The 141,237-nt window shown below is 32.5% G+C and overlaps 18 protein-coding genes, 3 non-coding genes and 1 pseudogene across 30 annotated transcripts in view; 12 read left to right on the top strand and 10 right to left on the bottom strand.

The window, feature by feature from the left end:
• Positions 1–7,042, top strand: part of LOC11431643 (homeobox-leucine zipper protein ANTHOCYANINLESS 2) — a 7,332-nt gene extending 290 nt beyond the window's left edge. Inside the window, exons 1-9 of the mRNA XM_003623778.4 lie at positions 1–7; positions 108–340; positions 434–551; positions 799–1,461; positions 2,030–2,131; positions 2,292–2,507; positions 4,262–4,436; positions 4,600–4,967; positions 6,041–7,042. The exon at positions 1–7 is cut by the window's left edge and continues 290 nt beyond it. Of these exons, the coding sequence (XP_003623826.1) occupies positions 1–7; positions 108–340; positions 434–551; positions 799–1,461; positions 2,030–2,131; positions 2,292–2,507; positions 4,262–4,436; positions 4,600–4,967; positions 6,041–6,412 (2,254 nt within the window). The 3' untranslated portion in view covers positions 6,413–7,042. The remainder of the gene's footprint in view (positions 8–107; positions 341–433; positions 552–798; positions 1,462–2,029; positions 2,132–2,291; positions 2,508–4,261; positions 4,437–4,599; positions 4,968–6,040) is intronic.
• Positions 7,043–13,205: 6,163 nt separating this feature from the next.
• Positions 13,206–14,743, top strand: LOC11432105 (phosphopantothenoylcysteine decarboxylase). Its single transcript, XM_003623777.4, has 3 exons — positions 13,206–13,287; positions 13,768–14,188; positions 14,474–14,743. The coding sequence occupies exons 2-3, from the start codon at positions 13,841–13,843 to the stop codon at positions 14,741–14,743; spliced, it is 618 nt and encodes a 205-aa protein (XP_003623825.4). The 5' UTR covers positions 13,206–13,287; positions 13,768–13,840.
• Positions 14,744–17,445: 2,702 nt separating this feature from the next.
• Positions 17,446–18,210, top strand: LOC11432104 (probable phosphopantothenoylcysteine decarboxylase). The gene is made up of 2 exons (XM_003623775.3): positions 17,446–17,791; positions 17,914–18,210. The coding sequence occupies exons 1-2, from the start codon at positions 17,453–17,455 to the stop codon at positions 18,208–18,210; spliced, it is 636 nt and encodes a 211-aa protein (XP_003623823.1). The 5' UTR covers positions 17,446–17,452.
• A 7,647-nt stretch (positions 18,211–25,857) lies between these two features.
• LOC11423486 (shaggy-related protein kinase theta) lies at positions 25,858–30,492 on the top strand. The gene is made up of 13 exons (XM_003623774.3): positions 25,858–26,250; positions 27,077–27,331; positions 27,712–27,804; positions 28,036–28,095; positions 28,221–28,493; positions 28,576–28,650; positions 28,757–28,813; positions 28,899–29,039; positions 29,241–29,291; positions 29,395–29,490; positions 29,583–29,666; positions 29,788–29,890; positions 29,970–30,492. The coding sequence occupies exons 1-13, from the start codon at positions 26,188–26,190 to the stop codon at positions 30,029–30,031; spliced, it is 1,413 nt and encodes a 470-aa protein (XP_003623822.1). The 5' UTR covers positions 25,858–26,187; the 3' UTR covers positions 30,032–30,492.
• A 224-nt stretch (positions 30,493–30,716) lies between these two features.
• On the bottom strand, positions 30,717–33,811 carry LOC11432598 (pentatricopeptide repeat-containing protein At2g03880, mitochondrial). Its single transcript, XM_003623773.4, has one exon. It carries the CDS (start codon positions 33,559–33,561, stop codon positions 31,135–31,137), a length of 2,427 nt encoding a protein of 808 aa, XP_003623821.2. The 5' UTR covers positions 33,562–33,811; the 3' UTR covers positions 30,717–31,134.
• Positions 33,812–36,341: 2,530 nt separating this feature from the next.
• Positions 36,342–40,279, top strand: LOC11423485 (E3 ubiquitin-protein ligase At1g63170). The gene is made up of 5 exons (XM_003623772.4): positions 36,342–36,985; positions 38,446–38,565; positions 38,659–38,791; positions 39,079–39,237; positions 39,609–40,279. The coding sequence occupies exons 1-5, from the start codon at positions 36,468–36,470 to the stop codon at positions 39,777–39,779; spliced, it is 1,101 nt and encodes a 366-aa protein (XP_003623820.1). The 5' UTR covers positions 36,342–36,467; the 3' UTR covers positions 39,780–40,279.
• Positions 40,280–40,762: 483 nt separating this feature from the next.
• LOC11432597 (BON1-associated protein 1) lies at positions 40,763–41,926 on the bottom strand. Its single transcript, XM_003623771.4, has one exon. The coding sequence runs from the start codon at positions 41,480–41,482 to the stop codon at positions 40,979–40,981; it is 504 nt and encodes a 167-aa protein (XP_003623819.1). The 5' UTR covers positions 41,483–41,926; the 3' UTR covers positions 40,763–40,978.
• Positions 41,927–43,680: 1,754 nt separating this feature from the next.
• On the bottom strand, positions 43,681–43,761 carry TRNAL-AAG (transfer RNA leucine (anticodon AAG)). The gene has a single exon. It is a non-coding gene; the product is annotated as a tRNA-Leu (tRNA).
• Positions 43,762–47,877: 4,116 nt separating this feature from the next.
• Positions 47,878–48,857, top strand: LOC11431916 (F-box/LRR-repeat protein At3g48880). Its single transcript, XM_003623768.1, has 2 exons — positions 47,878–48,221; positions 48,311–48,857. Exons 1-2 carry the CDS (start codon positions 47,878–47,880, stop codon positions 48,855–48,857), a joined length of 891 nt encoding a protein of 296 aa, XP_003623816.1.
• Positions 48,858–49,848: 991 nt separating this feature from the next.
• Positions 49,849–49,929, bottom strand: TRNAL-AAG (transfer RNA leucine (anticodon AAG)). The gene has a single exon. It is a non-coding gene; the product is annotated as a tRNA-Leu (tRNA).
• A 1,442-nt stretch (positions 49,930–51,371) lies between these two features.
• Positions 51,372–52,925, top strand: LOC11431915 (16 kDa phloem protein 2-like; annotated as a pseudogene).
• Positions 52,926–54,263: 1,338 nt separating this feature from the next.
• On the bottom strand, positions 54,264–54,344 carry TRNAL-AAG (transfer RNA leucine (anticodon AAG)). Its single transcript has one exon. It is a non-coding gene; the product is annotated as a tRNA-Leu (tRNA).
• Positions 54,345–56,707: 2,363 nt separating this feature from the next.
• Positions 56,708–60,286, top strand: LOC11428727 (ataxin-10). Its single transcript, XM_003623765.4, has 2 exons — positions 56,708–57,440; positions 59,024–60,286. Exons 1-2 carry the CDS (start codon positions 56,837–56,839, stop codon positions 59,893–59,895), a joined length of 1,476 nt encoding a protein of 491 aa, XP_003623813.1. The 5' UTR covers positions 56,708–56,836; the 3' UTR covers positions 59,896–60,286.
• Positions 60,287–63,580: 3,294 nt separating this feature from the next.
• On the bottom strand, positions 63,581–70,396 carry LOC11428726 (phospholipase D gamma 1). Its single transcript, XM_003623763.4, has 10 exons — positions 68,097–70,396; positions 67,490–67,606; positions 66,913–67,107; positions 66,191–66,436; positions 66,016–66,084; positions 65,759–65,906; positions 65,207–65,355; positions 64,718–64,897; positions 64,386–64,583; positions 63,581–64,203 (listed from the first exon to the last, which is right to left on the bottom strand). The coding sequence occupies exons 1-10, from the start codon at positions 69,843–69,845 to the stop codon at positions 63,910–63,912; spliced, it is 3,345 nt and encodes a 1,114-aa protein (XP_003623811.1). The 5' UTR covers positions 69,846–70,396; the 3' UTR covers positions 63,581–63,909.
• A 1,621-nt stretch (positions 70,397–72,017) lies between these two features.
• Positions 72,018–75,384, bottom strand: LOC11431641 (subtilisin-like protease SBT1.1). Of its 2 annotated transcripts, none has more exons than XM_024770518.2 (2): positions 75,240–75,384; positions 72,018–74,541 (listed from the first exon to the last, which is right to left on the bottom strand). In XM_024770518.2, the coding sequence occupies exon 2, from the start codon at positions 74,534–74,536 to the stop codon at positions 72,212–72,214; it is 2,325 nt and encodes a 774-aa protein (XP_024626286.1). In that variant the 5' UTR covers positions 74,537–74,541; positions 75,240–75,384; the 3' UTR covers positions 72,018–72,211. The 2 variants fall into 2 exon arrangements, with proteins under 2 accessions (XP_024626286.1, XP_003623810.2); XM_003623762.4 differs by lacking the exon at positions 75,240–75,384 and adding an exon at positions 75,081–75,221.
• A 2,051-nt stretch (positions 75,385–77,435) lies between these two features.
• Positions 77,436–81,460, bottom strand: LOC11432103 (subtilisin-like protease SBT4.14). Of its 2 annotated transcripts, none has more exons than XM_039827798.1 (11): positions 81,389–81,460; positions 81,007–81,098; positions 80,793–80,890; positions 80,574–80,717; positions 80,359–80,464; positions 79,656–80,169; positions 79,267–79,364; positions 78,973–79,194; positions 78,558–78,666; positions 78,267–78,480; positions 77,436–78,117 (listed from the first exon to the last, which is right to left on the bottom strand). In XM_039827798.1, exons 1-11 carry the CDS (start codon positions 81,443–81,445, stop codon positions 77,582–77,584), a joined length of 2,190 nt encoding a protein of 729 aa, XP_039683732.1. In that variant the 5' UTR covers positions 81,446–81,460; the 3' UTR covers positions 77,436–77,581. The 2 variants fall into 2 exon arrangements, with proteins under 2 accessions (XP_039683732.1, XP_024626287.1); XM_024770519.2 differs by lacking the exon at positions 81,389–81,460 and adding an exon at positions 81,225–81,371.
• Positions 81,461–83,894: 2,434 nt separating this feature from the next.
• LOC25498880 (CRS2-associated factor 1, mitochondrial) lies at positions 83,895–87,983 on the top strand. Its single transcript, XM_013593854.3, has 5 exons — positions 83,895–84,514; positions 85,427–85,554; positions 85,756–85,981; positions 86,058–86,185; positions 87,442–87,983. Exons 1-5 carry the CDS (start codon positions 83,962–83,964, stop codon positions 87,628–87,630), a joined length of 1,224 nt encoding a protein of 407 aa, XP_013449308.1. The 5' UTR covers positions 83,895–83,961; the 3' UTR covers positions 87,631–87,983.
• A 2,937-nt stretch (positions 87,984–90,920) lies between these two features.
• On the top strand, positions 90,921–92,109 carry LOC112416677 (protein MAIN-LIKE 1-like). Its single transcript, XM_024770993.1, has 2 exons — positions 90,921–91,410; positions 91,715–92,109. The coding sequence occupies exons 1-2, from the start codon at positions 90,921–90,923 to the stop codon at positions 92,107–92,109; spliced, it is 885 nt and encodes a 294-aa protein (XP_024626761.1).
• A 6,705-nt stretch (positions 92,110–98,814) lies between these two features.
• LOC11432102 (MADS-box protein SOC1) lies at positions 98,815–118,372 on the top strand. Of its 7 annotated transcripts, none has more exons than XM_024769868.2 (9): positions 98,815–98,918; positions 99,015–99,107; positions 99,502–99,697; positions 107,673–107,757; positions 116,695–116,756; positions 116,859–116,958; positions 117,049–117,090; positions 117,814–117,855; positions 117,974–118,372. In XM_024769868.2, the coding sequence occupies exons 3-9, from the start codon at positions 99,516–99,518 to the stop codon at positions 118,100–118,102; spliced, it is 642 nt and encodes a 213-aa protein (XP_024625636.1). In that variant the 5' UTR covers positions 98,815–98,918; positions 99,015–99,107; positions 99,502–99,515; the 3' UTR covers positions 118,103–118,372. The 7 variants fall into 7 exon arrangements, with proteins under 7 accessions (XP_024625636.1, XP_024625634.1, XP_003623808.2 ...); XM_024769866.2 differs by having other exon boundaries at positions 99,015–99,111; XM_003623760.4 differs by lacking the exon at positions 99,015–99,107 and having other exon boundaries at positions 98,835–98,918; positions 107,676–107,757.
• A 113-nt stretch (positions 118,373–118,485) lies between these two features.
• LOC11432101 (probable fructokinase-7) lies at positions 118,486–122,126 on the bottom strand. The gene is made up of 7 exons (XM_003623758.3): positions 122,045–122,126; positions 121,624–121,823; positions 120,801–121,019; positions 120,053–120,250; positions 119,543–119,683; positions 119,246–119,362; positions 118,486–118,733 (listed from the first exon to the last, which is right to left on the bottom strand). The coding sequence occupies exons 1-7, from the start codon at positions 122,124–122,126 to the stop codon at positions 118,605–118,607; spliced, it is 1,086 nt and encodes a 361-aa protein (XP_003623806.1). The 3' UTR covers positions 118,486–118,604.
• Positions 122,127–122,959: 833 nt separating this feature from the next.
• LOC11423484 (agamous-like MADS-box protein MADS3) lies at positions 122,960–129,678 on the bottom strand. Its single transcript, XM_003623757.4, has 8 exons — positions 129,453–129,678; positions 125,469–125,547; positions 125,123–125,184; positions 124,676–124,775; positions 124,497–124,538; positions 124,185–124,226; positions 123,914–124,065; positions 122,960–123,196 (listed from the first exon to the last, which is right to left on the bottom strand). Exons 1-8 carry the CDS (start codon positions 129,638–129,640, stop codon positions 123,109–123,111), a joined length of 753 nt encoding a protein of 250 aa, XP_003623805.2. The 5' UTR covers positions 129,641–129,678; the 3' UTR covers positions 122,960–123,108.
• A 10,504-nt stretch (positions 129,679–140,182) lies between these two features.
• LOC11432596 (polygalacturonate 4-alpha-galacturonosyltransferase) overlaps positions 140,183–141,237 on the top strand; it is a 5,249-nt gene continuing 4,194 nt past the window's right edge. The window contains exon 1 of one of the 2 annotated variants that reach the window (XM_039827607.1): positions 140,183–140,508. In XM_039827607.1, the coding sequence (XP_039683541.1) occupies positions 140,391–140,508 (118 nt within the window). In that variant the 5' untranslated portion in view covers positions 140,183–140,390. The remainder of the gene's footprint in view (positions 140,509–141,237) is intronic. The other variant, XM_003623756.4, reaches the window with a different exon arrangement.

The raw sequence follows: 141,237 nt of genomic DNA, 5'->3' as shown, positions 1-141,237 counted from the left end.
AGCACTTGTAAGAGATTATATATTTTCTTTTCATACTAATATGATTTTATATTTTTTACTTCAAACTATTTTTTATGTTCTTGTTTGGGAAATATTGAATATTACAGCAAACAAATTTAGAAGCACAAGGTGGTGATATGAAGAGATTAATGGCTGAGAATTTTCATCAAACAAATAATGGTTTGAGAAGGAATAGAGAAGAAGAAGAACATGAAAGCTGCAGATCTGGTAGTGATAACATGGATGGTATTTCTGGTGATGATTTTGATGCTGCCGACAATCCGCCAAGAAAAAAGCGTTATCACCGACATACTCCTCAACAAATTCAAGAACTTGAATCGTATGTATCATAATTTCCTTCATAAAAAAAATCATCTTTTTTATGAAGTTTATAAAAAATAATTGTTGGGTTTTTGTCTTTTATATTTTGTAGGATGTTTAAAGAGTGTCCTCATCCTGATGAAAAACAAAGACTTGAACTTAGCAAAAGGCTTTGTTTGGAAACAAGACAAGTCAAGTTTTGGTTCCAAAATAGAAGAACACAAATGAAGGTAACCAAAAAAACACTTTCCAAAAGTCTTTGTATTCACATGGAATAGTGTATCTTTTTCTTTTGGGGTTCATTATTTTGATATTGCTCCTAGAAAGAAAAAAAGTTGAAATAGCAACAAAAATTTAGAAACGAAAAATGGTAAATTAAACCCGTCTCTAATTTTATTTTTTCTGTCTCTAATTTCTGTCGTTATTTCAACTTTTTCTAATTTTGTCGCTAATTTTATTTTTTGTTGATTATATCAGACTCAATTGGAACGTCACGAGAATTCGCTACTTAGGCAAGCAAATGATAAACTAAGAGCTGAGAACATGTCAATAAGAGAAGCAATGAGGAATCCCATGTGTTCAAATTGTGGAGGACCAGCAATTATTAGTGAAATTTCACTTGAAGAACAACATCTAAGAATTGAGAATGCAAGACTAAAAGATGAATTAGACCGAGTTTGTACACTCGCCGGCAAGTTTTTAGGCCGTCCAATTACGTCGTTACCAAACTCGAGTTTAGAAATTGGTTTTGTTGGTTTGAACAATACTTTGCCTTCAACAATGCCTTTAGGTCAAGATTTTGGTATGGTGTCAATGTCACCACCTTCAATTACAAGAGGAACAAGTATGGTAACAAATACTAATAGTAATGGTTTTGATAGATCAATGGAGAGGTCTATGTTCCTTGAACTTGCTTTGGCTGCAATGGATGAGTTGGTGAAGATGGCACAAACAAATGAACCTCTTTGGATTAGAAGTGTTGAAAGTGGAAAAGAAATTTTTAATCATGAGGAATATACAAGGATTATTAGTACTCCTTGTATTGGTTTGAAACCAAATGGTTTTGTTTCTGAGGCTTCTAGAGAAAGTGGTGTTGTTATCATAAACAGCTTGGCTCTTGTTGAAACTTTAATGGATTCAGTAAGCCTTTTTCAACTACTTCATTCAATTTTCTCCAACTTCTCTTCTTAGCCTTTCAATTATTCTTGGCTTAGGATGATTTATTTATTTTTCATTTTACATGGATGAATATATTTAGTACTATAGTAGAATTTATTAAGAAAAAATTGAAGAAATGAAAATTATTATTAATACCGGTGACACTAATGACTACTCCTATTTTCCAACTTTGAGGTGAAGTTTGTCAGGCGTCAAGCAAACATGGCTGCTCATACGATTGCTAGGGCGGCATATTCTTAGCCTAGTCGCCATGTTTTTGAGATTTGTCCTCCTTATATTGAATTTTTTTAAATTGAACTATATCATGTAGGTTACATAATCAAGCTATTTTTTACTACTAGTTTACTACTATAGAATATTTTTGAAACTAGAAAGCAATTTTATTTGTTTGATGATAAAATTATTATAGACTAATTTTATATTTTGTCTTAATAAATTTATGTTGCATAAATAATTTTTTCAGTGGTGATTTATTTATATATATTAAATTGTTGTACTTGAAACTGATTTTGTTTCTGTTGTATAACAGAATCGATGGTCAGAGATGTTCCCTTGTGTGATTGCAAGAAGCTCCACAACTGAAGTGATATCTAGTGGAATAAATGGAACCAGAAATGGTGCTCTACAACTGGTATATAAATTATATAGTACATAAACATAAATTGTTACCTTCAATTAATACTATAATGATTTTTTATTTTGACAAAATTAATACTATAATGTTTAATTTTAGTCACCATTTATTTTCATCTCTTTTAAAAATACCTCTATATATATTTTTGTTTTAACAGATGCAAGCTGAACTTCAAGTGCTTTCTCCATTGGTTCCTGTTCGTGAGGTGAGTTTTCTAAGGTTTTGCAAGCAACATGCAGAAGGGGTATGGGCAGTGGTTGATGTGTCCATAGATACCATCAGAGAAACTTCAGCTGGTGCACCCACTTTTCTTACCTGTAGGAGGCTTCCTTCTGGTTGTGTGGTTCAAGATATGCCAAATGGTTACTCTAAGGTAAAAAAAAATATATATATATATATTTTTTAAAATATCTTCACATATATTTTACATGATGAGATGCAAATAGATACAAATTAAAACCAAAATAAGCAAGAGCACTTAGATGATTAGATGAGATAATACGGGTCTCCTTTAGTTTAGCTAGGGTTCTGGGTTCGAATTTAGTATTGAACTTGCATGCAGCATCGTTAAAGTAAAAAAGTTAAAAAGGGTTTACAATATGTCAAAAGTTGTATCCTGATTATTTTTGTAATCTATACGTAAAGGACACCTATAGTAAACCGTACTACTATCTCAACTGTGTGATATTTGAACAACCATTTCATACAACTTTTGGTGACAAATTCTTTTTTTTCTCTCTTTTCATTGGTTAAAAACAATGGAGAGAGAAAAAGGAAGAGAGAGAAAGTTGTAAAAAAGTTGTCACAAAGTGGTTGTACAAATATCATTTCACTTTTTTTTTTTCATCACATTTTTTTATTTATTTCAAGTTTGTGTACAAGTAATTGAAACATGGTAACTGAATTGAGCAATATTTTAAAGTTAGAGGAGAAAAACACAAAGCTAAGGAATCATGGAGCTTTTGCTTTCCCAAGCAACTTAGAAAGCTCATGGTTCAAAGTAATTTTCAGCTTGTTTAGTGAGTATTCACTGTAGAACCACTCTGTCAGTGATGGTTCCCATGTTAAATTTTGATCAAGTATATTATTATTTGAGTGATAAACACACATTAATGTAGTGAAATCTAGGTGAATCCATTAATTTATTCATGGAAGTCTCCATCACTTAAATTTTGGTAGCTGCATGAACACATTAATTACAAACCATTTTAAGTAATTAATTTGTTGTTTTTTTAACTTTACCACATTCTATAAAAAAATTCATATGATGTTTCTATTCCAATCTTTCATGCAGGTTGTTCCCTATAAGAATATTATTTTAATTCATGAAATTGTGTGTGACCTGGTTTTTGAACCCTATAAAAACATATAGGTCAGTTATATATTATATTCAATGTGGACCCTTTGAGTCAAGATAATAGACTGAATATTTTGTCCTTTTGCCACCACACTGCAAAAAATATAGCAAATCTCGATGAACCTAATTTTATATTGCACGTAGCTTCTCTAAAATCCCGGATGATGACTTTATATAGCAGTACCATTATTTTATGTATGTACTTGCTCGATCTCCATAAGATAGATACCTTGGTCTGTCGTTGAGTCAACTTGCCAGGCTTTCTCCAAGATTTTCTGTTCATACTTGTACATCATGGTCCATGAATCATGATCATAATCAATCAACAGCTTCATTCCTGTTCAACATGTGTGAATGATGACAGCTTAAATACATCGTGACAACGATAAAATTACCGCGAATAATCATGATTTTGCCAAGTTATATATATTGGAGCTTTAATAAAATGACAATGTTACCGTAATTTTGTCAAACACACTGTGATTTCAAACATATCTACTAATTTCATAAAAATTTAATAACTCAATTATTTAGTTCTCCTTTCTTATATAACGGACTTGGATCTTCTTAACGGTTGTAGAATCATTGATTTTGATTGTAAGATTCTTACATTTAGATCTAATAGCTAACTACTATGTTGTGTTGCAGATAAAAAAAATTATGTTTACAATAAACTTTTCAAAGTTGGAATTTCATGAATATGGTTGGAAAATGAGCATGGTAATGGTATAACTAGTAAAGTGGTTGATTTACATGAGCATATGATGCAGGTGACATGGGTGGAGCATGCAGAATATGAAGAAAGCCAAGTTCACCAGCTCTATAGACCCTTGCTAAGCTTAGGCATGGGTTTTGGCGCACAACGTTGGGTTGCAACCCTACAACGCCAATGCGAATGTCTAGCAATTTTAATGTCATCATCACTCCCCTCTAGAGAACACTCAGGTATATATCCATCCATCCACACTTATCGACTAGGATCCTCAACATACAACTGCATTATGATGTTGCAGTTGTATAGAGGATTCAAACACCATATATACACACGCATTTAAAAAATGCATTTGTCCACAATAACCCAAGTTGTTATGTTCCTATGAACATGTAGCAATAAGTGCGGGAGGAAGGCGTAGCATGCTAAAGCTAGCGCACCGAATGACAAACAATTTTTGTGCCGGAGTGTGTGCATCGACGGTGCACAAATGGAACAAATTGAATGCAGGGAACGTGGGCGAGGACGTTAGGGTAATGACAAGGAAAAGTGTGGATGATCCGGGTGAGCCACCAGGGATTGTGCTTAGTGCAGCAACCTCAGTTTGGCTACCCGCTTCACCACAAAAAGTATTTGATTTCCTCCGCAACGAGAAGCTTAGAAGTGAATGGGACATACTCTCCAACGGTGGTCCAATGCAAGAGATGGCTCACATTGCCAAAGGACATGACCATGGCAACTGTGTCTCCCTCCTACGAGCTAGTGTATGAATATCTCTTCCATCTTATTTGCCACTTTTTTTAATCATATTTCGAGTTTGAAATTAGATTTTTTTGTCTTTATTTTTCACATTAATACCATAATTATGTGTTTTAAAAAATGGTAGACATGATTAGAAGATTAAAAAAAAAAGACCAATTTTATTTAGAATTTAATTACCATATATTATTTAAAAAAATTGTATTAACAAGAAATATTTAGAGACAAAAAACTTAAAAGATGTATAAAATATAATTTCTATTCTATAAATTTTATGTAAATATTTTATATAACCATATTATTGCCGACACTACCATATAAAGTGAAATGAAATATGATTCAATTTGAAGTACTTATTTATGATCAAACTTTCACTTAAGCCATATTTGTTTTATTTTTCATTGCATTAAGGTTATTTGTATCCAAGTGATAGACATAAAATAGAAAGTTGAAATTTTGTACCAAAAAAAAGTTGAAATTTATAAGTTTTTTTTAGAGGTTGAAATTTAGAAATGAATGGTGTACATTTTACTATTATTGATTTGATTGTTGTATGACGATAACGTTTTCAAGAGAAGAAGAAACGTGAATCTTGTTTTGTCGTGTAGTCATTGGATGAAAAGGTGAAATTGAGAAGGACAGGGTTGAAAATATTTGGAAGCATCTATCAAGACAATTTGTAACAGAAATAGGGCAGCGTTTGTTTCAGCAAATTTTTCCAAAAAGTCAAAATCTGAAACTTTTGTCAACTTTCTATTTTTCTAACTTCTATGTTCTGACCTCATTCTTTTAAGCTAAATTTTGAAGTTTAGAAAAAGAAAACAAAAAAAGTGGTACCAAGGTTTGACTTATTGACTACCTCTCCAACCCTAAAACTTAACGAAAAAGACAACACATACTAGTAAAATATAAATATTAATTTCAAAAAACATTCTTATATCATGAAATTTTGTTGGATATTTATTTTATCATTCAATTAATTATTTCAAACTAAATTTAAATTTGAATTAATTTTAGTTACAAACCAACAAAACTCTTAAAACCAAATAATTTTTCGTTTTTTTTTCTCTTGTTGCAGGCTATTAATTCAAGTCAAAGTAGCATGTTGATTTTACAAGAAACAAGCACAGACGCATCGGGGTCGCTTGTTGTGTACGCTCCGGTGGATATTCCTGCAATGCATGTAGTAATGAACGGTGGCGATTCAGCTTATGTTGCGCTTCTTCCGTCGGGTTTTGCCGTGTTACCAGATGGACATAGCAATGGGAGCGGTAATCACGAAGACGCATCACAGCCGAGAGTGAGTGGATCACTTTTGACGGTAGCATTTCAGATACTTGTGAATAGCCTTCCGACGGCAAAGCTCACGGTGGAATCAGTTGAAACGGTTAACAATCTCATTTCATGTACTATTCAAAAGATAAAAGTAGCACTTCAATGTGAGAGTTAATGTCACATGACACATCAACTCTCATGTGACTCTGCTTTGAGTTGTTCGTATTTTGTAACTTTTTTATATGATATGTCGCAACTCAAATATCTTCAATCACCTGATCGTGATTGTTAGATCAAGATCAGACAACCACCTTTATCACGACTGCAAGAAAATGTTGATTGTAGGGAATTTAATTTCGTAGTTATGAGGTGAAATTTAGTTTGTGAAATCTATTTCAAATTGTTATATATCTTACTTAAGTTTCACCTCAATAACTATAAGAGTGATGAGTAGTGTTATTACTGATATTTTATTTAGTATAATATTTAATTTGAGAGATTATAAGTGGCGTGTGGGAAGGACTCGAGGGGTGTGGAGTCAAGAACGAACCACGCGTTAAAAAACTCCTTGAATGGTGGTGAGTATCCAAGACTTGGTTGGGTTCGGATCTTTAACACAAAGGAAAGGGTGGTGGTTCGGGTATTGACTCGGGTTGACCCATTATACTAGCAGAAAACAGGCAAGAACAAAGTTTTTTGAAGGAATGCAAGAACAAATTTGTTTCTCTAGTTTGTATTACTAGTTTGTATGAATTGAATCTAGTTTGTTGAATGTGATGAGACTGTGAATTTATTTTGTTTGTCATTGGTTGATTGTTTTTACATTTCTTATTTCTAGTTTAAATGTTATTCTTAAATTACTTCCCCCTTTTGCTCTACAACAACTTTTCTATTTATCTCTCAATTGTCAATTTAATTTTTAAGTGATATTAATTATATTTTTCAAGTGTATGAGAGGGGAGAACCCACCTTATGTGCCCTGCAAGTTCCCCAACGGAGATTCAATATTAAACGACGGTAGAAACTTCGTACCGATATGATGCTAACAAAAAAAATTGTCTTTAAAGGAATATAATAGTCTTCGAATAGTGATAGATTGGTTGTAGATAATCTTGAAAAATCTAATGAAAATTTGAATGATGACAATTCCATCAATGACAATGATATTATTCTTGATGCGTCAAATATTGATGTAGGTATCAATGACCACTTCATCCATCCTTTAGATATGTATGATCCTAAAAATTGAGGTAATCTTGATGTTAAAACCAAAGACATTTTAATTGAAAAATGTCATGTTAGGGAATTGAATATCACATTTTTTAAAGACAAACTTTCTAAGCATTTTTCATATTCTTATTTTTTATCCATAAAGAGTATTTTAGCAAATGATAGAGTGAATGATGGAAAGCTTTAATTAAGTGAGTAACTAACGCGAGAATAGTGTGAACATATCACTAATATTGAAAAACTACTTGAGATTGATAATGTCACAGTAAATGTAGAAAGATTTAACCATTTTATGTATTGAGAAAGATATCATAGAATATATTGATATAGACACAATTATTAACGATTTTAGTCGTAGAATTGTTATGTATGAGCATCTCAATTGCATGAATTTCATATGCAATTGAAAACATGGGTAATTTAATTTATTTTTGTGTGTCGATCCGGATGAAATGCTGAATTACTGGTTATAAGAACGTACTGTATATTTTGAATAGTTTCAAGTTTGGAAGATTATAAAATTATTTTCTAAACTGGGAAAGTGACCAATGCTTCAATAAGCAGATGTCCTACTCTTATCTTATATGACAATTACACTTCATATTCAAAACAGCTTCTTGCGAAGTATCATTAGTGTAGCCCTTCCATTCACTACCACTTTTTACTCCTATATATGTGTGTATTTTGGGTACTTTTTTTTGTTAAGAAATGAGGCCATTGATTGGTCCTTGGACCTTCTTAAAGATAATAATCTAGTATATAAAGATGATGAAATAATTCAAGAGCCGCAATATGGATCAAATCCATTCATGAATCAAAATATCCAAGAGAAAAAAGTATTAATTGTACAGATATATGTAAATATCCTAAAAGAAATGGTAAAATTTGGATTCAATGTGAATAGTAGAGAAAAAAAGTTGAACCCCCAAACGAGTGAGTAGCCAGCCAAATTTGCATTTTTGTTTTTCATTTATTGAAAGTGAAGGACCCACTTTTGAATTTACAACACAAAGTATCAAATCAGCCATTGAGTATCCACATCAAAATGTTGGACTTATGTATCTTTTTTAGAGTTTAATTGTCATACACATAAAAAAAAAAATTAAAAAAAGTTACGTTGTCCACTACAATCAACCGTGTGTGAGATTTGAACAGTATTTGTAATAAAAGAAAGGTTTATAATGATATGAAGTTATGATCGATTGATATTTTAAAAAGTGTTGCAAAATACTTAGTCAAAATAGAAAAGCTTTGAGTTCTTTATTCTATGTTATTTGGAGTTATGTATGTATATTTGTGATGATATTTCTTTATGATTTATTATAATGAGATGAGATAATTTCATGTCTGATTTTTTCAAAATAGTTAATTCCATAAATAATTGAGCCTCTCTCCTTTCCCTATCTATCTAATTACTTGTGACTCATGAATGCATGCATGTACATACACACAAAGATACACATGAGGATCACAAGAATTAATCTCTCAAATCCTAAAACTTGAGTTGTTGATGAAGGTAATAAAGTCAAGAAAATGAATGGTTATCCATATTATGGGCCTATTTCTTCCTTTATATTTTGTGTTGTGGTGTCTTCACTACTACCTTGCTTCCTACACATGATAGTGGGATCCGTTCCCCACATTCTTCTTGAAGCATTGATTAAGAGTTAAGACAATGATGGCCAAATTTGGAGGTATTATTAGATGGGATTAGATAACTACATCTAAGAAATTATTACAAACCACTCTAATATGTATTCCAATTTCAAACCCATTTCTTTCGAGAAAAAGATGTATAAATGTGACCTTCATGGATTGTCCTACATGTACATACAACTAGAAAAACTTTACCCATTAATTATGATGACCTTTTTAGGTGATCCATTTATAAGAAAAAGGTTTTAATTTCTTAATAGTCAAATCGGTTGGTTGATGTTATTTTTGGGTACAAAATAACTGTTATTTCTATTTATAAATAATGAGTTAGATGTGATTATGAGGGCCGATTTTGGGTGCGCAAGAAGCTCAATTAAGTCGGATCTTCAAAAGCTATAGGCTGAAAAAAATTAAGTCTAATATCCACATTCCACTTAATTAAAAACAAAATATGTTGCTTTTTTTTCTTTCTTCCGTATACATGTTTGAGTTTTTTCTAGATTTAGTTATCCTTTCTGGACAAAAATACGATGCTACCAAACCACCCCCAATTTATATAATTACTTAATTAGTTACTTTTTAACTATTTCATTAAAAGAATCACAACAATTATTTCTTTTTCGCGTAACCATTCGTTTTCCCCTTTCCCACAACGGAGGAGTGACAAATCCAAACGACATTGTTAGGTAAAATTCACCTCTCTTCCACTTAATTTTTCTATTTCATTTCATGTTTAGAAATTCTTCTGATTCTGATTTTTTAATGAAGTTTAGCTACACAAAAAAAAATTACGTTTTTATTTTACAGGCTGTTTTAAAAAGAGAGTCGAGCATCCTATTTTATAGGTTTTATGGTTATGTAAAAGGAATGAATCTTTTTTTAATCGGTGATTGAGAACATGCACGTGTTACTTTTGTATATTTGTATGATCTGTTTTGTAATATTTGTCTGATTCCGTAAAAATGCATGTGTTAATTTGGTGAGACCTACGTTACACTCTCTTGTTTAGAGAGTAATTTACACTTTCATGATGTCAACTAATCAAAATGTAATATACAGAGGTAACATTAAATGTCAAATAAATGAGTAGATTTTTTCTAAAAATAAATAAGTTAGTCTTTTTTTTTTTTTTTGAAGGAGAGTTAATCTTAATCATAAGGTAACTTTTAGTACTTTTAATTTTTATTTAATTTATTTTTTTTGAAACAACAAATGATTTAATTTTTTTTTTTATATTAAGGTGTTCAATCTTAATTAATTTACACTACAAGACTTATAACAAATAAAATTTTACATCAAATTTCTTTCATTTGGATGTCCTTAAATTCATCATTTACATTCATAAAATTTCTTCCATTCCAAAACCCCGAACGTGAGAACAAAAACATCTCCTTCTTTCAAATTTCTTCTTCTTTATTCTTCCATATTGATCAATTTTTGTTTCTTTTTCATTTTTCTTCACATTTTAATTGTTCAATTTTTTCGTTCCAATTATCGTGAGAATTGTCGTTGTTTCTAGAACCGCGTCAGGTATCGTGACTTATTTTTTTTATTTAAGCAGCCAACCTAATAAAATATGTTAACACGCATAGACTTGTCTCACTATCAGCAAAAGATTTTAAGTCCAAATAAAAGAACAAAAGCCTCATCACATAACCATTTCAGCAACAACCAAAAAAATGCTAGCAAACTCCCACAACATCACAGCGGCAACACCTGCTAGCAGCCCTCAAAGTAGAACAGATGATTTACTCCATTGTTATAATTAACTACCTCACAACCAAGAAAAATCAAATCAAAAAGAAAAATCAAGTCATCATACTTGACGTTGTACTGGAAATAAAGGCAATTCTTACAATATTTGAAATCATGACGATTCTCACGAAAATTGAAAAATGCGGCAGTTGAGAACGACAAAATTGAACAATCAAAATGGGAGGAATAAATTTTATGAATATAACTGATAAATTTAAGGAAATTCAGATGAAAGAAATTTGATGTGAAATTTTAATTGTTCTAAGTCAGTCATGTAGTGTAAATTAATTAAGATTGAACACCTAAATATAATTAAGACAATATTACATTATGGTTCCTTTATCTTATTTATTTGTAACACTTTGGTCCTTTGTCTTTATTTTTTCCCGTTTAGGTCCTTTATCACTCTTAAAAGCACATATACATCTTTTTTCGCATTTTTTTTTATTAAAAAATACATAATTTTATTTTTAAAAATATATTTTATTAAAACTGAAAAAAAAAAAATCCAAAAATATGATAAAGATGTTCATCATCTTCATCTTCTTCCTTTGAATCTTCATCATCTTCTTGAAAATGTATATGAAAATGGACAAAAAGGATCAAATTGAAATGAAAAAAAGATAAAAGACCAAACTGTTACCTGAAATTAAGTTAAAGGACTAAAAGTGTAATTTTGCCAAAAAAATTCTACTAAAATATATCTCCAAATATCGTGACATTTAATGTTGCCAATGTATATTACATTTTGATTAGTTGATATGGTAAAATACCCTCTAAATAAGAGAGGATAATCTAAAAAAAAACAGTTAATTTTCAAATTGCTTTTTCATTTGCATATTAATCAAGTGTGATTATGGTTCTGATAAATTTGTGGTATATATATATATATATATATATATGAGTCCTGCTAACCGATGTTCCCGGGGTATTGGTTAAACATACCATAAAAGGGAATTATTACCATAAAAGAAAATTGTTTTTGACTTTATTATAAATTAATTACACAATTTCAATACATTGACTACTATATAATTTCCTTTTTCATATCCTTAACCAGTGTCCGGGGGCACCGGTTAGCATTTCCATATATATATATATATATATATATATATGCTCCATTTTTGTGAGGGCTTGATTATGATTCCACAGAGCATGAATCTTTCTTTAATCTGTATACTCCTTTTTGTACAATAAATGCTTCACTTGTTTTGATGTTCAAAGGTGTCTTGTCCTTTTTATTCTCAGAACAATTATCTAATGTGCTTTTTAATCTGTATACATATGTTCAAGTTACCTCTTGTCGCACCACCACAAAAACGATTGATAAATATTAATACATCAAGTTAAAGATCGATTGTCATATATAACTAATAAATATCTACCATGACATATACATGTGTTTGTTTGATACCGTAAATTTTGACTAGTTATATCTTAGATTCAATACAATTTGAGGGCTTAATTTAACTAATAAAATTTTCTTTTTCCTCAATTTTTTTTTTTTAAAAGAAGATGGATTTGAGAATTCAACAACAAAGACAGCACATTCTTCGTCAAAAGAAAAAAAAGACAATGCATTCATAAAAATTTCAAATTCTGTAAGATTAAAAGATATCTCAAATAAAGTGAAGAGAATTTTGCTCTATTGCCTTAGCTATCAACCGCAGATCTCTTTTCTTTCATACATACACCAAGTATGTATGAAACATAAAACATCAAGTCCAGAGGTAGTTATATGTTCATAATCATTCAAAAGGATACTAAAACCTTTACAATTACTCCCTCCGTCCCAAATTGTATGACGTTTTGGGCATTTCACACATATTAAGAAATGCAATTAATATTGTGTAGAAAATAGATATTATGAGTTTTTTAGAATGAGAATAATGAAAGATTGAAAGAGAATAATAAATAGTTAAAGTTATATAGGAAAAGTAACATTAATGTTGCATTGGTATTGTAAAGCGACATATAATTTGGGACAAATATTTTTCCTAAAGCGACATATAATTTGGGACGGAGGGAGTAGTTGACAATTATTTTCAACGTCTACATTTAACTTCTATGTAAAGTAGCTTGCACTCCAAACTATACATGAAGCACAGTGACTGAATCTTTGAGAAATAAAAGCATTCAAAAAAATGTGTGATTTTTTCTCTTCAGGCCCTTTTAAGCATCCAAGACAAGTCACTGTACATCATCACACACGATTGGAATTCATGAAATATGAGTGCTAATATGAAGGGCTTGGAATTAATGAAAGGTCCAACACAAGGCTATAAAAAGCCGCCGCTATTTCATAGATTCTTCTAAGAAAATTCTAAAATCTTGCTTGAGTTTCAACTTGGTGTGTCTATGTTCTTCTGATTCTGAATGCTAAGAGAAAGAGCTGATCACAATCACAAGGTTATGATGCTTTCATTCTTTTTGTTTTTTTGTTGATGAGTTTTCCAATCATGGTTCTTGTGGCTCAAGATTCAACTCTACTGTGTTAGTATTTATTTCTGTTAGCCCAAACTCATCACAAACAGAATTTCTTGATCATCAGAAATGACTCAATATATTCATTTGATCTGTAAGAAATGATTTATGCATTGATAAATTTATGAGATGAGATTTTTGATTGTGAATCCTTGAAAGAATGAATCTTCTTGTTCTTGATATTTTTTATTTTTTTTATGTACTCCCTTTTTATTGATGCTCTAAGGTTATAGTCTATTCCATTTTATTCTCAGAACAATTATTTAATATTCAATAATCAATATGACAATTACAGTTTTTGATCTGAACCATTTGTGTATATTAAAGAACTTGTGATGGTTGGTTTTGTCATATGTTGTATTGCATTCATGTGGATACTAACAAATTTAGGGCATGATGCTACAGGCATAAGGTCTTTTGAGCGAGCTACGTATGATATAAGAACTAGGATTAAAGACATTGTTAAAATATCTTGGTGATGATGGCTAACTCAGACTCAAAAAGTGCAATTGGACATGTTAATGCTCCGAGGAAGCCTCGAATTCTACTTGGTTGTTGTGGAAGTGTAGCTGCTATGAAATTTGGACTTGTTTTTAATGCTTTTTCAGAATGGGCAGAAGTAAGAGCAGTTGTTACAGAAACATCTTTGCAATTTCTTGTTCATGAGAAAGCAGAATCATTGTTCACACACAGGCATGACATATATAAAGACGATTCTGAGTGGAAAAATTGGAAAAAGATAGGTGATTCTGTGCTTCACATTGAACTTGCTAATTGGGCTGACATCATGGTCATTTCTCCCTTATCAGCACATACTCTTTCTAAGGTAATCAATCCCAACAGCTCTTACTTTCTACTGTCATATGATGAACAATGTTGCCAAGTTTACATTTCATAATTATTTTAAACTACATTGAGGTTTTGATTAGTTGTGCTCCTGTTTGAAAATTTTGAATCGAAATTGAAATTGAAATTTTGAATTATTGATGCATTGATTATAGTAGTATATATTTCATGTATACATTACAAGTCGATTTGACATAGACAAAACAAGTTTGCCCTTGTGATTTTTACATCCTTAACTGTTTTGAGGAATGGTGTTGTGTTGTAGATTTCTGGAGGGTTGTGTGACAATCTGTTGACAAGCATTGTGAGAGCATGGGACTACGAGAAGCCGATGTTTGTTGCACCATCAATGGATGGTTGTATGTGGAGAAACCCTTTCACAGAACAGAACTTCATGAGCATTGAAGAGCTTGGTGTTACTCTTATCCCACCTGTTCAACACATGCAAACTAATATGAGAGAAATGGCTGATCCTTCTACCATTTCTTCGACCGTCAAAAGCTTTTATGATTCAAAGATTTTGAAAGATAAATAAATTGTTGGTGAGGTTTAGGAAGAATGTTTTAACGGACTGTGAAAAACAAGAGAATATCATTGTCTTCTAGAGTGTTGCTTTGGATAGTAGCATGCTCTTTGATCTCTTGTACACATTGGAATATGTTCATGTATACTTTTTTGATATGAAAATGTAAGTATGAGTTTGTTGCTTTGTAGCATGCTCTTAACTTCTTTTACAAGTTATCTCTTTTGTTTTGCTTAGAATTTTCTTTATATTTTTTATGACCGAGGTAAAACATTTGGTCCAAATATAAACAACTTCAGTTTAATTTTAGAAATATACCTTAAGTTTTCCTACCAGGTCTTTACTCTCTCTGTTCTTGTTGAGGTTTACTCCAAAAATGTGGCTAGTTTTGTGAACAATGGATTTTGTGCCATTGCGACTCTCTTGTCTCTCCTTATTGAAGTGGTTCATCTGCTTCCTGCTATGGAGCACATCAACATGTCTCTCTTTCTCACATTTAGTCTAAAGCGAACATTAAAATGAGGCCTAACAAAAAAATGTGAATGTAAGATAGAATAACATGAATGTTAATTTTTTAAAAAATATATATATATTAAGAAATTTTTGGCAAGAAAGTAAAAAAAAAGGTATCGGTTATATTATATAAGCTTAATTACACTTTTCGTCCTCGTGCTTTGGCCTATTCACGAAATTGGTCATGTCCTTTTAAAACAGAACAAAATTGTCCTTCAATTATCATTTTTGTTGTATTTTTCGTCTTACCCCCCATTTTATCCTCCAAAAACGCCGATGTGTCAGATTTTTAACTGATGTGGCAAATGAAACACCTATGTGGCACTGCATATGTGGATCATATCATTTATAAAATTGGAGAAATTAATTATATTATTATGGAAAAACATTTTAACATTTTCAGAAATAATAAAAATTTAAAAATTAAAGATATATGAGGGGGAAACTTAATAGAAACCCTAGTTTCTCAAAATCCCAAATCGATTTCTCTACTCCTTGCTTCCTAGAAACGAAAAATTCTTCTTCTTCTTCCTTGCTTCCATCAGCTCGATTCGACCATGGCAGGTAAGGGTAAAGCAAAAGTTGGAGATGGACCATCATGGACGGACCTAGAAATCGACCCAAAGTATTGTTTCAGGTATGTAAGGAATCTCAGAAATTAGGGTTTTTTCGGTTCTTGTGACATTTTCGATTTCAAGCACAGGTCAGAAACTTGCGAAAAACTGAAGAAGAAAGCGAGGAGGAAGAAGAGAGAAAGTTGCGAAAAAGAGAAAGGAGAAAACGATGAGGATGAAGGAGATGATTTCTGAAAAGATTGAAACCCAATTTGGGATTTAGGGTTTCTGAATTTGATGAAGGAGATGATTTCAATTTCCTCTTTCTTTTAATTTTTGTTTTTTTAAATATTTGAAATGATAAAATTGTTTTTTTTTTTTTTAAATTAAAAATTCCTGTTTTAATGACATGTAAATAGCATTTTCCGAATTGGCAATGCCACATAGGCCTTCATTTGCCATTTGTGCATTTTTGGAGGATAAAATGGGGGGTAGGACGAAAAATGCAATAAAAATGATAATTGAAGGACAGTTTTATTATGTTTTAAAAGGGCAGAACCAATCTCATGAGTAGGCCAAAACACGAGGACCAAAAGTGTAATTAAGCCTATTATATATGCATCGGTCTTAGCTAAAACCATGATGGATGATTGAGACAAGGTCAGATCGCACCACAAATCTCATATTGATGGAGGACATAGACAAGAAAGCAGTATGTGCCAATACAAATGCTCTAGACGGGAATTCAAGAACGCGTATAAATGTGTAATGTACATTCATATGGGTATATACACTTTGAGAGTGAAAGACATAAGAAAAAATGATGTAATAGATAGATGTGATAAGTTGTTGATGCTTTATGAATAGAGAGATAAAAAATAAAATAAAGTGTTAAATTGATGTAGAAAAATATGAAATGTGTAAACATAATGGTTGAAATCAAAATTCTATAATTTTATATTTAAAAAAAAAAAGTATAATACATAAATAAAAATCTCATATTTCTGCAAGCAATCCATAAGGCCCAGCAGCACAACTGATAATATAAACATGGTCAGGCTCCGATAAAAAATGACATTTTATACATAATGCTATGTATGTGGGGTATGATGAATAGCTTGAGTAGCACGCTTCATTTTATAAAGTTCCAAGACAAACCTCTCACAACACAACTTACAAGGCATATAAATCCCGCGATTGATCTTAGAAAATTCATTAAAAAAATTTGTAGAGTCCTTTTTCTGAATGCAAGCTACAAGAAAGAGAAAGAGAAAGAGAGAGATTAGTCTTTGTTCTTTTGTTTCTGAACTCACAACAACAAGGTCATGAAAAACTTCGTTTTCACTCTCATTCTTCTTCTTCTCTTTTATTCTTTCAACGGCTTGCAAGTGTATAAGAGAATATATAGTTTCTTGTGATTCAAGATACATCTCTCTTTCTTCTTTCTCTCTGTGTGTGTGATCATAAATGGTCTATAAAATGTGCTTGTGTTATTTACTTATTTCTATTTTATTCATGTTATACTTTCTTGATGTTATACTTAGCAAATTATTGAGATGTAATTATATATGGTTGTGTAAAAAGAATGAATCTTTATTGTGTATATATTAACAAATTTAAGGCATGTATATATGTTACAGGCTTTTGTTGAAATATGGCTTCTACAAGTGCAATTGGAAAATCTGTTACACATGAATTTGATGCTAAGAGGAAGCCTCGGATTGTGATTGGTGCTTGTGGAAGTGTAGCTGCTATGAAATTCGGACTCGTTCTTCGTGCTTTTATGGAATGGGCAGAAGTACATGCAATTGTCACAAAACCATCTTGTCATTTTATTTCTGAAGCTTCAATCCCAAAGGGTGTGATTGTATTTTCTGATGAACATGAATGGCAAGCTTGGAAACAATTAGGTGATACTGCTGCTCACATTAAGCTTGCGAATTGGGCTGATATCTTGCTCATTGCTCCCTTATCTGCTCATACTCTTGCCAAGGTAATCAATTTATCCGTGATGGCCGATTAATTAAGATCGGAAAGTCTAGATTTAACTTCGTCCAATCTTGAAAGAGTTCTTTTATATCTTATATTAACTATTATACAATCTTGGTTTTGTAGATTGGTGGAGGGTTGTGTGATAATCTGCTAACAAGTATTGTGAGATCATGGAACTATAAGAAGCCAATGTTTGTAGCACCATCAATGAATGATGCAATGTGGAGAAATCCTTTGACAGAAAAACATTTGAAGAGAATTAATGAGCTTGGAATTACTCTCATCCCACCACATGAGTCAAGTGATGGAGAATATACAAATACTGGTTCAATGGCTGATCCTTCTAAGATTTACTCAACTGTTAGAGTCTTTTATGATTACAACATTCTGAAAAAGAAACCTGGTGTGGTTTATTGTTGACAAATCAACTGTGGCATATATGCTTTCAAGTGTAACATATATTGTAATTTTCCAGTTCCTTGAAATAACTTCAAAATCAATAAAGTAACACAAACAGAAAGATTGGCAGTTATGAATGCATATAGAAATAAAAGAACAAAGCATGTTTGGATTTACTATTACTTTGGTGTTGTGTAGCAAGTTTGAGTTAAGTTCCACATTGACTCGTTGTAAAGTAAATATCATACGCAGCACAAAGGTTTTAGTTATAGACTGTTTTCAGATATTCCGTTCAATTCATTTTTACTATTCACTTGTATAAATCGATATTTATTCTATTTATGTGTTATAGCGTTTAAACTTCTTTTTTTTAGAGATGTTTAAACTTATATTTTTTTTATAAAGTGATTCTTCTATTCGATGATTTTATTTAAATAAGCGAGCTCCCCATAATCTTTAGAGACTTTATAGTTTCGAGGATAAAACTATTTTAAGGCATCGAATTGGCGATTCAAATTATTTGGCTTTAACGCTTATCATATTCTGATAACTAACTTGTGATACGTTCCTATTATTTTGGCTTCCAAAACTCTCATTCTATTTGTTTCCCTAAGATTATAAAAATATCCATCTCTTACCCTTAGTCTCACTCGTACATCATCCTCATTACCTAAGGCGTTGAACTCTTTTTCTGCTTGCAAACACTTCCAAAGCCGGTAGAGTTTTCGTGCTAAGAAGAAAATCTTTTAAGGTAAGAGCTCTTTTTCCTCACAAACTTGAGCTAGGCTCTAAATTAGATGAATTAAAATATTTCTACGAATTTTTGTTGCTCTTCAGTAGATCTTGATTATTTATGTTTATATACTAGTGATGTGTGAAAATACATTGATATTATGAACTACACAAATTTTATGTTAGTATCTTGCATGAGAATTCACTTCCAATGAATATGAAGATATATACTGATGATGATCTTGAGTGGGAAAAGATAGGTGATTCTGTGCTTCCCATTGAGCTTGCAAGTTGGGCTGACATCATGGACATTGCTCCCTTATCAGCAGATATTGTTGCCAAGGTAATCAATCAATGTTACTATATATATAGTTTATACATTTCATTGTTAATTTAAACTATATTGAGTTTTTGATCAGTTGATGCCTTTATTATAGTATAAATGTCGTGTACATATTACGAGTTGAATTCACATAGATGAAATGAGTTTGGACTCTTGATTTTACAACATTGCCGATCTTAACTATTTTGAGACATGGTGTTTGTGTTGTAGATTGCTGGGGGGTTTAGTGACAATCTGTTGACGACTATTGTGCGAGCATGGGACTACGAGAAGCCGATGTTTGTTGCACCGTCAATGAATGATGCCATGTGGAGAAATCCTTTCACAGAACAACAATTGATGAGGATTGAAAAGCTTGGTGTTACTGTTATCCAACCTGTTGAACACATGCCAACTAATATGAGAGAAATGGCAGATCCTTCTACCATTTCCTCCAATGTCAAAAGCTTTTATGTTTCAAAAATAATAAAGTTGGCGAGGTTTAGGAATATGCTCTTGTAGAGTTATTTGCTATGAAATTTTAAATATGAGTGTGGTACAAGTTATCTCTGTCAAAATAAGAGAATTTTCTTATTTGGAGTGGATGTGTGCAATATACCTATATTTTTGGTTTGACATTCAATGACTATTTATCGCGTTTCAAAGACATTCATGCAATTCCACTACAAAGGTAAATAGTATACAAGCCTTGCTAAGTGCCCAACACACTCTTTTGACACACAGCGATAACAATTATTAGCCACACCATAATTTATTCTAATGCTTTTACCTTTAACCGGTAGTACAGCTTGCTAAATAACTCTCTTTTTTTTTTTTTTTTATTAATTTAATTGGAACTCATCGTTCTCACTTCTCATGGTACCCTATGGCTGTGTTAAAAATGGCTCTTTCTTCTTCTTTGCATCTCTCCATGACTTTGTTTCCTTCTGACTTTTGTCCATGGTTCTTTCCAATTTGTATCGCATAAGCTTTATCGTTTCCATTTGACCCATGTTATCTCTGTTTCCTTTCGATCTCGTCTATGTTTCCTTATGTTAGTCATGTTGTCTCTGTTTCCTTCCCCTGTATTCGTGTCTCCTTCTGGCTTTTATCGTGGCAGCTTCGTTGTCATTTTCATCGATCTGATCCATTTTGTCTCTATCATCTTTCTAGCTATATAGGTAAGGTTTAAGGTAGGGTACTAGAGAACTAAGAGATGACAAAGATGTCTCTTAAAAAAAAACAAGAAAAAGCACTCAAATTGTGCAGAAAAAAAAAAAAGAAAAAAAAAATTATCTGAGACTAACAATTGCTCATATGTCTCAAATAAAATGAAAAACAAAGTTCTCTAGCACTCAATTGTTGATAATTTGGGGGATTTGGTTTTTAGTATCCTTTATCACCGTTAACAAAGGAGAGTGAGCTTAACTCTATTGCTTGTTTAATACTACTTCTCAAAAATATTCACCCATGCCCAGTTATACCCAAAAAGTCCTTAAAAGTGTGTACTTGACTTTGACTTTGATTCACAGTTTAAAAATGTTTCAAGCCTACGGTAATATTGCAGACCTGCATGTCGACTGTAGAACTCTTTTCAAACTTGTGCAAGGAGTTGAGGAATTGGAGGTGTGAGCAAGGCATCCGGTACATCATTATACCAGTCAGGAGTGAAGTTTTGAAAATATCAATTGTTGGTAAGCTATTATATTACTGTTATTTTCTCATGTACAAGTAGATTCCTTGAGGACAAGGAATGATGCAAGTTTGGGGTTGTGATGATTGTAGACCAACACTAGCGTTTTTAGTCATGTTTATGTCATTATGTATCATTTAGAGAGTCAATTGCATGCTTTACATGGTAGAATGAGCTTAAAGTTGTCACGAATGTGAAGAGGTCATATGACAATATAATGGGCAAGTTTTGCACATTTTGGAGAAGATTTCAGAAGTTTGAGCTGCTGGAAAAATCGTGCCTCGATGGACCTGTATCGTGTCACGTTAGGAGGAGCGTGGAACTTTGAGTTTCATCACAGGAAAAAACGTGGCACATATGGATCGTGCCACGATGGAGCTTTAAGTTTGTTGCCATGTGGAATTCAGAGCAAGAATTCTTCGATTTTTAGACGATTTCAAGGCATAAAAGGCACCCAGGAACTGAAGAACATGCAGTGGATCTCACACCAACTCATTGTTGGTTCTGATTTATGTATGTTCATTTAATTTTATGTTGTTAATTGTCTTAGTTATGAGTAGCTAAACTTTTAGATTGATTGAGCCATGAGATGAACCTAAGTAATTTGTTAAGTACTCTCTTTGATATCAGTGAAAATCTAATTTTTATTCAAAATTGTTTGTATTTAATGCTTTTCATATAATTGTGTATGACTACTAGCCCTAACTTCTTAGTTATATCAATTGATTTTGGATCTTAATTGACTAGTAGCCCTGTCTATTAAACCTGAACTAATAATTTTGTTTACATTTACATATGAAACTAGAGATAGAAAATTGCGAGTTATGACTTTAGGATTAACGAACTAAACATTGCTTCGGCAGTTAGGAATTGACTTAAGAGGTTAAGAGATTATAACCTAGGAAAGAGTTTTGACTCAAGAGATTGATCAAAACTATTAGGTTAATCCGTCATAAAGCTAGGTTAACTTTGAGAGAGAAGAGGGGCAAATTATTCGCAGTGAGTAGTAAAGGATTCCAAGGCTTGATCAACTGATTTTAATCTAATTTTTCAACCAATTTATTGCATTATTTTATAAGTTTATGAAACCAATCAAACTGTCTAGGACAACCATAAATTTAATACATCTTTATGTTAATGAAATTATTGAGTAGAAGTTAACAACGGTCCTCGTAGATATGAATTTGATTATTGCTTCGATAGTTTTGGTACACTTGCCAAAATCCTATCATATATCAAAAAAGGACATCCTTAACAAAGTATATATATTTAATTGGTCCAAACAAAAAGGTACAAGATAGTGCAATAAACCTTCGTAAAAAAGAGATTCAAATAAGATTAATTTAAGGAAATCAAATCCTCTCCTTCCTTTTCTCATATTTTTCGTCCTACTCTTGATTTGAATCATCCATCAACCAATCTTGGGATGTTGTAGGAAAGAATATTTGTGAGTTTGTTAGAGATGTGTGGAGAGAGCCTGACAAAATAAGCACGGTTAACAAAACAGATATTTGCTTGATTCCGAAGATTAATCAACCGGAATTTGTGAGTCAATTTCGTCCGATATCGCTTTGCAACACTATTTATAAGATAGTGAGTAAGGTTGTTGTTGGGAGACTTAAAGAATATATTCCTCATATTGTGTCACCGCATCAGACTGGTTTTGTTCCGGGACGTAGTATCCATGAGAATATCGTTGTGGCTCAAGAGTTGGCACATAGCATGAATCGGATGAGAGGAAGAACAGGTTATTTTGTTATCAAAGTTGATTTAGCAAAAGCATACGACATGCTTAACTGGGATTTTATTTGGAGGACTTTGAAGGAGATTGGTTTTCCGGATGTTTTGATTGATTTAATCATGCATGGTGTTACAAGTGTTGAAACAAATGTTAAATGGAACGGAGCGAGGACGGAGTATTTCAGACCTCAACGAGGTATTAGACAAGGGGATCCCATCTCTCCTTATTTATTTGTTTTATGCATGGACAAATTGTCTCATCTTATCACTCATGAAGTTAACCAAGGTCGTTGGAAAGCACTTCGAGCTGGAAGAAGGGGTCCAGTGATATCCCATCTAATGTTTGCTGATGATCTTTTACTATATGGTGAAGCAACTACATCTCAGATGAAATGTGTTACTGATACTTTGAAGACTTTTTGTGACTTGTCTGGGCAACAAGTGAGTCAAGAGAAGACAAGTATGCTTTTTTCCAAAAATGTGCATCGAGGAGTACGACAGCAGCTGCTGCTTTTATGTGGCTTCAAGGAAACAAGTTTTTTAGGGAAATATTTAGGTGTGCCGTTGCTTGGAAGAGCACCAAAACGAGCAGATTTTCAATATGTTATTGATCAGGTGAATGGTAAGCTTGCGGCGTGGAAAACTAATCAACTCTCGTTTGCTGGGAGAGTAACACTAGCTAAGAGTGTTATTGAAGCTGTTCCAATATATCCCATGATGACTAATATTATTCCTAAGGCGTGTATTGACGAAATTCATAAAATCCAACGACAATTCATATGGGGTGACAACGAGAACAACAAGAGATATCATGTTGTTAGTTGGGAAACAGTGTCAAAACCAAAAGTCTTTGGTGGTCTAGGCTTAAGGAGACTCAACGTAATGAATAAGGCGTGCATAATGAAACTGGGTTGGAGTATATATTCTGGATCAACTTCTCTTTGGGCTGAGGTTATGAGGGGTAAATATCAGCGAAGTGATATTCCTGCTGAGTTATTTATAGCAAAACCGTCGGATTCAAGCCTCTGGAAGGCTTTAGTAAAGTTATGGCCTGCATTAGAGCGAAATATTTTTTGGTCGATAGGCGATGGTAAAAGTGTTGGAGCCTGGATTCAAATGTGGATTGAGGAGAGGCTTTGTGTGTCCGAGTTAGAAATTGATATTCCGCAACAGTGTAAAGAGATGAAGGTTGCAGATCTGGTTGATTTTAATGGTAATTGGAATTTTGAATTGTTGAATCAATGGTTGCCTTATGATGTTGTTCAGAGGATCATGACCATTGCGGTGCCGGATGAGAATGATGGAAATGACAAGCAAATGTGGTCGGGTTCTTCTAATGGAAAATTCACAATTGCATCAGCTTATCATATGCTGTCAAAATTTGACAATGATGCACAAGATGAGATTTGGTTAAAGTTGTGGAAGATTAGAGCACCTGAACGTATAAAGCATTTTATGTGGATGCTCTACCATGGAAGATTGTTAACAAATTTGAGGAAGCATAAGATGGGGATTGGTAATCCTATGTGTAGGTTCTGTCATGATGAGATTGAGGCTGAAATTCATGTTTTGAGGGACTGTCCAAAAGCCACGGCACTTTGGTTGTGTGTAGTGGACAATGCTGCAAGAACAAGTTTCTTTGAAGGTGATTTATCTAATTGGATTAATTTTAATTTGTTTACTAATGTCTATTGGAATCACAATGTGGAGTGGAGAGACTTTTGGGCCACTGCTTGTCACGCTATATGGAATTGGAGAAACAAGGAAACTCATAATGATAACTACCAAAGACCTTTACATGCTAAAAATATTATTATGAGTTATGTTAATGATTATCATAATGCAATAGCAAAGTCTGTTATTGTGACATCTCAGCTGAGACATTTGGAGGAAGTGGGATGGAAGGAACCACCGATTGGGTGGGTCAAGATCAATACTGACGGAGCGTGTAAGGATGGTAGTATCGCGGGGTGTGGAGGACTTATCCGAGGTTCGCAAGGCGAGTGGTTAGCGGGGTTCTCCAAATTTTTAGGGAAGTGTGATGCTTTTATTGCAGAGCTATGGGGAGTTTTGGAAGGTCTCCGATGTGCGAAACGTATGGGGTTCACTGCAGTAGAATTAAATGTGGATTCTCTGGTGGTTGTGAATATTATTACGAGTGGGAAGGAAAGCAATGCGAGGGGTAGGAGTCTTGTTCAAAAAATTAGAAAACTTCTTCAAATGGAATGGGAAGTGAAGGTTAAACACTCGTATCGTGAAGCAAATAGGTGCGCTGATGCGTTAGCTAATATTGGATGTATCATGGAGAATGAGATGATGTTTTATGAGTCGTGTCCGACTCAAATTAACCATTTGTTAGCTGCTGATCAAGCGGGGGTTACTTTTCCGCGCTTGATTAAGATGTAATTTCTTTTTCCGGGCTTCGGCCCTCCCTTTCATCAAAAAAAAAAAAAAGAAATCTACAGTTAAATAACACAAGATCGTCGTACGATAGTAGAGGATCCCGATCCTAATTCAACCGGAAGGCAACCAAACCTAAAAAAAAAATAATTGAAATACTTATATGGACACAACACCAAATCAAAATCTTTTAGGCACACACTCATTAAAATATCTATCATTTAGTTATTTCAAAAAGATATATTTTAAATTCTTTTCTCTTTCATACTTTTCTTTTTTATGTGTATGCGCCTAAATGACACATATTTATGCTTGTCACCAAGCAAAGTGTTTCTCCAAAAAGAAATCTATTTATTCAAAATTTCAAAACATTAATTACAATTACACTGAAAATTGTAACTGTAAAAAGTGTAATATGCCAGCTAAACTCAAGCACCTTTGTTTGTTGCATGTATTACCTCAAAATATACATATACTAAAACCAATTTGTTTCTTTTTTACGTAAAGTATATACGTAAATTACGTTTAACGTTATCTATTTATTTTTGTTGATAAAACGTTATCCATTTTGTTATCCTAAAATATCGCATGTAGGAACATGTTACTTTAAACCCCCCGAATATTCCGTTTATATTTCACATCTTTGTCCAAAAACAACCAACTTTTTCTTTCTAAACAAGAACATCTTGACCATCCATTCTCCATCATTTCAATCAACGGTCAAAATCTTTCCTTTGACTGAGGTACAAACTTTGAAGCTTAGAATGATTGGAATTGATGGATGTTTGACCATTCAAAATCTTAACTAACACCTGTCACCCATTTTTTAGAAAGAGAGAGAAAAAAAAGGGTTCATTAGATTTGTTTTGTGTTTGTGTTGTTTTGTTTTGGTTTCATTTTTGTTATGTTGTTTGCAGAAAACAACTGAAACAGGAGGAAGAAGAGAGAGATAGAGAAACAAGAGAGAGAAACAAGAGAGAGAGAGAGAGTTTCTTTCTCTCATTTTTGTGTTTCTCTCTTTTGTTTTTGATAAGAAAAATAGTTTTTTTTTTTTAGGTTTGATTTGTGGGTATTTAGATTTTTGAGTGTGTTGGGGTTGGTATCAAGAAATATGAATATGATGAGAAGGTTGAAAAGCATTGCTTCTGGAAGAACCTCTGTTTCATCAGATCCTGTAAGTTTATTAACATCTTACCATCTCAAAAATTCTATCTTTTTTCATATTAATTTTTTAAAAATGTTGCTTTTTTGTTGTTGTTTTGTTTGGTAGCTGAAGAAATGGAGGAAACTATAATGTTTTTCATGAAATGATAATGTTTATTAGGCAAGATGGAATGGATTTATATTTTAGGCATTACATTTAATTTTTTTTATGATCTTATTACCTTTTTTTTTTAATTTAAAAAATTCCTTAATTTGGTTCCTGTTTTTGTTTTTGCACTAATTTGCTAATGTTATTTCTTACATGAGACAATTATTTTCCCTTTTGCCTGAGAGCTTGTGGTTTTTGTAAGTTGTGACCTTTCTTTTTTGAGATTTGGATGTTTTTATTCAAAACGTTTTATGATCTTACAAATTTATGTTCTGTTTTCTAGATTCAGATCGTCTCATTTTCTGTTTTATTTGTTTATTTATTTATGCACTTGTGGATTGAAGACACTGATTTTCTAAGCCATTGAACATTAGCTTTGTGTGATTTGCATGATTTTGCTGCTGAAAGTGTAGCCTTGTCAAAATAAGATGATAATATTCAAGAAATAGATGTGTTGTGACTAAGTTCTTGATTGGATAATGTATACTAGATTTTGCTTGTTTGCATTTTGTTAATAGTTATTGGCATTGCACTCCTAGTTTAATTATGACAAGAGCTAAATATGGTAAACTGAATTAAGTTGACAAGCTAGGAAATTTTATGTACTTTGTGATATGGTTTTCTTATTTCACATGCCAACATGTACAAGATGTATTAGTTAAATTAAATTTAAACTGTTACTTTTCAGGGAGGGGATTCTACAACAAAAAGAGCCAAGTTTGATTTAGAAACTGAAGGAAAGGAAAATGAAGAAACAAACCGTGGTGAGAGGGGCGGAAATAACCAGGATAAGTACGTAGATGCAGTAGAAGAGACATCTAGTTCATGTAATTCTAATGTTTCTGCGGTGGCTAAAACCGAGAAGTCAGGTTTTGATCAGCTTCCAAAAGAATTACACGAAATGAAAATTAAAGATGATAAAAGCAAAAACAACAATGAAAAGGTATTTATTGGAGTTCATTTTTTCTATGTTAGTCATAAACATGATATTTCTTAAACTGCAATGTCATTTCTAAGTTAGCAGATGCACCTTTTTGACTCCTTAAAGACGTCCTTAAATGAAAGGGTCATGCTAACTTGTATGCTAGGAGCACAAGTTAAGTAGCTAAAAATGGAATTAAGAGACAAGTTTTGGATTGAAAAAATAATTTTTTCAACTTTTAAGATATTGAACAGACAATTTCCAAGATAATACTTCTATATTCAGTTTCTTAACTTGTGAAGCTAAATGAAAAGTTACATTTATAGTTATTAAGTTTAGTGAAGCTAATTTTTATGAAAGCAAACAATAATTGAGTTTGGTAATTGATTTGTTGTGTGCAGGATATGGAGGCAACTGTTGTGAACGGAAATGGAACAGAAACTGGTCAAATAATTACAACTTCTATTGGTGGTCGAGATGGACAACCAAAGAGGGTATTGTTCTGACAGTTTCCTTAATTGTTTTACAACTCTCAACTCTTAAATCTCATTTCAAGGAATTTTTTCTTAGAATCCATATTTTTTTAGCAGCATTTATGCATTGTACTACTTGCTATTCTTAAGAACATTTTTCTTACTATGTCATCATAGATACATAATAAATCATGTTGATAAGCTGGCTGCAAAATATTTTGCATTCAATAACTTCATTTTTGCCTGCCTCAGATAATCTCATACATGGCAGAACGTGTCGTTGGTACCGGTTCTTTTGGCGTTGTTTATCAGGTATTTATATTAGTTTTGGCAGTATTTCTTTCAATGTAAAAGGATTGATATCCTTTGTTCCACTGTTGTATGAAAATGTCAAGTTACTGACTTTGCTTATCCACAATGGCTTGAATATAATGTAGGCTAAGTGTGTTGAAACTGGCGAATCTGTTGCAATAAAGAAAGTCTTACAAGACAAGAGATATAAAAACAGGGAACTCCAGGTTATGCGTATGCTTGAACATACTAATGTTCTTAAACTAAAGCACTGTTTCTACTCGACGGCTGAAAAAGATGAGGTGTACCTTAACTTAGTTTTGGAGTTTGTACCTGAAACTGTCTACAGAGTTTCAAAGCACTATGTCAGGATGCACCAACACATGCCTATAATTTATGTGCAACTATATACATATCAGGTATTCTAGAAATTGAGTAAGTTTTCATTATTGTTATTTTGGTTATGAGTTTCCTTGATAATGTTTATGAGTTTTCCTGCAGATATGCCGCGGTTTAAATTATTTGCATCATGTGGTTGGAGTCTGTCACCGTGACATCAAACCACAGAATCTATTGGTATGAATTTATTTTTCTCCCTTTCGAATTTCCTTGTTTGTGAACCATATTCTATTTTTGGAGATGCTAAACATGTATTAAACTGACATATGGTTGTGCATCACAGGTTAATCCCGCGTGTCATCAGTTAAAGATATGTGATTTTGGGAGTGCAAAAATGTTGGTATGTTCCGTTCTGTTTTTTCTTTATCAATTTGAAAATTGTGTGATTGAATGTACCTAACCTTATGATATTATTGAACTTTTAGTTGCCCGGTGAACCCAACATATCGTACATATGCTCGCGGTATTATAGAGCTCCTGAACTTATATTTGGTGCAACGGAATACACAACTGCTATTGATGTTTGGTCTGCTGGCTGTGTTTTGGCTGAGCTTCTTCTAGGACAGGTGAGAAGTTATTTATGAAGTTTAAAAATTATTTGATTTTGCATTGTGTGAGAGAATATAAAGCAACATTTTCTTGAAGTTCATTGTGTGAGAGAATTCTTAATTGATTTTGCATTTCTTATGTGTTATGCAGACATTAATTTATTGAATGTTCCACAGTTTTAGATTGATTCTTATATAAGTATGCTATGTTATTTGCAGCCGTTGTTTCCCGGAGAGAGTGGGGTTGATCAGTTGGTAGAGATCATTAAGGTAAAAAAATTTGTGTCTGTGTCCTTTTGCTTTATCAGGTTCTTCTTGAAAATTGCTATATTGGTTTTTGGATCAACAATCTGAGTGTAATTATGTACTACAGATCTTGGGAACACCTACCAGAGAAGAAATAAAGTGCATGAATCCAAATTACAGTGAATTTAAGTTTCCACAGATTAAAGCTCACCCATGGCACAAGGTTAGTAGTTCTTCATTACTTCCTACTTGTCCCTGAGGCTTATAAATTTTGTAATTGATAAATATAAATATTAATACTTGTGTAATATCCAGATCTTTCACAAGAGCATGCCTTCTGAAGCAGTGGATCTTGTGTCGAGGATGCTTCAATATTCTCCAAATCTACGCTGCACTGCTGTAAGAAAATTAATTTGATTTTTTTAATGATACCAGTTGTAACTTTATCGTATATTCAGTCACATGCATTTGTTTTAGTTAATGTGTTGAACAAAAGTGATGATTATATTTTGTTTTACAGTTGGATGCATGTGCACATTCTTTCTTTGATGACCTTCGGGATCCAAACGCCCGCTTACCGAATGGACAAGAACTTCCCCCTTTGTTTGATTTCACAGCCCAAGGTAAGAATGCTAATAAAATAAATATGATCAATCAAATGAAATTTTGTTTCGTTGCTTACATAAATTAAAAACTTTGCAGAGTTAGCTGGCGCACCTGATGAGTTGCGTCGACGTCTAATTCCCGAGCATGCAAGGAGTTGATTTTTTTGTCTTGAGCATTGCAAAATTGGTCTTTGGATGAATAGATAACCAGAGCAGAAATGCCCCTAACAGTTCAGGTCTCTGCTGTCCAACCTCCACAATCATGATGACTATACAACTCATTTGAACCTGAAAAAACTTTGCAACCTCTTTATCAAAGGACCTGCAGATGACAATCACATGGATGATGTAGGAGTGCCATTTTTTAAGTAGATTATCATTGATGTATGCCTCAGTTTTAAAAGATAATGAGTTCATAAAATTCTTTTACTCATGTTTCATATAGTTCCAGCTCGTTTGTTCCTCAAAGTGATCTATGTGGAATCATCAATCAAATGAATAGCCATCTTTTTTTATTTTGCATGTGACTCTAGGTTCTGCCAACTACCGAGTTTTGTTAAACTACATATTTTGGACTAAAGCCCATATAAATTGATGACCTGTAAGCATTTTTTCCTTAACATTCTCAGTGACATGATTTACGTATTGTGAATGAATCATTTTCCAGTTCTTTAAACCACCAAAGAACACCAAGTGATCTGCGAGTTATTTTCCACCTATTCATTTCATGCCATAAAAGACCATGGGTACTCAATAGTTAAGATAAACCATTCTACTGTCACTACAAAAAAAAAAAAAAAAAAAATCTATTGTAATTTTTTATTTTTTTATATCAGAATGTTTATTTTCATGGTTAAGATAACAATCTCTGCTAATTGATACACTGGTTATGCTGTATATATCAGCAGCAAGTTACTCTGAGCAGAAAGAAACATTCATTGGACACCAAACACATTTGCGTCCCTTATATTTATTTGCTAAATCCCTCAGTCATGCAATATTTAAAGAAACAAACTGTCACTAATCTATAATCTTATATGTTATCATTTTACAGCTCATAATATACAGCTCATAATCTATAATCTTATCTTATCTATGTTTATTTTAACATTAAAAAAAGAATTTAACCTTGTAAGTAGTACAACAGAAGCAGCAAACTTTGTATAATCAAGCCCCAAAAGCTTGAAAATATCATGTGGGATGAATTCCCCTTGAAACTGGAGTTGGTATCAAGTGTCTTTAAGAAAAGAATTCCTACCAGACTACCAGTAATCCCCACAAGAACATTCTCCTTCTCTAAAATGATGAAAACAATTTGAATCCCTCAAGATGATATGACGAGTAAAAACTCTTGATATATATTTCATAGCAGAATGACAATCCCCACAAACTCGGAGATTCTTAAATATCCTGATTGGTGCACTTGGTGGAGCAGCTAGTAATCCAAAAGCAACAGCCAGTTTCTCACTGTGATAAGCAAGACCAACTTCCTTTCCCTCTTTATCCATGTCATGCAAAGAAAAACTCATGTCTGGTACATAACCAGCTTCCTTAATTCTCAATATAATTTCATCAATCTTGGTATAAATCTCAGCTTCCCTTGGATGTCCTCTATCATCAGAAATGAATGTATTTACCCTGCTGTTTATCTCTAACCAACTGCATCCAGGCTCCTTTACTATTCCTTTTGATTTCATCAACTTTCGAATTTTCGCAACATCGTTCCATTTACGGGATGCAGAATACATGTTAGAGAGCATAACATAAGGCATAGCATTCATAGGTTCCAACTCAAAAAGATTTGTAGCTGCTCTTTCTGCCAACTCTAAATTTTCATGCACTCTACATGCAGAAAGGAGTGATTTCCATACAGTTGCATCTGGTTTCACATCCATTTGGTCTAGTAATTGCTTCGCCTCATCAAGTTTTCCTGATCGCCCGAAAAGGTCAATCATGCAAGCATAGTGTTCAGGGCCAGGTTTTATTCCATAAACCTTGTTCATTTGTTGAAAGTATTTGCGACCTTCATCCACAAGACCGGCATGACTACAAGCAAATAATAATCCGATAAATGTGATAAAATCTGGTCTTGTGCCACTTGAAACCATAGCATCATAAAATTTTAAGGAGTTTCTTCCCTTACCATTCTGTGCATAACCTACAATAATAGCTGTCCAAGTAATTACATCTTTCACTTGCATTGAAACAAAAATGGCATCAGCATCATCTAGGCATCCACATTTTGCATACATGGCTACAAGAGAATTATACACTGACTGCGACCACCTAAGCCCTGATTTAATAAAGTCTAAATGCACTTGTTTACCGAATTCTAGCAAAGTCAGTTCTGCACAGGCACTCAAAATACTTGCTACAATAAATTGGTCTGGATTTACACCTGTGACTCTCATGTCACAAAATATCTTCAGCGATTCTTCGTGGGAGTTGTTTTGTGCATAACCAGTGACAAGGGAGGTCCATGAGATAACATCTTTCTCAAGCATCTTTTCAAACACTGTGTATGCACAATCCATGTCCCCAGTTTTGGCATACATGTCAACAAGAGCATTGCTAACAAGCTTATAATTCTCAAATCCAGTTTTGATTATCAAACCGTGAACAGATTTCGGATTTATACTACCTACTACACAACAATTCAAGACTGAAGGGAATGTATAATCATCAATCTTCATATTTCTTCCATGCATATTTTTAAACAAGCGTAGAGCTTCCTCTTCAAGCCCATGTCTTACAAACCCAACCATCAAAGAGTTCCACGAAACAACATCGTCATCCTCCATAGTTTCTAACATATTCTTTGCATTCTTTAAATCTCCACATTTTGCATACATATCAACCAATGCACTTTGAACATATACATTGCTTCCAAAACCACTTTTTACAATAAAACCATGCACCTGTTCACCAAAACAACGAGCTAAAACAGAAGAACACGCTGTCAATATGGTTGGAAAGGTATACTGATTGCACTCAACCCCTTGCGCATGCATGTAACGAAAAAACTCAACCGCCTTATAACCATCACCGTTTTGAGCATAACCGGTAACCATAGCAGTCCACAGTACATGATTTTTCCGATCAAACTCCAACCCTTTGAAAAGAAACTCAGCCTCTGAAACACACTTACACTTCGCATACATATCAACAAGTCCAGTAACAACAAACACATTACCCTCAAATCCATTCTTCACAACAAACCCATGAATCATTTCCCCTGTCTGAATCAAACCTAACGACGAGCACACTCTCAAAACACTCCCTAAAGTAAACTGACTAGCTTTCCATCCCTCCAACCTCATTGACCTAAACAAATCAAAAGCTTCAACTTTACATCCAAACTTACAATACCCGGATATAATAGACGACCATGTGATCGAACTCTTACACGAACACCCATCAAAAAGCTCTCTTGCTTCAACTAATCTACCCACATTGACATAGCTAGATATCATGGTGTTCCATGAATATTCATCTTTTTGAGGCATTTTGTCGAACAGTTTACGTGCATCGTTGACTTGCCCAGATTTTGATAACTGGTTAAGGAGTTGATTGGTTTGGTAGATGGATTCATACGAAGCTGCAGTGGTGGTGTGGATGGAACGGAGAAATGCCATGAATTTACATGGGTTGTGAGGAAAGGATAGAACTTTTGAGCTGAACTTGTGCATAATAACTTGTTGCACCGTTCTTTCATCAGTGATTTTGTTCAACCACGGCAAAAGGTTGCAATAGTAGAAAGCATGGAACTAATATCACTAAAAAATTTCTACTCTTTCTTAAGAATCACTCTTAGACGGATATTTATGTCCGCCGAGACTAATTCTTAAGAGAAATGATATTTGAATAACTATTTTTAACAATTTGATGACAACTCTCTAATACTCTCTCCTTGTATTTTTATTTTCTCTTACTTTCATTCTCTATTTTTATTATCCAATAAAAAAGGAGGAAAAGGTTGTCTCCCAAAGTTGTTTAAAATTGATTGTCAAAATATCATTCTTCCCTTTCAAGATAGACAACTAAAATTATATTGAAGTTTAATCACAAACATTAAGATATTGGGTGATTTGACAAATTTCCATAAATCTAGAAATTAAAATAAAATACTTTAAAATTAATTATACTTTGTATACGTTAAAGCACTAAATTAAAACTTTATTCCTTAAACAAAAGGTGAATATTTGTTAAAAAAAAAAAAAAAGGGTGGGTAGAAAAATAGACTATTAGAAGTGTAGAAGCAAATTTGGACTCAACTAATGTTGTAGCAGCCCTCAAACTCAATCAATAATACTAAGGTACACCTAATATCCTAATACTCATGCAGCACACCTATTTGGGAGCAATTGTGGTGGAGTGCATATTTTTTATTTGAATTTTTTTGTTGGAGAGAGTGCAATTGCAAAATTTATATATTTTTTAACTTTAACAATGTTGTTTTCTCACATGTTAGGAGATAAGCTAATCAAGGTGCTTATTTCTTTGCAAAACTAATGTTGTTTTCATCTAGTTTTGTTTGGGGTGAAGAAACTCCCCCTTGTGTTGATATTGTAGTGACTTTTGATTTGTTGCCACAAGTTGATTAATGAGTATTAGTTTCAAGTGAAAAAATAAATAAATGTAATTATGTTAATGTTAGAACAACAATGGCTAATAGAAGAATAACAAAATGAAAATCGCAATTCAATCACTTTTTTACTTGTATAAAAATGGGTTAAATATATATTGATTTCTATAAATATATAAACTTTTAGTTTTAATCCTTTTAATTTTTTTTCGTCTTTTAGTTCTTATAAAATTTTAATAATAATTTTAGTCCTTTATAATAATGTAGTTTATAAAAATAGTCTCTATTTTGAAAACTCTTTACAAAAAATTAATACCTCCAAAATAGTTCATATAAAATACAAATAGGAATTAAAAGTAAATAAATCTTTGTAAAGACTAAATTTAAAAATTTATAATTTTATAGCGACCAAATACATATTTAATACAAGAATCTATTCCAAAAGTTGATAATTTTATTTTTACAAATCCAAAAGTTGATAATTAATAAGTTCATATAGGAAAAAAAGGTAAATATTATTTTCTAACGGATTTTATATTAATAATATTAATTCCTTAAAAAAAATATTAACAATATTAATGTTTTTTGACCAATTATGTTCATACTACTAATATTTTCCCCTAAAAAAATTATTTTTAAACATTTTCAAAAATAAGTTTTATTTTATTTATGACTGTATTAATTTTTACCGACTTTCATACACGTTTTATTGAGAATTGTTGTTCCCATATTTGGTTTGGTTGTGCCACACGAGTAAATTACTCAAATGCCCATCGGCAGCTCGGCAACTGCCGAGGAAACATCAAATCTGTTTTTTTTTTTTTTTTGACAAAATCCATAAATTGTCATTAATAACAAACCTTTTTTTTTTTTTGACAAAAACCATAAATTGTCTTTAATAATATTTATTGATTTTGAATGTTTCAATCATTATTTTGGTACGTTTCAAACAATTGCAGTATTATACTTATGCGTATATATCTTAATAAGAATAACATTTAAATCAGTGTAAAAATTAAGCATTTGAATATTGTTTTGCACATTACTTAAATACAGATAATAATAAAAAAAATCGTTAAAATAATTGTGCACAATGATTTTTTTTTTAAGGTATAATATGTTGTTATATTTTCTACATTAAAATAATTGTGTACAAAGATTTTTTTTTTATTTAAGTAATTTGCAAAACAATATTCAAATACTTAATTTTTACACTTATTGAAATATTTTTTGAGGACTTAAATGTTAAGCCTAAAACAAAGAAAAAAGAAATAAAAGAAGAAAATTTCGTGAAAGTTCTTTTGAAAATAAAATAGACAAAAAAAGAAGAAGATCAAATGAGTAATACAATTAAAATAATTGTGAATATTTCTGTAAAAAGGAAATAAAAGAAGAAAATTCCATGAAAGTTCTCTGGAAATAAAATATTCACTATTGTTGAAGATCAAAGCAGTTATAACAAAAAAAGAAGAAGATCAAAGGAGTAATACAATTAAAATAAATAAGGAAGGCAAATCAATAAAATTAAAAACAAATTATTAAGAAAAATCAATCAAAAATGATAAAGACCGCGAAATATTCTCAAAGAATATTTATGGTTTTGACAGATTTGAGGTTTCCTCGGCAGTTAACTGCAGAAGTTTTCAGTTTTCCTCAGTAGTTTACTGCCGAAGTTTTCCTCGGCAGTTAACTGTAGCCGGTTTCATAATTCGGCAGTTAACTGTCGAGGGACATTTGGGTAAACTACTAGTGTTTCTCAGCCAAAGTTAATGTGTCAATAGCAATTCTCCGTTTTATTTTATTGTTAAAGTAAAAAATAAGTTTTGTAAGAATATAGTAAAATTATTGCATTGGTCAAATCTTTTCAAAAGAATATTTTGGTCAAGAAAGACGTTCTCAAGAAAACCAACGTTTCTTCTTTATCATTCTAAAACCCCCAAAATATTCATCACAACTCATTCATTTCACTCTTCTTGATTTATCAAATCTCATCAAAGATTAAAAAAAATAATGGACACTTCAAATCCAACTCTTGATTCCACCGCCGGCGACACCGAACCATTCCTCCGCCGCACTCTCCGCCGCACCATCCACCACACACCACCACTCCGCACCGCCACGCATTTCTTTCGTCGTGCCAGCTCACATCGCATGATGCTCCGCGAACCATCAGTCCGTGTACGAGAACGAGCAGCAACGGAGGTGGAAAACCGGCAGAGAGAGTGGGCTTATTCAAAACCCGTTGTAGCACTTGATATAGCGTGGAACTTGTCGTTTCTTGTTGTTAGTGTTGTCGTTTTGGGGTTGAGTAGTGAAGAGGAACCGTGTGTGCCGCTTAGGGTGTGGATTTTGGGTTACTTGTTGCAGGGGTTGGTTCATTCGGTGTGTGTTGTTTTGGAATTCAGAAGAAGGAGAAGGGGTAGTTATTTGGAAGATGATGATTCTGTTTTGGAGAATGGTTTACGTTGGAGTTTCAGTTCTGAGAGTGATTCTGATTTTGCTTCTGAGCATGAGAGTGAGGAAAATAGGTACACATACAACTCTTTCAATTTCTTGTTTTTGTATGAATATATTTTTAGTTTATATATAAAATTGAAAATATGTTAATTCTTATCTTTGTAAAAATGTTATATTATTTATATTTATATTAGTATACACTATTAGCGTAGGCGTAGCGGAGATGAGGATTTTGTATTGGATGTGTTGTAAGATTAGACAAGAAATTTGAAGAGATTTGGGGTAGCATCTCTAGTAAAAAAGAATGTGGAAAATAGACTTAGGTGGTATGCGCATACAGAGAGAAGACATGCAGATTTTGTAGTAAGAAGATTAGATCAGATAGAGAATAGTTAGATTACAAGAGGTAGAGGATGACCTAGAAAAAATATAAGAGAAACTATTATGAAAGATTTAGAGATTAACGAGTTGGATCCTAATATGGTTTTATGATATAACATTATAGTGGGATAAGACTTGGTTGTTGTTGTTGCTGTTGCACTGCCAACGTGAAGTGATAGGCCTGTCTATCTGCTTTTCTCAAATGTAGACCTTAGTCGGCCTTAATCATGGCAAACATTACACTTGAAATTGTGGACACAATTCTATGTTTATTTTAATTCAAATTTCAATTAGGATTACTTTAGATTTGATTTGTCAAAATTAATTTAAGCATTAGATTAGATTTGATTTAAAATTTAAAATTTAAACTAGGAATAAGATTAACTCGAATATGAATCAAATCCAATTTGCAATTAGGATTGAATTCAATTATTTAATTAGGTAAAGAAGGGTAAATTTGTAAATAAAAGAACGTGGAGGAAAATGAATGTTAGTGCATCAAAATCAAACTTAAATTTGGTTTATGTTGTTTTTGTCGAATCAACACATCGACCATGTCACTATCTCAATCATAAGGACGTGGAGGACCTTGAACTGCTACCTAAAGTTTGCAGCGTCAGTCGTTGTTAACTTTTTTGAACGATTTTCAAGCATCGATCAGTCTATTGTAGATCACATGAGACACATCTCCACTCTAGCAATCACCATTTTTTTTATTTTATATGGACATAAAACTTTTGTAACTAAATTAAGTTGGAGTAACGCTGTATGCACTTCCGTGCACATTACTCTTTTCAGTTTCCATCACTACTCGAATAGAGCTGGTTTAACCTTGTTTTCTGCTTACCTTGCTCTAATTTTAACACCTCTCTTTATGTGAGGAGCTGTGCGCCGTGGTGATATGTGAGAAGTGTTATTCTGGAGTACACATGATTGAATTACAATGGAGGGAAGCAGTAGAGAGGATAGTAGAACTGAAAATTTTAAACTTGAATCATTCCATATATGCACTGCATCATGTCTGTGCAGTTCAGATTTTCATTACCTACTGAATTCTGTTCATAATTCAGAGTATCTTGTTTGCAATGTGGTTTAGTTTTGTTTTTTGGCCTTATCAAGTTTGTAACCTGTATTTTTTTTAAACTATCAGTATTATCAAGCACATAGAGTCTGCAAATACCATTCTATCATTCATATGGTGGATTCTTGGGTTCTACTGGGTAACTGTAGGTGGTCAGAGTTTGACAAAGGATTCACCTCAGCTTTACTGGTTAGTTACAACTTGGAACAATATCTCTTTATGCATTAGTACCATGTTTCTTCCTTGCAATTTTGTAACCATCATGCATGTTGTGTTTTGCAGGCTATGTATTACATTTCTTGCTTTCGATGTTGTCATTGTAGTGATTTGTGTTGCTGTTGCATGTCTCATTGGAATTGCTGTTTGCTGTTGTCTTCCATGCATACTTGCTATTTTGTATGCAGTGGCTGATCAGGTAAATATTTTTTTCCTTATTTTATTGTTTGTCGTATAGGTTATCTTTAGATTACTAAATTTTTTGTAGCTATTCATTTAAGAAATGAGAACAGTGAATTTGGAGTATGTGTCATCAGTCTTACGTCAGTAGAGTTAGTAAAAACCAGTTCAGTTTCAATAGGGCTGATGAAGGGGATGTTTTGAACAATCATAAATTTTTTTCTAAACTTTTATCATTCCATTTCTCACATTTATCAGTCTTTTTCAACTTTATCAGACTTAATTTGACCTCAAATGTTGCAACAGGGAGCAACCATGGAAGAGATTGATCAGTTGCCAAAATATAAGTTTAGAATGATAAAGGAATCTAAGGAAGAAGGGGATGCCCAAGAATCATCCAGAGGAGTGATGACGGAATGTGACAATGATACAGCTTCTGAGCATGTTATTGCCTTAGAAGATGCAGTAAGTTTCTAGTTATTAAATATGGATTTTCTTTTTATTCAAAAATGTTTAAAAATATATTATTTTTTTATAATATCTTACAATTATTCCATGTTTGGTGCTAAAGCCTTGCTGGCTTGTTCCATGTTTGGTGCTAAAGCCTTGCTGGCTTATTCCATGTTTGGTGCTAAAGCCTTACTGGCTTATGAAAAGAAAACTTATTTACATCAAGTTGTTACCTATTTAACACCTGCAAAATCATATCTAAATAGTGACATGGTAAACAATGTAAATTAAAGTATTTTTGGCTTTAGATTTAACTTTTGTTCTAAAGGTTTAGGACATTTTACTTGTTTTTACATTTAATGCATCTGATTGATGGTAAATTACAGGAATGCTGTATCTGCCTTTCTGCCTATGATGATGGGGCTGAACTTAGAGAACTTCCTTGCAACCACCATTTTCATTGTACATGCATCGACAAATGGCTGCTAATCTGTGCTACCTGCCCTCTCTGCAAATTTGACATTTTGAGCACTGATAATCCCAATCAAGAAGTTTGAACTATTTACTTGTTGCATTGACAAGGTCGGCATAACCCTTTTCACAACAATCTCATATTCACTTTGTTGCAAGTACATTACCAGAGTCACTGACAAAAATTGAAGGTGAAAAAAATGGAATTCAATTTTAATTTCCATCGTTAAATGTTATAGACGCAAAACTCGAAAACTAGTTTCATTTCTTCCTCTCTAATTTTTGTCGGTAACAACTTGCTTCATCGTGTTGTCTATAATCAGCGGTTTCAACCAAACCATATAAGGGAACAATTTGTTTCCATTGGTATATATGAAGAATTTGAGTCCTTTCACTTTAGCTCATAACTTGACTAGTTACAATAGAAATTACATTTCTTGCTTAAGGTTCCACCTATTGTTTTATTTTACAGTATATCTCTTAAATGACAAGGTCATAAAGCTAGAAGAAAAATATGTTGTTTTATATGGCAAATGAGTGAATAGGTGTTGTGATCTATGGAAATATTTTTTATAGTTGATTACTACTTGATTTATTGCATGCTTGTTTTAATGTTTCTGTGGATTGAGAGGACTGTAACATCCGTTTCTCTCAAAGCAAAAATAGTTTCTCCTATGTTTCAAAGTAGAAAACACATTAACATAAAAAATAATTTGAATAATTTAGTGTAGAGTGAAAGAGCAGTGGTTGTGGTCCTATATTTAAGCTTTCTCAAATGATTCATTGGTGTTTACTTTCTAATAATCATATACCACTAAAACATTTAACTTGATGAAAATTGTAAAATTTATGAAAAGCTCCCAGTATCATGTGTTTCTATGTTGAATAAAGATCAGGCGACTTGTATTTTAATTTCTTTGAATCAATTTAAAAATATAATTGACGGGTCATTTATCTAATTATTGAGATCGGCAACAGCGTGATTGTGTCACAGCAAAAAATGAGAAAATTTAATTTTGTTATTCCATATGATTGGTGATAGCACAAATTAAAAGTATACATATTAGAGTTGAACAAATCATGATTTATATATATACTTGCCTCAGTTGTCATTTTCATTTTGGTGATTATTTGGTTTTGCTCTTTATTATGCCTGTTCCAAGGGAGTCAAATCAGAAAATACATGTTCTTTTTCTTTTTTGCTCCAATTCAGGATAACGTATACAATTTGAGTTTTACCGAAATTTTGTTGTGATACCAAACATATACTAATATTACTAGCAAATTAACAATCCCTTTGAATGTTGCTTAACCAAACTGGAATCCCCGTTACAACCCCATCAGAACCGTTATCACCAGCCACCGGAATTCCGGTCACCGGATTAGAATATTCCATCACTTTTACTGTCACTGAAATATTGATAACACCATTTCTCCTAACCCTACTGTCCCATAACCTATAACTCAAAAATTGCACTTGATCATCTTGCAAATACAAATCTGACACTGGTATTCTGGCCATTCCAACAGTTTTAATATTCCCCCATGATGTTTTGCATTTCACATCAGCTATTATATACCTTGCATTCAATGGCGCCTCCATTACAAGGGTCTCATTCCATGCAAGACAGCTTCCACCACCACATTCTTCTGAATTTTCTTTGGTGGAGTAACAAATTTCATTGCTTGAATCACACTTAAGAGAAACAAATGCATTTTTATTTATGGAGTTTTTATTCATATGGAGGTTTTCTGCATTCAAAATGGTTATTTCTAGAATACGAGACATCGCCTCTATGATAACTAGCAATGTTTACGATTCTGATGACAATTGTGTCATGTTTTTTGATATCGTAGAGAATCACAATCAAATATGACTGATACAAGTTCAAAGATATAAAATTTGATGTGGTGACTTAACTTGATCACGGTATAGTAGACCTCTTTTAAAACCCATGTAGCTAATTTGCTCCAAAAGGTTGAAAACAGTGTATAGGGTACTTTTGGGGCTGAGGAATCTTGGGAAGTGAAGGGTTGATGGAAAAATGAAACGGGAAAGAAGTGGAGGGTTATAAATGTGTGTTTTGGAAGGAAATGTGAGGGAAAGAGGAGAGAAAGAGAGAGGTTGTTTCTTTATGTTAATTTTCCTTTGTGTTTTGGAAACGTTTGAGAAGAATGGATTTAAGTAATGAGACATGGTCCAATTTGTGAAGGACCATGGAAAATGCATGTTGACATTTTGAACTGTGGCTAGGGGTTAGAAAATTGAGCTATATACGTGGTTGTTTGGACTAGTTGGTTGCTGAAGTTACTTGGAAATTTCATTTCTGCTGGGAGTAGTTTTCAAAGTGATGCTCGAGCGGTTGGTTGTAAATCTATTCCAAAATCCCAATGCTAAGCAAGTTCCATTTGGAAAGAAATTCAAATCCAAAATTTGTATAACCAAATCAACTTTAGACTTTTGGGATTCTGAAAAACATGTTGATCCAAAATTCGTGTTGTCCTCGCGTCCTTTGAGTTATGCTAACTAGTGCATATGAAACACTTGCTAAAGAAATAAAATTAAAAAAAATGTATTAAAAAGATTTATTTTAAACTTTTAAGCGGTTGACAATATATAGGGTCCAAATTATTTTTACTATATATGGTTTTTTGACAAGTGTGATTTTTCTATCAATTTTTTTAAAAAAACATTTTTGGGCTTGTCTTGAATATTAAGGGAAAATTGTTCTTCTCCCTTTTAAAATTACTCATTCTTTTAACTCAGCAAGAGTTAACTCTTGATAGTTTTCAAAAAAAAAAACTCTTGCTCGGTATTTTTTCGCGTGATATAACTCACGCTGACACTTTTAAGATCGGTTCAATCATATTTTAACCCAGTTCAACTGATCTTAAAAGTGTTAGAGTGAATTCACCCCATCGTGGATATGTCTTCTCATTCCATTGCTAATACATCATCAATTGAATTGCCTATATGTGGGTGCAACAAAATCATAAGGATGTTCATCTCCAATTTAAATGAAAATCCTAAAAGGAGATATTGGAAATGTCCAACCTTTACGGTGAGTTCGTTGTTATAATACTATGATTGTTGTATAATTTTAACAAAGTTTAATTTAATTAAAAGCTTAATATGTTTAATTTATTGTGTAGGTTGCCTCATTGGTGGGTAATTGAGTCTGTGCAAAGGCAGTATCCTCAATGTTATGTGATTGAGTTTGTGTAAAGGTTTGTACGGAGGCAGTTGCCACATTGTTGTTTGACTGTCACATAGCAGAAAAGCTATGGAAAACACAATTCTATAATATAGTAATTAAACTTAATGATAAGATAATTTGTAATAAAGCTATATACATAAATAAAACTGCTACAAAAGATGCAGAATCACTTAACTGTTTTAAGTATAGTAATTAATTGGGTGTGTTTGTCAGAACTGAATTCACATTTGGTTGAGATTGAGTAGCCTCAAAAGCTGTTGCAAGGGAAGGGAGATTCACAATTGGAATGAGAAGACATTGCCACGAGGGGATGGGTTTTTTTCTAGGGAGATAAAGAAATTGGAAGGGAAGGGAGATGAACAAGAGAAAAAAGAGGGATGAAGAAGAAGAAGATCTTGTTTTTAAATTTGAAATTTTGATATTTACATTTTTTCAATTTCGTCCCTCTGAACATTTGCGTTTTTGGTTTTCGTCCTATGAACATTTCGTCAGCAACTTTTGCCAACTCAGAAACTGCCATGTGTGTCTCCGTTACCAAGCAATGCTTTTTTGTTGACGGAACCTGACGGCAGGGATGATTTCCAAAAGGTTTCGAAATTACAAGGGTTGTTTTAGAACAAAAAAACTTACAGAGACTAAAACCAAAAACACGCTAAATTACAGATACCTTTTACATATTTAAGCCAAAAAGTAAATATGCTGAGAGTGGGATTTGAACCCACGCCCTTGTTAATGTAGCAAAAAAAAAAAATATATATATATATATAAATGTTGAGAGTGGGATTTGAACCCACGCCCTTTCGGACCAGAACCTTAATCTGGCGCCTTAGACCAACTCGGCCATCTCAACTTTATACAAAAAATTCACATTTTTAGATTTTAATACAATAATAAAGTTGGTTCCAAATTTCTCAAACTTTTTTTTTTTTTTTTTTTTTTTAGTTTAAGCTGCTTCATATTAATACTTTATTTGGTTTAGAAAAGAAAGTGAGGGTCCCCGTGAGCACAACTCAGTTGGCAGGGATATGCATTACTATATGCAATCCGGACACTCCACTTATTCACCTTAAAAAAGGTAAATTCTAACTATTAGGCTATTTGACAAAAAAAAATGTAAAAGTGAGGGTAAAAGAAATAAAAGAAAAGAAAGTGGAAACCAAAAAAAAAAGGAAAGAATATACTTTTAGTAGAAAGTGAGATGAATTTTCGGTTACTTGATAAAAGAAAAAAAAATAGAAGAAAGGAAAGGTATATATATTTTCTTCTCTAATTTGGTTGCATAGAAATTGCATAGAAAGCAAGAGAGAAAATAACAAATAAAGGGGGTTACACATGTTTCTAGTCCTTACTCCTTCAAAATAAAAATATGTTTATAGTCCTTACAAAATTATAAGCATTTAAGTTTAGCTCTAAAAAAAAAAAATTCACTTTTAGTCTTCTTTGTATTTTATAGGAAATATTTTTTTTTTAGGGACTGATAAGAACTTTTTTGGAGGACCAAACAAAAGTATACATTAGAATCTATTTTTTAAGACCAAAAGTATCAATTTTTTGTAAATAAATTTTAAAAGCGGACTAAAATTACCATTAAAATTTTATATGGACTAAACTTAAAAAATCACGATTTTGTAGAGACTAAAAACATATTTAACCTAAAAATAAAAATGGTTAAATATGTTTTAAGTCCCTATAAATATATTAATGTTTTGTTTTAGTCCCCTTAAAAATTTTGTTAAACTATTAGTCTCCCAAAAGTTTTTTATCATCCTTTTTAGTCAACTTTTGTCTAACCTTCATATTTTTTTTAGTGAAATATTTCAAAAATGTGTAGAATATTTTGACAATCTCTACAAAAAATAATTAGAGATTTTTTTTTAACAAAACATGAATTAAATATGAATTTTTCAGCGCCAGAAACATAAAAATTCATATTTTGTTAAAAAAAATCTAATTTTTTTTAGAGTTATTGTCATAATATTCTACCAATATCTGAAAAATTTCCTTAAAATTACGAAGGCTAGACATGAGTTGGCTAAAAAGTAGTGATGTAAAACTTTGAGGGAATAAAAGTCTAAAAAAAATTTAGGGAACTAAAATGAATAATTGATATATTTATAGGGACCTAAAACATATTTAACCTAAATAAAAAAGACTAAAAAACTTTTTGGGTCAAATATATTTTTGATCTCTATAAATATATTAACTTTTTGTTTTAATTCCCCTAAAAAAAATTCTTTGAGTTGTAGTCCCCAAAAGTTTTCGATCACCACTTTTGCTCCCTACTTCTAAATCAACTCTTGTGTATCCTTCACATTTTTTAATGAATTTTTTCAGGAATGTCTATAACATTATAAGAATCTCTAATTTTTTTTTTAACAAAACATGAATTAAATATAAAATTTTAAGCGTCAAAAACATAAAAATTTTATATTTAATTCATATTTTGTTAAAAAAATTATAATTTTTTTTGGGAGAGAATAATACCTTATAATGTTATAAACATTTCTAAAAAATTTCATTCAAAAATATGAAGAGTACACATAAGTTGATTTAAAAGTTGAAATCAAAAGTGGTGATGAACATATTTTTAGGATCTAAAAATCAAAGAAAATTTTTGGAGATACTAAAACGAAAATTTGATATATGTACATAGATAAAAAAAAATATTTAACCCTTATTTTTTTCTTTTTGAAAACCAAATAGTGGAAAAGTTTTCTATTTGTGTATTTATTTTTTTTCCTTTTAATGCTAAAACAATTATTATTATGCAGTAGCAATAGTTAAATCACTGATTGTGTCGAAAAATGCAACAGAACAATGATAGGAAAGAGAGCAGAGGAATTATATATACAAATTGATTATAGAGTTCGGTCCTACATCTCTGGGAGAGATAAGCTCCTCCACTATCAATAAAAAAATTCTAATTATGCTAGAAATGGAGAAACCCCTTGGTTCTTGTCCCTGTACAATGATCAAGATAAACAATTAGCAAAGAATTCAATCGTACTTCACTCTAAGTTAAAACAAAGAAGATTTATTTGTAGGTTTATTATGGTCAGAGACTAATATGACAATGCCTAACACTGTAAATCCAAACTATTTTTGGGAGATTTAAGGAGTGTTTCAATCAATTCCACAATGATAGAATAGAGGCTTATTTATAGCCAAGTACAAGTATTAGATGCAAGGCCTAGGTTGCTTGTATTCCAAGTAATCTGCCAAGACTTAAGCCAAAAACTTTACTAATCATCTAATTAGACTACGTACTAATATATAACAATGCCTCCCCTAATCAGAACTCCCATGGATTCAGATTATACTATTACACAATGTTAATCTACGCTAGATATGCATTATGCCTAACTGTGAAGCTAGTTCAACTGAACCCATGTAACGCACGTAGAGTCCTACGCGACGCGCAAGCATATACTGAAATATTATCTATAATTTCAAAATTTCATCCAGATGCAACTGATTATGAATTTTGAAGACTTAAAAGACATAAGGTGCGATCCCTACGACCTGAAGTGGCGATTTTCAACCTTTGTCAACAAGATTGAAGATTATTGTCACACTATTTGCATGTATTATTCCTTTAACCTTCGATTATGTATTTTGTTACTATTATGAGTAGCTAAACTCATTAGATTATAATTGAATGATGAACCTCTATGATACTATTTGAAACCATGCAATCTACTAGTTCTCCTTAATTCAATTTGAACCTATGTTTATTCATTATATATTTTGTTTAATGGTATTTATTTTCTAGTCAACAATGAATTGATTTAAAGATACAGTTTGCTATTAATAGTAGGTTTTGCAACTGAAACTAGGTATGTTATACTATTACGTACACCAGCTAGGAATGTTATTGCTCGTAACTGTATGGAGATAGAGCGAAAACCTTACGTGATCTCCCCATCAGTGGTATCTCATGTTTGGAGGCCTTGTTTGTTTTCTACATATGTTATGCCAAGAAGGAGGGGTAGACCGAGGTTGGTGGCTAAGAGCGTGAAGAAACATAAACATTAGTTGATGGAGCATGTAGCTAGTCAAATCATCGAAGGTGGTGGATTTAGGTGCCTTTGAGAGTCGGTACAAGTCAACCGGGGTCAAGATCCTTAGCTGCAGCTGAAACCCCATGTATGTCATATATGCAGTTATCTACTGACTTTTGTCCAGAAGGGGGTGTCTCTGACCATATCAGATAAAACGACGATCAAATACTTTTAAAAAGATCATCTAACTGACCAAATTGAAGAAGATGGTCATATTCACCGAATGTATTCAATTATATTTTATTATTCAACCATAGTGTAAAAAAATGAAATATAATTGACTATGTGTAAAATTCATTTAAAGTTTTCAAACTATCTTTTATATTTTTATTTCAATGGTTTTTGAGCCAAAACTTTCTTTTATATATTTGATTGTAGTTGACTAATGACTAATGCTAGTTCAGTGCACCATGTTGAAATGCCACATTTTTTTAAGGAATAATTTGAATATATAATTGCATTTCTGTTTTTATATAAAAAATAAATAAGCCTATATATTCATTTTAAGGTCTTGGTTTCTCTATATTCCAGTCTTTGGTCTGACAGTTTGAGAGAGACAAACACCTTTGTTGGGATCTGAGTGTAAGAGTAAGAGGTTATGTTCATATTTTTTTAAACTTGGTACATGTTTTGTTCTCCTTTTACGTTCCATTTCCTACATGTTTTTCTTACATTTTGTACTTGTAAATTCACATGTCCAAAAACCAAGAGGCAACTTGATTATCAAGTTGAATCTAATAAATTATGGGCTTTAGTTACATTGTTGACTTCTAATATAATTGATCGATTTCTTTAATTTAATTTTTTAGAGAAATCATATCCATGATATATTCTCAATTAGATTGTTTAATTAATGAAACAATTCATGTGAAATTAATTTTTTCATAATAATTTATGCAGGAAACATGACAAAAAATAATTCGAATGATAGCATGTTTTATGAGATTCTGGTGAGAATTTTCACAATGCTCAATGTTGCAGACCTTGTTGTAGCTTCAATGGTTTGCAAATCTTGGAATTTAGCATGCCGTGCTCCTGAACTTTGGAGAAAACTTGATCTAAGGAGTTTGAGCTTAAGAAGTCTGAGTGTACCTTTGAGTCCACATGCTTGGATCGATGAACAGTCAAGCAATACAATGACTCAATTCTTAAAGTATGCTACAAGTTTGAGTGGTGAAAACATAAGTTGCGTAATATTTAATTATTGTGTCTATTTAAGAGATGTGCACTTAATATCGATTGCTGAAAGGTAACATTTTTAACTTATTCTTGTGTTTTTTTTTTCTTTTCTTGATAGATGGTTAAACTACTTATTTTATGTGTTTGTTTAATGTGTAGGACTCCAAATCTCAAAAGGTTAGTGCTACCTATGTCCGGTGAGATATCAAAAAATGGTTTAGAAATCGCAATGAGATCATGGAGATGCCTTGAATCCATTACTATTACCACAAGTATCTATGATTTTAAATTTTTTGATGCGATTGGAAAACACTGCAAAAACATCACCAGCTTAAAGTTCGCATGTTTTTTTGGACAAGAAGAAGCTGAGTCTTTGGTTAAATACACTCCAAATCTAAAGTTCTTGAGTTTTAGGGACATGCCTATAAACCATAGAGCTTTATGTCGTGTACTTAATAGCTTAGAACATTTGGATGTGGTAAATTTATGTCACACTGACATTATAGATTATGGGCTTAAATTATACTCGAGTCATCGTAATCTATTGAACCGTATGAATATCTCGTGTAAGATTATCACCTGTGAAAAGAGATCATGTCTTATGTGCAAGAATGAGTCTACGAACGATCCAACAAGACAACCATCTGGGATCTTAGAGGAAATTCGCAATTGGCGTGAAGATGAGATAGATTCTCTAGCACATTAATTCAGTTTTATTGAAATGTGTTTAATATGGCATGAACCTTGTGATTTTTAAACATCAATAATACTTCACTTTCCTTTTTGTTGGGACGGTGCATGTGCATGGCTTGCAGTTTTCTAGTCTTATGGGTATATATTGAGAAATACAATAGTCTTTTAAAGTATTGCAGTAAATGATAATTATATGGTGTTTTGTCTTTTAAAGTATTGATTAAGCTTTCAGTTTAGAGCAGTAATTCTTTTTTTTTAAGTAAAAATATTTTATCTAAACCATTGCAAAACTGCATTAAGAGGATAAAGCCAAAAAGTAATACTCCAGGGACACCAAAAGTAACTCCTCTGCTACGTGTACCAAAATACCAACAGAAACCAAAACACATTTACTCCCTTCCCTTACCTCACCAAAAGCTACTCTAAACTAAACTATCAGTTGAAAGCTAGACACAAAACAGCAGCCGCAACCATGTCCGCACCAAAAACTAACCACATATCCATTCAATATGATAGCAACAGTAACAAGTGTAAGTTGGAAGTCTTACATTGCTTGAAAAAGTGGAGGTTGAATAGCTTATAAGTGGGAGACTTATAAATTCATCGTATCTTTACATCAAATGTGGATGGTCCATGGACTCCCTTCGTGGACAACTAGTGGTATCAAAACGTGGTTGTGGTTCGATAAGGGTTCGACAGCCCGATCGGCTCCTTGTGGTTCGATAAGGATTCAGGCGGCAGGTTCTTTGGTAGTGATAAAAAAAAGTCTAAGAAATTAAGCATAGGCAAACATTGAAGATGTGCCACATTACTTAGGTTCACTAAAATCAGGAATACCTCAACGATGGAAAGTGAGATGGCAGCGTGTAATTTTTGCATAAAATTAACTCCTATTAAAGCCATTAATTTGCTATTAACATTCCACCCTTTTCGAATGCAATATGAGTTGAAAACATAACCGTAAAGCAAGCTTGCAAAACAAACAAACAAAACAAAAAAAGAGTTGTTGACAGTGGGATTTGAACCCACGCCCTTTCGGACCAGAACCTTAATCTGGCGCCTTAGACCAACTCGGCCATATCAACTTGTTGATTTAATTTCGCGTCACATGTATAAATACAACTAACATTTTTGTTAAAATGAATTTTATAGCTTTTGAAGAAAACCTAATTTATTATGTTTGCACATTTTCTTTCCTCTAATGCGACAACAATAATTGTGTAGTAGCAACAGTTAAATTGTGTCAAAAAAAAATGTAACATGAAAATAACAGGAAAGATATGAGAGGAATTTCATGTACAAATTGATTATAGAGTTTGGTCCAAAAAAGAAGACCTGCATCTCTAGGAGAGACGAGCTCTTCCACTATCAATCGAAAAATTTGAATCATACAGTTGGTACCTCAATCGACAACATCTTATCTTCTTTCGGCTCCATTTCGTGTCCTAGAGCAGCGCATGGTTCCAAGTCCACATGAATATCAATGGGAATTCCTAATCCAATTGAAGCTACTTGACAAACACGGCCGGACATGGAGTTATATAGCCTATTTCTCTTTTGATCTTGAGGACAAGATCCCTTTCATCCCAGGTAGTAATGAAATGGATGTAGAAAGCCAACTAAATGCAAAATTGCTTCTTGAAGAAAGAATAATTATGTTATAGTGAATTTAGACTTATTAGTTGTACTTGCAATGTAGTTAGTAAAGATAGGACAAATGCAGGCAATCTTCCAAAATCTATATTCTCTACTCCTTAGGCTTTCCTAAATGTCAGGAAGTCAAGTTCTAAAATTTTAATCTTAATGGTCTGATCCTTTTTTATTATGATTACCATGAAGCATAATATTTACTGCAAGAAGAATTTAATTAAATTTGATTTCTATGTATCCATATTGACCAAATTGTACAGCCATATAAGTTACTGAAACTCATATGCAGTTATGATTCTTCCTAAGTTGCATAATTGACCAAAACAAAATATTCTATACCTTTTTTATAAGCAAAATCAACTTTTTAAGAAAAATTGAAAATAGACCAACAAAATACATGAGAGTGGAATATGAACTTCATTTGATACTATAAATCATCTTGAAAAATGCATGTACTAATACAAATGAAAAAAACAAAGCTATAAGAAAAGGAAGCTCATTTTGTAATAGGTCATTGAAAAAGATAAATCCTTACAGTGGGGTCACATCAAATGTTAGAATCAAGTAAAAAGATGAAACATAGAATTTAAAACTAAAGTATGACATAGAATAGGCTCTACTTAAGTCTAATATGCAAAGTTGTATTGGCTATTTCTAGATTAAATGTACTTTTATTCATGTAATTTGAGCGAAATCTAATTTCTTAAATTACAAGGTTTAAAAGCAAAAAACAACCGGAATTCTTTCAAATGGTATAGTATAAAAGTGCATTTGATAACTGGAGTTTTGATATATAACCATCATAGATTTACTTCAAATTCTAACTTCTTTTTTTGACACAACTATTTCTAACTTCTAAGAGAGCCTGTAGTCAAAGATGCCTCATGGGATGCTTGAAGTTATTCTTATTAGTGCAAAAGGTCTTCACAATAGTGATTTTCTACTAAGTAATACTTCTTCAATGGTTGATGATATATTATTTTATACTCCATATTTGGAGTCTGGGTATGCTCCATTTAGGCTTTGGATGCAAGACATGTGTCAAAAAAAATAAGAGAAATGATATTTGTACAACTATTTTGGTACAACTTTTGTACAACTTTCTCTCTCATACTCACATTATGTTTTTATTCTCTCTCTCTATTCTTTTTAACCAATAAGAAGAGAGAACAATAAAGTTGTCTCAAAGATTGTACTAAAATGGTTGTTAAAATATCACTGCTAAAAAAATAATGAAGGGCGGAGATTTAAAATTTTAAAAACAGCATTCACCTCCCATCTTCCCCAATTCATGCAATCTCATTCTTCTTCTCATCTCCTCTTATCACCGACGTGAATAGTTTTGACAGGAGGTTTGTTGATGACTTCCAAATGTTGCTCCATTCCAAATCTTCATTTTTGGATAAATATGGAATTGATCCATATACTTTATAGTTTTCGTTTGCAATACACAAGCAAAACAACAAGATAATGATCAGTTTTGCAAGTGAAAATCAGAACTAATGGATCTGTTGCCTTTATCCCATTTACTTTTATATGCAGGAGGCGGGGTTCGAACCCCGTACACTCCATTTCTCCACAATTAAATTGTGTGAGCTCTAGCCACTAGGCTACTTGACCACAAAAATATATATATATATATATATAACGAATGAATTAACTCCCTGGTGAAACATATACGATCAGTAACAACAAGGAGGGGGGAGATGAATGAGGAGTGAGAAATTTCTTTTTTTATTGTACAAATACTTATTTTTTTAATTTTAAATCTCCACCCTTCATTATTTTTTTGACACATGTCTTGCATCCAAAACCTAAATTGACTAAATGGAGCTATTCCTAAATGGAGAGCACGTGTACATGCAAATATTTCTTCTTCTTTTTTTTAAAGAAATTCAAAGTATGATTTATAGTTTTTTGGCTTAAGTATAGCAACAATGCAAAGGGTTTAATTTTATATATCTTTTTTTATGAGCAGAGAAAATGGATCCTTATGTGATCCTCACTTATAGATCACAGGAGCATGGAAGTAGTGTGGCTAAAGGTATGTTTCAATTATGGATTTATTTTTTAGGTTATGTATTTATTTTTTTCATTCCAAAACAGTCCCATTATTTTTCATTTGCTTTTCAGTACAAATGCTTGAAATTAAAAAGTAGATTAAAATGAATTGGAAATTTTGTTAATAAAAGTAAGTTTTTATCAAATCAAACATCCATTGATATCTCTTGAATATGAATGTAATATATCAATATTACTAAATTAATTAACTTAATTAACATGTGCTATGTCCCATAGGTTCAGGATCTCATCCTCATTGGAATGAAATCTTCCTTTTCACAATTTCAGACAGTAATTATACACTTCATTTGAGACTAATGGATGAAGATACATATATACTAAGGATGACTTCCTTGGGGAGGCAATGTGAGTAATGAATTAAATAGAAGTATCTTTATCTTCAAAATAAAGTTGTATGATGTGTTTTTTATTTTTTAAAACTTTCACTTTCAACAATTGAGTAACCTCAATATAATTTCTTTTTTCTTAAGAAACTTTCAAGATTAATTATTACAAATCTTTTAAATAATTTTTATTTAGAAAAAAAATGCAAGGGGGCTTAAATCATTTATCCTTGCTTGATTAAAAACTTGAGCCTTGCTATATGGTACGAAGTAATATGCACATGAACTGCACGACATATTGATATACATGTTAGATTTTATCTTATTGGATGCTAGCTTATAATTTTTTCAAAATAAAAGACAAACCAATGTAAAATAAACACTTAGAGAAGTGAAAACATGCTTGAATTGTATACTCCAATATATATCCGGTGCTTGACACATCATTGAAGAGGCAATGAAAGGTTAAAGTGATATATGAAAAAACACCGCCACAAGAGAGAGGTGTGTACGATTTCTCAAATTCTAGTAAATAAACATGTATGTGATATTGTACCCAAATAAAAATGAAGAAAAACTCAATTGACAATAAAAAAAAAACTAATTTGTGCGTGTGCGACGAAAATACTGTCGTGCACTTAAGCTTTTTACTAAAAACTTTTTGTTAAAAATTAACATTTTCTTGCCCAATAATGAATGCTTGAAAAAAGAGGCGACCAATTTTTTTTACATTTTCTTAATTTGAATTAGTGGTAAGACTATACGGGATATGATTAGGAATGATACCATTGAAAAGAGTTGCGATAGCACCTATAATAAAAAGATGGTAGAAAATAAGCTTAGGTGATTTGAGCATGTAAAGTGATGACTTGTAAATGTCCTAGTACGAAGAGTAGATCGAAGGGAGGGAAGTCGGATCAAAAGAAGTAGATAAAGACTATATGAGAAACTATTATGATAGATTAATGGGTTGATGAGTTTGATTCAAATGTGATTTATGATAAAACACTTGGTGTAATTCGATTCACGTAAACAACCCTAGTTAGTGGAATAAAGCTTGAGATAGTAACCTTTTAAAGTTTTCTGCTTGTTTTATTAATAAACAAAATGGGGAAAATGTCTTTGAAAAGAGAAACCACATGTGACTTAATTTTATTTTTTGTTAAATTTTTTGTACATTTAATTTGTATTTGCTTTCTCAATAATCATGTGATGTAATCTCACTTTTAGGCCGGTGGTAAATTTGTCTATGTCATCATTTTTTTTTTTTTTTTTTAATGTCTAATAACTAGCTTTCCTTCAGAACTCCATTTATAAAGAATGCGACCGATTAAAATGAAAATATAGCAAAAAGAAAAAAGAATTGTTGACAGTGGGATTTGAACCCACGCCCTTTCGGACCAGAACCTTAATCTGGCGCCTTAGACCAACTCGGCCATATCAACTTTTTGTTATAGTTTCGCGTTACAAGTATAAATATAACTAACATGTTCGTTAAAATGAATTTTTTTTTTTTTTTTATAGCTTTTGAAGAAAACCTAATTTATAATTCATGTGTTTTTTCAATCGGATTAATGAAAATATTTTTTACATTTTTTGTTAAAAAAATCATCTTTAAAATATTTATTCCAAATTGACCTTAATTTTTATGGTTAAATATGTTTTTAGTCCCTACAAAATCATAAATTTTAAAGTGTAGTTTCTATAAAATATTAATGGTATTTATTACCCCATAGTATCGTAGTTTGTAAGAATAGTCTTTGTTTTGAAATTTTTTACAAAAATGTAACTTTTAGGCCTCCAAAATTGTCCGTGTAAAATACAAATAGGGACTAAAATTGAGTTAAACATTTTAGGGATTAAAATTTAATCCAAATTTTTATTATAATCAATAACAAATCAGCCTGAAAACACATAAAAGTAGTATAAAATCAAAGAAAAATAGTCAATGGACACTTAAACGCCCATTATACATCTTTGAGAAAAATAGTCAGTAGACACTTAAACATCTATTGTACATCTTTGAGTAAAATAATAATCTAGGAGACTTCTGTCAACAAAACAAAAATCTATGGAAACTTAAACAACCATTGTATTGTTCTGATTTCTAAAAATCAATCCCTCACAATTTGTTTCAGACTGGGTCAAGGTTGACTAGAACTGAAAGTCCGCATCACAAGCCAAACTTTTCCTCAATATGATTTTCTCTCTCATTTAAAAAGATTCTTTAATTGATAAACGATGGTGAAGATTTGATATTTTTTATTTGACAATTTGCTAGTGTTCGAGTTTATGTTAAAGTTGATTGATGATTGAAAAAATAGATTTTATTTTTTATTTTTTATATTTTAATGATTTCTTAGGTTTTCCTTTTAAGAAGTTATGGGTTTTGGGATGAATTTTCTAGATTTTTACGATGTCAAATTTCTCTAAATGATCTTGTCAAAATTTACTATCAATTTATTTTCTACATACATGAGAGTGATGTGAACGGGCACGTCGACATTTAAGGGTGCACATTAACGTATCTAACATAAAACTTAACCAAAGAACTTATTCGATAGGCTAGTAAATTGGAGGACAATTTGTTTTTTTTTTTTTTTTTTTTAAAGAAAAGATCTTATATCATTTCACTAGTCAAAATGTGTTCAATACAATCAAGTGGCTCAATTAGGAGCTGGAAACTAGCTGACAATAGGGCTACCTTTGCTAACTTATGAGCAACCTCATTTGCTTGTCTTCGTACAAACTCAACACTAGAGTTTACATAATACTGACTAAATACGGATTTACATTCATGGATAATAGCACCATATTCCGTATAATCTTGCTTGTTAGAGGCAAAGCTGTTGACAACCTTCTTTGAGTCAAGTTAAAAGTATATTGGTCTTAACCTCAATTCATGAATCCATTGAAGAGCTGATAACAAACCCAACGCTTCTCCAATATGCACCCCATGCTTGTGCTAAAAACATTCCGTTTTTGCAAGCACAAACGTGCCTTCCTCGTCTCTAATATTTGATAGGACAATTTGGTTTATTTCAACAAAATTCAAGGATGAAACAATTTGATAGGAGGAACTAGTTTACTCATTCTCCTCAAAGAGAGATACTAAGGGTGGGTATATTTGATAAGACTCTTTTTTGGGCTTGTAGTTTATATATGCTTATTTGACTAAAAATGATATGTCTAATAAAGATCGCTTTCTTATGAATTTATAGTTTATTTTTATGAGTTTATAGCAATTTATAGTTTATAGTTTAAAGCTTATATGTTATCCATTTTTATCTCAATTTTACCCCTATAATCTTCATTGAAAATAAATATTAATTAAATACATATTTTTTAAGTTATTTCATATTTATAAACTATTTCAATCACTAATTTTACCAAACAATATAAATTTAACCACGGAGCTTATCTACTAGTTTATAAGTTAAATCCATTATAAACTAGTGGGTTAATGTTTAATAGTGTTTTAACCCCTGTAATATAGGTCATTTATGAGTTATCTCTGTTAAAAAATAATAGATTTCATCTTTGTAATTTGAAAGTCCTTTGGTTTTGGACCTGAAGACATCAAATTACAAAATTTATAGTACTTTTGTCCTTTATAATTTGAACAAATTTCGATTTATCATTGTATTTTGAGCAAAAATATCAATTTATCCCTTACCATATCATTCATTTTATACGGTCAAAATTCATGAAAATATAAAATTAAATATCTTTAAATTACAAAGATGAAATAAAAAATATATTTACAAAGGGTAGACCAGAAATATACAGAGGTAAATTATCCGCTGTTTTTTACCAAGTCATAAGGAAGGGTAAGGGTGTGTAACTTTCTCCACCGCGTTGTTTCCGCTAATCCCTGGCCGCTGCCGTTGTTTCGCTTCCAACCACCGTCTCCTTTCTCTTTCGTTTGAACAAAACAATGGGTGGTGGCACTGATGCACCCTTTTCAAACCACCCTATATCACAACAATCCCTTAACTCTCTCTTCGACCTTTCCAACTCCACCACCTTACAAACTTCCTTAGAAACTCTCATTGAATCTTCCAAATCCACTTCCAATCGTTCCCTCTACGCTTGCAAAAAAATCCTCCCCACAATTCTCACCGTACTCCACTCACCACCATCGCTTCATATTCTATCTCTCTGTTTCAAGCTTCTCAGAAACCTATGTGCTGGTGAAATTCTAAACCAGAATATGTTTCTTGAGAATGACGGTGTTTTTATCGTTGTTTCGAGTATTTTGAGGTCAGAGGTTGTTGGTTCTGATTATATGTTGGTTAGATGGGGTTTGCAGGTTTTGGCAAATGTTTGTTTGGCTGGGAAGGAACATCAGAAGGCTGTTTGGGATGAGATGTTTCCGGTTGGTTTTTTGTCGGTTGCGAGAATTGGAAAGAAGGAGGTTAATGATCCATTGTGTATGGTGATTTATACTTGTTGTGATGGAAATGATCAATGGTTTAGTGAGGTTTGTAGTGATGGTGGTTGGAATGTTTTGGTGGAAATTGTTAGAACTGCTTCTTCTGGTTAGTTTATTTTTTTTTGTTTTTGTGCTTTTCTATGTTTGTTTTCTCTATGTTTTTGTCTAGGATCATTCTTATGTTGTAGCTATGTTTGAATTCTTGTATGGAACAGAGTTTTTGGGAGGTGTAGAACCAACATGAGCATAAATAAGTGTAGCGGAGATGAGGGTGTTGCGTTGGATGTGTGGTAAGACTAGTGGGATAGAATTAGAAATGGCAATATTAGAGAGTTGGGTATCGTAGAAAAGATGGTGGAAAATAGCCTTAGGTGGTTTGGGAAAGTTTATCAGATGAAGGATAATCAGATCACTAGAGGCATAGGAAGACCTAGAAAAACTATTAAGAAAGATTTAGAGATTAATGAGTTGGATTGAACTATGGTTTATGATAGAACATCATGGCATAGTTTGATCCGTGTAGCCGACCCCCACTTAGTTGGATAAGGCTTGGTTGTTGTTGTATATGTATAGTCTGAATTCTAACTATATCCTTGATCTGGTAAAAAAATTAAACTAAATCCTTGATTGTAGAGTCCAATATATGTGTTCTAGGCTCATTCCCATGGTTAAATGGGAATCTCTTTAGGTGTAGCTTTGCTGATTTAGAAGCATCTCCATTGTGTTCCTTTGTTAAACCAGTTGATTCTCGACTTTCGGCATTCTTTGAAAATCCTGAGGTGGTAAGAGTTGGATCATTGTTGTAACCATTTTTTACTATCAACTTCAATGTATGCCTTGAAAGTGACACATAAAATTGAGATGAGTACCAAAGTAAGGAAAAGTTTATGATCATTTGGGCTGCTTTAAATTCCTTTGATAATAAGAATATATGGATTTAAGAGAAGTTTCAAAATTTTATAACCCAATAATGAAAACCAAAATTGAGGTATAAAATACTTTGGCTTACTGTAAAATTAGGATAGACAAAGTATTTTCTTAGAAGAAACAAAATATAGAAAAGGAACAATATGTTTCTGATTAGTTTGTAGTTATGTATTTTCTTGTGTATTTTTTTGTTTATTTACTCTATGACGTCTTCTGGGGTCATTCTTATTTTGTAGCTACGATTTTATTTATATATTTATTTGCATTCTTTATCAATTGGTTTATTTATTCTTTTCCAATTTGTAAAAAAAGTTACAAGTGGTAGATGAGCTTCAGTTAACGCCGAATCGATCGGGAGTAGCCAAGTTTGAACCCTGTTTAGAACATTCATTGGCATGATTTTACTTACCTCTCGACCGAACTCTGGATTTCCAGGGTACCCTGTCTCCTGAGAACCAGATGGTTAAAACAAAAAAATTATCCCATTTGAAAATTTACACATTTTGGCAAAACACTGGCATTATGTGATTGTTGCAGTAGACTCGCCTAATGGGACAATGCTTGTTGTTGCTTCTGCTCACTGTTTCTGTATTTTGCTATGCTGTCATGAACTATGAGTTGCTTCTGTAATTTGCTATGCTGCCATGTTTCATGACATGAGTGTCATATTTGTTTCTTATGGTTTTTAAGTTGTAAAACTGACTGATTGTCAACAAAAAAAAAAGTTGTAAAACTGACTTTTACTTCTTCAACTGAAACCAGCTAGTTTTGGCGAGGATTGGATAAAGTTGCTTCTTTCAAGAATATGCCTTGAAGACTCTCAATTGCGTGTACTTTTTTCTAAATTACGGTTTATGGATATTCCTGACGGTGAAGATACCAAGACAAAAGATGATCAGTTTTCATCTGAACAAGCGTTTCTTCTGCAAATCATATCGGATATTTTGAACGAGCGAATCGGAGATGTTACTATTTCTCTGGAAGTTGCATCGTTTGTTTATGGAATATTCAAGAAATCTATTGGGGTTCTTGAGCATGCAGTTAGAGGCAAGTCTGGTCTTCCCAGTGGCATTACTGATGTTGATGTTCTTGGCTACTCCCTTACTATGTTGAGGGACATCTGTGCTCATGATAGTGTGAGAGGTAATTCAGAGGATACGGAAGTTGTTGATATGTTATTGTCATATGGCCTCATTGAGTTGGTTTTTATTCTGCTTGGGGACCTTGAACCTCCAACAATAATCAGGAAAGGAATGAAACATTCTGAGAATCCGGACGGTGCTAGTTCTTCCTCAAAACCATGTCCTTACAAGGGCTTTAGGAGAGACATAGTTGCACTTATTGGCAATTGTGTGTATAGAAGGAAGCATGTACAAGATGAAATCAGGAGTAGAAATGGAATTTTACTGCTATTGCAGCAGTGTGTTACTGATGAAGATAATCCTTACCTCAGAGAATGGGGCATATGGTGTGTTAGGAATATGTTGGAGGGAAATGAGGAAAATCAAAAGGAAATTTCTGAATTGCAGCTGCAGGGATCTGCTGATGTGCCTGAAATTTCTGCACTTGGTCTACGAGTGGAAGTTGATCAGAAAACTCGGCGTGCTAAGCTTGTAAACGTGAGTGGAAATTAATTAGAAAACTTGGTGCCCTAAGCTCGTAAACACCCCATGAAATAATACTATAACTTGATTTTATGAATTCAACATGGAGTTCAAGTTCATATTTTAGATAATTAAACACCCTCTTGGCCAATAATGACTGTTTCTCACTTCTTGTGGAGTTTGTTTCTTTTTTGCTCTTTGTAATGGTTCGTTGAGTTCTTTTTTTCCTATGTCATATGGAATGGAACAACGATTTTGATTGTTTGGACCTGAGTTGTGATGTTTTCAACTTAAGCCTCCACTTGTTAAACAGGCTGGTGCTTATTGTATTGTGATTTGTGAGTCGTGACCTCAATTGAATGTTTTCCACGTTGTAATTGATGTTAGGTGACTTGCAAATTTAACTTTCATTCTGGTTTTCTGTTTATTGTATTTTTTGTCTCTAAATTTTCATTTTTTTTTCTTAATGATGAATGCTTTTGTGCTATGCAAAATCTTAATGCCTGATAATCAATCAGGTGCTCAGCATAAAGCAATAGTTGTACCTATTGTGCATAGATAGTTGCTAATTTAAATAGGATGGTTTCAAGGATGTGAGCATGGAACATTTTCTATTTTTTAAAATTACTTTCTGTAAGTAACTTTTGCATTGTTTCACGATCTTAGCATCTTGTTTTATGTCCCATGTTAATCTCACTGTCCTAATAGGTTGGGTGTTATGAACTCAAAAACTTTGCTTAAACTCTTAGAGTGTGTTTGGATGGGGGAATGTTTTGAGGGAATGTATTGTTTTGAGGGAATTCAAATACTTTGGGGTGAATTCCATTGTTTGGATAATAATTTGAAGCATTTTCAAAATGATGGAAATTTATGAAGTATTTTGTTTAAGTTAAATTTAGAGAATTTCAAATGACACCTAAAAGCTAAGAATTTCAAATTTCTTCATTGTTGTTATTTTTCATATTTTGCATTTTGGTCCTCAATTTTTTCAAAAATTTCAAATTGACCCCAAAAAATTTCCAAAAAATTGCAAATTGGTCCCTCAAATTTTTCAAAAATTATAATTTGACCCCTCAATTTTTTGAAATTTACATTTTGCCCCCTAATTTCAATTTTCAAATTTGGCCTAAAAAAATTAAAATTTATAAAAGTTGTCCAAAAATGATGACAATGAATTTTTTTATTACTTCATCCAAACAAAAGAATTGAGAAATGAAAGTAATTTAATTGAATCATTTAAATTGCCTAAAATTCTAAATTCTTTAAAATTTCTCAATTACCTCATCCAAACACACTCTTAAACTATATGTTACTGGAGTCAGAATGTGCTTAGGAAAACTGGATCCAAAAGTGTCCTATGTGTGCATACAAAGATAACTCCTTTGTTAGGTTCTAATTTTTCTGAGACACAGCCTTTGATATTCAAATCTGTACCACTTCAAACTCCTAATGCAAGGGCCCATTTGTAAGGAAGGAAATTACCAAGAAGGGTTCTATAAATGGCAAAAGTAATTCCAATTGGAATCCACACGAACATGCAGAAAGTTGCTGAGGGTGTAGGCAAGAATGCTAGTCTCACCATGAAATACTAATGGCTTTGGATATTTCTCCTTGGCATCACTGAGTTTTGACTATTTTTTCCTTCATTGTTCATCACATAAGCTTCCTGTCATAATCATATATCTGGAATTAGACACAACACATCAACATGATCTAAAACAGATATACTTCATTTCTGTTGTCAGATTAATATTTGTTGGTTAATTTACTAAAATTTCAAGTTCAACACATCTTTTGATCATTAAATCTTGCTTCACGATTGCAATCTAGCCCAATTTTTTCACATTGCACCACCATGAATACTTTGCTGATAATCAAAGTTGGAACAGTTGTTTATCAGGTACCTTTTGCAGTATGTCTTAGACTTATATTCAAATTCAAGGTGCCTACATTAATTAATTTGGATTGCCTATATGGGATTGCTCATTTTGCATGCACATGAAGTAGAAATGGGAGAGGGAAAGGTTGGGTTGGGGAAACAGAAGCAACATGCTGATATGTTAGAAGAGCATGTTATTTATTTTTGGACAATTTAATTGTTAATGAATAGCAAGGAAATTCTTTTCCCTCCAAATCCTTATGAGGTGCTAGTATTTAACTATGAGCAAGCTAAAATGACTTCTGTCTTGAGACCAAAGTAATTTTGAAGTATGACAAGCTGAATTGTGTGAAAGTATTCTTAATGGTCTTTACTGCACAAATCAAAGCGCTAAGTTAGAAAAATTCATATATTTGATGATTGAAGTATGACAATTTAAGTTGGACTCGGCACAGTGCTGGATCTTGCCCAAAATATTGGGGGGAGCGTCAAATATTAACTAAAATATTATAATTGAAATTCATAAAAGTCGTACATAATTTTTTGGTATAAACCGGGTATCCTTCGCGTGCAACTGCGGAGACTAATCCCTCAAGCATGGACCCAAATGGGCGGCAGGCTCTCCCTAAGAGTTTTAACGTTGTTGCATGCCCAAGGCTGGATTCGAACCCAAAACCTTGATTAAGTTAGAAGAGACCCGTTCCATCTCATCTAAGCGCTCTTGGGTAAAATCGTACATAATTTCATTCAATAAATGTCACCACAACAACTCCAATACAAAATTAAAGCTCCAATTATACTATCCACCAGATTGGCTATCCTAGCCTTATAGAATCAAAAGTAGCCTATTTAAATGCTAGTCTATTTAAATGCTTGCATGTGTGAATGAAGGAGGTATCAGAGAGACTGTGCGCAAAATAAAATTATATCAAAAGTATTTTCGTACACAATATGCAGTTTATGAGTCTCTCAAGAGATCCGTCCCTGACTATGCAGCTATATTTGTGTATACAACGTTTATTGTGAGAATTATTACAATAAATAGTTATATAGTACTCCCTCCGTCCCAAATTGTATGTCATTTTAGAAAAAATATTTGTCTCAAATTATATGTCGCTTTACAATACCAATGAAAAATTAATGTTATTTTTCCTATTATATCCTTAACTATTTATTGCTCTCTCTTCTTTCAATTCCTTCATTTATCTTTCTCATACTACCTCCGGTCCTATTTATAAGAGAAATTTAGGTCAACAAAAGTGAATGTATTTGGAATGAATTTTTAACTAGATACATCAACTTTTATTGATCCAAAATTCTCTTATAAATAGGACCGGAGGGAGTATCATTTATTGAGGACAATTTTGTAAAACAACTCATAATATCTCTTTCCCACACAATATTAATTACATTTCTTAATATGTGTGAAATGTCCAAAACGTCATACAATTTAGGACGGAGGGAGTATATACTTGTGTATAGATATATTCAATGTTGAGTAGAATACCATTTATCGATATATTAGTTATGAGGGCATATCACATGGGAATGTCAATTTTATATGAGAATGGTAAGATTATTTAGAACAAATGTACTCAGATAGAGTTGAAAAAGAGAAATAATATTTGTCTAAATATTTATGAACAATTTTTGGGCCAACTTCCTTTCTCTCTCTCCCTCTCTCTCTTTCTCTCTCTCTTTGTTTTTGTCCTAAAAGAGGAGTGAATAAAAAGTTGCCCAAAAAATGGTTGTACTAGTACAAATATCATTTATCGTAGAAAAATAGTTAAAATGAAAGACACAATCTTTTAAAACATAGAACATAACCTTTCCAAATTGGCAAGGCAACTATGTTGTCATATAATCATGCCATACTTGTAGGACCATGAATTACAAAACAAGTAGCATTCCACATTAAGTATTAAATATATATACACAAAGACAACACTTTTTATAGGAACAGTTTGCCTGTATAATAATCAAGAATTGGTCTGTAGTTTTGTGAGTTAATCCTAGGAAAGGAAAAAGAATAACCTGTAAAGGTGTTTGACTATACACTATGTGTTTCTGTAACTATCAACCATTTCAAAATTTTCTATTTTTTAATTTACATCTCATCCTAATGGCTAGTAGAATGTGACAGACTCAAAGTAATCATCAGTATCTCAAATGGTAAGATTCTCCTTCATGGCAAGAAAAGATCCAACAATTTTTCCTCCGACATCAGGGAACTCTTCTTGATCGGGAAGTGATCTGACTTTCCCCTTTCGATCAACATATACAGGGTATTTTAGTAGATGCCCTCTCATCTCTGTCACATCATTTGCTGCAAATTGTTTCCAGTTCATTTCACCAATTGCTCTAACCTTTCGCACGCATTCAAGGCTCTCAGGTTGCAAGAAGCAGTCATCAATTGTTCCAGTATGTTCTGCCCAAAGTGACATCCTATATCCATGGATCTGCATAGTATAGTTCACAAAGAAATTCTGTCAGATTATAATACATACATGTTGATTTATTCAAACTTCAAACACATATGAAGAAAAACAAAATTCAAAGAGATGCCAATGAAAACAAGAAATCGTTTGCTTAGCAAAGAAAGCAAATACTAGTTACCATCAATGTAAAACAATATTCTTACTTGTCCAAGTGGATTGGAATGTTTTCTTGCCCAGGTATGATGAGGTTGGTATGCTCCCATTGCAATCTCACTGTCCCTTGTTCCTTCCATAGAGCGTTGGTTAATGTTTGCGGAGCCCACTATCACATATTCATCATCAACTATCATGCCTTTTGAATGAACATATATCATGAAACGTCGACTATTTCGACTATTTGCCTGGAAAGAAAGCACCACCATACAAAACAATTACTAGTCGTATCACTCAATAGTAATGATTGTATGCCGAGAAAAACCAAATCATGATTTCATAAAGAGCGTAAGGAATATTTTCTGGGATGTTAGTGACATACTTGTGGACTATTTGCTGGGGGAGGATTTCCCGACACACTGATATTTTCGTAGATATTGATGGCCTCTCGATTACCAAGACAGAAAAAGTTCAAATAGTCTTGCACAGAGAATGCTGCTTCAAGCCCAGCTTCAACCAAAGCCTTTGAAATTGTCTCATACATCATTTGCATTGTTTTATTCTGCAAAAAATTTAAAAATAATTCCAGATTAACATATGCATTATTGACCAAGTACTGAGTAGCGGTAGCATAACCTTTCTTTGACATTATGCAGCCAAAACAATTTAACAGTTAAGCCCTACCAATCATTTGACATGCCAAAAAGATAGTTTATAAAAATTAAGAGTCCAATTTCATTTTTCTTCCAAAATTCACAGTAGTAGTTTGGTATGATGACATAATAATAATTAAATGCCAAACAATTCAAAAATTAAATAAAATCCTTGCCAAGTTTTTTATATTCAAATTGGGATTCAATTTGAACCGTACCTGCCAGAATAGAATCCTTTGTGTGGCAGCACCTGTTGGAACACCTTCTGGCCACATTGGAATTACTATATAAACTGCAAACCTCTCATTTGCTTTAATCTTTTCCGCAATCTTTAGAGCAATTTCCATTGGAATTAAATTATTAGCGCCTGCCAAAAAAGAATCTAACATAAATTTAACAAATTGGATACAGGCTTTGGGTTATGTATCCATACCAAAGCTCATATAATTTTAAAAATATTAGTATAGTACCAGATGTAAATAGTGAAATATAAGCAGTTTTTCAGTGGTCGTTTCGTGAAAGAGTCTGTTTTAGGTGGTGATGTTTATTTTGGTGGGTGTTGTCCTCAGGGGTGTTGAAGGTAGGGTTTGGCTAGTTGTTGTGTGTAGGAGTTATTTTCGGGTGTTCCGCCTATATACGGCGCCTTTTATTTGTATTCTCTAAATCACCGGTCTCTGTTCGTCTTGAGCAAAGATTTGGTTTTTAATAAAATTTGCTGATTCAAAACAAAAAAAAAACAGTTTTTGTATGCAAAAAGAGGAGTATCATACCAAGGTCTTTATGTTGACTCCAATTGTAAGAAGAGCCGATGAAATATTGATTCTCTATATAAATGTAATGCTGTGCAGCACGAATAGCCTTCACGTATGCTGTATGTATGCTCATGTCAATCAGCACATTCTTCCCACAGACAAGGTTCTGCAAATATCCAATAACAAATTACCTTCTCATACACAAGTTGGTTGATGTTTGATGAATTGAAATCAAACACGAATAAGAAAAATTAAAACAAAAAGCTTTTGTTTACCTTGCCAGTCGCCTCTCTTGGATCTTTTGGAAATCCCTTAACAGAACCTGAATCAATTGAGCGAAATATCTACATTCCAAAGTAAACATAATCAATAATTTCATTTTCGAGAAAAAAGAGGAAATAATACTTCTACAAAATCAAAATACCTATTGAGTATGAAATAGGTAATTACCTGAACATGCCATGATTCAGGATCATTCTCACCACTAGGAGTGTCATTAATGCCAATAACATCTGGAATTCTTTCGAGTCTGAGTAAAGCATCATCATATGAAATTTTCAACTTCTTTATCCCCTGTGGTTTTGAAGCTTTTAACCAGCGCTCCTCAAAGTTAGTTAAGACATCATAAGCTGCCGGACCATCAATTTTAGTATGCAAATCATGCCACGGCTCCCTTGGACAACCACCAGTGTTACCCTGTTATGAAAAATAAATTGCATCAACAGAATAATTGGTCTTCTTTTTCTGCTTACTGGTTCCGCGATACAGATTTAACCCTGATTTATTTATTTTTTTGAGGGAGGGAGGATTTAACCATGATTTAAATTGCATTTAGATGTACAATTTCGGATAGGTGAATATAAATATATTTTTTATAATAGGGTTAAAATCTCATAGCAGTAGTAGTTTTTTTAATTCAATGCACGTAAGACTAACTCCCACAACAACATATGCTCAAAAAATCTCTTTAATCTTCCCCACATAAGAATGCAATAAGCATATTATTCCTTATGCTTTGACTTCCTCTAGAGCTTCTAAAACTTAGAATCATTTTTTTTGTTTGCTATTTTTTCACAAGTTATTCCATCAATACTTGGTTTACCAGATAATCAATGGATAACTGTAATTAGTCTTGATCGTGCTACAAAGTGGAGTCTGAAATAAGAGATTACCGTGAAAGTTGGGTTGTGGTAATCATCTTTATGTATTGTTTGTAATGTCTTAAAGAGAGGATGCTGGGGAGTATCATATCGGCCATCACATAAATCAAGTCCACCGACAAATGCTACAATTTTTCTTCTGTTATTTCCAGCATCAGCATCCACAATTACAGTTTTCTGATGATGTGTATATATGGTTCCAACTTCCTGACAAGAAGACAAAGAAATTCAATGTTGGATTCTGAAACCAAAACTGTAGAAATATTAGACATAGTGTACATGTACATAAATGCATGAACACATATTTATGTTAATGTAAACTTAGAAGTCAGAGTTTATAACTAAATGTATACTCTTAAGTAGTATATGACATAGTGTACACATACATGAATGCATGAACATACATTTATACATGATGAGCATATGCAACTGCCAAATATAAATGATAATTTACAAGTTTAAATCCCAATAATGCAAGGTTTTAAAGAATAATTGAATAATAAAAACCAGCATTTCATCAAAATTTGTTGACAATTGAGCATGATTAATAATATATATTTGAATTAGTAAAAAAGCCGTCAAATCTAACCCTTTGCTTGACCCAGCTATGTCGTTTTCCAGCACTACGAGGACAAAGCAGCACATGGACTGATGAGTGCTTGAAAAACCGCCTAGTTTCCTCATCATGAGTTGCCATGACACCATCCTTAATGAATAGCCAAAGATTTTCATAAATTAGAACAAAAAGAGAAAATCATAAATAGTATACTTATGTTAAAAAAGAAACTAAAAGAAGCAATCAATCACATAGATTTTACACAAAATAAAGTAAACATTAGTTGTCACACAGAAACATTAGTTGATACAAGAATGGAATTGCTTGTTCACTTATTTTGTTCCATTACCAATTAGATAAGGGCAAGAACAAGTGCATTGTTATATTTACGAATATTACAATCCAAAGTTATAAAATGTCTCAAGTCTAAACATGAACAGGTTTTCAAGATCGTCAGCTCAGATTTAGTAAGGACGGCCGTTGATAAGATCGACAAAGTTCAAAAAGAGATAAATAATGTACTGGTGACGACAACATGAAGCAAAGATGAGCACACTGCATGAAATTCGCATCCAAATCCTACCAGCCATTCCAAGCACAGAAATGAAAGTATATATAACAAAAAAATTGCATGACTTACTGTTTTATAACCCAAAATACTTCTTGATGTAGGATCATCCCAAATAAGGAGAAGCACTCTTACTCCTTCTTGTGACTTTGTCTTCAGAAGATCACCTAAGGTATAATCGGAACTGTAACCGGCATCCCTTATCAACCTAACTTTGTGCCACACCGACCATCCTGTAATATATATCAAGCGGCGAGCTTGACTTATGGCATCAAATATGTCATGCCAACACTTTCCATTCACATAAAACATCCCACTATCAAGCAACACATTAGGGAGGCTACCATCTGGAACATGAGCATCTTGATATAGAGTAACATTTCCCCCTTTCCTCAAAGGAAAATAAGTGGCAGGAACACCAATATATTCAGGCCCTGCTCCAACTCCTTGATGATAAAAGCTCAATTGCTCCATTGGGATGTACTGAATGGACAGGCTCAGTATAGCACCTTGCTTATAAGGCTTCCCATTATTATTCAGTATAGGGTAAGTTCCCTGAACTATTGCCCCTGAGTATATTTGTTCCACTGGAATCGCCACAGTACCAATGAGCTGTGAACCCACAACATCACTGTCTTTAACCAAAAAGTGCACTTCAGCAGCGTTATGTGCAACAGGAACATAGAAGTGTTGACTCCAAATAGGATTTTCAGAATTGCTAATCACAAAAGTCCTCCCAATTACTGCATTTGCCACTGAAATCGAAACATAAGGATCACTGGTAATCTTCTTATTCATTGTTCCTTCAATTTTATTACTTACACTACCAGGTAATTTACCAAACATATCCCCCAATGTTTTGTGGAACATGTCCATATTCGGAAGATTTTTGGCTTCATGAACCCATATATCTAAGTTTCCATGAAGGAGCAAAACTCTCAAGGACCCTTTATTCTGCACCGGAACAATCTGCATGCTCTGACTATGCATTGATCCGTTAAACGAGCCAGAATAATCCGAAAGTCTACCTGAGTTCACCCGACTCGGGTACGAGGATCCCCAACCGGAGAAGGAGTTATTAGAATGTCCATAAAAATCCTCCTTCTTCTGTTGCAACTTTGATACCGAAATCGAATGCGTAAAAGGTTGACCTGAAGCTGCAGGAGCTGGAGGCGATGCAGGAGGAGTTGGATGGTTATCAGACAACTTAACATTGTTCATTAGATCATCCAAACGTGGATAAGCAGACGGCTTGGAATTATCGCCACCACTAGTTTGTGATACTCCACCAACTGCTGTTGAACTTGATGTATCTGGCCAGTAAGGACCAGAGAAGCTATTATGACGCGAATGAAGATCAGGACGGTCTTCATGAGGAGTATTTTGCTGATAATAATTATAATAATGAGAGGATGATCCATGTTGTAATAAGCTAGCATGGTGTGAGTGTGAAAGGGAATGTTGAGGAGGACTATGATGACTCCCTGGAGGAACATGGTAAGGATAAGAGGGTGGGGCTGAGGGTACTAATTGATGAAGAGGGGCAGGTGGAGGGTATGCATAATCAAATGGGGCAGTATAATTGGATGATGATGATGATGGTAGTGGTGGTGATCTAGGATAGGAGGAATAGTTGAAGGAATGTGAAGAAATGTAAGGATATGGATAAGGAGGAGCATGATGAGTATGGGAATGTGCATATGGATCTTGAGGTGGATATGGTGGATGAGGGTGAGGGTGAGGGTGAGGGTTAGGGTTAGGGTTAGGGGGGTACATATAAGGGTTTGGATACCTATATGGATAACCATAGTTATTATCCATTAAACACTATATTCTCAATCCTTGATGATGAAATGTACTAATAAAAAACTGAAATTTTGATTCTTAAGACCAAATGGTCATTGAAAAGATCATCATCAAATTGGAACAATACAAGCAAGAACAATGGTAATTGGATTTGAATTAAACACTAATCTCAATCCATGATGATCAAATATATACTACAAAACAAGGCAGAAAATATGATATTCAATTAAAAGGGTCATAGAAGAAATGATCAAATTGGAATAATACAACAAGAATGATGTAATTGGATTTGAATTGATAGAAAAGAAAATGTACAAGAAGAAATTGTGTGTTGAGTTTGATGAGATAGAAATTGTACAATGTATTTTGAAGATTGAAAATGAATATGAAAATAGTGGGTGTTGAATAAAATGAAGGAATCTAGCTGAAAAGTGAGAATTTTACGAAATTGAGATGAAGGAAGAACAAGATTCGTTGAAACAGAGGAAGAAGGAAGGAAGGAAGGAAGGAAGAAGAAGCAGCGTTGTTTCTGTCAGCAGTTGACAACGTGTACGAGGTCCCACGTGGACTACCTCGAATTACACGTTACATTAAATATGTTTTTATGTTTTTTTTGTTTTTTATTTGAAAGGTGTTATTCAAGATTGTTGCTTTAATACTAGTTTATTTTTATGAAGAGACTGGATCATAACAAAATGATAATTTTTTTATTACATTAAATATTTTTTGATTATATATATTTTAAATTATTGACAGGTTTTTTTATAATTTTTTTTTGTCAAATTAGCATTGTCATATTTGGTTAAAATATGGTTTTGGTCTCTGCAAATATGTCTCGTTTTGGTTTTGATCACTGGCTCCACTTTTGTGATGATTTGCACACGTGACACATAATGACTGAATCCATTTATTAGAAAAATAGTCAATGCACAATCTTTTGATTTTTAAAAAGATCCCTGTAAAATATTTTACTTTTGAAAATAGTCCCTCGAGAGACTATTTTCAAAAACAAAATATTTTGCAGGAACCGAAAACAACAAAAAAAATTACAGGGACTAAAACCCAAACGAGACATATTTACAGGAACCAAAACCATATTTTAGCCGTCATACTTTTGACTTTGTGATGTACTAAGTTTATTTTTTTATTTTTTTGTTCAATGTACTAAGTTTTATTTAAAGTTAATTTCTACTTCAAATCTGGTTAGTGTCTTAAAAAAATAAATATAAATTCTTTTATAAATGTTTTTTTAGTCCAAAAGTCTTATTTACTTTAAGCTAAAACATCATGATTGAAAATGGGAATATGACATCATAGAAAGAATCCAATAACTAGCAATGGGGTCAAGATCCTCTCCATTTATAAATTTTTTTATTTGTTGCAATTTGGAGAGAGATAGACAAAAAAAACAAGTGGTGAGTCCTATCACTAAGCGAATCCCACCATCATTAATTATTTTTTTACTTTTTATGTGTCTCTATCTCTCTAAATGGAACAAATAGAGAAATTTATAAATGGAAAAGATATTGACCCCTAGCAATGTGTCATGAAATTCTTCCTTTTTCCTCATTTGGAATTTTATTCTCTCCTGTTTATATGTTATTCTGTTATTCATACATCTTTGAATCTTATCCTTTTTGTTAGTAATACCTGTTGCATAAATGAAATAGCTAATATGTAATGACGATTATCAATGCAAATCAATACAAAGTTATTCATTTTTTATATTTGTTCATTCATCCTCTTTCTAAAATTCAAATCTTTATAGTTATACGCTGTTTCCTCGTCTTAAATTTTTCTTTATATAAAAATGTTATATGTTATATTTAGAGTTATGTTTTTTAATATTAAAATATAGATTACCAAAAAAATAAAGAACATGAAAAATGTAACATTATTTGTAACACTATGTTTATCTTTTAACTCTCTTATTTTTTATCTTCTAAAACGTACACGAAACACCTAAAAATCAAAGGTCATATTTGACATTATTATTTTTTATGTCAATATATAATTTCTTTTTTATTTATGGGATAGTTGCGGTTTAATTAATCCTAAAAAACCTCATTTAATACTATGAAAAATAATTTTATTTTGGTTTAATTTTTTTACGCACTTTGAATTTTATAAAAAATAATTTTTTATGCATTGGAGTAGTGTGATATGGATGATAAAATTTGTAAATTCTAGTCTGAATAAAATTATCATTGATAAAATGATAAATATAAAGTGTACAAATGAATCATTCCAAATTACAACAATGAAAACAATTAGTAAGAAGAAATTATAAATTACCCTTATGATACTACAATTTTCAACAATAATGTAATGTAAGATCAAATCAAGTTCATTCTTTCTTCTCCGAGTAGAATGATTTTTCACTATTGCCATGTCACTGCAATAGGACTTCTAACCTTATATTTGCCTGATACCCAAATGATTGATCCAAATGATGAACTACCAGTAACTCTAGCTTTTCCAACTGCCAAAAATGTAACTTTATAGCTTAATTTCTGACCAAATTTTTCAAACTTCAATTTCCTTGGTTCAACATTAACAATAACTCCATGAGGTTCTAAAACTTCAACAACATAAGCACTTTGTGATTTTCCAACATTTGTGACAACTCTTTTGTATGTCACATTATGTGTTGTTTTGCTAAACAAAACAGAAAATGAAGGATAGTTCAAGTCACCAACTTGAAAAACTGGTTTCTTAGAACATTTGAAGTTAGTTTTTGTCAATATAGTAATCTCTGAAGAGGTAAAATTAAGGCTGCAAAAGTAATTCAAGTAGTCTTTGGTGTTAATATCATAGACTAATCCAGGATCAGAAGCACTTTCTGGATTAACATGTCCTGAACCAAATGCGAAAGGGTTAGCAGGAGCTGAGTTATTTAAGGCAAGGTCAGAAATTGGAAGTTTTCTATTGTTCAATGTGTAAGCTGTTGTCATAAGAGATGATTTGATCATTGCAGGTGACCAATCTTTATGTACTGATTTAATCAACGCGGCTACGCCGCTAACATGAGGACAAGACATTGAGGTACCAGAAACAATGTTGAATAGTACTCTTCTTTTGTCACTCTTGATCATACTTGGACTAGTTTTTGATGGCCATGCAGCTAAGATGTTAACACCAGGTGCAGTTACATCTGGTTTGATAATATCTTGTGCTATTATGTTTGGTCCTCTAGAAGAAAATGCTGCCACTATTGGTGCAATGTTACCATACCTTGTTCCTAGAAAGGAAATTGAAGCTGTTGGTTTTTTAGTAGTGTTAAGGTAGATTCTAATAGCTTTACCTGCTGAAGCACCTAAGGAAGTAGCTGGCAAAATGTGAGGATCAGAAAGAAGCTCTTCGCCTTGATTTGCAGAGTTGAGTAGTATCATTCCATATCCACCTGAATTTTTAACTTCCGCTCCTTTTTCGGTTCTACCATTGATTCCTCTTTCACAAACAACTATTTTTCCAAAAACAAGTTTTTTATCAAGTGAGTTTTTTGTGCAGAATACTGCTTCTCTCTTTTTACCTGCTGTTTTTCCATAAACAAGTGGGAATTGTTGGTTTGGTTCGTTTTTTCCTTGGTACAAAGATGTGCCTTCAAAATTTTTTGAGTTTCCAAGTTTTACTTTTGTTGGAAAAGTTCTGTCAATGTAGCTAGCAGCAACTGTCATGATCCATGGTGCGCCGTTTCCCACAGTTGATGCAAAAGGGCCTGAGTTGCCTGCTGAGCAAGAAACAAAAACACCGTTTTTCGTTGCTCCAAATGAAGCTATAGCAATACTATCATTATAAAATGGTTTTGGAATACTTCCTAAAGATAGTGATAGTACATCAACACCATCAGAAACTGCTTGATCCATAGCTGCTAACACGTCTGAATTCGCGCAACCAGAAAGCCAGCATACTTTATACGCTGCAATTCTTGAAGTATACCTCATTCCACTAGCTGAGCCTCTAGCAAGTCCAAAAATGTTTGCATTTTTCACCACATTACCAGCCGTGGTCGAGGCAGTGTGCGTTCCATGTCCTTGAGAGTCTCTAGCGGAACGATAATCAGTTGTTTCATTGATTTTTCCGATGAATTTTTCGTACCCTCTGAAATAGTATCTTGCACCAATAAGCTTCTTGTTACAATTTGAGAGTGAGAATTTTGTACCTTGCTCACAAACACCTTTCCAATGAGGAGGTACTGGAGAAAAACCCGAGTCTTTGAAACTGACGTGTTCAGGCCATATTCCGGAATCAAGGACACCAATGATCACATCTGAGGCCAAACTTGGAGCACTCCAAAGTCCTTTTCCATTAGTCAGGCCAAGAAAATGTGGTGTGTGTGTTGTGTGGAGGGTTGATAATTCATCAGGTATGGCTGAAAGAAAACCATCAACTTGGTTTAAGTGTTTAAGTTGTTTTTCAGAAAGTGTGGCTGCAAAACCAAACATGTTGGTTTCATAGGCATAAAGAAGCTGAGGTGATAAAAGCACCTCTTCTTCTTCTTCTTCTTCTTCATCTTCATCTTCTATTGAAGCTTGAGAAATGAAATCAATGATTGATTCAGACCATGGTTTTGTGCCGTCTTGAGAATGAGTTGAGGCTTCGATTTTGGTCTTGTCCATGTGTACTATATATGTTTGCTGCGCCGAGAGAGCAACTGAATTTGTCACCATAAGAGCCAGGAATAGAAAGACTATCCTGAATATCATGATGCCTGCAAGAAAATGAAGAGAGGAACAATTCATGGCTAGTGTTAGGATCTAAATATCTGTGAAAGAATCAATCTTCTCATGCAACAAAAATAAAATAGGAAAAAGTATAGTATTCCATTTCAAAACTTCTATAGACTACTTTTCTTTACCAGTTTTTGCTTATATTGTATGAAAAACACATCACTTAGCTAAGAAAAACAGTGACCAATTTAGAGACCGAAAATGTCAAACCGTTCGCTAACATTAGCAACTATTGGTTTAGTGACATTTTTTAAATCGGTCTCTAAATCATTAACAAACTCGTTTAAAAGTTGATTTGGAGACCGATCTAGCAAACGATTTGAAAAATCAGTCGCTAAATTGTCACTAAATCATTCGCTAAATGATGATTTGTTAGTAGTAGCTAATCTTAGAATATTATGTACTATATGCAATAATTAAAAAGAAGTTAATTTTGCTTGTTACATGTAAAACATACTAGACAAACTATGCAAGTCAATGAGATAGAGACTATACAGAAGATTAAAGTAGAAGTTAGTACCTATGCTTGAGTTAGCACAAGACAAGGAGAGAAAGTTTTCAGGATAAGGAATAATGCTAATAATCTCCAAACATCAAATCTTAAATAAGCTCAAAAAGTGAAGGTTTTAAACTAACTTTTTACATATGCTCATTGCTATTAAAGAAAATAAGTTGTTACCTTCTCTTTACTTTTCTTCTACTTCAAGACTGAATTTCTCAGCAATTCAAAGATCTCAAAATGTGTATATATAGAAAGTCTAACTATGTGGCATAATGGCATTGGCTATCAAATATAGCAATATCTTTCTCCAGTCTGTACTTAATAATTATAGTAATCACTTGTTTCTAGTTTTACTTTTATATCACGCTTCCTTTTTTAGAACCTTTTTTAAGTTTTAATCATGACATTGTAAATTTGTAATTATAAGATTGTTTTGAGTTTTGACTAGTATACACCTAAAAGAATAATTAGAATATAGAAGTGTGTCTCTTGAGATAGCAATAAGAGACATGTCATTCATAATGTCCTACATGTAAGCTTTATTTTATTTGGTCAGCACCTTGTTTTGGATTAATTGGCTGGGTCCCTTAATGCTCCAAGTGGGGCTCTTGTCCTAATGTAAGCATTTGATGATATACCAGTACAACGCGGTGAATCATAGTTTGAATTTCTAAAGCAAGATGTGTTAGTACTTGACAACTCCATCAATAGGATTGTCTCCAGTGGAAGAAGAACAGTAAATTTCGATTTTCCCATACAAAAATAGTATTAATTACACATTTTATTTTATTTTCAAATGGTATGTTTGGATAATCAACATTTATTTAAAAAATTTGAATAAATAAATTAATTAAAAATTTATCGAATAAACACTTATATTATTTTTATAAATGAAATAATGTTAATTTTTTTATTTACGCGGTAAATTGTTTTTTTTATAAAACTAATTATGAAGAGCTTATTAAAATAAGTCGAAAACAACTTATAGACATGTCGCAAGGAGTTATTTTTTATAATTTCATTCAATCACTTACATAAATGTACCATAAGATAACATACCCCAAATCTATATCCAATAACATACTTATAAGCATGGATATTTTTTATGGACATTGAATGCAACAGTATGGGATGCTAACGGATCAAGGGACTTCATATGACAAGACAAGCTTACCAATTTATTCTAAGTTAGTTGAATCACATGGAAGTTTGTTTCAAACTAAGGGGTGTAGGGCCAAATAGCTTAGAATACTTGTGGATTGGACGATAACACAATTGAAGTTTTTGAAATTTGATATCTTCTCATTAAAATGTTCACATTTTTGTATCATGGGCTAGCTAATATTGTTGCCAATGTTCATTGCTAGTGTTCACATTATAATGTTCACATTATTATTGCCAATGTTTTTAGGAGCTTTGTGTCAGTTATGAAAGACGCGTTGTTGTTAAGGAACCACCGATTTGAGACATTAAAGGCATTTAATTGTTGCCAACAATTTTATCATTTGCTGCACTCATTCTGATTTTGAGACCACATTTGTGCACATATGCTATGATCATTACATTGTGACTTGTGACATCTCAAACGTTTGTACTTTGAGTCCAATTTAAGGCACTCTTATTTTCTTTCTATATGCTTTTCTTCATTTGAACTTTTCTGAGTCCATAAATTGTATATATACCGTTATTCGAATTGCCTAGAATTGTGATATTGGTAAACAACTATTTTAATCTTTAAATAAATATGTGAGACATTGTCACTATAGATTTTAATGCGTCTTTTATGAATAATTTTAAAGATCAAATTGACTAACAAAAAATACATCTGAAGATCAAACTAACTAAGATATACTTATTTTAAGATCAAACTTAATGAGTTATTTACTTATTGTAATATTGTATATCATATGATTCCAACCAAATTTGTTAAAAAACATCAATTATAATTTTATTTTTTTAAGGAAAAAAGAGAGGCATCTTATATACTTGGATTATAATGGAGTACGAGAAAATGTAAATACAGGCAACCTTATCATGTGAAGGAACAATATATTTTCACACAATAAGATCCGTGAAAACTAATGTATCACACACTCCAACTAGATCACACCATTAAATCAAAAAGTTTGGCCTGAACCACAATATTACTTCGAATTAAACATAACAAATGATGAATGCTTTTAAGTTAGAAAGATTGATCAATCCGAATCCTTCCAAGTATAATTCATTGATTAATTAATTAATTAATTTATCTAGTTTATAAAAAATTAGTCGAATGTGATTGATGCGGCCTCAATTATTTCTGAAGAGGTGTTTCTTGTTGAAAGGAGAAATAAATCAATAAATGCTCTATAAGACTCATGAACAACTTTGTTCTCACAACAAGGACACATTCACGTGTTAAAATTAATATAGTTGTTACAAGGAATGGGCAAATAGTTTTCACAAAAGTACATTGAAATTTAATTTCATCCAAGTATTTATAAAAAGTGTTTTAAGGGCCTTATAAAAATGCAACCTTATGGCTTGTAAATAACTATAGGACTCCTTACAATGTAACGTGGACTTCTCCATATAAGTGAACCTGATAGAATCTCCATACTTGTAATAATAGATTTAACTTTCACAATTACTTTGAAGCTTCTCTTCTGCATTTTTTTATCAAAACTAAGGACACTAGGCTTCACTGTGATTTCAACTCCTTTTGGTGATCTAATAGTAGCATTGTAGGTAATTGGAACAGGACCTACATTGGTCACTGTTCTTCTAAAAACTCCAATTTGTGTCTCTTTCTTGCTTTCCAAGCTAAGTTGCATGGTTGGATAGTTGATAGCATCATAGCCAAGTCCAGGAATTAAAGAGGAGCAATTTATAGGAGAACCAATTAGTGCTGATAAACTTGAACCCTTGTAACCTTCATGGCATAGGAATTGGATATAGCCAAGGTCGTCCATGTCGTAGATTAAACCAGGACTCACAGCTCTTGTTGGGTTTAGTTGACCAGAACCAAAGGCAAATTCTGCTTCATTGTTAATTCTTTTGCTCATAGGTTTGGCTTCATAAAGATTGTAAACAAGTTAGTCATGTCAAATTGTGAGTTTATGACATGAACAATTCAACTAACACAAGTGTAAATAAGCTTTGGATCAATTTGTACAAGATTAAAAAAAGTAATATTTAGTTATTTAGCAACAATAATCTCACCAGTGGTGATAATTGCAGATCTGATTGCAGCAGGAGTCCATTTGGGATGAAATGACTTCACATATGCTGCTACACCAGCGACATGAGGACATGCCATGGAAGTTCCGGATATTATTGAAAATTCTGAAAATTGTGTATCCCCTGCCAAACCAGTGAGTGATTTCCTAAGAGTATAAGATGCCAAGATGTCAATGCCTGGAGCTGCAATGTCAGGCTGCATCATATACATTATAAAACACCTTCAGTTCATTAAATACATTCTTTATGGAAAAATACCATCAATAGTAATACCTTGAGAAGATGTTTGGATCCTGGATTTGGTCCTCTAGATGAGAATGTAGCAGTAAATGGAGCTAGCACTTTTTCTTCATGGCTCTTGTATATCACTGCTGATGGTGACCTTGGTTGAACAAGAAATTCAGTTTAATTAAGCGCTTAGTGCATGCATGTATATCATACAAGTGCTTATGTATAAGTTAACTGTTTTTATATAAGCCTGTTTTCGTAAAGTTATTCTGACGAGCTTATGGAAAATAGCTGAAAACAGCTTATAGACATGTCATAAGTTGTTTCCATAAGTTCTCCTAAGCAGTCTTAGAAGGGCTTATACTTGTAGAAAAGCTCAAGTAATTCAATCCAAACAGACCCTAGGTAACTATTAATCTCAGTAGACATTAAGAGAACAAACAAGAGCATGTTTTTGTACCTTGTAGATTTGATATAATTGGTAATAGTTTCACCTATGCTATGATTGACAATAGCAGCAGGAGCTATCGAAATTTGAGCAACATCAGGATAATTGTCATATTCTATTACACTACCAATTCCTCCAATTTCTTTTACAGTAGCTTCAGTGCCCCATGATCCTATGCAGTAAACAAGCTTTCCCTTCACCTTATTTGCTTGTAAGGAGCCTGAGTTGCAGAATCTGTAAATGCATTAATTTGTTTATTTTTTAAACCATTTACTAGTTCTTATTGAAAAACAAATGGAAAATTACTTAGCATCTTCCTTGCTTTTCGAGTCTTTCGCGGCATCAATCCCATTAATAATAGGATACCGGTTTTGTTTTGGATCGAAACAGCTAATTCCTACACCCTTCATATCAACATAGTTGAATGTATACATGTTAAATTCATCATGAAAACAATCATACCAATCCACATAATGTCACATTGATTATTATTAATAACCATATGATCTCAAATTTTATTTTTAGACCATATACTTAGTTTTGAGTTCCTACAAATTATAAAACGGCATGTTTTTAGTCCCTAAAAAGATACTAAAAACATGCTTTGTAGTTTGTAGGACTAAAAAGTACGTACATAGACTAAAAACAAATTTTATAGGAACTAAAAACAAAATTCGCCCAAACATTAAACTTACAGAAACATTTTTTCCACTTCCTAATTGTACAGTGCTCTTGAAGGCTCTGTCAATGCCACTAGCTGCTGCAGTCACAATCCATGGTGCAGTATTTGTTACAGTTCCCATACTTGGACCATCATTTCCAGCTGATGCAACAGTGATTATACCTTTCCTCATGGCATGAAATGCGCCAATTGATATAGAGTCATGAACATAATCCGGACTTCCTCCACCTATGGAAATGGATATGACATCCACACCATCATGTATAGCCGCTTCAAATGCGGCAAGTATGTCCATGTCTGCACATCCAGTTGATGACCAGCAGACTTTATAAATTGCCAACCTAGCCGATGGCACAGCGCCGCGTGAAGTTCCATTAGCCAATCCAAAGAGATTTGCATTTTGGACTAAATCACCTGCAGCTGTCGATGCGGTATGAGTACCATGACCATCAACGTCTATGGGCGATAATATGTCGGCTGGGTCAGGGTTTCCATCAGCTTTGAAGTATTTGGCTCCTATGATCTTGCTAGAGTTTTCATGCAGGAGGAATACATGAGTTAGAGCTTAAGCCATACACTAGGAATTGTATAGTTTTATACTTTACTTCTGAGCTTTAGATCGAATCCTTTTGTAATCATGTTAAGATTATTTATGTGATTGCTAACTAATTGAATAAGAATTTAGTGATAAATGTAAGAAGACAAAGATGATTTACTTATTGCAGCCTGAGAAATTAGCATAGTGTTTACAAGTTCCTTTCCATTTTGCTGGTGGAGGACCTAAACCATCATCCTTGAAGCTTTTCGACTCGGGCGTGATCCCTAAACACATATTTTTGCAATTAAATGACAAATTACCATTTACACAATGTCAGTATTCTCATATTTAAGTACTATAATATACAAAGAAGAAAATGAAGCTAAGATAAACCTGTGTCCAAAAGAGCAACAACTATGTCGCGTTCTAATTTCAATCTTCTCTTGGCAGTCAGAGGTAAACCAATGAAGTTCCATGATCTTGTTGTGTGTAACTTACGGTATTGATTTTTAAACACCAAAAGTACTTCATCCATGGCTACACATACAAAAAAATATTCGAAGAAAAAAACAATATCTACAAATTTTAAGCTAGAGAAAAAATTATACACACCAGATAACTTATTGACTTCATCTTCTGACAGTTTTGCAGCAAATGCATTGAAGCTCTTTGTGTAGCTATATACAATGGACTCTTTGGCTTCATGATAACTAAGTCAAAACACAAAACAAAACAAAAAATACAAATTGCTTCATCCCAAAGATTAAGAGAGAAAGAAAGAAAAGAAAAAAAATAAAGAAATGCTTGATTGAATTAATAAGGTTACCTTCCCTTCACAGAAGATAGAACATTTAATTGAGTCTCAAGTGCAATGTCTCTATTTACAGGTTGAACTCCAAAGAAAACAATGTAAAAGTTCTGTAGGCAATTCACATAGTAAGTATATGGTCAAGTTCATATAGAAAACAAAACCTGAAATGTTAGAAGCTAGCTCAAACATGAAAGAAATGAAATAGATATTTTATTAAGGAAGAAATTCAATGCCTTTTTCTCAACTCCATCAACTGAAGCATTGCTTAGCAAGATCAGTAGTAATTGAAGCAAAAGAAAAGGAAAGGATTTTATCAGTTTCTGTAAAACCATATTTAGAAGTGACATTCTTGGAATTTAACATTGCCAAAAACAGACTCTAAGAAGTTTATATATACCATTTGAAAGTTACCAAATGAATGAGTTATTACTTGCAACTTGTTTGCTTCTAGCATAAAAATAATCAAGGTTTTGGTGGAGAAAGCTTGTAAGAAAGATTAAGAATTTCTAAGTCTATCCATAACATAAGTCAATGTCACATATGGAGCCTAGGATTGCTTCTTCAAGTGAAACTTACATTAACATTTTCATTTTATTTATGTTTGTTGTTATCTTGTGATTAAAAACACAAATTGCATTGTGATTTTCTTGTCTCAAGAAAGTTTGATAATAAGTAGTAGAGTTAGAGAAGTTTTAATGTTACAATTTCCAAGACACACATCACTATCAAGTATAGTATAGATTATTGCTTGAAAACAAAGAGCCCTTGATATTATGAACACCCTATTCCTTGAATTCCAATGCAAGCGTTTTAGCCGTACAATATTGACTACTTAGGCTTAATAATGGGCTTAGCTTCAAGTATAACCCAAATGAAACACACACTTGGATAAAAAATGTTTTCACTCAAACACAATCTTATCATCCATTAGTAATAGAAAGCAACCATTAGAAATATTATTAGGGTTATCCTAATAAATACCTTTAGGGCACTTGTTAAGGATTCAAAAAATGGAAATAATTGTTAAATTTCATGTAAAAAAAGTTGCTTTTTAATCTTTCAATAAGTTGAATATATAATTTTTAAGGTAAGTTGCTACTTTAAGCTTTTTATCAAGTGTCCTTATGGCACTTGTTAACATTTTCCATTTCATTATTACTAGCATCAAGATGGGTACTAACATGTCTCTCTTTTAATTTTTTTTTATTGTATTTAGCTAATAGTATGCTTATTTTATCGCATTTGGTTAAAAAAATTGGAAGATTTAACTTATATTGTTATTATTATAGTGGAATAGTTTCTATTTACTATCAATATTACTTACACATGAATAGGAGGCAGACGGGCAACAAGCTGTGTCGCTAGACTTTTTTGGATGGCAAAACCAATCCTCGTAAACACAACATTCATGGACTTAGGAGACATAACATTGTTATGCATAACCCTTTGGACTCTATGTAGAAGGTCAACTGTCTCTGATGCTAGGAAGTCAAAAGTGTCAAAAGCAAATGGTATAAAAACATGTTGATTGTCTAAACACGCTTTCTCATGTTTGGCCACTTTGCTTGACGCAGCTTTTAGGGTTGTCTGTCCTACTGTAAAAGCCCCCACCCCTAAACCCACAAGTGGTGAAACCCCAGTCAAGTCCACACATACATGTTTTCCTCCAACCCATCCGTACACCATAACATTTGCAGGCCTAAGTGTCGATCTTCTATCTAGTGGGTCAGTCAGAAAGTTCACAGGCGCCTCCTTCTTCACCGATGCTCCCGCTCGCCTGAATATATCAAAAAGTACATCCCTAACAAAGTCATGCTTGTACTTAAAGCTGAGAAGCTCCTTACAATGAACGACATGCTTCATAAAAGTATCCAAACATGCCTTACGACAAACAGGGCACACCTCATCAATAAAAAAAAGTGGAATCATACAAAAGATAAAATTGTAATTTGAATAATTTAAATGAAAAGTATGATTGAAAGATAAAAAGTCTACTCAAAATCATGATGCACTTTATATATAAATATATAGATTTTGGAAAAAAATTATCCATAGGTATACGAGGGGAGAAAGAATACATAAGTGGAACAAGAACATGGGTACAAATGTTGGTTACTCCTTTACCAAACTACGACATATATGCTTACTCAATCATCATCATGCTTGTTTAGCTATATATAGTACATAGTTTCTAGTTGAAGTCATCCATCTATCATTAGAGTTACCATCACTCAACCACTTATGATACATGTGTAATTTCAACCACTAATAAAAAAATATAAAGAGTTGATTTTTTTTTTTTTAACATTTTGGTTCATATGAGAAGGGATCTTAATAATTTAGAATTCTGACGTAAAGTAAGTATAACCTAATCAAGAGTTAATATTTTAAAGTATATATGATTTGCAAAACATTCATAACGTCGACTGAATAGTTATTTTTATGCTATTAACGATAAAAAAATTATAAAATTTTACTTGATTATTTTAAAAAATTAACTTAGAGTGTGAACTCGAGAAAGGATAAAAAGAAGTTTAAAGAAAGGATAAAATTGGAAGTAGATATGTTACATAAATATTTAGTATTTCCCTTCCTATATTAAGGTAAAAATAATGCAAGTAATATACACTTTTTATCACACTCTTTTTAAATAATATATACTTTTTATCACACCTTTTTTATCGGTTTAAATATTTGTGGGCGTTTCCGTGAGCTTAGCTCAATTACTAAATACAAATGTATAATATATACAAATATGAGATTCGAACTCCGAACACCAACAAAAAAATAAATAAAAATACATGTGAGTCCCACCAAATTTAAACCAAATTTAGAAGATTTAGTGAATTTGCGTGAATTTTAAATAATAAAAGAAAAATGTATTTTAATATGTGGTGGCCGATTTTCATTTCCGAAACATTACATTTTTTGAACTAAAAACCTTTGCACTACGTCCCACCTTAAACCCCAATGTCCGTCCTCAAAAACCTCACCCGCCAAAATCTCTCCCTCACGCGCCACCTCTCCTCCGCCGCAATCGCAACCACCACCACCGCATCCAAACTCCACGACCGTTACACTTTCGAACCCCCACCATCCCTCTCTCCCACCCCCCAAAACCCCAACTCAACACCACCCAAACCCCATCGCAAAACCCCCAAACCCAAATACAAACCCCCCTCCTCCCTCGACCGAACCGGAAAAAAACCGATTCGCTCCACCCTTCCCTTCGATTTCCGGTTCAGCTACACGGAAAGCAGCCAAACGGTGAGACCGATTGGACTCAGAGAACCGAAATACTCCCCATTTGGACCGGACCGGATTGATCGGGAATGGACCGGGGTTTGCGCGCCGGCGGTGGATCCGAAGGTGAAGGAGTTGGATGGGGAGGAAGATCCGAAGCTGGAAGATGAGAGGAAGAAGAAGAGAGAGCATGTTCAAGGAGATGCCCTTACCAATGCCGAAAGGAAAGCTCTTGTTTTGCAATGTGAAAGAGGGAAAACTAAGCGTCAAGTTAATATGGGTATTGAAATTTAATAACTTTGTTATTTTTTCTTAAGTTTGGTTATGTTTGGATAATCAGCTTAACTAAGCGCTTTTGGTAGAATTGATTATGTATAAGTTCTTTCTATGATGAAAGATAAAATAAAGTCAATTTTTATATAATAAGTTATATTTTAATTTCATAAACTATCATGGTGACCTTATAGACATGCCATACATGCCCTATAGTATAGCTTGCTTCCTACGAAGCTTAGACACGAACACTAACATATCCACACTGATAATAATTTGAGGAATGACATAATTCAATGTAATCACATATGACACATGTTGGATACTAGACACGCCTTTGATCCTAAGTGTCAGTGCTATAGAGCATGCTTCTATATTAATGTTTCGTTCTGTTTAATAACTATTTTTAATCAATGTTTTGAATTGTAATTGTTTCTACATTGTGATTCTTGATACTGGGGAGAAATGTGGTCAAATTGTAGCTGATGTGGCCTCAACTGTGGTCGTGGAGACAAAATATAACTAGAAATGTCTAATTTATTTAAGGAAAATGTTAACAAGTGCCTCAAGGCCAAGGGCATTGTTTAAGCATCTAAAAGTAGCAACTTTTGCATTGGAAATTGTACGGTTATAACTTGAACAAGTGTTTGACTTATATTTTCAAGGCATAATTTCTTTTTATGGGTTCCTTAAACAATGCCCTTAGGGCACTTGTTAACAAGACCCTTTATTTAATGATCATTGTGATAATATCATGGAATTCAACTGTTGGACTGATCATATTTAATGTAAACAACAAGAATTACTTCTAAAGTAAGTGGGGATCCCTGCTGCATATGTGTGTCTATGTATATGCATATGCATGTGTGATGTTTGTGAGTCTGTGTTCATAATTGATTTTGATTTGGTTTGGTTGCAGGACGGGACGGTTTAACTCACAACATGTTAATTGAAATTCATAACCATTGGAAATATACTGAAGCTGTTAGGATCAAATGCATGGGTGTTCCAACTGTTGATATGAAAAATGTTTGCACCCAGCTTGAGGTTTATACCAACTACTCATACTCCTTCGACTCTTTTGCATCTAACCGCGGACAACCTTACATTCTAAAGTGAATGTTTCTATTAGGATCAGTTTGAAACATATGCTATGTTGGTTAAATCCCTGTTTTGATTTTGCGTCATTATTATGTCAAAACTTATCTAATAACACAAGCATAAGCAACTCTCTTGTTCTTGTTGCAGGACAAAACATTTGGAAAGGTTATTTTCAGACATGGGGGTACACTTATATTATACAGAGGTAGGAATTATAATTCAAGAAAGAGGCCTGCAATTCCTGTTATGTTGTGGAAACCTCATGAACCTGTGTATCCGAGGCTGATTAAGACAACAATTGATGGCTTAAGTATTGAGGAAACAAAAGCAATGAGGAAGAGAGGCTTGGCTGTTCCCGCTTTAACAAAACTTGGTATGCTCAGTATACTTTCTAATTTCGGTTGCCAGTTTACTCTTGTAAATGTTATTGACTGATGATTGAATTGCAGCAAAAAATGGCTATTATGCTCATTTGGTAACCATGGTCAGAGATGCTTTCCTCACATGTGAATTAGTTCGGATAGACTGCCAGGGTCTCGAGAGGAAAGATTACAAGAAAATAGGCTGCAAACTCAGGGTAAAGACAATTAAATCTCTTTTGCTTTTTGAATTAGGTTATCGTAATAACTAGCTTTACAACAAATAAAAGTTTTAGAACGAATCCTTGTGAATCAAATGTGATTATAGAATATAAGAGGATCTGGCTAAGAACTTATTTGTGATGAGTGATATATCTTCTGTCGACTTGAATTTTTTTTCCTGGAATTGTGAGCCACGTGATGTCTTTGGTTGGTTGACGATCAATATAAGTTGTTCTTCTTTTTCTTTCTTTTTTACTTCTTGAAATTTAAAAATGTACTATATATATATATATATATATATATATATATATTCTATTTCAGTAAAATATGATTATCATCTTACTTTACATTGATAGTCAGAATCTGAGGTAGCCAGACCACCATCAGAACCCTGCACCATTGTCACTTTTTCCTTCTAATTTATGAGAGATGTATTCTCCACACCATTGTCTCATTTGGTTATCATAATAAGGGAAATTTACAACTTACTGTCCTTGGTTGATAATAAACAACAGCCTTTATGCCATCTGAAATTTGACACATACCCTCCCGAGGTTTGCTCATTTATATTTAGCTACATTGTGATATTTTGATTATTTTCATCCACCTTTTTTAACAAAATATACATATTAAAATTGCCTAACTTATTAATATGGTTATTAGTTGAATTGTAGTACAAATAGAAAATTGTATTAAATTCTTCCACTCTTAATATTTTTGAAGAAAACGAATATTGAACTTAAATGTTTCACTTCGCCCTTTATCTGAAATCCACATCTCAAAAGCTTGTCTGGAGAAACTATGCTTATTGTTGATTACACAAGCAACTAAATTGAAGTTACTGGCCAAATCTACATATCAATTTGTTTGATCAAGAGATAATCATAATAAGAAATGAGTGACTGGCTTTTTATAAATATTTTGGCTATTTTTACATGTATATTCCAAAAAAATTGATTGAAAATAGTACAAGGTGGCTATGTAATAACAAAACAATCCACATGAGGATAATGTGGCAAATTTTATAACACATGATGAGTGAGTCAAACCTAAGGGGTAAAGTTCAATATACCCTTTTAATAATGTGAAGTAAATAATTATAATAGTGGTGATTGTAATGCAGAATTGGTGGCATTCTGTTCTACCGTTCAAACTTTTTACACAGATTCATGATTTATAGTTTCCAGGTTCTTTTTATTTGGGCTTGGCACTTTAAATTGCTGATTTTCAACTGTCTCATGTGTCGATGCAGGACCTGGTCCCCTGTGTTCTGGTGACTTTTGATAAAGAACAAATTGTAGTTTGGAGGGGGAATGATTATAAGTACTCGAAGGATGGATACTTTCTTAAAGATCGAGAATCATTTGATGATGATGATGATGGTGGTGGTGGTGACTTGCTTACGGATGAGGACGAAGAGCTTGAGAACACCAGCCTATGAAACTAACACTGCAGTCAACTGTGATGATCTAGTATAATCTTACTTTGCTCGAAGTTCAGCCTTATATCAGAAGTTGCTTGAAGATTTTATTATTGTTGTTCTGTGTAGGGGTGTCAGCAGGGCCTCAATGCCCTCGGTCCCCGTCCCACGGGTTCATGTGGGGATCCATCAACATAAAAATGTAAATTTAAGTTATTTTTTGGATGAATTTCAATCTACTTGTATTTTTTTTTTAAAGAATGGCAAAATGGCCAAACAATATCATATTTCTAACACATTTGTACAAAAATAAAAAAGATATTATTATAATATTCTTGGGGACAGAGGCATGATCCCCATCCTCACTTCCTTCAGGGGGTGTTTCTTCTTGTCTCTGCAGGGGCCCAAACGGATCAGTCTCCGCGGGGTCGTTATAACTGCTGATATATTGGCTATTTACAGTGATCTGCAAATATTGCACTTGGCTTTTCTTGTGGGAATCAGATATAAATGTTTATCATGAGTTAAATTCATTATCTTGTCATATTCACAAAAGCCAATTTGGAATCACTTTAATGCTTCAATTCAATGACACAATCAAGCTTGGAAGGGTGTCAGTTTAATAGTCGCTGGTTTAAATGTAGTAGCTAAGAATTGCTAGGTAATGCCATGAGAGAATCCTTGAGTGGAATTGAGTGTTTTGCATATCAGAGTCCCAGTTACGACTTCTAGGGGCAACAGTTAAAAGTCCAGCACCATATTTGTCACTTGGCAGTATATTCTCAGAATCTTCTCTCACAGCTTTGAGACAAATCCTTTGAATTGGAAATGGTAACTTTGCAGCCTTTCTTGGAGTGGTAACTCCAAGATTTGAACTCACAATGCTAGATTTGATATGAGAAATTAAGGTCTTGTTTACTTGGAGAAAACATCTTTTATTTCAATTTCTTAAAAATATTTTTTTTTTTAACGAGTTGGTTTTATTTGTTAACAAGTAAAAAAGAGTTTTAAAAGGTGAAATTGTGATGAAGGATGCTAGTTAGGGATGATGCATTTTGAGAGATAAAAAATAGAAAATAGTTCTTTTGACATTTTCGTTGTTTTAGAAAAGGTAAGACATTTTTTCGCTTCAAGAGTTTTAATGAAAATATAAAATGTTTTTATAAAGTAAACAGACCTACATAATGTTCAAATTATTCTTAGATTATATATAATGGATCTTTGGATTAGCACAGTTTTTGGGACAAAATTAAAAGAAAAATAAAAATGGATTATTTTTAACACAATAAGATGATACAAACACTGATATACTCATGATAGTAAATCCTGGTTTTCTTTTCTATTAATTAAGTTTAGGCTTGGAGGGAATCGAATGATGAAGTCATGAAAATTGCTTTTTTAACTTCAATAACTTCCTAATAACACATGAAAGTTACAAAATTGCCCCCAACGGTAGTTAACTACCATTAACATATTTGGAAGCAGTTAACTACCGCTGAGGCCAGCGGTAGTTAACTAACGCTGCGTTATGGGAATAAACAAGAACATAAGCATCAATATTCCATTTTCGAGAAACACAACACTACTCAACTCTCTCTTTCAAATTTCTCCAAACTTCAATTGCACGAATTTGAGCCCAAGTAAATCTCAAGTAAGTCATTTTCTTCCTATTTACATGCAATGTAGGTTGTTTAGGGCTTTATTTTACTTAATTTTGAGCAAAATGTTAGTTTTAGGTTTGGTTAAAAAATTGCAAATTAAGCATGATTTAGATGTTTTAATGTATTGTTGTTGCTGGAATTGTTGATTAGAGTAAGTATAGGTACACCGTAGTTGTTTAGATGTTCAAATAACACTAATTGTGTTAGTAATTTAGAATGCACTTAAGGTGTTTCATGAAATGCCTAAGTGGGATATTCTTGCTTTTTTTGTTATTTTTTTTTCAAATTGGTTAAATTTTATAATGTATATATGTTATAATGATTCTAAGTTTAAATTTTTGTTTTTTTAGCAAATTTGATTAGTTTGGACATAATGATAGAATAACCATATATGCCTAGAAAAACTTCAATTGTTTAGTTTTATTAGTTTGGATTTTTGTCTTATAATGTATATATCTATCAAATATCAATCAAAACCATATATGCCTAGAATATGTATCATTTACATCATTATACCTTTATGTTCCTTTGAAATGCCTAAATACATTGTCCATTTATTTAAAATTTTTTTATTGTGTTTTTGCACAGATATGTTTGGGGAGGAGGACGAGCAGCGGCGACGTATTAGAGAGGGTAGGATGCGCAAAGGTAAATAGGCAACTACCGCTAGCCATCAAAAGGAGTGGCAGGAGGTAAACCTGTATGTCCCAAAGACCCGGAGATGTAGGACGTGAGGCTAGGTGGAGAGGGCTCACAGTCACAGATGGATTACACGCAGGTGGTTGATCCGACACCTGCACAGGAGTATGCCGAGGGATTTGATGGATATGATTGGATGAAGGAGGACGTTATATTTTATCAGCCGGAGGATGAGGCATCTCAGTTTTATCAGACATAGGAGGTGGCATAGGCCGAGTATGTTGAGGCAGAGGATGACGATTGTCAAGTGCCTGTGCCTGAGCCTGAGCAACATCGTGATCGTGATGAGGTGGCACATGGTGTGGCTATTGTAGGGCCTCCCTTTCCTGGAGGTCCTCGGGATACAACATTATTGTTCAACTACGCGAAACATGTGGCGGTCCCTCTTTGGGTGAACGATAATAATGTAAGTCTTTTAATTCTTTAAACTTTTTATTTTTAGATTAATTTTTTTATAAAATGTTATATGTTATATAGTGATTTAGGTGATTTAGTTATTAACTTGATTAATTGATTTAGTGCTTAAGTATTAAATGTTATATGTTTTATTAAATGGTAAATGTTATAGGTGATTAATTTAAATGTTATATGGTGATTATTAAATGTTATATGTTTTATTAAATATTAAATGTTAGATTGATTAATTTAGTGATTTAAATGTTATATGTTTTATTAAATGTTATATGTTTTATTGTTAAAGTGATTAAATTTTGTAGTGATAATTTATGAATTGATTTAATTTTCAGATGTGGTATGATAAGGAGTATCGTAGTGTAAATTCAGGGAGAAAGGGGAGAGAGCTTTCTAAGCCGGAGGATCATTTTAGGTTGTTTTAGGATCCTTTAAAAGCGTATGGCTTACATGATCTCATATACACCGGGTATGCGAGTGTGACCCATGCCATGATACGTGCACACGGAGATCAGTAGTTTTCATCTACCTGTGGAGGAAATGACGGTCACTTTGGACGATGTGTCTAATCTCCTCCACCTTTCCATTGAGGGCCGCATGATGGACCATGATGCGAAGGTGGATCGGGACCATGAGATTACATTGATGACAAGGTTGTTGGGCATGTCAGATTCTGTTGCTCGTTCTGCGTCAAAGACTAAGTATGGTGCTCATATTAGTTATCCTGCACTGAAGCGACTTTATGAGGAGCACCTGACAGAAGCTAGACGGCTGGAAGACCCACAGACGATGGAATGGCCGGTGGAGAGAGATAGGAGGAGGCATTGGTATGTGAGGAGTTTTCTTCTATATCTCATCGGTAGTGCGCTGTTCACTAACAAAACGAACGGACACATCAATGTGATATATCTTGATTGTATGGTGGACTTGAATGCGATTGGGAAGTGGTCATGGGTAGGGATGAATTTAGCTTACATGTATGATTATCTTAATGATTTTGTCCGTCTGTGTAACAAGACGATGGCTGGATGTGTGACCCTTCTTATGGTAACAAATTTAATTTTTTAATATTTATCTTCATTTATCCATGAATTTATTTTAATATTTTTTTGAAGTTTTTATAATTTTTTTTTATCATTATGTTAGATTTTTTTTTCTAAGTTCGTCTACATTTATTTAGGATTTTATGTTAATATTTTTGTGAAGTTTTTATAATTTATTTATCATTTTGTTAGATTAATTTTTACTAAGTCCGCCTACATTTATTTAGGATTTAATTTGAATAGTTTTGTGATTTTTTTCCTCGCATGAATGGATTTTGGAGCATTTTTCAGATTCATACCCAAGTAAGTCTAACAAGATCTGGAAGGCACATATGCCATGTGCCGGGAGATGGCTTACTAGAAGAGGGCAAACAACGGTGCACCATTACCACCGACTCCTAGATCGCATATGGGTGGATGACGCGAAGTGGTCTACATATCATGATCACAGAGCGGTGCGCCATTTTCAGATTATTTGCACTTACTCAAGATGGCTGATTTGCGGGAAGGAGAGGGTGTACCGTCATTTACCTAAGCGGGTGAAGAGGCAGTTTGGGTATATGCAGGACATCCCCAAACATCCGTCAGATGTCCCTGAGATTCTTGTGGATATGATGGCTAATGTGTTCAAAGAACCCCGTCCGTGGTGCTATAGTGATTGGGAAGAGAGGTACGAGAAAGCATGACAACATGAGCCTGGCTACATGGCTTGGTATGCCAAAGTCTCTCACCCTAAGATTATCCCACCTGATGACGGATCTCCTCCCAGGTTGGCGAACCAGGAGCAGCTTATAGAGGAGGAGCATGCCAGAGAGATGTCTGACACATTGACGATCATCAGGGATGTCGTGCAGATGTCGGATAATGATGTGGCCTTGTTAGTAGGAAATAAAAGTTGGACTAATATTCGACCTCTAAAGGTCTTGTTATTACTTTTTGAAATGACTTCCAGACTTAAAGTTAACTTTCATAAAAGCATGTGTTGGTATTAATTTTCAGAGTCTTGGTTGAATGAGGCTTATATGGTTTTGAATTGTAAAATTGGCCATGTTCCCTTCTTTTACTTGGGTCTTCCTATTGGTGGTGACTCGCGTAAATTGAATTTTTGGAAACCATTGATTGAGAGAGTTATCTCTAGATTGTCTAGGTGGAAGAGTCGCAATTTACCTTTGGGTGGCCAATTGGTTCTTCTAAAATCTATTTTGTCCCTTCTCCCGGTCTACTTCATTTCCTTCTTCAAGGCTCAAACATGTATCATTACTTCCCTTGAATCTATTTTTAGTTTTTTTTTTTTTTGGGGGGACAGGAAAATATGTTGGATAAATTGGGACACTATTTATCTCAAACAGAAGGATGGAGGTTTCAGAGAGAATTTAATTTAGCTTTAATTGGCAAATGGTGTTGGCGGTTGAGGGAGGAAAAAGGTTGTTTGTGGCGCAGTGTTTTAGTTTCGAGGTATGGTGAGTATTGCGGGAATATTGGTGATGGGGGGAGAGTAGCTTCAATGTGGTGGAGAAACTTACTTAGCATCAACGGTGGCGATGGAGAGGGGACTGATAGTTGGTTTTACGATTACTTACGGAGGGAGGTAGGGGGATATGCACTTTATTTTGGTGGGATCCTTGGTTGGAGGGAGGTATTCAGAAGAGTAGATACAATTGTCTTTTTGACCTTTCTATTAACAAAATGGAAACTGTGACTGATATGTTTTTGTCAGGTTGGGGGGAGGGAGGTAATGCTTAAAGGTGGCGGAGGAGGTTGTGGCCTTGGGAGGAAGAATTGGTGAGTGAGTGTTTTGCGCTTCTTCAACCATTGTTTTGCAGGCTAATGTGAATGTCAGGTGGACTTGAAAACTTCATGTCTCTTCAAAATACAATGTTACTAGTGTTTACAATATTTTGACTTCAAGGGATTCCACCTTATTTTATGATCGCACTGCATTTTTCTGGCATAAGGAGGTCCGTTTAAAAGTTAACATTTTTTCTTGGTGGTTATTACATAATCGACTACCTACAACTGACAACTTAATTAGGAGAAGGGTTCTTCAACCGAACCCTCGTTATTGTTCAAGTGGATGCGGCTCTTAAGAGGATACTGATCATCTCTTCCTGACATGTGATTTTTGGGGTCAAATTTTGTTCGATATATATATAAGTGGCTAGTGTAACAGCCCGTTTTCCCAACTTAAAAATTTCATAAACATTTATCAGAGTAAACAACATATAACGGGATATCACACTTCTTAAAATCTCAAATAGATAAATAATAATTTATCCTTCATCAACAAAATAGCAGCGGAGTTAATTCAAACGTCATAAATAGTCTTGGCACGCAGGCCTCATAAAAGTCATCTCATTAATTCAGTTAAGCAACATGAAAACATAGCATATACGCAAAGGAAAGAGAAATAGCCACTAAAGATCCCCTCCCGTTACGTATCAGAGCAACCTAAGACTCAGTGAGGCAAGGCCACTCACGACAACACAACAGCAACCTACTCTGGATTACCTGCAAGTTACTCATACGAAGAGCAACATTTCCAAGCAGAAGGGGTGAGATTTCACAAAACAATAATATTAAGCATATAATTCAACAATTATATTTAACAACATAAACATCTTAATAAACAACATTGATAATAATATATCATAAACCGCTTCATTCTTTAATCACAACTTAATCTTTATTATCTTCATCGTCTCGACATATGCAAATATGCAACTTAGACCTCTTATATGCATGTGGTACCAATACAGGGCATCAAGCCCCCATCGCTATTTGAGTATTAATATGCATGTGGTACCAATACAGGGCATCAAGCCCCCATCGCTATTTGAGTATTAATATACTTCCAGGGCATCAAGCCCCCATCGCTAATTTTGAGCTAATGCTCCAACGTGGTGAGTACAAAGCTCCAGGGCAATGAATGCTAATGCATGGACTCGACCTCTTAAACAACTTAATTCGACAACCTCTTATATTAATCCAATAATTTGGAACATCATCATCTTCATCATCTTAGACCGACTCATGCAGCTTAGTTAAATAACAAACAGCAACATAGGCAGTATGCAAACCATCATGATATAATAATATCGGATATAAATCAGCAACTCAATTATCAAACTTAAGTCATGTAATGTATATACAATTATATAACATTATAAGCAACATTAATTCATAAGCATCAGTCTTACTGGAACATTGACAACAAGGTAAACAACTTAGTTTCTAACCTCTAAGATCAACTCACATCAACTCGAACGACAAAGATCGCATTCAACCTAAAAAGGCATTCTGTAACACAAACGCTCGCGAGGCGAGAGCCTCTGCTCGCCATGGCGAGTTCGGTCAGATTCTCTAAATTTTCATTCTAAGTCTTTTCAGGTTCAATCTCATTCTACATTCTTTCCTAATCATTATTAGACATGTTCAGGCACTCAAAAACATCTAAGGTTCAACTCAAAAGTCAAAATTACAAAATCTTGCATGCTCTCTGGTCTAGCTCGCTAGGCGAGTTCAAGTGTTCGCCGTGGCGGGGAAAGGTTACTCGCGTGGCGAGCGATGAAGTTCATCGCTCGCCGTGGCGAGGATCATAGCTCGGGAGGCGAGCGATGAATGTCGCTACGGGCAGAATGCAGTTTTCACCTAAAAATCATCAACTCTCATGGTTTTAAGCCTAATCTCGATTCCAGAATTCATCATAATCATTATCTAAGGTCTAAGGACAGTTTCTACATCTTTTTAACAAGTTTTCACCGTTTAATCATCAATTCTCTCAATTTGACCTAATTTCCGATTCTTCTTAAACTCATCTTAATTCATGTTAAATGTAACCGTTGATTCACAGACTTAATAGAATTGCAAAGTTAGTCTCACCCTTACCTTATAGATGAAAATCGCAGCACTCCTAGGTCTTCTCCCTCCTCTTGGCTTTTTCTCCCTTTTTCTTCAAAACTGATCGTACGTACGTTATGTTTTTCTAAACTGGGTTTTCCCTATTTATAACTCCTCCCATTATCTTATCTTATTTCTCTTTCTCCCCCAAAACTCTCTAAAATCTCAAAACAGCCCCTAAACTCAATATTTATTTTATTTTCAAATCTTATTTTATTAAACAATAAAATAAGTCACAACTCCTCATAATCACATAAAAATCACCTCAATCATATAAATCATATAAATCACACATATATTATATAAATATAATATAAACTCATCTAAATAACTTCTAGACTCAATTAAATAATTAGAGAATTAAATAATTCAAAGAGGGCGTTACAGCTAGGTTTAGAAACAATCAACCCATCACATGTTAAATATCACTTCAATTCCGATCGTTGGATGACTTTTCAAAAAACATATGCAATGCCTTTTACTTGTAAATGACAATATATATGGTTGAAGGAAGAGACTTCCCTAAAAGTCAATCAAATTCTCACACATATATTAGTCATCATTAATCAATATAATTGGTGGATACTTTTGAATCAATAACATGGTTGCCCAAAAAATAAGAGATAAATCGTTAAAATACTAGTATAGTATTACAAAATTATAATACTTCCTATTTATAATTATCCTAGGTAGCTTGCATACCAATATATTAGGTAGTCCATTTAACCGTAATAGGTAGGTTGCATATTTTTCATCTTGGGCAACGAAAATAAAATCACTGGTGAATTACTTTAGCCTACATTAGCAATAATGGTTATATACAAACACCTCACAAATACGTAGAAGAAAGGTTGACATCAATGTCAACATCAACATATAGACAAAAGAAACAACGACGAATAGTAACAAACTGAAAACTTGTGGTTCGAGTTATATTTATCTGAGAAAGAAGTTGCAATAGGAGCCGACGAGAATACACATTAGAAGACAATAAAGAATGACCAAATAATGTACTAAGTTGATGGATGAAATAATTCTTAATCATAGTTATACTTTATTTATTTTTCGGCAAAACTCCGAATTAATAAGACTTTTCACTTAAGAATCCCAGAGGAATTAAACACTTGAAAAAAAATTGAGTAAAAATAAAATTACACCAGTTTAATATTTGTGTAATATTACACTACTCATTGACATTTAACATATACAAATTTTACGAAATTCATGTTTAGAAGTTGAAAGTTTATATCATATAAATTATTCATGTAACATTTTACATAAATCTATTTTTTTATTTATTATTAAGATGCATCAATATTAAATAGAATTCATTTGATATAATTTTTCTTGTTGACTCTCTAATTCCTATGATAATTTTTTTTAGTGTTTGGAGTTCGAATCCCGAACTTTACGTATATTATATATTGTCTTTAATAACTGAGCTAAACTAACGGAGATAAGAGAAATATATTCTGGTAATATGGAGTTTAGCAAAATTGTAAATAAAGTCCGATAAAAAATTGTTTCAACTAAAAATCAAACTCAAATTCTTCTAAATCTTGATCATTTGGTTAACTTTTCATCCAACACTAAATTTATAAAATTTGTATTAGTTAAAATGTTATGAAAATGGTATAATATAATCTAAATATTATGTGCATAAGTTAGAGAAGAGAGAGACGTCTTTATGAGTTTAGCTCAGTTGATAAGGACAATACATAAAATATATATTATTCGGAATTCAAACCCCGATCACATTAAAAAAAAAAAAAAAAAAAAAAAAAGAGAAGAGAGAAACGAGGTAAAAATAAGAACGTGGATTAGATGTGATTCATTATTCGAAACGTAGCTAGCCTGACATGCCAAAGTGACTGTTAATGCAGACAAGGACATAGTATTAAGTTAATTAAAAAAGACAAATATGCATAAAAGTAAAATGAAAAAGTTGAAAACAAAAATTGTGTTATAGCATAAAGAGTATGATGACAAGATGGTGTGTTTTCGAGTTGTGATTGGTTCATGGTGTACGTCAATGTACGGATATTAGTTTTCTTTTTCATAAATTACTAATATTACACTATTTTACTCTGTTTTTAGCTATGTTTCTGTTTTTGTACCCCACTTGTCCCGCACACTTACAATTCCAGCCCCACACTCTCCCCTCTCTCAGCTCTCATTCTTCCATCTCCCTAATTTCATTCATCAATGAATGAATCAAATCAATGCCTCTCCCTCTTCTCTCTCTCCATCAGAAATATTATTATACATTATATTTCACTTTATTATATCACGTTTCAAATATCTTCAAAAATATCTGTTGGATAGGATTTACTGTTATGAATATAAAGTTATTGTATAGTGTTTGATGAAAAAAAATATTGTTTGATTTTGATATTAAAATATCATTTCTTTTGAAGAAAAAAAAAGTTATGTGACTGTTTGATGATATTTTATCATTATTTTAATGGTATATTATCTTTTTTGAAAATCTATTCTATGAGATATAACTTGACATATTTGTAAAACATCTTTAGGGTTTCAACGGTAGATTGATAAATTGGATTTTTTTGGTAAGATTGCTTTCTCGACTAATAAATTAATTATTATTTTTATGAACCCAAGATCTATTGATAAACTTTTTTTTTTTTGAAAGAATTTATTGATAAACTTTTGTACTTCGAGACAAATCATTTTAAAAGAAAAAAAAATTATTTCATTGTTTATTATTTATTATACTAATTTTCTATATTTAACATTCACTATTGCAATTATTTAGGCAATTTCTATGGTACACTCGAAAAATTTGAGTGTACCGCTACACCTATATTTAATTTAATAGTTTAATGAGTTATATTTTTTTAGGAAAAAATATTTTCTATCATTTACAGTTATAATACTAATATTTTATTTCTCAAAAATGTCGGCGAAGCAAAATTCAACTTTTTTTTAATTTTTTATTACTTATAATAGTGAATATTTATTATTTTTTCAATAAAATGTAAAATAATTAGTATCTTTATTTTTTGGTAAATTAAAATATATCCAAAACATTAAAACCAAAAAAGAAATATCTCCACACACAACAACATAAATAATCTTGCAAGTATAATTTATTTTGATGGAAATCTTTGTTTGATATCCTAACGAGTTTTTCAAAATCACGATAAATAATCGTAATGTTATAAAATATACACTCTTTTAACTTTTATGAAATCACATTGGTTCACTATTATTTTTTTGGTCAAGTAGTTTAGTGGTTAGAGCTCACACAATTTAATTGTGGAGAAGTGGGGTGTTCGAGTTCGAACCGTAACCGCTACATATAATATGCAATATTCATACCAACTGAGTTAAACTCACGGGGATGGTTCACTGTTATTTTTACAAACCCACTATAATAGCAAATATGAATTAAATAATTGAGAACCCTTTATGATTAAACTAAAAATATACATACATATCTGGGTCCCATGGGGTTGGATTTTACCAAAACAAGAAAAAAGATGAGGTTTGAAAAATGTATAAACCATAAAATAGTTTCTTAAAATGGTGGGGCTGAATGAAACTAAAGGCATAATAGGTGGTTGAATAAGGAAAGGTTAGTCTGTGTCTGCTATGCAGTTCTTTTCTCTCTTTTTGGGTGCTTCCTTTATCCCCATCTCTTATTAATTGCTTCTCTTCTTCCCTTTTCTAGTCACAACCTCAGATTTTTGCCAATTTGAGTGTGTAAATCACAAAACCCTTCTCAACAACTACTTGAGTAGTTTCTTTTCTTCTTTTGCTGCTGGTAGGTAAGAATCAACCAATCATTTTTCTTTTCCTAAATAAGAAACAAATGAAAATAATTTCATTTGTATTTAGATCCATAACTTATTGTCAAATATATTTATTTATTATTGCTGCTATTTTGTGTTCTTGATTTCGTTTTTTATCCTCCATATTATAGTTTAAGTATTAAATAAATGATAAATGATTTTGGTTTCAAATGGTTGTTGACTTTTGATTCTTAATTATCTTTTGATGTTTTTCATCTTTGATTGGGTAAAATAAAAATCAATTCTACACTATGTAATGAACTAGTTCATGTTTATTGATTTTAAAAGCATTAATTTTCTAATTAATTTCATAGTTTTTTTTCCTTTTCTTCTGTAGTGATGATTTTTCTTCTGTGATTTTGTTAGAGAAATTAATCAAAATGGTGAGAGGAAAGACACAAATGAAGCGTATAGAGAATGCTACAAGCAGACAAGTGACATTCTCAAAGAGGCGTAATGGTTTGTTGAAGAAAGCATTTGAGCTATCTGTTCTCTGTGATGCTGAAGTTGCTCTTATCATCTTCTCTCCAAGAGGAAAACTTTATGAATTTTCAAGCTCCTGGTAAGTAAATTAATTGTACCCTAAATTTTTATTTTATTATTTTCTCTGTTACAAATTAATTGTTTTTATTTTATTTTATATATTATTATTGCATCTTAACTATAGCATATGCTATAGATCCCTCTTCATGCTATATCATTTGTTTTAAGAGAATAATTTCATGCACACTTTTGCACCATATGTGTATATATATATATATAGTTGGGAGAATAGAGAGATCAAGTGTATAATATATTCAAGATTTTCATCATAATTAATTAACCACATTGGTTGATTTGATAGGAAGTAAAGAGTTTATATGATGTTATGATTTTTCACCTTTTTCTGTAACCTCAAAAGTACAGTGGGGTGTGTAGATCATATCAGCTAAATATATTCTGTAAAATCTTGATTACTTTAAGAAGGATAATGCAAGTTTACCCTAGCCATAAACTATAAAAGTATGTGATATCATTATATTTTTAATGTTTTTAGAATTGATACGATATTCTAATTAAAGTCGTATTAGTTACATTTAACTATGCTACGCAATATCAATGATATTGACATTCGATAATTTGAAATCGTAACTTTAATATTAGATATGTCTCAAGTAGTTCGATTAATGAACTAAATGAGACTAAAGAAATTTTAGTTAGAAAATACGAAGATCAAACTCTGAAAACTAATATAACTACGTACTTTATAACATGTTATTTAATTAGTGTTTAAAGTACTATTTGTATATATTTAATTATAATAATAGGAAATATCTAATATCAATATGAGTGTACGATGTGAGAGTGGTGCAGCCTTGACTACTTTCAAAACAAGATCAAAAGCATAACTATCTATATATGTTTGGTTTATAAACCAGTGATTCATTAAACCGAATATTCAATTCAAACCAACTAAATTTGTTCCTTTTTTCTTCTTCCTCATATATATGTTTGGTTTATAAACCGAACCAAACTAAACCAAACCAATTTCAATCGGTTTGGATATAATTAAGTTTCACATATCATTCAAAACTTAACACATGAGACCTAAACCAAACAATTATATTTTATTATTAAGTTCACATTATATTGGTAGTTTTGTCTTGTGTTCATATATTTTTTAATCATTATATATTACTTTTTTTCATTGTAGCTTATGTACATGTTTTAATAGTATAAAATTATAGTGTTTCAAAAAGTTATTATGTTTTTAAAAATATCAATTTGATTAAACTGAGTTTAACCTCTTATTATCATGCGTGTGTCTAATTTGGACCTCTTATAAGTGATCAAATGTAAACCTTTACTACTTTTAGTAAAAAATACATTTTATAATATTAAAAACGATGAATAAAAATAATATTTAAATTTCCCTAAAAATAATGTTTAATTTATTAAATTTACTTAAGTAAATTAGATAGTCCACCTTTGGGTCGGTTCCATATTAGATAGTCCTATTTACTACCAAATCAACCCATTCTTCATCGATTTGGTTCGAGTTTCCTCACAAAAGATCATAAAATTCAAGTCTAAACAATTTCTTTTTATTAGTTTAGATTTATTTTCTTTCAAAAAAGTGAATTAAACTGACCTGTTACACCCTATAGATGTCATTTCTTTTTCCTCTGAGAGTAAAAACATTTTCTTTTATAAAAAAGTATGATTAAAATTGTTAAATGGGTAGTCGCTCTAGCACAATTGACGTAATCTCTTATTCAATCAATGAAGGTTGAATCAGTTGGTAAGAAGTTGACTCATATACAAGATCAGGAGTTCAACTCCCGCTGCCAATGTGAAAACTTATTTGAGGAATGTTTGCATGTGTTCTTTAAGCCTTGAGGTCTGACACAACCTTGATGAGTCTCCCTCAAAAACTCAACTCACCTAAACTTTTCATTGAAAAAAAAACTCTTATTCAAAAGAGAAAAAAAAGTACATAGAGATCTCCTAATGTTTAATGGGTAAGAATAAGTGTAATGAATATGATTCAATACTTGAAGCATAGCACGACACTATTTTGCTTTTATAAGCAAACAATTTTGTTAATGTGACATCCTACTTAATATTTAACCGAGTGATTAGCTAATGGTTCTCAATTGTGTTTCCCTTTGTGTTTTAAACGACTATATCGAGTAAGGAACTTTGCTCCTCAACGAGTGTTAAGTACAAAGTTGGGCTTTTCTGTTTTTTATTTGACTAACGTTCCTTCGACTAAAAGGAAATCGATTGACTCTAAGTTTAGTTGCTTTCCATTCTCAGCTAACGACTTATTTATAATTGTAACCACATCTTAATCTAAAGTGTTAAGACATTTGACATATTTGTCCTCTCACTTATTTATTACTCAACACTCACTTTTCCATCCAATATTTCAATGTGGAATTTCTAACTCACACTTTCTACACATAATCAATAATTTCCCACTCAAGTGTGATTTCATATATTGCTCCCTCTTAAGGAGAAGCTTTTTCAATCAACATACATTTGCACCAACGTTGTCGACATGCTAGTTGACCAATATTTTCAAGAAGGCTTTGGACATAAGGAGTCGGTTCCTTTAGTAACCACCATTGAATTTGATACCACTGTTGGATCATGGGGGATGCTTGGGAGATCATTCTCATTAGACCAAGAAGAGCCACACATCAAGCTAGTTGGACAACACAACTTAACCTAGAACCTTAAGGCACTGAGTTTACGAGTCTTCAAATTATATGTTTCTCAACCTTTGTTTTTCCAAGTAATGTGGACCTCTAACTCACGCTTGAGGGGGAGATTATTGTGTAGCATAGTAAGTTGGAAGTTCCACATTGGATGAAAAATTAGTGTTAAGTGAGGGGACCCATACAATGCCTTGAGGTTTTGGGTTAAGAGATGTGATGTCCAACCTCATTTGTGTGCTCTCTCTTTGTCTAATGTAGATGATCCTCTGAACTTCCCTCATGACAAAATAGTGGTATTAGAGCTGATAGTTACGAAAAGGATCAACTCCTTGTGTTGAAAGTCATCATAACAACGATGCCCAAGGGGTGTGTCCTATTGATACAACTGCAACGGATGTGCAAATGTATGTGGATGAAAAAGCTTTCCGCTTGAGGGAGAGCATAACCAAATGAGAGGAATAAACTCACATTTTAGGGGAGATTGTTGCGTGAGTTAGAAGTCGCACATTGGACAAAAAAGTGACTGTTGGACAATATATTAATGAAAGGATCCATAAACCCAATGCCTTAAGATTTTAAGTAAACATGTGTTTTTCAACTAACTTGTATGGACAACATCACCAAGCTTGCTCAGCAATAAATCAAATTGAAGAACTTAAATTTAGTTGTTGAAACTCTTGAGTCAATTATCTTGAGATCCCTCCACCAAATGGATGACTATGTAGAGAACGATGAGCATATTGTTTCAGTGCCTTGGAAAAAAAAAAAAAAAGAGAATTAAATTTAGATGACAACAAATCAGACCAACAAACTTCTTCGGCCACAATAAATCTCCATTTCCACTTTGCTTAAATTTTCGTATTGATCATCTCAACATTTTCCCCCTAAACACATTTTATTTTATAATAAACAATGGAAACATCAAGATTCACACCTAGCAAGTTATTTGTTTCACTAGTTTTTATGGTAGAGTTAGTGTAAATGGGGTATTCCTACAAGATGAAAAAAATACACTAAATCAATAACACATAAAGAGAAGGTACCCTGGCTAATTTATGCATAGCCACTCCATATGATCTACACACAAATCATAAAATAGATATACCGCTTATGCACTACCAACCACCTTATTATGAAAAATAACTCCACTTCTTAGACACCACAAAACCCACACAACTATATGCCAAATCAAAGTCAATCCCTTTTTACTGCCTATCCTTGACCCTAAAAGAACAAAATCTAGAGAGGAAAATATAAATATATATATATATATATATATATATATTGATAGGTCTGGTGACGATCGATGAATCTGAGTGGTTGATTATGGTGCTCCGGTGTGAAGGAAGTTTGTGTAACATTCCAAACTGTTTTCAGGATTGCCGACTGACCCCACAAACCAACACGAGTCTTTTCAGCGTGTTTTGTCCTCACTCGCACGCTTACCGGGAAACTTCCCAATAGGTCACCCATCCCAAAATTGCTCCAAGTCAAGCACGCTTAACTGTGGAGTTCTTATGGAATGAGCTACCGAAAAGAAGATGCATCTTGTTGATATAGGTAGTACCCAACAGTTCTTATAAGCCTTCCTTCAACCATGTAGTCCCATACCTACACGGCCTCAAGATCCCTCTCATTCCGATGTGATTCGATTCCTCTAGAAGTTGTTGGGAGCCGCTAATTGTTGTGCCTTGTGCACCGGCGACCACTCCATAATGAGCGGCTCCCAACAGCTTCTAGAGGAATCGAATCCCATCGGAATGAGAGGGATCCTGAGGTCGTGTAGGTATGGGACTACATGGTTGAAGGAAGACTTATAAGAATTGTTGAGTTTTACCTATATCAACAAGATGCATCTTCTTTTAGGTAGCTCATTCCATAAGAACTCCACAGTTAAGCGTGCTTGACTTGGAGCAATTTTGGGATGGGTGACCTACCGGGAAAGCGTGCGAGTGAGGACAAAACCCGCTGAAAAGACTCGTGTTGGTTTGTGGGGTCAGTCGGCAATCCTGAAAGCAGTCTGCGATGTTACAGTTTGAGTCTTCATTCTTTCTAGCTTTGGCGAAACGGAGATGGCGTCATCAACCGCTGTCGATGTAGCGTTTTGTTGTTTAGTGATCTTCGTATGAATCTCCTCTACTCGCCTCAATTTTTCGTTTTGCTGCTGGAGGAGGTGGTGGAGGATTTTGTTCAGTCGTTTGATTTCGATTTCCGTTTCGAATGGACGACATTGGTCCTGCCAGAGGAGGGAACGCCGCTTCAGGAATCACATTGTTCGTTTTCATTGGAGAAACATTGGTGTCGTTCTCATCTGGTTTCACCGGTGTGAGAATTGGAATCGAACAATTTTGCAAGGTCTGAATCGCCGATCGCACTCATGCGGTGGTGGAAGTCTTGCTCCTAGTGTTTCTCTTTCGAGTCCCGACCATAATTTCGGATACAAAGAGGTGACTATTGAACTATTACGGTGGAGGAACTTGTAACCGAAAACGGTTACGGCAGAGGGGCACGTAACTGAAAACGGTTACGGTGGAGAATCATTTGAATCACATGGAATCAATGAATGATCCCATCCGTCTAGCGCCAATTTATTGGTCCGGTGACGATCGATGAATCTAAGTGGTTGTTCATGGTGCTCCAATGTGGCGGAAGTTTGAGTCTTCACGGTGGAGCAGAAAAATGTGTTGCAGGCACATTAACACTCCAACACTCAAGTCATTATCTGAAAGAGGTGGTTGTGTTCAAAAGTGGTAAGGATGAAGTGTACCTTAACGGTGATGCCGAGTCATCCTTATATAGGCGTAGAAGGTGTTTAATGGTCTTCGTGAGATGCGGCACCATCCTAGGAGGTTGTTTGTTATGATTTTGACGGTTGAGTTTGAGTCAAGGGCTCACGTGTGGTGATCCGCACAGGGTTTCATATGCTCCCTCAATGTGTATCAAGTTTGGCTTAATATGGCTTACTTTTGTGGGCTTTTAGCCGATACGAAACATATTTGAGGAAAGAGATTATTTGACAACACTACTATGCGGGAGCCATGGGCAAATCACATTCTAGACATTGATGGTAATCTTGCATAAAACACACAAATAAATCATTTTCTCTTCATTTTCGAGACACATAGGCTGTGTTTGGTAACACAAAAAAGCTAGCTTATAGCTTGTTGGATTAGCTTATAAGCTCGTTAGAAGAAAACGTGACGTGTTTGGTAACAAGCTTTTTTCATGAGCTTATAGCGTTTTTTGAAAAGCTATATCAAGTAGCTTTTTAGCTTATAGCTGGTAGCTTTTTATATTTTCTTCCAACTTTAACCCTATTAATTTAATTAATTATTTTTTTAATTAAACAAGTACCCATGTTCATCTTTATAACCGCCCCATTTTTTCCCTTAAATAAAATGCCGTTTTTTTTAAGGAGCACTTTATATATATATATATATATATATATATATATATATATATATATATATATATATATATATATATTTTATGGAAATGCTTTATATTTTGTTATAACTAACCTGCCGTACACCACACAAAAAATAACTAGCCTATTTTTTTTAAAGGAAAAAATAACTAGTCTATTGTACGTTGTAAAATTTTATATATTCTACCTCACATTTTTGTTTCCACATTTCTCTTATTTTTGGGACTCATAAAACAGAGATCAAAATTGTTAGTGAATTTTTTTTTAGGATTAAAGGTCGAAGAATTTTTTTATGGAGACTAAAACCAAAAGTTTGAATATTTATAGGGACCAAAAACATATTTAACTATAATTAAAAATATTAAAAAATAAATACATTATAAAAAAAATGTGTGTGTCTATATGTATATTAAAAAAAAAACACGTCCTTTTATGTCATTTTATACTTATCAGCCACTTCAACAGCTAATTTTACCAAACACATTATTTTTAATAAGCAAGCTTTTCAGCTATAAGCTATCAGCTATCAGCTACCAGCTATCAGCTAGCTTTTCAGCTATCAGCTAACTTATAGCTTCTTTTTACCAAACAGAGCCATAATACAAGAGTCTACAATGTCAAGAACTACATTCCTGCGATATAGATTATCCAACATAGGAACTCATCTATTCATAAGAAGTTGCCAATAAAAGGCACAAACTTTGGATAGATCAAAGCTCTTCAACTATCTATCCAAGATAAATAGGTGATCCTCAAAAGGCAATTCTGACTAAAAAAACTTGGTCTATAAAAGTGAGTAAGACAACTTGACTTAGAAGACCTTGTTTTTAGAGCATTTTTAACATCTTTCTACCTTCAACCACCGAGAGGGACATCATGGAAAATTGAGTCAATAATAAGGGATAGAAGATCTTCTTCTCAAACAAATAAACATACCCTCCCAAACAATCAACCCCAACTCCAAAGATGAGAAACCCTAATATTCCACTACCTAAAAACAGAAAGAGACCAGATTCCCCATCTCTAATGGATTTCCCCAAAAATTCAATAAACCACTAAGAACTCAAATGAGAAAACACACACAGAAGGTAGATATCCTTCCATGGCATAGAATAATAGTGAGTAAGGTTGACCCCTTCCAAATAGGGGGAATAATATGGTTGCGAAATGATACTTTGCTTATAGGACCTCCCTTCATAAGGTTACTAGTTATTCTAATTACCACCACCTCCACTTGCTAGCAAACTCAGGTTCACAAATTTATGGTTTCTCACCACCAACCCACCCTCACTGTTAGACTTGCACAGACCCTCCAACTAAACCTAGGATTTTTTTTTTTTTTTTTAAAGAGGAGTACACTCCAAGTTCCTAAACCAATATCATCAGATCAACCCAAGTGGGTTAACCTAGAAAATTTTCTTATTGGTCGTGCTTGTGGAATTGTGTATGATGTCATAGTTAAAATCAATTTTTTCAAAGAAACCATAAAAATAAATAAATTTCTATGATGAGGAATAAATGAAAATTAGAAGTTGAGAGAATATGGTATGTTGTGTTTATGTTTTATGCTTTCTTTTTGTGAAAAGTATAATACAAGAATATATATTCAGAACAAATAATTTTATAACACCTATTCCTTTTTCTTTTTTTAAACTATAAAGAAACGTATCATATGTTTTCTTTTTCTTATTTTCTTGTATTTTCCATAATAAACTATTGTTATCCAAAATAATGTTATTTTTACTTCTATTTCTCAATAATTGTTAACAAAGAGTCTCTTTTAAATCTTGTGCTTGTGTGGAGTATAAGTCTACTAAAAATTATTCTCTTTATTTAAAAAAAAAAATTAACCTTATAGAAAAATATTGACTTTTACATTGATTGTAGTAATATTGGGTATTATGTAGCAGCATGCAGGACACAATTGAACGCTACCGTAGGAATACCAGGAGTGCTCAACCAATGCAAAGATCAGATGAACAAAATATGCAGGTAATCATTCTTTAGCACCCCTATAAATATCTTTCATTGTTCAACATTCCTATTCATCATCTAGAATTGAAATGGTATTAGAATATCAAGATATAATCATAATGTTAATTATAAGATCGAAACCGAGTTTCAAAAATAATATTAATTATAAGATCGAATACCGAGTTTTTAAAATACTAATATTAAGTTTTTAATTACGTCATCGTTAGATATTTGCAGCGGCGAAGCTAGAATTTTTTTTATGCAAGGGCCAAATATAAAGGAAGAATAAAATATTTTTAAAACAAATATATTAAATTTAAGGATAAAAATAATTTTAGTCCCATAGATTATAATTTTTTAGGTTTAGTCCTTACAAAAAATTTATTCAATTTTTGTCTCAATTTTTAAAAAATTTACTGAAAAAGCGTTTTTAATCTTGTATTTAATCTCTAACAAAAAATTAAGGACAAAAATCAAACAAAATCTTATAAACACAACTCAAAAATCGCAAGTGTTCTAAAGACTAAAAACAAATTTAATTCAAAAATTAATCAATACATGAAAAAAATAATGACAATAACTTTTACTTATATGAAATGTAAATTAAAGCATCAACAAAGGATAAAAATTGACAATAGCTATTTAAAAAATTTGTGTAAAATGCATTTCAAGAAACCAATTTTATCCATAATTGACCGTTTACTAAATAGATTAATAATGTCTTTTCCAATGTAAAATAAATAGGTTATTTGCAAGAAACTCAATGTCCATTTAATTTGTTTATGTTAATTTTCGGCAACTGAATTTGTTTGGGATAGCTCAATGTTTATTATTTGGGGTAGCCGAGTATCAATTTACACCAACTTATTAAAGATTAATATATTTTTTGGGGTAGCCAAGGCTACCCCTTGTCAATGAAGGGCTGCGCCCCTGGATATTTGGCCACATCAATGGACTGTAAACTTGATTGGTCAATTAGACTAATCAAGTGCTAGGCTCAATTATCCTCAAAAAAAAAAAAAAAAAGTGCTAGGCTCAATTAGTAAATATTTTAGTGAGGTGTAGAACTAAATAAGTATTCCCTCCGTCACCAATTTTGGTCTTTTTAATTTTTATTTTAATTTTCCAAACTTTTGGTTCTTTTAAGAAATTAAAATACAATTAATAATATTTTTCCTTTTTACCCTTACAATAATCAAAAGCATTCATTAAATGAATTTTACTTTTACTAAATGAATTAAGGGTAAAATTGTCTACACGTATAAAAATTTATTATTATTTGTGTCCAAACCTAAATGGCAAAGGATTAGGAACAAAGAGGGAGTATATTATTAAAAGCAAATAGCTGAGAGAAGTGCGTGAAACTCTCGCTTAAAGTATGAAGAAGAATCACATTGTGATGTTTTATAAAACTCTCGAACGTATAAAAAGCAGAGAGAAGAATGCAAGTAAACAATAAACCAAAGGAGTCTCTCAAAGAAAGTGGTTGTCATTCTCTCAAATATTATTCCCAAAAGTTAACCATAACCTTCTTGTTTTCAACAAAGTGCTATCAGGGTCACGTGTTGGTTTATATGGCGAACAAAAAGGAGGTCTATTAGAGGGGAGTAGATAATGTTTTTCGAATTTCAAAAGAGTTTGCTAAAGTGTCAATTAAAAATGTATGACTTTTCGGATTTGTACACAACGACGAGAACAAAAATTAAGATAGTAATTAAAACACTAAGATTCAATATTGAATTGAGAGGTTCAATTAAATTAAGCAAATCAAATATCAATAATCAAATATACAGATCACAAAACTAGACAAGCTCAAGTCAAACCTAATTGCAATAAAGCAAACTAACACTAAGGAACACAAAATATACGAATTAATGATTTGAAACTTAAGTGAAGTTAAATCGTGAGAAAATTGAATTTGAAAAGAATCTTAATTCAATAAATTAAGATCAAGTTAAGTATGAAAATTAATCATATTCAACTCACATAGCTACAAACATTAAAATTCATATACAAATCATAAATCTAAAATCTAAAAGGATAGGGAAGAGAAGAACACCAAAAAATTTATAGTAGTTCCCTCTTTCATACTCGTTTCAAGGTACGTCTACATTTCTTGATAGAATACATCTCTATCAAGGACTTCATTATTGTTGAGAATTGTTTACAAATTGTTATGATTAGAAAGAATTCCCTCGATAACCCTAATCTTCTATCCTAAGCAACCACAACACCATCAATCATCAAGTAACCCTTGAAATTGGAGATTCCCTAAGTCTTCGAAACTCAAACTCACATGCAATCATTGGAATTCTTTCACCTTGAATTCTTCTTTGTTGTGCCCGGAGCTTGGATCCCCTTGAACTTGAGAAGCCTATGGCCTGGCCTGGCATTACCTGTTTAGTAGAGAGGCCAAGGCTTAGGCTTTCTAAAAAGTCTGTTTAGTTAAAAAGGCCAGGCTCAGGCTTCTAGAAAAGCCTGTTAAGTATGATAGGCCAGCCTATTAATACCTATCTATTAAAAGATATATATTTTTTATTAAAATAATTGCATACATTAAAAATAGAAACATACTTACTTTTCTCTACCTATGAGTCCCATAATAGGCTTTGTTGTAATAGGCTTTTAAGTAGGCTTTAATGTTGTTAAAATTTGCTTGAAGTGAAATAAACTTTTTAGTAGGCTTTAAGGCATGTTTAGCCTATTTAGTAGGTCAAATGAACTATTTGATGACCTTGATGTAAGGCCAAGAAAAACGGTCTATGATAGGCCATAGGCTAGGCTCAAGCTTGGAAATTTTTTCGTAGGCCAGGCGCAAATCAAGACATTTTGATTCGACTCATGAATGATACGATTCAAAGAATCATGAACCGAATCAAATTCACATGGTCAACAAAAGCCAGGGACAGAGAGAAGGAATGATACGATTCAAACATATTTGAATCGAATCAATGACCTAGAAAAGTGATTTTGCCACACAAAAATGAACGTTTTCCCACACAAAGATAAACTTGATATACAAGACACATATGACACAACGATTACTAAGTGTTTTAACATGTTCTAGGCATTTAACTAATACTTATCAAACATTATCAAAAGAAACTAGCTAATAAACTTCATTAAAACACAAACCTAACACTAGGAGTAAATTCATCACGTCCTTATATAAGAAACCGTTATATATTCATGACAAGCAATGAAGTGGCATCCTTCCAAGTCGACTTTTAAATGGAAGAAGCTATCATAATCGGAGTATCAAAATGAAAGGCTATTCTTAAAGCACATGATGTTTTGGTAATTGTTCAAAAGGGCTATAAAGATTCATTAACTCAAGCACAAAGATATATTTTGATGGATTCAATTCAGAGACAAAAAAAAAAAAAAAAAAAAAAACTCTCTTCCTCACCTACCAAGCATTGGATGAAAATGAGCTTAAGAAAATTTCAAATACTACATTTTCTAAGGAGAGGCATGGGAGAAGCTCCAAACCTCTTCCACACGAGAAGGCATAGTAAATAAGGTATCTCTTAACTCTTAGAGGTGAATTTGAGTCTTTGCATATGATAGACTCAGGATCTATTTTTGAATATTTTTCAAGAGCTATCATATTTCAATGAATTAAAGGAATGGATAGAAGTTAGAAGATGCTATCATTATGGAGAAGATAATACACCTGTGGATCCCAAGTTTGAGCATACTGTTGTGAACCATGACAATAAAACAATTCAAGGATCATTGCAAGCTTATGACGAGAAGGTGGAGAAGAAGCAAGAGATCACTAATAAACTCAAGATACAACTAAAGGAAAAAGAAGAAAGCCAAATAACTGAGATAAGCAAGGTTGAGAACAAGGTTATGGTCGAGAATAATTTGGATGTGACAATAGTTTGGCCACTACGCTTAAAAATGTAGATTTATGTCGAGGATATAGTTGTGGAGGAGACCAACTAAATAAAAGTGAATGATGAGAAGTTTCCTAGAATGTGAAAGTAATGAAGGAAGCCAAGAAAATTAATGTTGATTTGACACTGGTGCAAGTAGTCATATATGTTGAAGAGGGGCATGTTCGTGGATCTTGATGAATTATTAGGTGACGGTTGCGAATTCGATGAAAAATCACACCAATAACAACTTGATGTGTGGAGCAAGGGATAATCAAGCAACCAAAACAAAGTGTATGGAACAATTAAATACAAGTCAAAAGTAGAAAACAACGGCTAGAAGAACACAAAGAAAAGAAGAACACAAAAGAATTTGTTGATCCAGTTCGGTCCAAATTGACCTAGTCTGGGGGAGAGAGCAACCCTCTGATTCACTATATGATGAGTAACGTTACAAAAGAGAAATCAATGGGTTACAAGAATAAGTCTCCCGCCTAATTCTACCCAAAGCCCCAATCTCTTCCTGTAACCAAGAGACTCAATCCTAATAGTGTTTCCAAAGGTGAATCAACCCACGAACCCTAGTGTTAGTTTCGAAGAGACAAACTCTATACAAACTCTAGTTTTGTTGTTACCTTTCTAAACCCTTGTTTCAGCCCCCTCTATCTCTCTCAAAGTTTAGCCTGATACATGGTCTATATTTATAGGAAAAGTATAACTCATAAATTTAGAACAAATACCACACTGAAGATACGTTTTTTTTTTCTCCTTCAGTGAAAGAATATTTGCATCAAAAATATAATATTCCCTTTCAAAATATATTTGCATCAAATCATTCTTCATACGATACAAAATTATATTTATTGTCCATAAATATATTTTCAGCACAAAATATATTTGAAGCAAATCTTTTATATTTTTAGCAACAATATTCTCCATCCATCAAATTTTGAGTCATACTACAACATTCTCCACCTTGACTCTAAATTAGTGATGATGCCAATTTAACATCGTCCACCATGCTGCTCTTTCCCTTGCTTCCCACTACACCAAGTAGCTCCACAAGTTTACACCTCTAAACCCCTTCAGCCATCGGAATATTTTCCGCCTTCTCGAAGGTCCTTGTAGTCCAACTACGCTAGGAATTTTAGGTAGTTCCACAAGCATTCACCTTAACCTCTTCAGCCATCGGAACGTCTTCCGTCTTCTCTAAGAGTCCTTGCGGTCCAACTACACCAGGAGTTTTAGGTAGTCCCACAAGCATTCACCAAAACATCTTCAACGCAGAACATCTCCCGCTTCCTTGAAGATCACCTTGCATCCAATCACCCTTGGCCTTCTTTTAGAGTAATCTCGCAAGCCGTGCTATACATTCTTCAACTTCATGAAGAAATCCCTTGCTCACCATAGAGCATAGCACCCAAGGTCCTCCATAGTCGTACCATTACCGGTGTGTTCAACTCCACCTCACGCTGAGCGTACTCTACCTCAACTAGCAAATGCGTACATCCCACTATGTCTTCAACCTTGAAACTCCACCTCAACAGGTAGATCATGAGTATTTTTGCCTCCGCCTCTCCAGACTGATCATGAGTATTCTTACCACCGCCTCTCCAGGCTGATGTTGAGTGTTTAACGTCTCTCCAGACGACCACCGCTCCACAAGGCATCAATCTCAAGGTGAGACACATCACCTTCTTCATTCTCCAAACAACACCACACCATCAGAGCACCTGCATCCCCAAGACGCACCTCAATGTTCTCCAAATCACCAATGATTTTGTTGAACTCCACAAGTAGCTCCATGATAGCCTTTGACTTTACCATCTTGAATGAGTAAAGTTGTTGCTTTAGGACTTTCCGATGAGCCAAAGACTTTGTCATATACAAATATTCGAACTTTGACCACATCGATGCCGCGGTTGTTTCCGTTGCTGCTTCTCTCAAAATTTTATCCCCGAGGCACAAGACAATGGCTCTCCTGGCCTTGTCCACCATCTCGGTCTTCTCCGTTCGTGAAAGCTTTCTCACACTTTTGTTGTATTAACACCGTTTCCATCTTTACCTTCCATAACCCAAAATCGTTATCTCCGGTAAACTTCTCAATATCCCACTTCGAACCCATGGTACTTGATTATCCTTTGACCCTTGCCCCATGGTGGGCGCCAATTGTTGTGAATTCGATGAAAAATCACACCAATAACAACTTGATATGTGGAGCAAGGGATAATCAAGCAACCAAAACAAAATGTATGGAACAATTAAATACAAGCCAAAAGTAGAAAACAACGGATAGAAGAACACAAAGAAGAGAATAACACAAAAGAATTTGTTGACCCAGTTCGGTCCAAATTGACCTAGTCTGAGGAGAGAGCAACCCTCTGATTCATTATATGATGAGTAACGTTACAAAAGAGAAATCAATGGATTACAAGAATAAATCTCCCGCCTAATTATACTCAAAGCCCCAATCTCTTCTCGTAACCAAGAGACTCAATCCTAATAGTGTTTCCAAAGGTGAATCAACCCGCAAACCCTAGTGTTTGTTCCGAAGAGACAAACTCTATACAAACCCTAGTTTTGTTGTTGCCTTTCTAAACCCTTGTTTCAACCCCTTCTATCTCTCTCAAAGTTTAGCCTGATACAAGGTCTATATTTATAGTAAAAGTATAACTCATAAATTTGGAACAAATACCACACTGAAGATACGTGTTTTTTTTCCTCCTTCGGTGAAAGAATATTTGCATCAAAAATATAATATTCCCTTTCAAAATATATTTGCATCAAATCGTTCTTCATACGATACAAAAATATATTTATTGTCCATAAATATATTTTCAGCACAAAATATATTTGAAACAAATATTTTATATTTTTAGCAACAATATTCTTCATCCATCAAATTTTGAATCATACTACAACAGTGACGATGATTCCACGACTCTGTTGAAGGACAAAGGTAATATCTTAAAGATGGAAGTCATGACTTTTACCACATCCCACGTGTGAAAAATAAAACATAGTCTGAGACAACTTTTAGAAAAAGACTATAAATATTCACATGAAATATTTTAGTTTCTATCAAATATGGAAGAAATAAGCTCATCACGAATGTATCATTGTTTAGTAATAGGATGTTCTTGTTGAATATCCAAAATAATGCTGCAAAGTGTCTCCAATTAGCTTGCTACATTAATACATCATGGATTTGACATCTTCAAGTTGGACACTTAAACTATAGAGACATAAGATTGTTATCAATGGAGAATATGGTGAGAGGACTGCCCTCTATCAACCACCCCTAATAAACTATGTGAAGGATGCTTACTTGAAAAGCAGTTCAAGGCAATATTTTTAAAGGATTCGAGCTCAAGATCCAAAATGTTGCTTGAGCTTATACATGCTAATGTATATGGGCCAAGCAAGTTAAGTTCACTAGATAAAAAACATACTTACTCATTTTCATCAAAGACTTTTCAAGAAAAAATGGTTTATCTCTTGATTCAAAAATCTTTACTACCTTCAAGAAGCTCAAAGATGGTGTGGAGAATGAAAGTGGTCGGAAGATAAAACCTATGAGGGCTCCCCGAGAAGGTGAACTTCCTTCAAAATAATTTCAAGAGTTTTGAAAAGAAATTGGTATCAAACGTCCTCTAACAATTCCATGATCCCTCGCAATAGAATAGCATGCATGGCAGAAAGAAAAATAGACCATCTTTGATATGGCTCGAAGCATGCTTAAAAGCCAGAAATCGTCGAAAGCATTTTGGACATAAGCTTTGATGTGCGTTCTTTTTCTATCTAATTGGTCTCTAACAAAAATTGCATTGGTAAAGACACTGCAAGAAGCATCAGTTGAAAGAAATCCTAGTATCTCACATTTGTAGGTCTTTAGAAGCGTAGCCTATTTTCATATTTTAGACAAGATAAAAGCCCAAAATAGACGATGAAAGTGAGTCGAGGGGCACAAGTCCTCCACTGATTATCCAAAACAAAAAGGTATCCCTCTACAAAAAAATAGAGACGACGGAACCTCTCAACACCACCTATCCACCTCGGAGTACATAAAAACAAACGACAGCAGGCAAAGTAGCTCCCTTGATTTAACCGCTCCCAAAAAAACAACCTCATCCGCCACCTGAATCTCCACACCCAGATCTTGTTCGCCCAATTTCTGAATTCACATATAAGACTATCCTTTTGGTCAGATACAAAAATTAACCTAGGAAAGACCTCACTTAGGAATAATGTGTTGGGTCACGGGGAGAGCTTGGTAGATCATCATATTGGGCTAAGAGCAACCACACAAGTGAGAGAAACACCACATCTTTATCCATAACCTTAAGGCATTAATCCTCTCACTTATATATAATTTAACACTCACTATTTCTATCCAATGAGAGACTTCTACCTCACACTTGCTACACAACAATCCTTGCCATTTTGACAATTTAAGACACAAACACTTGTTTTGCCGTTGCCGCTGCATCAACGAAGCACGTTGCATGACCACTATTGTGAAGAAGACTTTCAACTCAAGAAGATGGTTGAACCCTTCATCGAACCATCGGTTTTATTACCACTGTTGGGTCATGAGGAGAACCCGGAGTATAATCATATTGTGCAAAGAGATACCACATAAGTGATAGACACTTGTGTGGTTGCTCTTGGTCCAGTAAAATGATCCTTCGGGCTCCTCTCATGACCCGCAACATAATGGTGTTTTGTGAGCTTGGTTTCATACATTATATCATTTTCAATTCCTAATTTTCTATAGTATTATTCTAATAAATAACTCTCTCCTTGATACACCTGATCAATGCCATGTTGATCACTTAACATCCGAAAGTCACTCATTTGATATATTTTAGAGTTTTTGCATTGAAGTTTCTATTATTTCCCTGAAACAAAAAGTGACCAACATAAATTGCAATAATTTGGATTTGGAATATCATTTTCATTTTCACACTTTTCATTTCAATTTGGTTTATTGGTATTCCATTGATCTCTCTTATGACAGACATTTATTAGAATATCTTAAAGCTGAATGAATTTGCTTAATATTTGGCAGAATTTGAAGCATGAAACAGCAAGTTTGATGAAGAAAATTGAGCTTCTTGAAGCTTCGAAACGGTTCAACATCTTGAATTTCTATTCATCTTCACAAACGGTTTATAAATATATTCATCACAATAATAAAAAAAAAAAATTGTATGTGTACTATTCATCCTTCAGGAAACTCATGGGAGAAGGTTTGGGGTCATGCTCTTTGGATGAACTACAACAGATAGAACAGCAGTTGGAAAAGAGTGTTAGCGTTGTTCGAGCAAGAAAGGTTAGGGTTTCACAAACCTGTTGAATTTGTTAGTTACTTTTAATATTTTGAATTTAATAAATATTTGAGTCCAAACTTTATGTTTTTCAGAATCAGGCATACAAGCATCAAATTGACCAACTAAAAGAAAAGGTATGTTGTTCATATAGTTGACAAGGTGGTTCGAATTGGTAACGACGTAACTTTTGAAAATATCCCTAACCTGATAACAATTTACGAAGTACACTATTTCCTTTCTCCACTTCCTTTTCCATTCTCTTCGAGTTTATATGCATTTGGATTTTTTCTGTGTTGAAGGAATATACGTGAACTCAGTTTATATATACATACGTATGTGAAACAAGTTCACAAATATACTATAAACTGGATGAATTGTACATGAAATGAGTTCACGTATGCATATGCAGACTAATTTTGCTTAAACATACGTGAACTCAGTTTCCGTATACATATGTGCAAACTAATATTGTTTAAACATAAATGAACTCAGTTTCCGTATACGAATGTACGTATGTGAAACAAATTCATAGATATACTATAAACTGGATGAATTGTACGTCATGGATTCATGTATACATATGCAAACTAACTGCTTACACACGTGAACTCAATTTCCGCATGCGTACATAAACTGTTTCACAGATGTACTGAAATTTTGTGCTATGATTCTGAATGTTTTGTGACTAGTTTTTCTTTCATACTTTTGTGCTATAAAAATACCTAATGTGGTTGATGTGTTTCTTTTCTTCTTATTTTTTTTATTGTAATGAAGGTAAAATTAAGGTCTTTTTTTCTAAGATTTTACAACATTGAAGAGATGATGCTGATTACTTCTATGTTTTGAATACAACTCAGGAAAAAAACCTAGTTGCTGAAAATGCCAGGCTCTCTAAGCAGGTGAAAAGAAACTATTGTTACTATTTTCTAGAATTTGTTTTGCTTGTTATTTTAGAAATTCTTTAATTAGTTTGAAAATCTAATACTAACAAAAAGTCCCATGCAAAATGGTGTGCAGCCCCCGCAGCCGCAGCCGCAGCCAACAACAAAGGATCATCAAAGAGAAGATCAACAACCCTATGCTGAAAGCAGTCCAAGCTCAGATGTAGTGACTGAATTGTTCATTGGACTTCACAGGTCTAGTTGAAGATAATCAAACTAATTATGTAGTGTTTGTTTGGTTTTACATTCCAATGCATTTAAATGAACATTTTGCAACTAAGCAACAAAATCCTTCCTTTATTGCATTGGAATTTGTCCTATATTTTTTATAAATAGAACAACATATCCTTAATCCCTTGCTTATTATATGTATGCAAGTATAAAGTAAGGGGGAAAAGCCCAAATGTCTCTAATGTATAACTTTTATGTTGATCAATGTTATGCACCGGATATATATTGGCATAATTGTAGTCTATATATCACTCTAATACTCTCTCCACTCCTATTTATAAGCATCATATATATAGGGCATGCCTATAAATGCATCATATTTGTTCTATCACAATTATGGGAAGAAAAAGAAAAAGCTATTATATATTTAAAAATAGGGCATGCCTCAAAATTTCACTAATTTAATCAGTGTTCAAACGGACACCTTTTAGCTTATCAAATTATCTACCATATGGATGTTGAACTCTTCTATGTATTCAATAAGTGAGCATAACTCTAAGAACCGAACTCTTTGTGGGAAGTGAAGGTATGGCCCCTCTCCCTGTCACGGTGGCTGCACCACAAGCATTTGCAAAATCAAGGGCCTCCCTTAATATTTTCTCATCCTGAAAATCACATAGGAGAGAATACATTAAAGTCATCAAAGTTCTAATTTCTCTATGTGTCGCTGGACACTCTTTAGATCAATTAAACTGGTTTAAAAAGTGATTGAACCATTTTAAAAAGTGTCCAACGACAATTAACTACCGCTGAAAAGTCGAACGACGGTTAACTGCCGCCGTGGTATGTTTTTGAGCAATTTCAAAAGAGAGAAAAGTAATTTTCATAAATTTGCTGTCATGACTTGGGCCTTGGCAACATATAAGGTGATTGCTCTATAGGCCCTCAGATTGCTAAGTTTTGAAATAAGTTGATCGGGAGTTATGCTCTATTATGATCCTAAAAACAAACAATCGAATCGTAACTCAATAGATTTTATGCGATCGGAAGTTACAATCTCATAAATTCGGTGAGCTTTTGAGCAATGCGGGGGCCAGTAAAGCAATCATTAACATCTAAAGATGGACCACAACTACCCTAAACAAAAACAATATAAAATAGGAATAATGTCACCTACCTTATAAATGTGTTTATGTGCAGACAATATGCTCAAAAACCCACCAACAAAAGAATCACCAGCTCCTGTTGTGTCAATTGCTTCCACCTCAAAACCATAAACCCAACCTTTAAAGTCCTGTGCAACAATAAAAACCTGTTTAGGATTAACCATGACCAATTTACAAGCTTCCAAAAAAAGCATTTAAAGTTCTGTTGCATGTTTTTTACACATTCAGATTTTAAAGTTCAGAAAAATAAAGGGCGCGCGAGAACTGTGGGGGAAAAATTCACGAAAGTTTTTGTTTATGGATCAAACCTTGGTGTAGTATCTACAGCCCTTTATTCCTTCCGTGACCAACAAAAGTTTGAGATTATGGTGGAACAACTTCTTCATGATCATTTTGTCATCATAAGGATCATTACCTTCAGTCAAAATTCGAATTTCTTCCACACTTACCTGCAGTTTGGAGTATATATGCATAGATAGAGTTAATACCTATTTTCATCCATAAAAATATATAAGTGTAATTAGTTTTTTCCTTTAATTTTTGACACCAAATTTATCCTTCAATTTCATTTTTTTGGCATCAATGGTCCTTTTAGGAAGGCAATTTGAAATGTTTATGATATTGTACTTGTATATTTAGAGGGTCTAATTTACGGTCCCACTCAACTCAGTTGATAAGGACAATGCATAATATATACAAGATCTGGGTTCGAAGCCCGGACACAAAAAAAAAAAAAAAAAAAAAAAAAAGGTCTAATTTACACTTTGATTGACTATGTATTTCAACACACATATGACAAAAATATTCAAAACATTTACCTTAATAACGTCTGCATAGTTCCAAATACTCATGATGCCTTCCCTAGCAGCCTCTGTTGATGGCCATAGTGGCACTGTCAAATTTGGGGCATAAGACAGTATACTACCACACATTTTGGCATAATTTATTGCTTCAATGTGAGTTGACCTAGAAGGCTCCTTAATTAAGCTAACTGAACCATAATGAAATATTGTGGCCTGCATGACATTAGATACTTTATGGAAAAAAAAATTAAAATATTGAGCTTATAGTCAATTTAAGCTACAATTGAAATGCAAAAACATTATCTAATTAATACATGAACTACATGAAAGATGGAACTTACAATATACATAAATAATAGTATTATTTTAGTCACGTGAACTTAACTCAATTGACAGGGATATTGCATATTATATGAAAGAGCCGGAGTTTGAACCCCAGACACCCCACTTACACTACTTAAACACATAAGGTAGAGAGAAAAATTAAATAATATGTATTTTTAAACTAAGAGTTTAATTCATATACCCCGTCAATGTACTGAAAGTTTGATGTTGTCGCATTAATTAACGAGGTATGACAAGTCATGTGGTAATACATCATTAGATGCATGTGTAAAACTTTTTTACACCGACGGTGAATATCAATTAAACTCTTTAAACTAATTAAATGATATGTATTTTTATGCAAGTGTGTCAAGATGGTGTGTATAAATTGTTGTGACCGTATTTTTCATATACTTTTAATACAAGAAATAACTATTACCTTTTTTATGAGACTCTTGTCAATTTCTTCTGAACGGAAAAGTATGTCAGCACTAGGATTTCGATAAAACATGAATTCAGGTTTCCCATCATCACTATTCTTAAGTGAATGAAATGCCAATGCTGTCCTTGCATGTTCATCAAACAGCAAGCCAGAATTGTCAACACCATTTTGTTTTAGAATATCAGATAACATATGGCCAAATTCATCATTTCCAACCTTTCATTCAAACGTTACAAACATTGTAGTCAGGCAAAAGGACTAAGGTAGATTAGAAGTACAATAAGGAATAGTATGTTTCACATGCACGTAGGTGTTCAAACGTTACAACTTACAAACATTGTTGTCAGGCAAAAGTACTAAGGTAGATTAGAAGTACAAAATGAATTCATGTAGATGTAGACAGCATTTTTGAGCTTATGACATATAATAAAATCTAAAGGATTATCCTTTTCGGCCCAACCTACAGGCCGTCCAAGTTAGGGTTTTAAGCCTCAAAATTTTCGACTAAAAAATTGTATCAACAAATTAAATTTAGTTGTAAATATATAATATGATATGAAAATTGTAGATGTTTCCTCAACTCAATTAGTTAAGATGAAGGCTTCATATTCTCTCTGAACCATAGAACATTGTTAGACATTAAATATGAATACATATCTCAGCCAAATTCAAATCTTAAATAAAAATATATTTTATATGGACTAAAATAATGTATTTATAACTATGGCCAAATGTACAGATTGATCCAAGCATTTGCCACAAAGTTTTTGCAGAATGATTTATTGTTTAGTAGAGTAATATATATTCATAAAAATTTCACCTTGCCAATAAAAGCTGAAGAGCCTCCAAGTCTAGATATTGCAACAGAAACAATGGCAGTAGCTCCAGCAGGAGATTTCTTATAAGCCTCTGCATCTGAAAGGGACACTCCATCTATTGTGGGGACTAAATTGATCATCATCTCTCCAAAGCAAACAACTAGTGGTCCTTTACAAATCTTTCTCCCATGTTTTGATGAACCTATAAATAAATTACAATTATTATTCATTACTAGTTTATAGAAAAACACAAAATTACAAATCATGGAAAATATTTACAATTCTTTCTCTTGAGAAGTAAAATTTATTAAAGAAACCATAATGGGTACTAAAAAAAAACATTTTGGCATAGAAAACATTTTGTAAAACATAAAAAACATGGGCATGAATGAAATCAAAGAAAAAATTAGGCAAAAACATTACCTAATGATGATGAACTTGTTAGACGCCTTAAGCTGCCCCTATGTAACCTATCAAAGGTCACGTGGAAGCAGCATCCTGTCATGTTGTTGGGCATGATGCAACCCTATCACAAAATTCACCATGGACATGGAGGTTTAAACAAAAGTTGAAGAAAAAGAAAAAACATGTGTTGTTGTTACTATTTTTTAACATTCCTCCGATATAGTTGGAACTCTCAAATTCTTTTATCTTAAAACTTGATTATATTCTCCTATTTATACAATTGATTGATTTCATTTGCTAATTTTGGCCTCATAATTTCCAATTACATTCGTTTAAGGGTGCATTGGTTATGTTGCATATGGAAATTGGTATGTTGACAATGTGAACTTTTTAAATAGTAAGGAAAATCTCCATGTGTGTTATCATAACCTTTTTATAAGTATTCAAATAAACCAAGCTGGTTTAAAAATAATTAAAAGAATTAGTAAAATGTGCAAGATTGATTCGGGAGCTTAACATGAACATTGCATTAAGATGTAAATTTTTAGTCAGAGAACTACTTGACAAAAAAAAAAAGTGCAAAATTACATGATCGTGATAAAAAAAAATGTGAAATAAATGAAATAGGATTCCCTACATTCAATTTCCGTGTGGTTCCTACATTTGCATTATCCTTTAGGGTGTTTTAGTCTTTCCCTCACCTAACATATCTCTATCTATTTTTTCTTCAAATAGATAATTTAAACCATTGAAGGTCAAAAAAATTGAATAACTTGGCTAGGAGAACAAAAGGAAATTGACAAACAATGTTGATTTTTCTTTTGCTCTGTAATTTTTATTTACATTCATTTTGAGGTCCCGTTAATTAATGATAGTATTATATTAACAAAGCATCCAAATCAACAATGGTTCATTCACACAATAGTCTATTACTTCAAAGAGTAAAATCAAGGTCTATATCAGTATCCCATTACACATATAATTAAGATATATTTTGTCAACAACTTGAGAAATGAAAAAGTCCATTCTAAAAAGTCTATAGACAATAAGGTAATAAACATATATGTACTCTAATAAGTTAATCATAGCATCCATCCTTGGATAAAGCTAGTCTCACCAACCATGTTCTTTGGAGCACTGGATGCTTCAGCTTGAACATAGTTTTGGTACCTGCACAAAATAAGCAACTACATTAGTGTTTCTGACCATATAAATTGATTTATTGTTTTTTTTTTTTTTTGACAAAAACAAAGGATATTCATTCATTCATTCATATTGATAGAATACATCAGAGATAATAACATGATCAATATTGCTAAAAACGTAAATGGTGAATCTGCAAACAAACTCACAGCACTCAAGTTAATAACATTGCACGGCAAAATGCCTACAAATAATATGATAAAATCTAAATCACCGAATACCCATACTTCTGGATCTGCAACGTTGACGCCCAAATCATTGAATGAATTTGTGATTGTCTGAAGCTGATCTTTCAATACGAACCAAACGAACACCGCACAACAAAAGATGCGAAATCAAACAACGCCGCACAAGACGACGAACAACACAACGTCGCACTAAGACGACGAAATCACGAAAAAACACAAAAGAAAAACTTGATGTATGTGAAAATCACTTATTTAGATTGAAAGAAAGGAGAAAAAAATATGCGGGGTGATTCTAGGTCAAAAATTGACCTAAAATCACCCCTCCTCGATATGTGAAAGAGGAAGAAAACTTAGAGAGAATAAAGAGTTTCTCTCACTAAAAAATAGTTCAACTTAAAAATATTTATTGTTACATGTTTAAAGACGATATAATTATGTGATTAAAATTTTGTGATATATATAGTAAGTAACATATGAAAGAAGAAAATTGGAATACCCTATTTGCAAGAAAGGTTCAGTTTGGCAGTCCATGGGATTGGTTTCAGAAGGCTGAAAAGGAAAGTTGCCTCCTCCAGCAACAGCAGTAGCAGAATGAGTAGAACTCCACAAGCTTTCAATAGCTTTAAGATTAAATCCATCTGATTCAAGCTGAAAATGAAGTTTCATTAAACCATCAAATTAATAAATAGAAAATTTGGTATTATTGAAAAAAAAAATTATAAACAAATGCAAGCTGTTTTAGACTTGTTGGTTGTATGGTTCAATACCTTGAACCTAAGTTGCTTATTTATGTCTCCAAGATGGCGTTCCTGCAACATTAAAGAGACACCACTAACATATAGTACACCTAAGCAGTGTTATTTCAACATCACAAAACCGACACCGTATCTGGACACCATATAAACATACATTCAATACAATTATCTAGATGAGAGAAAAAAAATTGTATCATTATACTGTGTCGGATAATATTTGTGTTGTTGTCAAAATATCATTACGCAATACAACCTAAGGGCATAACATAAGTAAAGATTACAAACAGAAATTTATATGGAAAAATATGAGTTAGCATTTCTTACCTTTCTCTTAAGCTCTTCCATTTGTTCAACCATAATCTGTGTCTGCAAGCAAATAAAACAAAATTTCATTTATATTTGTTTCTTAGATCTTGTACACATGTAGAGACAAAAGCAAATTAAAGCATCACATGATATCATTGGTAAAAAAGTACAGATGAGTTATAATCATATGAAGGTACCTTTCTCTGCCTAGCTTGTGCTAAAGCTCCTTCAAGTTGCTTCTCAAGATTTTGTAGCTCTTTCATGTTCAATGGTCCAAGATCTTCCCCTAGCAATTGTCTGTAATAAACATCACAATATTAATGCAAAGAAATTGTTATATTAATCTCCATTAGTTATTGACCATATTATACTATGATTTAAATGGACTCCACTTGTGTGTCGTTAAGGAGGAAATGTCACTAACATTACTCAATCCAATTGTAATACATAAACCAATTCAACTATTTTCTCTCTCTTTTACATACTTTTTTATGTTTAAAAAAATTGTCATATGTCGGACTTGAATTGATCAATATCATGCAACATTATGTCACACAAGCGCAATCCAATTTAAATGGATACCAACGTGCGTGAGAAATTGTTAAATATTAGAATAGTTATATTGAAGGAGCACAATTAATAACCTTTGTGACTTTTGAAGTGACTCATACTTTGCCTTTAGCTTTGACATCTCCTGGTACCAGTTCTAATATACAAAATAGAAATTCATGAAAATAATTTCATAACAATATCAAATTACAATTGATAATTACTTTATATATATATATATATATATATATATATATATATATATATATATATATATATAATACACTTGCATGTGTATAATTTCAAATACATTCACATTATAGAGAGGCTCAATTAATTTAAGTAGTATCTCATGAACAATGTCAAAATACCACAATTAGCACTTGAAGGTACCATTAATTACAAGGTGTGTAATTTAATTTAGAAAATGTACACACATACCTGAGTTTCATGTTCATTAACATTATCATTTTGAGAAGTGAAAGAGCATCTCTGATATCGTTCCAGGGTTTTGCCAATGCTGCAAATTAAAACAAACTCAGTTTTATTTTTTGTCATGTATATAATAGATATAACAAAAACAATTAGTTGAAAAAATATATAAAGCCAAATAATTCTCCAAATTCTTTTATTAAGATAAACAATTATCATGAAGAAAAAAAAAATAACAATCACCTCAAATTAATTTAGCACGTATACTACATTTTGGATTTTTTTTTTTTTCTTCATCTCTATACATATGCTCTCTCACCCTCAAAAGAAAATCTTTATACATATGCTCTCTCTATTTCCTAATAGCATTTTCTATTTATTTATGTTTCTTTGAATTCTAATGTTTTTTATGTAGTGTATATGAAGGAAAATAATATGCATCTATTGTTTTCTGAGTTTCTTTTTATTATGTGCTAGCATTTGGTCTCCACTAAAAGTAGACTAACAATGATACAAAAATAAAAATATAAATTATTTTCCCTCATATACACTAGGAAAAAAAATTAGCGATCAATGAAACAAAAATAGTTAGAAAAGTGATATTAGAGAAATAGAGATAGCATATGTGTCATATAGAAATTATGCTAGGAGTGATTGTTTTATTACACAAAGTGTGGTTATATTTTTAAAGGACAAAGGGTGATTTATAGTAGTAATATACCCCTTTTTATTATTTTATGATGATTGTAATTACTTTTTCCCTCTCATGTTTTAGATGTATATCTTATGATTTTAATATTTTTTAAAAGATCTTATGGTTTATATTTATTGTTGAGAGAGTTGTCAGCGAACCCCTATAAATGCTAATCGTGATAATGTAAATTTTGCATACTCAACTGTTGTTCAAATTACATTTTAAAATCAAGTAAACGTTTGATGTCAAATATGTATGTAACATATATCTCTTAAAATTATATTATCAAACGACTCTAATTAAAAAAAATAAAAATTTTGTTTTGTTACAAAGATAATTAACAAACAGGAAAAGAAAAGAAAAAGAAAACGAGTCAACACTAGCAAACCTTCTTCTTCTCTTTGTTTTTCTTTATTAAAAACAATAAATAGAAAAAGAGGAAGAAAAGGTAATAACACAATAAGATTATGAGAGAAAATAGTTCAAAAGTTATTTAAAAATAGTCTTAACAAATATTATTTCTCATTTTTTAACACCAAATTAAGTGTGTAGAAGAAAGTTTTTTTCCCGTAAAAAGAAAAAGTTTAGGTGAGAATTGAGGATAAAAAGGAGAATAGCAGTTTACCTGGATGAGCTGTCCTTTGAAAAAATATTGACCGAAGATCATTACAAAATGGAAAACGACTAACACATCCAAAATAGGATATGAGAGGCATATACCATATACTTTTTATTATATATATATATATATATATATATATATATATATATATATATATATATATATATGATTCTTTTACAAAAATTATATGATATTAATTGTATTTAGTAAGTATTCATCATGTGTCAAAATTTTAAACGACTTATATTTGATGGTAAGATAGAAAGAAGCTGAAGAAGAAAGAAAGTAAAGGATATGATGGTAAATTAAAAAGAGATAAGAAAAGTGACAAGAAGTGTAAAAAGAGAGTTTGATGTTTTTTTTAGGCTTAATAGCAGTTTTCGCCCCTAAGAAAAAAAAACTACAAAACCGCCCCTAAGTTTTGCAACTGTAGCAGTTTTGGCCCCCCAAGGCAAAAAAAAAAAAAACATGTGGCACCTCATTCAGGGTGTCACGTCAACGTAGACCGAATCAAAATTGGTCTTGGGGGCGAAAACTGCCACATAAGCAAAACTTATAGGGCGATTTTGTAGTTTTTTCTTAGGGGGTCAAAATCGCAACTTTGGAAAAGTTAGGGGCTAAAACTGCTATTAAGCTTTTTTTTTTAAGAGTAAGGAGTTTAATGATTATATCATATACTCCCTCCGTCCTAAATTGTATGTCACTTGAGGAAAAAAAATTGTCCCAAATTGTATGTCGCTTTACAATACAATGAAACATTAATGTTACTTTTCCTATTACATCCTTAACTATTTATTACTCTTTCTTCTTTTAATTCTTTCATTTATATTTCCCATGACATTTATTAAGGACAATTTTGTAAAACAACTCATAAAATCTATTTTCCACACAATATTAATTACATTTCTTAATATATGTGAAATGTTCAAAACGTCATATAATTTAGGACGGAGGAAGTAATAAGTACACTTAATCATATTCCTTCATAAAAAAGTGCATAATCATATATATTACTTTTTCATATACATAATTTTTTTCCATATACATAAGTCCTTGATAATTAAAAATAAATAAATTATTGAACCTAAAATACATTTGGAACGTTTGAAACATGTGTTCACATGTAAATTAATAAACACATGCTAAATCACAACATGGATATCATTAATTAGACAAGGAAAGTGTGGGAGAGATGATTGAGAAGGGTATAATGTGGCAAAATTAGCTTATCCAATTTATGTATGTTACAGGGACCTGGTTTATTATTATTTTTAGCCTATAAACAAAGAGTCAAATATCATTTGAAACTCACATAACATAGTTTAGTAGCTACTTTTTTAAGTTATAAAAAAATAATCTAAAACAAATAAATATAATAAGGGAAATGGCTAAGAAAATGAAAACACTCCTAATTTTAAAGATTTCTTGCACAAATATTAACACTTCAACTGCTTGTCATTCCAACTTTTTAAAGAATAATTAGCAAAGAGAGTGAAAAAAAAATCATTTTATTTTTAACCAATTTTTTTTTTTTGCTACAACCCTACCAATTTTTCAGCATGAAGCTGGAAATGTGAAGAGAGAGAGAGAGAGAGAGAGGAGTGTAAAGATGAAAACCCCTTAGATCTAATCAACAAATGAGTATAGTGCTTCATGCTTTATACATAAACCATTGCTCCTTCAGAATAAAAAGTACACAAACTACAGTTGTACTATAAAACGTGTTATTCTTTTGAGATTGGAAAAGGGAACAACATTTAACTTTGACATTATTATTATTATGTTTAAACATTCAACTTTTTTATTGTTCCACCTTCCCTTAGATGGAGATGCCAAATATTTTTATGACACAGAAAACCCTTATGAAGAATATATGAGAAGAAACCAATGTTTAAAAATTAATTAACTAATTTTCATTCTCCATTTAGGGATAAAAAAAATGTTAAAAGAAACCCTAGATCTTGCACAATATGGTACAAGAGGGTGAACATCCTAGGACTTTACCTTACCATGTCCATTTAATTATCATATGATTGGTTTCTTCTTAATTTCTTACCTTTTTTTCTTGTGAGAACTAAAACAAAATAGATTGTACTGTTTCATCAGTAAGGGAACAAAGCTGAAAATATTTATCTGAGAATATACATAGAAACTATGTGGGGTAATATATATGATTTGATTTGATATCATGTTTCTCTTCTCTGATCTCTGAATTCTGATGAAAGCTTCTTTCATAACAGTGTGGAACCCCCCAAAATACAGGAAAATCATAGAAGACATACAAATATACAGATAAAGGAGCAAGTATGAGAGAAATATGAAAGTGTCAGATTTAAAGAAACCATGAATAGTTATATGAAAAGCAAAGAAGTTAAAAATGAGTTAAAAGGGGTGTGTGAAAAGTAAAATCTTAAATAGTTCAAATGCAGAAACCAGTGACCATTTTGGTGAAAGAAACTGATGCAATGAAGAAAGTGAAGTGCAGAGAGAAAAAAGAAGAAGTTAAAAGTATCAGAAATTGAAAAGATCTAAAGCTAAGAGAGGTTTATATTGGGATTTGAACCAACAAAATATGCACATAAAAAATATATTAAAAAATTGTAAAGAAACTTTCACAAAGCAAATTAATGGTGAGATTTTTTAATATTAGATGAATGAAAAAGAGAGAGAAGGGTACCCTGAAGTTGAACTTGCAAATTCAGAAAGCTTTCCACGACTTGAGAAAATGATAAGAGCAATCTCAGCATCACATAGAACTGAGAGTTCATAGGCTTTTTTCAGCAAACCATTTCTTCTTTTTGAGAAAGTAACTTGCCGGTTGATTTTGTTTTCTATCCTCTTCAGTTCAACCCTCCCTCTACCCATTTTTTCTTATCACTCTCTCTTCTGCTATGAGTCTAGAAAAAAAAACAGTAACTGATCAGAAAGTTTGTATTTATATTCGAAATTGTGTGTGTGTGATATTGTTTAAGTAGTTACTCTTTAGTCTCTACCCCCCCTATATTAGATAGTGTGGTTTTAAATTGCGGTCTACAACTCTAATTGCGACAAACTTCAAAGGAATTTGTCGTCCCCGTACCTGTTTTGTTACCACAATTTCAATCGCAATGGTCACATTTCTCGGCATTTTGTTGAAATATAGCGTAAGTTCAGCCGTAATTTAAAACCATCCTTGATAGTAAAATATATTTTAGAAACGTCAATGGTCGCAATCTAGCTCGTGACATCGATGTTAGTTTATTTTATATCTTTGCAACGGCAATTAAGACTAAATCAATCGTATTATGTCTCTAGTTGTGTGGTGATTTTCGTTGGACATCGAATCAGTTATAAGTGGGATATCCAGGTTCAATTTTTGCGACTAACATGTCTTCCTCCTTTAACAAATTAACTAATAATATTAGTCATAAAATACTCCCTCTGGTCATATTTATAAGAATCATTTAGGTCAATAAAATGTGATGTATCTGATTAATAATTTGGACCTGATACATTAACTTTTGTTGACCTAAATGTCTTTTATAAATAAGATCGAAGGGAGTATAAAGATCGTATCGACTACATTAGACCATAATCTTTTACAAATAGGCTTAAATATGTATTTCATCCTTGCAATTAGGGGTCGTTTAAAAATTGGTCCCTGTAATCGTTAATCCTGGCAATTTACCCTTGCATTGTTTAATCATTTAAAATTTCGTCCCTCTCCCCACTTAATCACTACCACGTCACTAATTTGATGACGTGGCAATCACTGTCACACATGAAATTCCAATTTTACCCCTGGGTTCCAATTCTTTCTTCAATATTTTGTCCTCTTCTTAAGGGCAAAATTGAAATTTCACGTGTGGCAGTGATTGCCACGTCATCAAATTAGTGACGGGCAATGATTAAGTTGGTCAAAGGACGAAATTTTAAATGATTAATGATTGCAAGGCTAGTTTGCAAAGATTAGCGAATATAAGGACCAATTTTTAAACGACCCCTAATTGCAAGGATGAAATACATATTTAAGCCTTACAAATATAAATATTTGCAATGTGAGTGTGCTACCATTATGGTAACCACAATTTAAAACCTTGAATAAGACTAACATCAAGTTTTAAGGGGTCAAGTTTTGCACCTACTATAAAGAAGTAACAAAAATTTGTAAAAATAAGTAAACAAAATTATTTTAAGATGACTCATGTGAAAGCATTTAAATATTTATGAATGTGTACAAGCAAATTCATATAAATATATATATACTGATGGAAATTAGTGACTAATGTTTAAGGGTTATGTCTATTTCATAAAGCATCTCTATCATATAGTCATTGGGAATAGGTGTGAGAAAAAACGAACACAAAAGAGATAAATTGCCATTTGAAGGATTGTTTCACAGAAAACAATTGTGAAAACTATAACTTACAAAAGTAGCTGAGGAGAGAGAGAGAGAGAGAGAGAGTTCAATGCAATATACAAAGAAAGTGTGACTGATATAAATGGCTTGTTTCACAGAAGTAGAAGTAAGAGTTTAATTTTATAGAAATAGACAATGCAACACATAGAAAGAGGTATATTTGATCTTCCTTAACAAAAAAATGGAAACCCAATTATTCTTAAATTAATTTCATTCTCTTTTCCAATTGAATTTTGGTAGGTATCATTGGCCCCTACCATGTCTCATTTTTTTTTCCTTCTCACAATTATTACTACATGTTTTGAATAAATTGAATTGCTTTGAGTTGAGAGGGTGAGGAAAGAGAAGTTTCACTTTCCATGTGGAAGGGGTCTACACTCTATACCATAGAATAGAGCAATATTTTTGGAAATTCACACACCACTTGCTGCTGAAACGGTTTAGCCAAAAATTGATTAGAACAGACTAGTGATAGCTTTGCAGGCTGACTATGAAATTGGAGAGAAAATCACTGAGATTTTATAATCATTGTATTCAGAGCCATAACGTCAAGTTTGTTGAAATCATGGTTAGTATCTTTTTCTTTTGAGGTTAGAATTATGGGAATTTGTTGTAGTGTGGTAAAGTGTGTCATGTGATCTATGGTGGACTAATGGTTGAAAATCGGTTAAAACATTAATAACTAATGTTATTGTCACTTGCCAACTTTAAGTGCAAGTTTCATCAAGTGTATAGTGACTTGATCGGTGTTAATTTAACAAAAATTACAGAACAGTGGTGGATCTTATCCAAAATATTGGGGAGAGCGACAAATATTAACTAAAATATTATAATTGAAATTCATAAAAGTTATACATAATTTCATTCAAAAAATATCACCGCAACAACTTCAACACAAAATTAAATCTTGAAATATACTATACTTAGAGAATCAAAACTAACTTTACTTAACTGCTTGCATGTGTAAATGGAGTGGGTATCAAAGAGACTGCGTGTAAAATAAAATTATATCAAGAGTATTTTAGTAATTTTCTATATAAAAAAATTGAAAAATTGGGAGGTGTCATAGCACCTATGGATCTCTTCAGAGATTCGTCCCTATATATATACTAATAATCATTTTCTTTTTCTTTATCCTACATGTAGAGCCAACATCGATTAGGTCACCGTTTTAATTATGATGAATAATAATGCAATAAACCTTTATCCTCACAAAAGAAAAAGTTTCAAGTAATCGTGTTAACGTAGACCATATAAGACACTACCTCACCTTAAAAGCCACTAAGAAGTATTGATTAATTAGAAACACAAAATTAGCTTTGTGTGCCCTTGTGAATAGAAAAAACAGAAAGAAAACGAGGATAATGTTTTTCCCTTTATCAGGAAAAGCACATGATCTGTTTTGAGTAATTTTCTTTTTGGTTCGAGGGACCAACCACACAAGCTAAAGTCTAATATTATATAACCATACACATAACAACAAGTCTTTAATTTCAGCAACAAAATGGTGCAAGTAAAACCCCCCTGGCTTCAGCATTTTTTCTATTTGGCTTTCATGTGCACCACTCTTACCTTCTATTTTTATTCAAGCTCCAATTGATTTATACTTTTGTTATATGTATTTCTTGAGAGAAATATAAATACCATAACATAAATAAAAGTACCACTTATCTTTTTCTATAATATGACGATTTATGGGTCAAAGTAATAGAGTGTGTGTCCTTGTCTCTTGATTTACGAAGATTCACCTTTTTGAGTTAGTCATTGTAATTTGTAACATGCAACTTTTTCTTTGAATAGTGCTGTTTGCTAGCTCATTATGTGGTGGGAATAGATTTTCCTTTGTTATAATTTGTAACATGCAACTTTGTTCAATATATCATTTTTACACTACACAAAATCAAACTCAAGACCAAATAAAGAGGCAAAGAGTATTGTTAAAAATTGTGAAGCATTTTCATAACACCTTTGTCTCAAAACCTCCATGGAGATAATAATTGAAATAATACTTTTTAAGAGAATCATCATAAGAATACAAGTGATTTCATCTTTGGTTAGGTTTTATTTATCTCTTAAATGTGCTTTGAATCTTAAGAAGCTTCTCCCTCCTTGGCATGTGGCTGCAACTTGCACATATTTGTGGTGCCTTGCTTGCAAATCAAAATTGTATTGGTCACAATCATCTTTTGATTCCAATTGAAATTTTTTCCAACTCTTGCGGCACTATGAACAAAACAAGCCCTAACAATAAAGATTTACCACAAAGGGTGTTGGAATAGGAAGAGTTGAAAAAGACAAACAAGGGTAAACAAACTGAGTTGTCACGTACTCACGTGACAATAAAGTCATTTATAATTATAATATATTTATTTATTTATTTTATCTTACAAAGTGGGGTCCAAGTTATGCTGAAACAGTGTCCTATTCTAGGTCATAGTGGGGGTCGGGGGATGTTGGAGGTTACCAAATAGAGAAAGTTTTCATGAGTGTCTAAGGTGCATTAATGTCAATTTCCATTTTTGGGTGTGGCCCTCATAGTATACAGTAACTATCAGCCAGTTGAGCCTTTCAAAGCCTCTCATTGTGCATACTCTTGGCTTTATTTCCTTGTAGTGATGTGATAGTGATGAAGGAACAAAATAGTAGTAATTTTTTGGACTTATAGTTTGTCTCTATTTGAAATTTATTTCATTTTATTTATCATAATTAGAGAATTATAAACATGTTTTATTTTATTAATGATATATATGAGATAGGTTTGTTTTCATATTAATATTAATATACTCCTAGTGTTTAGTTTTTTCCCCTAAACTTAGCAATCATAGAAGTTGTGAAAAAAATGCATAAAGCATGGGTAAGAATGAGATGCATGACATTGACAGAATGCTATCACCATCGTTGAGCGTTGAGCTTTAAAAGATACTCTCATGACACTGCATATATCTCATGTGCAAACCATTATTAATAAACCTGTCATTTTATTTTATTTTGAAAAAGTCAGTTTTTTTTAGGGTGGGATTTGGAGGATCCTAGAGAATCTGTTTGCCATGGTTATTAGAAAAAAGTGGAGTTTAGGGTAAATAAGAAGAACAAACTTGGTGTTGTGTGTTACCGTTGATTTCTTTCATCGCAATTCAATACATTGAATTTGTATATTCAGTTGTAAATATAGAATCATTTTAAATTTAATCAAGACCTGATTATAATCAAAGACCAACAAATATGGTCATAACGACGTTGTTAACATTTTTATATGACCACAAATTATTCACTCTATTAATTTTGAGTCATATTTGACCGATTGGTGCTAACATGTTGGTTACTATGTTACCTTGGGAAAAAAAATTTGTTTTTTTGGGGACCCTGGAAAAAATTGTTGACGCATAACATTTTTGAGCAAAATTAGTCCCTCGCACTTTTATTGAAAAAAATCAAAATTAGCTACTAAAGAGACTCAAATTAATCCCTCACTTTTTTCGGTCAAGATAAATCCATGCTTATTTTCACTCAAAAAAAATAAAAATAAACCATGCTTATTTATTTCTACTCTCACAATTCTCTTTAGTATCTCATTAGTAAAATAATTTGAAAATTTACTCTCCACTCCTACAATTTTAACTCTGCCCATACAAACCACTAAAAATACCAATTTTATTCTTTGTGCATTTTAACTTTTTACATTTTTATTTTTCATACTCATTTTTAACCGTTTCAAACTCAGGATAAGTTCACCCACACATAACTTTTTCGGTTTGTTTCTGGTGTATGTTAAAAAAAATCAGAAAACTCAAATTAACATTACTGTTTTTTTTTGTGTGGAAAAAAACTCAGAAAACCCAAATCAGCAAGCTAAAAAAATATTAAAAAATTAAAAACAGAAAAAAATAATATAAAAATCAAAACCGGAAACGTTAGTAGGAGTTTTCAATGCAATTAACAAACTGGAAATATTAACATAAGTTTTCAATAATAAATTTGCAAACTGGAAATCATAAAATTGTTGTCTAGAAGAAAGAAAGAAAAAAAGGTAAACCGAAAATGTTGGAATGTGTTTTTCAGTACAAATAGCAAACTGAAAACCTTAAAAGAGAAACTTTTTGTTGTGTTTTGCATACTTCTCCCTCATTCTTTGTTAACCAGAAACCTTTGAAAAAATTTAAACATTTAAATTGGTCAATTTTGAACAAACTTTTGTGTGCATGCAATAAGTATTTGAAGAGTTACGTTATTGTCACTATCACAGGATACAATTTGTTGTTCGATAATAAAAAATGAACACATGTAAGTTACTTTGTGTACATATCACAGCTTACAAAGTGTTCCATCTAAATCTATCTAGCTAATCTAAATTGAATACAAATTGCCCAATTAATGTAACATGCATATGGGGCAGTTTATTCATACATAGGTAGCTACGAGAGTGACATTAGTATTAAGTGTTTTAAGATGAATAGTAATAATAAATACAATGAGAGCTATATCACATGAGGAACTTATTTGGCCCAGAGTAGTGTGAGATTAATTAATTTGAGTCCTCTTAGTAGCAAATTTCTACATAAAAAAATGCGAGGGAAATTTGGGGCATATGTAACTAAAACATCATCAGCTTTATCGGGCACATATCAACTAAAAGGTCAAAATTCATAAAAGAACTAGTTTGTCTCTCTAGGAAAATATTTGTGATTATGCTATAGAAAAAATATATGTGATTTGTCAATACCGAATGAGTCACTAGTAAATTGAATCTTTAGTATATTCAAAGTATAGAAAATCAAAAGCTTCCATAGAATTAATAAGAATCCAGTTGTGTAACAACCAGAGATCCTTTACACATCGTTAAGACCAATTTGAATAACTCAATTAAAATTAATGGCAACATTCATTTAAAGTTACTACTATGATTCACCTGCTTAAAAAGTTTATGCTTATTTGTGCTTCAAATTCCTCATCGTAAGGGGAAATAGGTTTATGAGAAAGAGAAACATGTTATGTTCATGAATCTCGAAGTAAGAAAACTCGTCTATAAAGTACATCATTTAAAAACATTATATTATCTGCAAATTAGTATGTAATGTTATGTTATGAATAACTAGATGCTCCTAAAATTAGTATGTAATGTTATGTTATGAACATAACATGTTTCTACACACTAATATTTCCCCTTTATAGCTGTTTGCACCTCCCATGGAGTGATTATCTTAAATGCATGACATCTTAGACTTAAGAAAACTTATATTATGAATGCATATCTCGTGCTCTTTGAATTGCTTGAATAAAGGAGCTGCATTGTCAAGGACAATTTCTACACATTATTCCCTCATCTGAACTATCATATTAAAAGTTAAATGATTTAATGTCATTTTGTGAAAATTTATCTCTTTAGCATACATGAAAGCAACCGGTGCACTTCTGACCAAATTATGTTATGTGTTATAAACTGAATTTTTTTCATTGATAAATAGTTCATTGAAATATTGGACTTTGTTCCTTAATGTTAAGCCATGATAGATATAAGACTTGGAACATAAAAATGTCTAAACTGTTAGTCTTCACACTGATCTAAAATGTGAAGTTGTTCATGTGATGATATATGATCATTTCCAAAATTTTGCTATTCATTCTCTTGTCTCAAATAATTTTTTTTTTGGATAAATCTAATATGTCCTGTTTATCTTGATTAAGTTTATACTTTGCTTGATTCTTATGTAAAACATTTTTAATTTGAGTTTTGCAAAAAACTGTGATTTTGATATGATTTTTGAAAACTATCATTGTTCAAATATTATTTCTAATGGGTCCTAATTTTGGATTTCAAAACTGATCTAAATAAGATAAGATCTACGTATTTTGTTTCTAAATTCATATTGGACTTGATCTTAACATGGAATTTTTGTTTTATCAATTGATGATTAACTACTTTGCCTCACTTAAAAAAAATACTAAAATATGCTTTTGGTCTCTGCAAATATGACGAATTTGGGTTTTGATCCCTGGTAAAAAAAAAATTGAAATCAATCCCTGCAAAATTTTTTGTTTTTTAAAAAGGTCCTTAGGCCCACATTTTTTGCTTATGTGTCTTATTTTTGCATAGGTGTCACTTGCTGACTGTTTAACTGTGCACATGTGGCAGCCACGTGTAACTGATTTCATTTTAATTATTTAAAATCAATTTTTAAAAAACATATTTTTGAAATTAAAATAAAAAATTGAAAAAAAAAACTGGAATTAATTTTCGATATAAAAAAATTGAAAAAAACGAAATTAATAAAAAAAATAAGTTTATTTTTTTAAATAAAAAAATATGGATCTTTTATTTTACAAGAAAAAGAAAATATGTAACTTAATATTCAAAATTAAAACCAAAAAAATAGAAAATAATTTTCGAAAATTAGAAAAACAAATTCAAAATAAAATAAAAATTCAGTTTTTTTTTCAAACTTAAACAGGTTTTTTTTAATATTTTCCTGGAAATTAATTATTATAAAATAAAATAAAAATAAAAATTTAGATAACATTTTTCTAAAATTTTTAAAAAAATAGGAAATTTATCTTCAGATTTTGCTTTCAAAATTAAAAAGAATTTATTTATTTTCAGAAAGACAAAAAAAAAAATCAATTTTTCGAAAAAAAATATATTTCTAAAAAAAAGGGAAATTAATTTTCAGAAATTACAAAATTAAATTTTTTTGAAAAATTTAAATTTATTTGTATTTTTAAATGTTTTATTTTAATTTCAAAAATATATTTTTTATTTTTAAAAAAAGTTTATTAAATAAATAAACTAAAATAATTACCACGTGGCTGCCAAATGTACAAACTTACACAGTCAGCGAATGTCACATAGGCATAAATGTGCCAAATCATCAATAAAGTGGGGGCTAAGGACTATTTTAAAAAACAAAAAATTTTGCAGGATGAATTTCAAAAAAATAAAATTTACCAGGGACCAGCCATATACTTGATTGTGAAACGTGTGTTTTCCATAATTTTTGTGAAAACCTCAACAATATATTCCCAACATGTGAATATTCCAATGAGATATTTATTTATTTATTTTTACGTAATTTCAAAAAAAGTCTAATTTTACTGCTTTTGCAAATACTTAATTTTCTCTCTATTTTAAAAATTGTTGAATAAGATCAACTGATATTTCCTCTTTCAAATGTTACAATCAAGGTTGATCATTTTCTAAATTATGAGTATGATTGTATCCAAATAAAAAAGTTGTCTGTTATGGGATAGAATAAAAGAAATAAATTTAGCATTCTAAAAAATCAAATTTTTTGAAATGTAATAGGATATTCATCTCTAAAAGTTAGGGAGAGTTATCTATACTTCATAATACTCTTTAACTTACGTCTTACGTTAGAATTGATGACCAAAACACTTTCTCAATGCCGAAGAAAATGACTCAAATTTTGAATGTGTATGTTTAAATGTGTTATCATTTATGTCTTGTGTACAAAACCGTTTGAAATTATAATTGATCATGATTCATGCAAGGCCGTCCCTAGGCATAGGCCAAGGGTGCAACGACCTAGGACCCATGCCGATAGGGGGCTCAATTTTTTATTTTTTTTAGGCTTAAATGTTCTTTTGGTCCCTTAAGTATTTAATTGGTATCGCTTTGGTCCCTTAACTAAAAAAAAGATTGTTTGAGTACTTAAGTTTATTTTAGTCTCATTTTGGTCACTTCTGTTAGGTTTTCATTAGGGTTTAAAAAAAGTTAACTCCTGGACACATGTCATCTTGTCATTGGCTCTGAGTTTTTTTTAAAAATTTTTTTTTTAAAAAAAACTCAAAGCCAATGACAAAGTGACACGTGTCCAGAGTTAACATGTGTCACCTTGTCATTGGTTCTGGGATTTTTTTATAAAAAAAATCTCAGAGCCAAATGACAAGGTGACACGTGTCCACACTTAACGTTTTTTATTAAACCTAACAGAAGGGACCAAAACGAGACTAAAAAAAAACTTAAAGTACTTAAACAATCTTTTTTTTTAGTTAAAGGACCAAAACGATACCAATTAAATACTTAAGGGACCAAAAGAGCATTTAACAAAGTTCACGGAAAGACCGCAAATATTGACATGATAAAGGGCTGAACTGAAGCATGTTAACATCTTTGGTCTTTTTTGCTCAATTTGCTATATATACCCCCGTTTAGCACAACAATTTCTATATACACCTTCCCTTTAAACAAATTTGGTTGTTCTTAATAATGTGCCAAAAAAATTATTATCGAAGAAATTAATGATATTTTTTCTTAATAACGTGTCTCACTAGTATTAAAAATATTGGTGATATTTATTATCCAAGAAGTTTGGATAATTTTTTAACAAAACAAATGATATTTTAGTTGAAAATGGGCTTACTAGAAAAATTAATTTTAATATTGTCTTTTAAAGGTTCCAAAAAAAATTAAATTATATCAATATAGCAATGTCAACTTTCTTGAATTGATCGAAAGGATTGCAAAAATTTCAATCAATACAGTTAAAATTTCTTAGGTGCTAAAATTTCAATCTCTATTTTTCAATATAGTAATGTCAACTTTCTTAGGTGCTAAAATTTCAGTCTACTTCACAGATTCTATTGTTGTCCCTTTTCTCATATTTATCTGGTAGTGGAAAACGAAAAGAAATAAAAAGTTAATAAAATCACCACGATGAGCTAAAAAAATTTATGACGTATTATATAAAGAGCTCTTTTCTAATATTATGTCTAAGACTCAAAAAATTGTCGGAATGATCTGGATCCATACTATGTGATTTAAGTATTAAATGAAAACTACGAGTTTGATATGTTAATGCACTTATGACTTGCATGAAATACATATGTGATATCTTGTTATTTCTTCCTTGAATTGCATTTAATTTTTTCTTTGTATCTTCTTCAATACTTTTTTTGTAGATGGCAAAAGGAAGAGAGGGGGTCTTACATTTTTTTCTTCATATCGGTATCTGTATTCGTGTTCATGTTGTGCTTTGTAGTGTTAGAATTAAAATTAAGGGTGTGTTTGATTTGCTAAAAATTGAATAACATGACACGACAACTCAAGTGTTATGATGTTTGATTTGTAAAACTGTTTCAGATTTAGATTGGCATTCACACAGTGCTTGCACTTTCTGCGTTAATCATGGAATCGGATTTGTACTAAGCATTACGCCATAAACCCCTTTCTCTCTCTTCTCAATTCAGATCCACACACATACAATGCCGCTCAACAACAGAACCAAAGGAGGATCTTCTTTTCCTCTTCTCGCTTTCGTTCTTCTCTGCCTTCTCGCTCCTCTCATCTTCTTCTTCGCTTCATCCCTTCACACTTCTTCCGGTTCATACTCTCTCTCTGTTTTTTTTTTTTTTTTACCCATTTCGTGTTTTGTTTCTATTATGCTGATCCTTGTTTAAAATTCATTAATGGGTATTCGTTAATTTCTTGTTTTTGTGATTTTCTGTTGCTGGGTTTGTTCAATTTGGAAGTGTAGTGAAAGGTTTCTTGATTTCAATTCATTGATAACAAAATGTTGTTTTTTTGGGTTGTTAGATCTATGCTTACTAGTATGGAAGTGTTAAGTAGTGAAATTGGGTTTTGGTGATTTAATTAAACTTTGCTTTGTTCTAGATGTTATCTGTTTCCTTGATTTTTTATTTGGAATCTTTATGTTATAGTGATTAGTGAGGTTTGGAGTGATGGTGATAGGTGATGATTGATGATAGTGTGTGTTTTCATTTGTTCATTAACTTAATTTTGCTACTTGGTTGAATTTAGATTCTGGGGTGGTTTGAAATTCGGATCATTGTGGTGTTAAGTTAACTTTAGGAGGAAATAAGTTTAAGGTTCGAGTGATTCTGAGATAAAAACACATTTGCAGGGTTGAGTGTCGAATGGTGGGAAGAGTGTATACTTAGCTTAAGTTCATCGATTTGGTGCATCGGCATCATCATTATTATAATTTTGTAAATTGGATTTGGAAAGCAATACTTGTAAATTAAAAATTTTGTAGATCAGCGCACTAAGCGGAATGGTGTAGCAGTGGTAGGATTTTCCGTGATGCCATCT

Source organism: Medicago truncatula, chromosome 7 (genome assembly GCF_003473485.1).
Source record: "Medicago truncatula cultivar Jemalong A17 chromosome 7, MtrunA17r5.0-ANR, whole genome shotgun sequence".
NCBI classification, from domain to species: Eukaryota; Viridiplantae; Streptophyta; class Magnoliopsida; order Fabales; family Fabaceae; genus Medicago; species Medicago truncatula.
The sequence above is the reverse complement of the archived record's forward strand: the minus strand, read 5'-3'. Positions and strand labels throughout refer to the sequence as shown.

What these genes read in the sequence shown, in the direction of transcription:
- LOC11428726 (XM_003623763.4), bottom strand. Translation starts at nt 69,845, where the DNA reads ATGGATAATAACTATGGTTATCCATATAGGTATCCAAACCCTTATATG. An exon ending in ACCACAACCCAACTTTCACG is followed by an intron (nt 66,437 to 66,912) that starts GTAATCTCTTAT and finishes TTTTCATAACAG; the next exon opens with GGTAACACTGGTGGTTGTCC. An exon ending in CCCCAGCAAATAGTCCACAA is followed by an intron (nt 64,584 to 64,717) that starts GTATGTCACTAA and finishes CTTTCTTTCCAG; the next exon opens with GCAAATAGTCGAAATAGTCG.
- LOC112416677 (XM_024770993.1), top strand. Translation starts at nt 90,921, where the DNA reads ATGACGGTCACTTTGGACGATGTGTCTAATCTCCTCCACCTTTCCATT. An exon ending in TAACAAGACGATGGCTGGAT is followed by an intron (nt 91,411 to 91,714) that starts GTGTGACCCTTC and finishes AGCATTTTTCAG; the next exon opens with ATTCATACCCAAGTAAGTCT.
- LOC11432598 (XM_003623773.4), bottom strand. Translation starts at nt 33,561, where the DNA reads ATGCACAAGTTCAGCTCAAAAGTTCTATCCTTTCCTCACAACCCATGT.
- LOC11431916 (XM_003623768.1), top strand. Translation starts at nt 47,878, where the DNA reads ATGACAAAAAATAATTCGAATGATAGCATGTTTTATGAGATTCTGGTG. An exon ending in TTAATATCGATTGCTGAAAG is followed by an intron (nt 48,222 to 48,310) that starts GTAACATTTTTA and finishes TTTAATGTGTAG; the next exon opens with GACTCCAAATCTCAAAAGGT.
- LOC11432105 (XM_003623777.4), top strand. Translation starts at nt 13,841, where the DNA reads ATGATGGCTAACTCAGACTCAAAAAGTGCAATTGGACATGTTAATGCT. An exon ending in CAGCACATACTCTTTCTAAG is followed by an intron (nt 14,189 to 14,473) that starts GTAATCAATCCC and finishes GTTGTGTTGTAG; the next exon opens with ATTTCTGGAGGGTTGTGTGA.
- LOC11428727 (XM_003623765.4), top strand. Translation starts at nt 56,837, where the DNA reads ATGGGTGGTGGCACTGATGCACCCTTTTCAAACCACCCTATATCACAA. An exon ending in TGTTAGAACTGCTTCTTCTG is followed by an intron (nt 57,441 to 59,023) that starts GTTAGTTTATTT and finishes AACTGAAACCAG; the next exon opens with CTAGTTTTGGCGAGGATTGG.
- LOC11423484 (XM_003623757.4), bottom strand. Translation starts at nt 129,640, where the DNA reads ATGGGTAGAGGGAGGGTTGAACTGAAGAGGATAGAAAACAAAATCAAC. An exon ending in TTAATGAACATGAAACTCAG is followed by an intron (nt 125,185 to 125,468) that starts GTATGTGTGTAC and finishes TTTGTATATTAG; the next exon opens with AACTGGTACCAGGAGATGTC. An exon ending in CACAAGCTAGGCAGAGAAAG is followed by an intron (nt 124,539 to 124,675) that starts GTACCTTCATAT and finishes ATTTGCTTGCAG; the next exon opens with ACACAGATTATGGTTGAACA.
- LOC25498880 (XM_013593854.3), top strand. Translation starts at nt 83,962, where the DNA reads ATGTCCGTCCTCAAAAACCTCACCCGCCAAAATCTCTCCCTCACGCGC. An exon ending in TAAGCGTCAAGTTAATATGG is followed by an intron (nt 84,515 to 85,426) that starts GTATTGAAATTT and finishes GTTTGGTTGCAG; the next exon opens with GACGGGACGGTTTAACTCAC. An exon ending in TCCCGCTTTAACAAAACTTG is followed by an intron (nt 85,982 to 86,057) that starts GTATGCTCAGTA and finishes ATTGAATTGCAG; the next exon opens with CAAAAAATGGCTATTATGCT.
- LOC11432101 (XM_003623758.3), bottom strand. Translation starts at nt 122,126, where the DNA reads ATGACAGGATGCTGCTTCCACGTGACCTTTGATAGGTTACATAGGGGC. An exon ending in GCTGTAGATACTACACCAAG is followed by an intron (nt 119,363 to 119,542) that starts GTTTGATCCATA and finishes ATTGTTGCACAG; the next exon opens with GACTTTAAAGGTTGGGTTTA. An exon ending in CACATAAACACATTTATAAG is followed by an intron (nt 118,734 to 119,245) that starts GTAGGTGACATT and finishes TGTGATTTTCAG; the next exon opens with GATGAGAAAATATTAAGGGA.
- LOC11432104 (XM_003623775.3), top strand. Translation starts at nt 17,453, where the DNA reads ATGGCTTCTACAAGTGCAATTGGAAAATCTGTTACACATGAATTTGAT. An exon ending in CTGCTCATACTCTTGCCAAG is followed by an intron (nt 17,792 to 17,913) that starts GTAATCAATTTA and finishes TTGGTTTTGTAG; the next exon opens with ATTGGTGGAGGGTTGTGTGA.
- LOC11431641 (XM_024770518.2), bottom strand. Translation starts at nt 74,536, where the DNA reads ATGATATTCAGGATAGTCTTTCTATTCCTGGCTCTTATGGTGACAAAT.
- LOC11423486 (XM_003623774.3), top strand. Translation starts at nt 26,188, where the DNA reads ATGAATATGATGAGAAGGTTGAAAAGCATTGCTTCTGGAAGAACCTCT. An exon ending in CAAATCTACGCTGCACTGCT is followed by an intron (nt 29,667 to 29,787) that starts GTAAGAAAATTA and finishes TTTGTTTTACAG; the next exon opens with TTGGATGCATGTGCACATTC. An exon ending in GTTTGATTTCACAGCCCAAG is followed by an intron (nt 29,891 to 29,969) that starts GTAAGAATGCTA and finishes AAAACTTTGCAG; the next exon opens with AGTTAGCTGGCGCACCTGAT.
- LOC11423485 (XM_003623772.4), top strand. Translation starts at nt 36,468, where the DNA reads ATGGACACTTCAAATCCAACTCTTGATTCCACCGCCGGCGACACCGAA. An exon ending in CATGAGAGTGAGGAAAATAG is followed by an intron (nt 36,986 to 38,445) that starts GTACACATACAA and finishes TTAAACTATCAG; the next exon opens with TATTATCAAGCACATAGAGT. An exon ending in GATTCACCTCAGCTTTACTG is followed by an intron (nt 38,566 to 38,658) that starts GTTAGTTACAAC and finishes TGTGTTTTGCAG; the next exon opens with GCTATGTATTACATTTCTTG.
- LOC11432597 (XM_003623771.4), bottom strand. Translation starts at nt 41,482, where the DNA reads ATGTCTCGTATTCTAGAAATAACCATTTTGAATGCAGAAAACCTCCAT.
- LOC11432102 (XM_024769868.2), top strand. Translation starts at nt 99,516, where the DNA reads ATGGTGAGAGGAAAGACACAAATGAAGCGTATAGAGAATGCTACAAGC. An exon ending in GCGTTGTTCGAGCAAGAAAG is followed by an intron (nt 116,959 to 117,048) that starts GTTAGGGTTTCA and finishes TATGTTTTTCAG; the next exon opens with AATCAGGCATACAAGCATCA. An exon ending in TTGACCAACTAAAAGAAAAG is followed by an intron (nt 117,091 to 117,813) that starts GTATGTTGTTCA and finishes AATACAACTCAG; the next exon opens with GAAAAAAACCTAGTTGCTGA.
- LOC11432103 (XM_024770519.2), bottom strand. Translation starts at nt 81,338, where the DNA reads ATGTCACTTCTAAATATGGTTTTACAGAAACTGATAAAATCCTTTCCT. An exon ending in CTATCTTCTGTGAAGGGAAG is followed by an intron (nt 80,891 to 81,006) that starts GTAACCTTATTA and finishes GTTTTGACTTAG; the next exon opens with TTATCATGAAGCCAAAGAGT. An exon ending in TGAAGTCAATAAGTTATCTG is followed by an intron (nt 80,718 to 80,792) that starts GTGTGTATAATT and finishes TTGTATGTGTAG; the next exon opens with CCATGGATGAAGTACTTTTG.